This window comes from Nothobranchius furzeri, chromosome 5 (assembly GCF_043380555.1).
Source record: "Nothobranchius furzeri strain GRZ-AD chromosome 5, NfurGRZ-RIMD1, whole genome shotgun sequence".
In the NCBI taxonomy this organism is placed as follows: domain Eukaryota; kingdom Metazoa; phylum Chordata; class Actinopteri; order Cyprinodontiformes; family Nothobranchiidae; genus Nothobranchius; species Nothobranchius furzeri.
The window spans coordinates 50,163,128-50,283,985 of record NC_091745.1 but is presented as its reverse complement, the minus strand read 5'-3'; the positions used below and the strand labels follow the sequence as shown (position 1 = coordinate 50,283,985).

General features: G+C 46.6%; 5 protein-coding genes across 5 annotated transcripts; 3 read left to right on the top strand and 2 right to left on the bottom strand.

Moving 5' to 3' along the window:
* Nucleotides 1–3,334: 3,334 nt before the first annotated feature.
* Nucleotides 3,335–11,787, bottom strand: LOC107395491 (2-iminobutanoate/2-iminopropanoate deaminase). Its single transcript, XM_054740494.2, has 6 exons — nt 11,638–11,787; nt 5,634–5,739; nt 5,202–5,256; nt 5,060–5,128; nt 3,553–3,608; nt 3,335–3,472 (listed from the first exon to the last, which is right to left on the bottom strand). The coding sequence occupies exons 1-6, from the start codon at nt 11,766–11,768 to the stop codon at nt 3,413–3,415; spliced, it is 477 nt and encodes a 158-aa protein (XP_054596469.2). The 5' UTR covers nt 11,769–11,787; the 3' UTR covers nt 3,335–3,412.
* Nucleotides 11,788–11,951: 164 nt separating this feature from the next.
* pop1 (POP1 homolog, ribonuclease P/MRP subunit) lies at nt 11,952–23,431 on the top strand. The gene is made up of 16 exons (XM_015974885.3): nt 11,952–12,083; nt 12,247–12,367; nt 12,990–13,100; nt 13,195–13,370; nt 13,459–13,719; nt 13,791–13,878; nt 13,983–14,161; nt 14,825–15,093; nt 15,171–15,264; nt 15,343–15,451; nt 15,519–15,638; nt 19,695–19,816; nt 19,882–20,073; nt 21,628–21,782; nt 21,931–22,098; nt 22,653–23,431. Exons 2-16 carry the CDS (start codon nt 12,250–12,252, stop codon nt 23,245–23,247), a joined length of 2,757 nt encoding a protein of 918 aa, XP_015830371.3. The 5' UTR covers nt 11,952–12,083; nt 12,247–12,249; the 3' UTR covers nt 23,248–23,431.
* Nucleotides 23,432–23,765: 334 nt separating this feature from the next.
* LOC107395490 (NIPA-like protein 2) lies at nt 23,766–70,537 on the bottom strand. Its single transcript, XM_054740493.2, has 11 exons — nt 70,369–70,537; nt 40,914–40,982; nt 39,964–40,132; nt 32,188–32,247; nt 30,319–30,440; nt 28,972–29,068; nt 28,629–28,764; nt 28,370–28,458; nt 24,345–24,408; nt 24,171–24,268; nt 23,766–24,089 (listed from the first exon to the last, which is right to left on the bottom strand). The coding sequence occupies exons 1-11, from the start codon at nt 70,447–70,449 to the stop codon at nt 23,983–23,985; spliced, it is 1,092 nt and encodes a 363-aa protein (XP_054596468.1). The 5' UTR covers nt 70,450–70,537; the 3' UTR covers nt 23,766–23,982.
* A 35,950-nt stretch (nt 70,538–106,487) lies between these two features.
* LOC139069839 (uncharacterized) lies at nt 106,488–113,654 on the top strand. Its single transcript, XM_070550856.1, has one exon. The coding sequence runs from the start codon at nt 111,676–111,678 to the stop codon at nt 113,035–113,037; it is 1,362 nt and encodes a 453-aa protein (XP_070406957.1). The 5' UTR covers nt 106,488–111,675; the 3' UTR covers nt 113,038–113,654.
* Nucleotides 113,655–118,863: 5,209 nt separating this feature from the next.
* On the top strand, nt 118,864–120,729 carry LOC107378861 (delayed-rectifier potassium channel regulatory subunit KCNS2). The gene is made up of 2 exons (XM_015949319.3): nt 118,864–119,020; nt 119,154–120,729. Exon 2 carries the CDS (start codon nt 119,156–119,158, stop codon nt 120,593–120,595), a length of 1,440 nt encoding a protein of 479 aa, XP_015804805.1. The 5' UTR covers nt 118,864–119,020; nt 119,154–119,155; the 3' UTR covers nt 120,596–120,729.
* The last annotated feature ends 129 nt before the right edge of the window (nt 120,730–120,858 follow it).

Here is a 120,858-nt window from a genome sequence, read left to right as displayed (position 1 = left end):
CACCTCACCAACCAGCTAACTAACCCCTCCTTTGGGGACATTCTCTTATATCCATCGTGTCTTTGAGGAGAAGAAACAAGCAAACAAGAAGAAAACATCTAACTCAAAGGTAGACTAAAGTTTCTTCCAGTTTTAAAGTTGAATTTAACACAGACCCAGGTCACCCTGGTTCACGAAACAAAATAAAGTTCAGCGGGAACTTTTACAGGCCGACAGCTAAACTACATTATAATTTATCTTTGACTGTCACCCCCACCCCCGCCAGCAGCAGTGCAGTAGAGCCCAACCAGATCCAAAGACTGTAATAACCCGAGGACCTTCAGCCCAACACTGGATGGCCAGAGACATCATACTCCACGATAACGCTTCCACTGTGTTCCATTTGAGATGCATCCTCGTCTCCCCTCTCTCTCTCTCTGCCGTCCTGGCATGACTCATCACGCTCAAATTAAATTTATCAACTCAAGTCCGATCCGACCCGTTGGTAGTCCATTCAGGCTCGGATCGTACAAGCAGGGAAGAGCCATCATCTGGGGGTCTACACAGGAGACTTCCAGACGAGCTGCGTTCATGCGGGTCACGCGTCACCGGTTCCGACAGATAAATTTTTTTATTTTCTCTACTGTTGGTGGTGTCGGGGCGTCTTAAAAATCCTCCTGAATAATAATAGTTGATAATATTGAAACTGGTTAAACGGGAAAAGCCGGCCTCGCTATACACGCTATACGGCGAATTTCGCCAAAAGGCTAGGGATTTTCATGTCTGTGTATGCTAGTGCTTGCAATTTGAATTAGATGTGTGCCGCTAATGGTAGCCAATGTAGCTCAGTGAACAGAGGGGTAACGTGCTCTTAAAAGCTGATTGAAGACCAGATACACCGCTGCGTTCAGGACCATTTGAAAAGGTCTCATAGTACTGGCTGGAAGACGAAAGGCATTGCAGTGGTCGAGGCAGGGGATGAACGTAGATTGCACCAGTGTTTCTCCTGGCCAGAGGGTGACAGGTCTCGATGTTGTCCCAGTCCAGCTGGATCCTTTGGACTTCATCCAAAAGGAGCCACCTGCTGCTCCATGGAGCTAGTGTCCAGCTGCTCAGGTTCTCCTCCACCATCAGATGTCCCTGCCCGTGCACGTTTGTGCAAAGATTATTACAGCATTTATCCCGGTATATTGTTCTAGGTCGGCTATTCGACTTTCCAGATACTCAATCTGCTTATTCTTCTCCACGTTCTGTGTTTGAAGTAGCTTTACCTCCTCCACAACGTCCAAGATGCTTCTGCCGCAGCCTGATGGCAGAGATTTCTTCTGCTAGAAAGTCGAGAGGCGTTTTAATGCCCTCTACTTCCTCTACTGTTTTAGTTAATTTCACTTCAGACAGGCCGGAGACACCTTGCACGCTTTACCCTGAAACGGACAATAATCTGATCAGCAACAGAAGGATCCGAGTCACCAACTGTCTTTCAGTCCACAGTTCGGCCAACAAGCTGAAATGAATCAGTAAATACATTTTTGGAATGGAGTTTTTGGGCGTGATCATTTTTTTCCAATTTTAAATGTTAAGTATGTGAAGAAGTTAAGTTTTAACCAAACTGTTAACATATATGAAAAATAATAGGACATCTGATTCATGTTGACCAGACAAGTTTTATTAAAAGCTGCGAAGGCTCAGATAACATAAGAAATCTACTCTATAATAAAGGATGTAGAGGAACGGGTAGTTTGGATTGGAACAGATGCAGAAAAAGCTTTGAATGTCATTTTTATTTTAAAATAAACAAATTATGAACTTTGGAGACACTTTTATAAGATGTTTAAAAATAAAATATAATTCACAAACAGGAAAAGTTAAAATAGATGACCTTTGGGAGTTAGAATAGGGATGCAGACGTGCCTGCCTTTGATCATTAAAGAGCCAGTAATGCCTAAATGAGCTTTTTTTGGCTGATAAGCTGTATGTTAGAGTGTCTGATAGTGCTGTAGAGTAGACACGCGTAATCATTGTTTTGGCAGTTTAGCACATCTTGTTTAAAAAAAAATCTACATACTTTTATCTCCATCTTCAGGGTAAACGTCTGCTCCACGTTGAGTTAGAATCAGCCACAGCTGAAGGCTGTAGAAGCAGGCCACGGTGATGTTGTCTGTACCATACCACGTAGCTGCAGTTCAGCTTCAGCTGAGTCTTGGCCACTCACCTGTCCATTTGAAACATTATGGCTCCAAGCTCCTCCCCCCTTTCTTCTGGTGACCAGTTGACAGGAAACCCTCCAACCTGCTGCAGATTCTGTGTTTGCTCTTCTCCTGAGCGGTGAGTCTGCCGTGTGTAAGTGCTTGCACACATGCACGAGTGTGCGACTGAGAAGCTCAGAGTGCGGGTGGGGTTTGGGGTGAGTGCTGCTCTCGGTTCGCCAGGAGGCACCTCCTGTAGGCACACTTTTCTAGCAGGAAGTGTGTGTGAAAGAAGTCTCTGCCCACAGTGTGCCTCACCCTTTAATGTCATTCTGATAAGACTGACAAGGTAATGCTGCATCACAGCATGCTTCAAGACCAAACCTTATACGTTACTGGTTCAGGATCTTTACAAAGCACTGCTGCATGTTCCCAGCTGGTGTCGGATTACATCAGTGCAGCTTCGGTAACCCCGCCCACTTAGACTGTAAACAAAAACTATTCCCTCTTTGGCCATTTTTAAAGGAGAAAAACGGACACCCCCCAGCTGGCTGAGAACAAAATCTGTTTCAGTGAAACGTTCATTCCAACAAAGGAGACAGACTGTGGAGTGATAATTTAGAATTCTTACATATTATACCTTTAAAGTGCGAATCTGCAGGCAAAGGTTTGGACACTACTCTACTGCTTCTGTCAAGACGAGTCAGCCGATGTGTCCGAACCTTTAAGACATACTGCAAGTGTTTTTTCCTGTCCTTTAGTCAAAACTATGTACAGGGTTGTAACACACAACGCCTCGTTTGCGCTTTCATCCCCGAAGGTCACCAACACAAATCCAGTGGAAAAACACGGACAAGCAACCGTTATGTATGATTGTTGTTGTAAGTACATCAAAAGGCTCAAGAAAGATGGAAGCATTTATTACTGGATTAGGTCTGATCATTAATAATGAGGGAGGATGTACAGTCAGCCATGAGAGTGGCAGGTGGGCACAAAGGCAGGTAATGAAACGAGCCAACAAACAAGGTGAGACATTTTGCAGCTTTTGTTGATGGAAATGTGAGCAACTGGATCTGAAAACGCTGCGTTGTATTCAAACACGAGAGGAGAAAGCCCTGAGTTTCAGCTCTAGTCCCTCTGTGGTATGATTATAAATCACACAGTGTGTCTGCATTTCACTCACAACCTTTATTTTATTGATCTTTGCTTGTCCTACAAAACAGTACCACTACAGCATCAGAAGATTGTTAGGAAGAGTCACTCAGAGGTCCCAAAACAGCTACAGCTTCGATCTCGACCAGCCCACCCTGAAGACACACATGCAGCACAGTCCAGATGACGTCTGAGGTCTGGAAAGAACCGCCACAGAAAGTCTTCATGTACTCACTCTGGGGAGGGCAGCGGCCTGAGAAGCAGCTCTGGCTGGGAAGTTGCTTCTGAAAACTACAGAAATTATTCATTAGACATGGTTAAGGTCAGGGTTCCTACACCTCACAAGGTTAGTTTTAAAGGTTTTCCAGTACCCTATAGTAGTGATGGTGTACATGTATGCATGTCTACTGAGTCCCAGTAGATTTATCGGTCATTAAAAACAAAAGGAATTTCATTTGTCTGGTGTTTAACTGGCTTATGCAACATGTGGTGATCTCTCCTCACATCAGCATGGAGCCATAAAAACTCTTCCAGACAGAACATCACTTTATTTAGAAGTAGGGAATATAAAAACATGTATGGAGTAAACTAAGGAAAGATGGGCAAAGCGGGCAGATCTAAAGGCTCCTTATGCTAAATAAATGGGACTTGTGCTATAGCTAGTTTGTGCTGACACCCAGCAGTCAGGGTTGTACAACTAGGGCTGGGGGTAAACGATTATTTTTAAAACGATTATTCTGACGATTATTTTATCGAATAGTCGACTATTCTAATGACTATTTAGAAAATTAATCTAATGATTATTTTTCTATTGCACAATTAACAAAAACCAGAAAATCTCAAATAAATTCCTCAAAAAAATTGATAAATTCTTACTGTAAGAGAATAAACACTACAGGCCTTCCATTTTGTATAACACTGCTTTTATTGTGTTGCGGTTGGTTATGTTCTGGTGACGTGTAGAACTTGGGAGTGCAGGCTGCTGCCTGAGAGGTGGTAGAAGATGGAGTGTCTCCATGCTGCTTTGTTTTGGTCACTTATGTGTGTGAGGCGAGTGGTCTTACGGGTTAAACCAAACTCAGGTGATATTTTACACTAAACCGAAAACCCACAACACTCTAAATGTAATAAAAGGGAGATCTACACCACAAAAAAGATGAACTCTAAACCAAAACGTAACAGCTTATCCCAACTCAAGAAGCGGTTAGCGAAGATGCTAACAGTAGCTTTACCAACGTTAAGTTCAAGTTACCAAGTTTAAATAAACCAAAAACACCCAGCAGCAAACAGACCAGCACGGAGGAGAGACTGCTACCACCAAAACAGCTCTCCTCATGTCTGAAAGAAGCTCCTTAATGAAGGGAGAAGCGCTCCCGGTGATTTTCTACATCTGCGATAGACACGAAGCAGCGCATCTGACCCCGGAAGTTGTTGTCCGTTGCCGGGAGACGAAGGGGCAAAACAGGAAAATAATCTAGTAGTGGACGGACGTTGTTCCGGGTCTTCGGTATTTGGCGGAGATTTTAGTGAAGGCTGAGAAGAGGGCGAACTAGAGGAAAAACGGGCAGATTCCTCCTCTATTTACAAACTCCTGGGGATGCAACAAGTGGGCGCGGTGCGTCGACTTCCGGATCTGACGTCGACAAATTTTTAGAATCGAGCCGTCGACTTCGTCGAGGCTTCGCTACAGCCCTATGTACAACAGCTCTTATCTAACATAGAGAGGAAGCCAGTATACTCACACTGCTTGTAAACTTCATTGACATTTGAGAAATCATTGATGTCAGCGAGAAGCACGGTGGTTTTAACAACTGCCAGAAATAAAAGTAAACTGCATGAAGAACATCTGCAGAACAATGGCTTCTACACAGAGGATCGCCTCACCGTTCTCATAAGTGCATCCAGCCATTCGGAGGATCTCCCCCATGTTCACGAGAGCCTAGGAATAAAACACAACAGACTGTTGCAACACATGGACCTGAACTTAGTCCCATGAAGAGCTAACATGATCCTGGTGACACTTTAAAGCCAAAGCACAGCCAGAGCAGCTGCTATGTACTTAGCGGATTATTTTGTTAATACGGCTGAATGTTTGGATAGTTTTACATCTGTGCAGAGCAGCTGTTGTGTTGTTTTAGATCATTCATTCACTCATCATTCATTGGTTTACTGTAAAGAATGTTTTCCCACACAGCTGCTGGTTAACACTGGTTATTAAAGTAAAGTCATGCAAAAAAGTTACTTTCCAGAATACTAAAGTAACTATAGCCACATCTCAGGTGTGTGGGTGTGAAATCAGCAGATGGACGATGACACCTGTCTGGTTTGGGCCTGAACACCGCCTCCCACCAGCTGGCCGCTGGCCGGATCCATCCCCAGCTGTCCTGATACATACACGCTCCGATCAACCACCACTGCTTGGCTTAGAGACACAGACACAAAACAAGAGTTTTAGTTAAAGGTCTAAATATACTGATCAGGTGAGCAGGTCTGCTCAGCCAATCACAGGGCAGCGAGTCAATGCCCTTAGTCATCTAGGTAGGTGCTTTACTGGACTCCAAACTGAACATCAGATGGAGAAAAACGTGAGACTTCAGTAACTTAGTACTGGTTGAGTATTTCAGAACCTGCTGGTTTACTGGGATTTGAACCCAAAATAATCTGAAGGGTTTGTGGACGGCAGCAGGAGGTAGAGCGGGTTGTCCAGTAAGCAGAAGGTTGCAGGTTCAATACCGGTTCCCTCCAGAGACTGCTGTTGTGTCTTTGGGCAAGACACTAAACCCACCTTGCCTACTAGTGGTGGTGGTGGTGGTGCCTGCCAGCGCGCCCCAGGCCAGCTGTGGCTAATCGTAGTTCATCACCACCAGCGTGTGAATGGATGAACGAATGATAGTTATGTGAAGCACCTTGGGGGGCTATAGAACCCTAAAAATACAGATCAGGTACCATTTTACAGAGAAGTGTCTGAAAAAGAGAGAATATGCAGTGAGCAGCCATTGCTGAGGTCAGAGGAGACCAGTGTGGCAAGGTGGAGAAACGAAGGCCCGGGCGGGATTCGATCCCCAGACTCCCGGGTGAGATTCATGCGCGCTTACCAGTCAGCCAAAGGGATATCCCCTTGGCCAAGTAGCCAGGGCGCATGATCAGTTGGTACACTGTGACAGGATGCTCACACTGCCACATCAGTCAGATTGGTTCTAGATGACAGACGGACAGCTGTAGCTCTAATAACCTCTGGTTCCTACCAAGTTCTGCAGAACAACATCTCTGAACCTCAAAGCAATGAACCTGCCTTGAATCAATGCTTCAGGCTGCTGTTGGTGTAATGGTGTTGTTCTGGTCCCACTGTGGACCCCTCGGTGCCACCTGGGCCTGCTTTAAGTACCACAGCCTACCGGAGTCTTGTTACTGACCACGTCCATCCCTTTCTGACACCATGAACTCATCTTCTGAGGCTACGTCCAGCAGAATCATGCACCACGTCACCAAGCTCAGATCATCTCTACCTGGTTTCCAGAACATGACCACGAGGTCACTGGACTCCAGTGGCCTCCACACTCACCAGATCTCAGTCCAGTCCAGAACCTTTGGTGTGTACATGTTCATGGTACTATAATATTATATGTGATGGATTATATATCCCGTCCTGTCTCTAATCCATCATGAACACCGAATACAGAGAAATCCTCTGATGCACCCATGCTGCTCAGTACCACACCTGTATGATGTCACTAGTTACTAAAGAACCAATCAGCTGGCAGAGCTGCTGGTGAACGTGTGAGCATGCAGAACTTGTTAAACTATGCGACTCGACTTAAGGAACAAAGTAGAATCCAGCTGCTGTTGTTTATAGAAACTGAATGCATCTGCAGGGCTTTAGGCCCAGGGTAGTTTTAGAGCTCAGACCAAACCACATCCAGACCTGTTATTAATAATATTGTGTATTATTTACACCAATCAGAATACTCAGTAATGTTCACAGACATCCAGAACTTAGAAATGAAATAAAACCAATATTAAAATAAAAAAAATGATTAATGCCGTTTCTTCATTAAATATCAGTTATCTGTAAACACTTTTCTACTTGATGTTGTCCAGCTGAGGCAGACTGCTCAATTCTCACAGAGCAGAGTTGTGGGAGAAAATATTCAGGCGTATTTCATCTGATTTTCCATCACCTGTGGGTTTAGTGTATTCACTTAATATTAATTATAAAACTATAAATAACAGGTCACTACAGTCTGGGCTAGAACATGTTTCTAGGAGCAGAAGCTTGTTGGCAGCAGCTCACCTGTTCCTGAATCCTGACAGGAGAAGTCCTCTCATCAGCAGCAGGTGATCTACAGAGTAACACCAGCCCGATAAGAGAAGAAACACCGAACTTAAATAGGGCCACCGGGAATTTCCCCAGCTGGTCCTGGTTCTGCCCGCCGTTGGGGTGTGATTGCATAGCCGTATTGCTAGAATTAGCCTATGTAGTGGAAACACTGCATAGGTGGAATGCGAGTGATGACCTTGGCAGCCTGACTCACTGTGTCACTGATTATATTAACTTCTGTGTAGAGAACACTGTCCCAGCATGAAGAGTGAAGTGTTTGTCGAATAATAAACCCTGGTTGACCCTTGAGATGAAATCCCTGCTGAATGGTAAGAAAACAGCTTTCATGGCTGGAGACAAAGAGGAGCAGAGAGAGTCCGGAATATTAGATCAGACAGGCTAAAGACATCTACAAGAAGATGCTGGAGAACCAGCTCGTGGTGCATGGAGAGGCCTCAGGAGGAACTACCCTGCCAGGAACTACCCTGGAGTTCTGGTATTGGAAACATACCTGTTGATGCTGAAGAAGACGGGAGAAAATGAACAAAGGGGAGTTCACAGATTCCCTAGAGTGCAAAAGATGAATGATTTGGTGCCCCACCCCGTAGAAAAACAAACTAAAAAACATAACGGAAGTTACGGTGTAACTATGGTTCTGTGAGTTCCTGGATGACTGCCAGTGGCAGTAAACAGAGTGGATGTATCTCCTCGCGCTCTGCGCAGGTCGAGTACTAATGTAAACAAAGTCACGCACGTGACACGTAGCGCACCTGGTCGCGAGTCTATAAATTACGCGCCGATAGCTACGTTCGGGTCTCCCGGGATCTTCTCGCCCGAGAAGTTCCGAGTGACCCCTGTGACTGGCAGTCATCCAGGAACTCACAGAACCATAGTTACACCGTAACTTCCGTTCTGTTTCGTTCCCTCCTGACTGCCAGTGGCAGTAAACAGAGTGGATGACTTATGCCAGAAGTGTCACGAGGAACATAAAACTCACCGTCACTCAGGAGGTAGCCGCCAGAGGCAGCACCGCCAAAGCGAGCGCGGACCCGTGGCCAACGTTGAGGCGGTAGAAGCGTGCAAACGTGCATGGAGTTGCCCAGGACGCCGCAGCACAGACGTCCGCCAGTGGCACACCTCTCATCGCCGCCCAGGATGTAGCAACGCTCCTGGTGGAATGGCACACGATCCCAGGGGGAGCCACGGCACCCACTGCCGCGTAAGCCATCGCAATGGCGTCCACGACCCAATGCGACAGCCTCTGCTTCGAGAGGACCCGACCCCTGTTCACTCCTCCGTGACAGACAAACAGCTGATTCGACTGCCGGACAGTGTTTGTGGCCACAATATAGAGCTGCAGTGCCCGGACCGGGCAAAGCAAATTCGCCCGCCGTTGTTCCTCCGAAAGAAATGGGGGAGGGAAATACGCCCCCAGCTCGATTGCGGCATTCACGTAGCCCGCGGGCAGAACCTTGGGAAGAAAGGCAACGTTGGGCCACAGCGTCACCCCCGACCCATCTGTCTTCCACCACAGGCAGGCGGGGCTGATGTCCAGTGCGTGCAGCTCACTGACCCGTTTAGCCGACGTCACTGCCAAGAGAAAGGCGGTTTTCACAGACACCACTGCCAACGGGGCGGCAGTCATTGTCTCAAAGGGTGGCCCACACATGGCCCGCAGGACCAGGGGAAGGTCCCCTTTCTATTTGACTGTGGCATGGGGAGGACCCCTGCCCCGCTACGCCCACTCCAGGCCTCTGCGGCTTGTCTGGACTGCCGCCGACGTTCCAACGCCCGCTCAGCCTTGGGCCCGAACAACTGGCCCGGCACCACGGGCAGACCGCGCAGGCTCTGTCGGCAATCATCCGACACCGGAGCCTGCGCCAACCAGACCTGACGGCAAGCCACTACCAGCGTGCCCAACAACCGACCAAGCTCCCTGGACATCAGCCCAAATGCTTGCAGGGCTGCGTCTTTCATATCGCCCAGTGCCATCCCCGCTGCGCCCGACTGCAGCATCTGGGACTGGGCTAGCAACAGCACCGACAGCGAATTGCTGGTGCGTGCCATCCGTGCCCCGATGTCGTAAGCCCGGCACAGTAAGCTGTCGGTCACCCGACACTGGGTGCTCGGACAGCGGACCCTGTCCCTCAATGCCTCATCCGGGGAGAGCACCAGAAAGGCAACGCAGTGGTCCACCGGGGGGCATGCGGTCCAACCCGTAGGTTCCTGCCTCCCGCATCGATGCCAGGGTCCTGGCATCCCTACCATGGTGGGAGAGCTGTCTCGGGTCCCCCCAGCACCGCTGCAGATCCTCCACAAAGGCTGGCGATGGTGGGACCTGAAACGGGGGCGCCGCCGGAGCCCGGCGGAAGAAGGGATTCCCCGCCGGACGAGCCACCGGCACGTCGTCCAGTCCAATCCTGGCCAGTGCCGCTCGCAAAATTGCCCGCAACTGACAGGGGTCCTCCGCCAGCTCCGAGCTTGCTGAGCTATGGAGAGACATCCCCGAGTCACCGTGACCTCCCAGGCCCGGGGGCTCCATCACCAGCCCCTGACTACGGCCAGGAGAGGGGCCCTCCTCCTCGAGGGACTGAAACTCAGAATTTGAGGCCCTCACAGAGATCAGGTCGTCCGGGCCCCCCTCGTCCGGGGCTCTGGTCAGCAGCGCTTTGAGCTGTTCCACCTCCGCCCGCAAAGAGTCCACTTCCTGGCGAGAGGGTTGCGCCACACGCCGCTTCTTGCGCCTCGGGCTGCCGCGTTCCTCAGCCGGTCTATCCCTCCGTCTCCCGGAACAAGGGCGAGGGACACCAGAGGGCGGCAGGTCTGACTCAAACAGGAAGCACTCTACTTGACATAGCCTGTCCTCCCGCACCGCCAGCGGCAAAATGCTGCAGTTCATGCACAGGTCAGTCAGCGCCTCTCTGAGGTGACCGACGCCCAGGCACTTAGGACACAAGTCGTGGCTGTCCTCCACCTGGAGGGGAGCCCCGCATGACTTACACTCCAACATCCTTACCGGTGTGGGAGACGCCAGTGACTCCACAGGAACTGAGCGAGGACTTCGAGGAAAACTGAAGAACGCGATTCAGTCCTGGAGTTGTAAAACAACACACGTGCGTGTGTGTCGGCTAGGTAATCTGAGCGTGCCACCACCACGGTCAGAACGTCCAGCCCCACTCACCGGTAGCGTTGTAAAACAACACACGTGCGTGTGTTGGCTAGGTAATCTGAGCGTGCCACCACCACGGTCAGAACGTCCAGCCCCACTCACCGGTAGCGTTGTAAAACAACACACGTGCGTGTGTGTCGGCTAGGTAATCTGAGCGTGCCACCACCACTGTCAGAACGTCCAGCCCCACTTACCTGTAGCGCTCGCCGGCCGCACTCACCTCCCCTTTCCACAGGGGAAATCCTGCGACCGCCAGCGAGCCCTATCCGAGCCGGCAGCGGCGGTCCGAACGGCGCCGGCCGGCCGCACCACCCGCACTCGGTAACAATTAGCAGATAAATAACAGCGTCAATCCACCGCCCCAGAGGGCTCCTTCGAGCGCTCCGACCACACGGTCCCGGGCAGGAAGACGCCAAGTAAAAACAGTACTCACCTCTCAAGACCGATAAGATCCGAATCACGGACTTACGGAGCGATTGACCAGCGAAGCACGCCAGGCCAACAGCGAGAAGATCAAAGAGACCCGAACGTAGCTATCGGCGCGTAATTTATAGACTCGCGACCAGGTGCGCTACGTGTCACGTGCGTGACTTTGTTTACATTAGTACTCGACCTGCGCAGAGCGCGAGGAGATACATCCACTCTGTTTACTGCCACTGGCAGTCAGGGGGGAACGAAACAGAACTTTGGGTGCCACCCATGCATTAACAGGTGCCCCACCTGGGCCACCCTTTCTAAAGCCTAGACACTCCACTGACTGTCCCCTAGAAGACATGACTCATCCTGTCCCACCTCAGCCCAGGTCCACGGCTGGTCCATCAGACTCCTCTCACCTGTATGGGCCGATGGCAGCAGGAGCTTTAGCGGTGCTGATGATTCTCCTGATCACAGCAGACATTTCTCTGGTCAGACTAAACTCACAGCTGACGACACGAGACCAACAGACTTCCGTTACCGTAAACATTCTGATACACACGCACAAACAATCATGTAGTTTTTATTTTACCATGTTAATATGGGTATTAATGATAGTTGCAACACAAACACCGCATACTCTGGTTTTTAGTCGTGTATATACATAATTGAAATGTATGGAGTAAATCTAGGTCTGAAGCTCGGTCTGAAGACGAACGCTCATTGCGTTTGTACACTACATTTCCCATGAGCCTGTGAGACGGACTCGCATGAAGCAAACTCACATGGTAGCTAGCTAACAGAGAGAAGAGAGCGTCCAAGAAACGTGTTGCTAATCTTATTGGAAAACAGCGAGGCACTACTGGTATGAATAATTTATATGTACTTGTAGCTTAGACGTGTTTTATTTAAGGTTCGGTGTTACAACTTTGTACGAGGGTTTGTTGCTAGCATAACAGTCACCGTCTTGTATGTGTTTGTGGTTCCAGCTGTGGTGCTAAAACAGCGTTTCCTTCTTCTTTCTACAGAAAATGTCCGCAGCTAAAGCCAAAATGCGAGAGAAGAAGATGAGGAATCAGCCTGCCAGTGTTCAGTATCCCTCTGGGGTGAACGGGGAGGGCGGCTCCCAGAACAGAGGACATGGTTCAGGTAACCGGTCTGTGTGCAGGGCAGCAGCTAGCATGGTGGCTCAGAGAAGGGGCCACGGGTGTTCATCTTTATACCACATCTGTGCAACTCACGTTAAATATCCGTCCCAGGTCATCTAAAGCATCTCCAGATGGATAAGGGGGTAGAGGTGTTACTTTGGTTCAGAGCTGTCATCACCACATGCTTCACAAGCTGCCAGTCTAAACTTCTCAGTGTGACCTTTTCCCCAGAGCATTTTCTTGTATTTGTTGTTATTTACTGAGACACTTAGTTCTGTTTAGCTAAGTCAACTGTATCACTTACACCTCCCCAATGAATCGCCCAGACATTACAAATGCTCCTGAACTCAAGGGATGAGCCAGTGGTGTGATGCGTAGTTGCTTGCTCTGATGGTGCCCACACCCAGCTGATGTGCCCTAAGCTCACCCTGGTGGTGAGAAACTACAAGAATCAGACACGTGTGTACTCGTTTAGGCAGGAGAAGAAACCATCTTTAATCCAGCTCCTCTCAAGACAAAAGTCATGAGGCGCTTCACAAGAATAAAAATCATATGGGAAAAGTTAAGCTTTGTTCTAACTTGCTGGATGTGCTGACTCTGAAAGTTCTGGAAATTCTCAAAAGGTGGACATCCATCCTCTAAGGAGAGGAAGAAACCTGAAGACACTGGATGGGTTCGAGGACATCAGAGATATGGTGGTGGTTATTCTAAGGAGATGCCCAAGTACATCACTGGTGAAAGCAGAGCCCGACATACTCTTTCTAAGCTCCCACTGTACCGTGCTGCTGCTAAAACTAATGCATTTCGTCCATCTTTCTCTTTGTCAAGGTGGAGCTTTTGCCAGAGCCAGAGCCGCCGAGGTGAAGGCCATGCTGAGAGCCGTCAGCCAGACGGCGTGCAGCAGCCATGTTTTTCAGGCTCTGCCTAAACACATGAGGCGACGGGCCATGAGCCACAACACAAAGCGTCTGCCCCGCAGGCTGAGAGACGTGGCTGACAGAATGGTTTCTGACATTTCCTGTTTTCTGTTAGTTTTTCCTTTAAAAGCTGCCTTCCTAGACTAGACTACCCCTTCTGTTCCACCCACCACAGCGGGAGAAAAGCCTCCAGGCTGGCTCAAAGAAGAAGAAAGAACCGGCTAAAAGCAAAAGCCGAAAAGCTCGCCGACGGCACGGGAACCTGCTGCTGGACTTCAACCGACGCCAGAGGAAGAACATTTGGCTGGAGACGCACATTTGGCACGCCAAGCGCTTCCACATGGTTAAAAAGTGGGGCTACTGCCTCGGGGACAGACCCACGTATAAATGCTATCGGTCGTGCTACAGAGCCATGAGCAGCCACTGCCTCCTGCAGGTAGCTGTTGTCTTTTTTTGTTTCTGTAGTTAGTTTATGAAGGTATCGAGCCGTGTGAATCTGTCTACCAGGACCTGTCTTACTATTGCTGCATCGAGCTGAAGGGTGAAGAAGACGAGCTGTTGGCTGCTCTGTCACAGATGACCAGCAAGGAGGCGGGTAAGCACATCCTTCTGGGTTTTCTCTAACCACCTGTGGACCTGTGGTCTCAGCTTTCAGTGGTGATTTTTGTTGTGGAGTCACAAGCTGGAGTCTGTTTCCAGGTCCTACGTTTGCTGCAGCCTTGTGTCTGTCAGGGCGCAGACAGGTCAGTGTTACCATCTACAGGATAGGACAGTACCCCTGCCAGCCCCTGGGTCCCGTCACCGTACTCTGGAGACCCAAAACACCGGGGATCAGGGGGAGACAGCTGTGGATCTGGGCTCATCCCACCCTTAAGCAGGTACGGTGGGTTTTTAGGAGACAAAGGTTGTATTTGTGAGTCACAGTACAGCCTGGTTATTTCTCCATGATGTGTAGGGCTGCTGCTACACCAGCTTTAATTTGTGGAAACACCTGCCTTGTATGCTCCTCTCTCTTCCACCATCAGAACCACTCTTCTGGTTTGCAGAAGCTTTTTCTTCCTGTAAAAGCATGTGTGTAGGTCCCTGCTACTTCTTACTGTAACAACCACTGGGAACACTCTGATTGGTTTTCCTGTTGATGTCTGTTTTATTTCTTGTAGAATCACGTTGAAGCCAGGCTAGTGAACTCTTCGTTGCCCTAAAAGGTCTAACAACTAGCTGTGTGTCTATGAGCGATACCAGCCTTAAACGACCCGATGGTTTCTTCTGCTGCATGCACCTTGCTGTCTCTGTAGTTTAGTTTGTGTGCTACCACTCGTGATCTGATTTAGTTGTGAGTTTTACTGCATAGTTCCTTTTTGTTGATATAAACTAGACTTTTGGCCATTTTTGGGTCCTCGTTTGGCCTCTCTGGCGCAGATGCTGTAGCCTAAGTCGGCTCTGCAGCAGTAATATCTGGATTAAACAGAGCATAAAATCTCAGGGTTTATTTATTAGGATTCTTAAAGCTGTACAATAAGTGATTTCCATTCTGTGCCCAGGATCTTCTCCCAGAACTTCAAAGTGTATGCCGGTGTTGGGAGGCTGTGCCGCCCTCCATTGACCCCGAGGTCTTGTGTGGAAAGGAGAAAAGCGCTCCACATCCAAAGCCTGAAAACATCCTGGAAGCAAAGCTGAAACCTGGAGCCAAGAGGAAGAGGAGCTCTGTGGATGCCAGTGAGCCTCCTGTGAAGAAGATTTTGGGTGATGGGACCAGATTACCGGGAACTACAGTAACCTGGAAGTCCAGCTCCACCGGAATAGTTATCAAGTTAGTGATGGTTCAAGTTTCATTCAGACAGAAACAGAAAAGGCAAGACGTCATAAGTGTTTATAAATGTGCTGCAGTGACCTCACCATGGAGATTGTGCGCTATCGCCTGATTGGACCACAGTCCCACTCTGTGCTGACTGAAGCCCTTGAAGCAGCGACGGTCTGTAAGGTAAGCTGTGGGCTTTCAGCTGCAGCAGCTTCTGCAGCAGACTCTGGATGAATGTGCATTTTGTTCTATTCTTCTAAGGAAGTGGATAAGTCCTTGGGCTCTACCTTCTGGTGGCCTCAGCACTGCAGCGATGAGAGCAACATGCTTCTGCATCAGCAGCAAGCTGATGTCTTCCACACACTGAAAGGTCAGCCGCCCCCGTGTGTTTGCCAGCTTGTAGACTCAACTCACGCTTGTTTGTGTAATTCTGCCAGGCATCAGTTCAACCACAGAGCTCCCCCCCGGCACAGTGCTGGGGCTGACGGTGGATGACCCCAGGCTGACTTTACCAACAAAGAAGATGAAAGTGTTGCCCTGCGTGAGCCAGGCCCAAGGTACACCTTACAGGAGTGGGTTTCTCATCCCACATTATCCAGCTGAATATTAGAGCTACTCGGGAGCTGGTTTCAGTCTGGAGGTTGTTTCAGTGAGAACACATCTGGTTCTGTACTCCTGGGGGGGGCTCTGCCTGGCCATGCAGATGTTCCAGGTTCAAATCCTGGCAGGACCCAGTACTCCAGACACAACCTCAGGGACTGACAGCAGCTGACTGCTTGTATGTAACCTAGGGCTGCAACAACGAATCGATAAATTCGATGAAAATCGATTACTAAAAGCGTTGGCAACGAATTGCGTCATCGATTCGTTGTGTCGCACAACTCTCCCAAAAGCGCGCCCCCTTCCCGCCCGCCGTTGCGCACAGAGCAAGTCAGATCAGCGCGAGGGAGAGCCGGCAAATCAGCGCAAGGTTCACGCTGCTGCGAACCGGTTCCGCCCAAGGCCGGATTAACTGGGCAATTGCCCAGGGCCCACGAACTCTAAAGGGCCCAGGGCACGAGCACAAAACTGTATCTATAATTTCCCCTTCATGAGGACTATGGTGACCGTACGTTCCGTTTTCCCCGGACTTGTCCACTTTTCACTCTCTGTCCGGGCGTCCGGACTGCGGGTTCTTGTATTGATGAAAATGTCCGGCTTTTCATCCAGGAGCAGGGATCGAATTATGGGGGAGCTGTATATCCTACACATCCAGGGAGCCGGAAAAAAGTTTTCTATATTATATCATTTTTGGACTCTTGAGCAGAGAGTGGTACAGCGCGTTGTTGCGCAGCGCTCCAGGCAGCTGCTTCCAGCGCACGGTCCATTCTCAAAGTGGCGCAACCAAACAACTATAATTAGCACACGATCGTTCATGTCCACACATGTTCTCTATTTTCTGTCTTATTTGTGCCTGAAGCGCGCTACTGCGGAGCTCATCACCTGTGCTGTGGTGATGTCACCTCACGCAGCATCGAAAACGCGCTCTGCGCTTTGCGGTCAGGAGATCCCTTTGATCTGCTCAAAAGTAACTGATGAGGTGAAAAGGTAAGAATCCAGGCAACAGATTTTCTGGAGAGTTTATAGGAGATGCAGGAAGATGAGAGACAGACAGGACAGGAAAATAGTTAAATAAAAACAAGAAAACAAAACAAAGTGTTGAAAAGTAAAATGTAGGTAGATTTATCTCCACTACACGTTTTTACCAGTAAAAAACAATAAGTTAAACACATGTAATATTTATACATCTGATACAATTCAGATCACCTTCAAAACTCAGTCACACACCCAGGGCCGTTTCAAGACATTTTGGGGGCCAGGGCAAAATGCCCCCCCCCCCCCCACCACCACCACCATAACTGGGCTCCCCAGAAGCCTCTGTGTAATCCATACCCTCTCCAGTAGTGTTAGTTATACAGTGTTTATAAAAGCCCCTCAGACATTACTGACATGTTTTAATATTATCACATGAAAAACTAAATTATCAGACATGCTGTCTCATCTGCTGCTTTTCTAAACTTGCAAAAAGTAACAAAACCATGTGAAAGCCACTATTTGTGGATTCTCTGAAAGTTTCCATGGAGTGTGGGACAACTTATTTTTTCATTGATCCTATCGTCTAATCTCACAGCTGAAACAAGCATCCTTAATAATCTGTGCACAGGAAGCTTACCAATGCTGTAGTAAAACAAAAGGTATAATAATTTCTTATTAATAAAACCTTGTTGCAGCACTAAAGCAGAAAAATGAGATTTTGCATTAAATATGCAAAATATTTACATATGAATTGTTTTAGAGCCCTTTTATTGGCAGAATCTGATATTAATTTAGTTCTTACAAAAAATGGGTCCCAACATGGTTTGTGTGGCGTTTCCATAGTGTGATGTCATAGGCACAGATCCCCTGTCCTCTTGTTTGGAAATGGAAATATGGTCACCCTATATTAAACAAACTGTCCACCCGGGCTTTTGCGCTGCACAGAGACGCTTCGCTGCCTATGACTGAACGTCAGTTGAGAGTCAGTCTCATGCAGACTGACCAATGAAGAGAGGGCCTCAAGACCCTCTCCTCATTGGTCAGTCCACACGAGGTGGGTCAAAGGTTACTCTGGGCAGGTTACGTGTTGTCAGGCATTCCATTATTGAGTACATTTACTGCATATTACAGTAAAATATTCTGTATGTGACCACATTATGGTGATCCTCGGGTCGTGATGATGGAGCCCTTGAATATTGTTGCCCAGGGTACAACAAAGTGTTAATCTGGCCCTGGTTCCGCCGTCACATTCCCGCAGAAACTGGTTGATCACACCGGGGCCAGACTACTAGCATGTGGTTTTACAACCACAATGTCCTCAGAAGCAAAAACGCTTGCTGCAGGCGTGTTGTGTGAGAGTGCAGTTATATACTGGTTAATATATTTTTGGGTTCAGTTGCTTTCATGTGGCCTAATGTGAGTCTATTTGGGATCATTGGAATGATCAGCAGCATTTCTTGATGTGACTTTATGGCAGTTGCCCAGGGCATCATCACAAGGAGGATGGCATTCATTTACTTTTGTTTTATTTGGTATTTTTTCAGTCATTTTTGGAAATAGTGATTAATTTTGATTAATTCACAGCCAATGTTTAATTACATTTAAAAATTAGTTGTTTGACATCCCCAGTTATAATAAATGTCAACAGATGAGATCAAACAAAACAGATGAGAATTGCCCTTAAGCTGTTTAACTTGGACCAAGCATTTTAGGTCACAGATAGATGTAGCTTAGGGTCTCTGTCTATACACCTTATGAGACAATTTAGGTGATGGCATGTTGTTTTTCTGCTATTGAACTGTTTTCTAATAATGTTGTGTTAAATAAAGTGAAGGAAGGAGAGAAATAACGTTTCCCTAGCAGTTTTAAAAAAATTTCCCCATGTAATCCGATTAATCGATTAATCGTGTCGAGACCCCATCCGATTCATCGATTATCCAAATAATCGTTTGTTGCAGCCCTAATGTAACCCAAAGGAGCTGTTCATCAGAGAGGGCTTTTAAGATCTTCATTTCTTACTGAAACTCGGCTAATTTTGAGCCTTTTCATGAAACGGGTGTGTGTCTACCACACAACACCCAGGATGTGGTGGTGGATGTCTTACTGTCGTCTTTAAGGACAAACTTGTGGCCCTTTTTCTAAATCTGAACGTCAGGTCATCAAAGTAGGGTTACGACATGGATTTGAATGTGCCCACCTCCAGAACGGAACATCCAGTCTGTTACCTTACGGTTCCTGGTTTTATGTGGAACTGTTTCTCTTTACTGCTCCCCAGCCCCCCTAAGACACAACTGAGAGGGTTAGGGTTAACCGGACACGGAGAAGTTTACAGGAGAGGGTCGAAGAGAAATGGAAGATCTACTTGATTTTTTTTTTTCATGATGATGAATTCAACTGGGAGGAAGTCTTGGTTCATTTTAAGTAGCTTGGTTCCCATCTGATCCTCCAGAGACACCAGGACATGAGGAGATAATAAAAGTCCCACAGGGCAGGTTAGTGAAGGAGATCATCAACTGGGTGATTTAATCCTAATCCAGCCCACAGCACTTTAAAACAACCTCTCATTATTGGAAGTTCGAGATTTCTAATGTTTTATCATTTTCTCCATCAAACAGAACGTTTCATTTCTTACACCTTTGATTTGCTGCATGAATGTGTGACTGAAGCAGCTCAGAAGCACAAAGCTGCTGAATTATGGATTCATGAACACAAGTGAAGGACTTGAGTTGGATGTGTCCTGCAGGGTGAGTTTGTTAGGGTAGCAGCCGGAGATGTTGGGTGAGGAAATGCTTTAGATCTTCTAGAATGTTTAAAAGGGTTTGTGTCCTCAGGGCTGTTGTCCTTTTGGGGGCGGAGTCTTGTGTCTTCTCATATCCTCCATTTATCAAGGAAAACAATCCATCTGAAATCATCTTGATGCATATTGGATGGAGTGGTTGACCTGTTGGTCGTAATCCATTCGTGAGACTAGTGAAGATTCACACCTCTAGTGCTCCGATACGTACGAACACAAAAACACGACGTGTGTGTGTCTTCAGAGGCTGATGAGGACAAAAGGAAGGAGCTGATCTTACGAGGTGTCCCAGAACAGTGCTGTCAGAGTTCCTTGTGGGAGGAGTCTGTCCGTGATGATGTCACTGAGAACAAGATACCTGAGCAGGTAACATCAGAAGCGTCCTAACCATGTGCTGGTGTGCTCCTACCTGAAATGTCTCGTATCTAAAGGCATTGAACAGGATGAAGAGTGAGATGCTGGTGCCAGGCTCCAGGCTGAGCCCCACCCCCCCACAAGGCAGAGTCCCCGTTTTACTGGTCCACCAGCCTGGCAAGCAGGTGGGGCAGGAGATGAGCTCCTGGGGAGCTGGATGGGACCTGCTCCTTCCTAAAGGCTGGGGTATGGCCTTCTGGATCCCACTGGTAGGTCCCACTAACCAGATGTCCCAAGACGTCCTACGTGATTGTGTTTTCTCCTAGTCAGGAGTCGAGGAGCTGTGACTAGGTGGTGTTCTTTAAGCTGACTCAACATATTTTCAACAGTTGATGTTTTTCTCCATTCATAAAAATAAGTCATTGCTATGAAGTAATGAAAAAGAAGCAGTCTGCATTAGTTTTAAGCTGAGTAGAAATGTCAGGTGTTTTAGATTAAATCTATGAGTCTTCAGCAGTGGCTTCCAGGGTTGGACCATTTGTAGTTTTTCCCACCACCAGTCAGTCCGATAAATGGTGATGGGCGATGAAATCGTACACGTGACGTCATGATGCACGGACTGATTTGCAAACGCTGGTATGTTTTATGGAAGTGCAGCGCGTGTGCTTGCTGGAAGAGAAAGTTAGACCTTTCATTTAGTTCAGTTTGCAGTTTGGTAGCGTGACGTGTGAACGGCCCGTTTCCCTGCGGGGCCCGCCGTTGTGGGGTTTTATTTAAGCAGGCTAGCGGGATTCTTGATGAGCGAGCAGGAAATGAATCCCTGCTGCATTTAGACGCAGCAGAAGTCACATGATCCACTTATCCCCGTCGCGTAAACTATATTAATGTTTAGTGTAAACAAGCTGAGCAGAGTGTCCCATATAAACGATTTCAGTTAAAGTAGGAACATCTGACCCGAACGCACATCCCTCCTGCTCCGCCCACCTGCAGCTTGTGTGTAATCAGATGTCTGTAGGGAGCTTGCTGAGGAGGTCACGGTGTTCTGGCCTTTTGCTTTCAGGCTCATGGATGGATCCGCGCTCCGCTGACACACTTGTAGCAGGTGCTGAATAACGACGAGCTATTTTCTCCAAATGAAATAACCAGAAGGGTTTGCACTTTTCGCTCGACACCGCGCTGTTGTGTCGACGTTGAGTGCGTCACAGATGCTCTCCGAGCTCCTCAGCGTGCCGCTTGTGCACCCCGGCGGCGAGAGGCGGAGAAAGTGAGAGAGAATGCTCGGATGCCCTGATGGATGTTTTCCTGATTGTACCTCCGAGATGTTCTCTGAGCGTAATGTGTAAAGTATCTGTCGTTAACAAACTAACTCACAGACAAACAAATAACCGTAACGCTCAGCCCCTCTCTCTCATATGTATTCTATTCTGTAGAACACCTTAGAGGTTTCTTCAGGTCTGACTTTTGTCACAGTCCTTCAGTGTTTCAGATCAACAGCATAAATAGAGTAAATACAAGAGATGGTGTCACATGATTTAATTAGTGAAAGAAACGCTGTCCAAACCAAACTAGGCCAGCGAGAACTGAAACATCACAGCAGCAGTCAGACATGGTGGTGGCAGTGTGATGGTCTGGAGCTGCTGTGCGTCACAGCTGCAAAGTAGCAGAACACCCTGAAGGAGAACGTTTGACCCTAAACGAGCCGTTCCTGCTGGAGAACCCTGCTCCATGGTGATGGGAGACCCTCACACGGAGCCAAACTGGTTTAGATGGATTCTGTTTATTAAATGATGCTGGAGCTGAAAATCCAATTGTCCCCCCTGCAGGTGTACAGAGGAGTCCGGGTGGCAGGGCTCCACATGGGTCTGAAGCACTCTCACAGTAAAGCAGCTCCCATCTTTCCACATGACTTTCCTGACTGTCCTGCAGGAATCCGTTTTCAGGAGGAGCAGGAAGCAGAGTTCCTGGACAAATTTAAAAGGTCAGCCGAGGACAGAGTGGGCTAGGGTTAGTTGGCCTTACCCAGACCTGACTGTGGGGTTAGGTTTATCTAGATCATTTCCATAGAGTCTCTTGGTGGGGTTTCCCCGTCGGTTTGACAAGGTATGATTCTCTAACCTCTCCCCCAGGCATCCGCCAGCCAAAAGGACCAATTACATTAAACATGGCTGCCTGGCTCCCTTCCGTTGCCCTTGGCAACAGCTGGCAGAGGAGTGGGAGCACCTCACTAGGGGAGGTGGAGATGAGCCGGCCGAGATGTCTGTGGCGAAGCCTCTGAGCCTCTTTATCGTTCTCAGGTAACGGTTTGTCTTTGTTCTGGTTTTATTTTACTCTCTCCAACACCCGAGTCACACCCCAGCAGCTGGAGCGCTTTCACATCTGGCTGGTAGCCTCTGAGGTCCGGCTGGTGCTGAGGTGACCCTGCACACCCGCTGGGGCTGATTGGCTGGCTGAAATTCATGCCTACCTTTAGAGAGAACCTCCGATCTGCCAGCGGGGCTTCCTCATGCTGGGTGCTGTGGAGGAAACATCTGCTCTGACTGCAGCAGCACAAGAGCCTCCACAGCACCACAGACCTCAGGCGACCTTGGTCACTTGAGGATCTCTGCGTTCTTGAGAAGGCTGTTCCCATCCAGGCCGGAACCCACATTGCCTAGACCGGGCCGGCCCAGATGTGAAAGCAGCATTAGTCCTTGTGTTCAGACCCAGGACTACAGTCACCACCACCACCCTCTCTTCATGTCCCTGATGAGTCATGTCAGTGACCACCAGGAGCTGCTCCTGCAGAAGTCACCTCCCCATCAGGAGGCTCAACACCTACTCTAAGTTTGCTGTTTTATTTCTCTCCCAGGAACAGGAAGTCTCTGAGGCTTCTCTCTGGTTGGTGCAGACCAACCACCTCCACAGGAAGGAGGCTGAACCGTGAGCTCCTGCCTCTCAGCCAGTCGGCCGTCACTTCTTTTCTCTCAGCTCATGGGATGAGTCTGGTGTGGGTGCGCCTGTCGCTGCTGTCCAAGGGAAGACCGGAGCTCCATTCCATGGTGTGTGTGCCAACTGCAGAAGATCTGAAGCTGCTGGGCAAGCACCAAGACCTCCAGGAGCCCCCACACAGGGACCACTTCAAAAGCAGAATCAAACCACAGAAAAAAAGCTTGAAGAGTGACGATCCAGAGCCCCGCTCTACGCCTGACTCAGACCTCATCTTCGGACTTTGGCCGGATCCTCTACCCAGCGTGACGTCCCACTGTTCCCGCGTGACCCTGGGCTGGACCACTCAGGGGGACTTCTCTCTGTGTGCAGGCCATGGGGAGGCTCTGGGCTTCGTCAGTGTCCCGGGTCTCCTGAACACCCTCCTGAAGCAGGCGGGGGAACACCGAGGAACGCTGCTTCTGCGCAATCCCGGCTCCCTGCACTACCGCTTTGCTAAGGTCAACGTTGAGGTGTGATAAAGCAGGGTTAGGGTTATTCTGCTGCTGATGGAAACACACATAGGCTTTTGCTTTCAAAACTTTGCAATCATGCAGATTTGCTTTCCACTGAGAAGTCACGGGGAGACATTTTTAAATGATGCTCGTCTGCTTCGGATCCTCAGTGTTGCTTTTTCTGAACAAATAAAGAACATTTGGTGAACGTGTCTGTTGCTCCTGAAAGCATCCAGCAGCGGTCTGTGTTGAGCTGTGGTTTCCCACACATCCCATAATGTGTAGGTGGCAGATAGTGTTTGTTGCTTGGCAACACTACAGATGGGCGGTGCAGCCACACACTAAGATGAGTTAGGAGACGAGCGTTCGTGGACTTGAAGGACAAATGTGAAGTTGGAGTGTTAGTGGCTCTGAACAGGTTAGACAGTCCTGCAGACCTTTAGTCGTTTTAAGTGAAGTGGATCTAAGACCAGATCAACAGTGTCCCTGTCTGACCTGTAGGGGGCAGTAGTCTTCTACATGAGGACAGAGACCTCACCACCTTCTGCACTCAGACCAGTTTATTCTGTCAGATTAAAACGTAACCTTGTCCTAAAAATACAAGTTTTTGATTCTGCAGTTTCATCTGGAGGAGATGAGTCTTCTGTTCCCTCATGAGGAGAGTTAACCAGGTAGAGACCAGAAAACACGTCTGTCTCTATACCACTCTGCTGGACCAGAGCTAAAGCAGCAGCAGCAGCCCGACAGGCGCAGCTGGTCCTAGGGATCGTCTGTTTGGCCGGCTCTGTTGCACAGGAGGTTGGCCCCCAGCGATCCGCATGTCCGAGTCTTAGCCTCCGGCTGCACTTGGTCCGTGTGACTTCTCCCTGTGAACACGGACAGCACGGCTCATTAAACAGACCCACTTCCAGGTGGCTGTCCACCAACAGCAGAACAACAAAACCTACCTGGAACTCTGTCCATGCAGATAAAATTCTGACTTAGCTGCTTTACCTTGGGTCTGTTTTGAGCTATCAGGAAAACTCCAACAAAGGACAGGAGACAGCTGGAGGACATCCAGGGACAATCATCACCACCATGCACAGATTTAATTAGGAGCTGCAGGGAGGGAGGGGACTTACCCAAATAAGAACATAAATATATTCAGTAAAGCCAAGCCCTCAAATTCCTGGTAGAAAACGATCCCTGCAACACAAAACAGCGCATTAATAAAAGGCTTTTAGGTCTGGAGTAGCAACCCGTTTGGGTCGGGGTACGTAGGTCCAGGTCAGAAGCTTTTGTTCACATTGCCCTTCACAGATTCTAACAAAGTTCATTCAAAGGGTCAGAGCTGGTCCTTCTAGGCCTCTGTAGTTCACCCTGGCTGATGGAGCTCGGTCTTCATCAACATTTGGAGGGTTAGGGTTTGTCCTCTAGTTAGGATGCCTCCTGGTGAGGTTTTCTGGGCACGTCCAACCTGGAGGAGACCCAAAGGAAGAACCAGGACATGCTGGAGGGACTATGTCTCTCAGCTGGCCTGGGAACGATGCCTCATTAGAGAAAAGGAATTCCTCCAGCGGTCCAATCCCTGGAGCTGTAGCAGAACACCAGTCTGTCCCTGATGGTTTTCCGAGAGAGAAGTGGCTGCTTCTCGACTCCAGGCCATCGGGTCTGAGGTGGTCCGATGAGGACACTACGGTAATCCTAACATGAACTGAAAAAGGTGTGGATAGTTTACCTCCAAGTCACTGCGGAGAAGAAAGTCTAACTTTAGCTAAAAAGCACCGGCCCTAATCACAGCTGGAGGCCCCGAAGAGGAACAACTCATCTAGGGAAACAGCCGGTGTCTAACATCATGGGAGCAGGTCCCAGGAAATACGGGCGAGTAGGTTCTGACGGGAGATCACGGAGCCCAAGAGGAGCTTATGCGATCACTCTTCCATCATAAAGACCGAAGCAGTGAGGTTTGGGACAATCACATTTGTGTCGTTCAGCCAGAGCCGTCTTCTCTGGATTTAACCCAACACAGAACAGAACTCTGTGCTCTGCTCTATCCAGATGATCAGCTGCAGCCGCTGGCAGGTTGAATCAAAAACACTAATCTTGAGAGAAATCCACCCACAAATGTTCTTCCTCCGCTGATATAATACATCTGCAATTTGTTGCTCTGCTGAGTCAATTGTGTGTTATGTGCGTGGGCAGATGGAGCGATAGTAATACAAAGCTCTTTCACACAAGGTGAGAAACTCCCAACACCACATCTTGTGCTTCTTCTGTGATCGCATTCCAGAGGGATTGTGGGAAATCGGCTACCCTGAAGGCACGTTTCACTCAGAAAACCAGCAGCTTCAGCTGATCGGGATGGTAGCGACATCGGTCAGCGTCGACTGACTCGTTACTGTCCTAATGACAATCCTTCCATCTTAGATTACGGTGACACCATTTATAGGACTGCTTCTAAAAACTTCTTCATAAACTCAATGCCATTTATCACTCAGCAACCCGTTTGGTCACTGGTGCCCCTTTCACTACTCATCATTGTGATCTGTACTCACTTTTTAACTGGTGATCCCTCCATTCCTGCAGGATGTTAGATTACCCTAACCCATCATATCTTCTCTCATTACTCAGTCCCAACAACCAGCACCATTTAGGTTCCAGTAACTTCATCTCTGTGGTTATTCCCAAAGCTCGCACCTCCTTTGGCCTCTCCTCATTCCAGTTTGCTGCTTCCCACGACTGGAATGAGCTGCAGAAACCACTGAAGCTCACTGCCTACTGTAGCGTCATGAAGGAACTGTTTTCTGACCTAAAGGTCCTTTCTCCTCAGGAAGAACTAATCTCCTTCAGATATGCTCAAGGCCTTTTGATGCCCCTGCATCTAAACTGTTTTAACCAGCTATTTGCCCCCCCCCCCCCCTACAGCTCAAGAGAAGAAAGAAGACCAAAAACTCTTTCTCTATTAAATAATGATCAAATACCTGTGTTAGTCCAAAGAATCATGTAAAACTCAATGTTAACTCAATCTGTGAAATGAGAATATTAATTACTTGATATTAGAATCCTATGATAGTATTTTAATAAGTAATATAACTTTTAAACTACACACTAGACTGATTACACGTAATGTTAATCACATGACACATTCCTTTGTCTCTCCAATCAGCTTTCCTTTCTGACGTGTGGCGTGATGTGTGAGGTGTAAAACTAATTCCCACGTCATCCTTAGTTCAGTTCAAACGTTCTAGAGTTGCGAGCCAGCCACTCATAACTTTTTAACCACAAAGAACCTAACGCTAAGCTGGAAAATAAACCTGTTGCAAGCTCCACCTGAAGCAACGCTCCTTCAGCGTAAAAGCTGAACTCGCTGACGCTGTCAACCAACTGCCGCTTACCTGGAGGCAATCCCAAGACTAGTCTGTCATACCGTACGCTGTTTCATCGGTTTCGGTACCAAATGGGGGTCAGAGGACCTGGCATTCTGGATCTACATGGAGGTCTCCATCAAGGGTATGTAGAACGGCAAGATAGCGTCTGAATGTGGTTTTTGAAACTCCAACTATAGTTTAGAGCAAACCATTCTGGAAACGAGAGTTCTGATAACAACACTCCACATTTACACCATCCATCTTGCCTCATTCACAACTAGATCCATTCATCACAGAGTGTTTAAAGTTAGAGTTAGCCTTGTTTTAAATTGTTTAGAAATAAATCTTCTTAAACTTTTAAACTTGTCTCTCCCTCTCTTTTTGACTCTGGGTTATTACGAAGTGTTACCTAATCCCTGCAATAAAAAGTTCCGATCTTCTGTTTACAGGTAGTATTCAAAGATACATCAAATTGATTCCATATTTTCTATGGAATCTCACCTTTGATGGTTTCCTACATAAGATGTAACTATTGATACTCTACACTACATTCCATTATCTACCTTCAATAATTCAAGGTGATCAGTAGTTTCTGATCAATGCTCCTGCTTCTGAGTATTAAAGACTGTTTTAGTCTGTTCTGATTGCTTGTACATATTATATATGAGAACAGTCCTTTGTCTTTATGTCTAATTGATTTTTATCTTGTATGATTTTATCTTACCTGTTGTTCTTTGGTGTAAAGCTAACTACGTGTCTATTGCTGCTGCCTCTGGGCCAGATCGTCGTCGTAAATGAGACCGAGTTCTCAGTCCACTCATCTGGTAAAATAAAGGTAAATACTGGAAACGGTGACATGATGGCACAAGTGTGAGAGACAAGAGGAGCCCCTCCTCCACCAGAGGGGTTAGAAAAGTGCTTTTCTTCTGAACTAAACTGCTTCAAAAATCCTTTTTTGTAGTTTTCTTATAATCTGTAATCTGAGCCTGAGGAAAGGTTCGCTCCCGACATCGGGTAAATGTTTGGACCGAGTTTTATTCTGTAAAATGGATTATGTTGAGATAAAATATAATTCACACACATGAAGTAGGATTCCCAATCGGCACGTTTTATTATTTCTTTGACTTTTAATTTCACTGAGTGCAAACATGGGAAACGAACATGTTACGCGTGTTTCTGGTATAAATTAGAGCAAAAACCAAGCGACGTCCACTTGTGGAAAACATCAATTCTGAATGTTTCTCATTAAGCTTAGGACATTGAGTGTTTTATGCGAGAGGGCTCAACACGGTCTTCGCTGTTCAACAACGTGTGATCAGTGTCCATCAAACCCCAGAGTTGTTAAATGATGTCCTAGCTATCCGGCACTAGCCCGCTTTAGGAAAGTCTTCAGTCTCCAAAAGGTTGGACACCCCTGCGTTACAGTAATCACGTGCTTCTAACCCCAACCCTAGGGTCAGAATAGGCATAATAATCCCACCGTGTGAACCGGGCTTCAGCGGCTCAGGGTCACCCCGTTCACACCGACTGACGAGGATCTTCGGTCCCTTCATCCAAAGTTGGGGAAAACCGTTTTAACTGCATCATTTTGACGATGAAATGTTGCCTCTAGTTAGAGCTGGTTAGGTTTCCCTACTCAAACATTTAAATGGCCTGTACTATAACCAACCCAAGGTGCTTTACAGCACAATCAGTCATCCTCCCATTCACACACAGTTTGGGACTTTCAGCCAAAGATGAATGCTTGATGGCAAACACCGTTGGGTTAGCTCAGACAGAACAGGGTGGGGGTTAAATACCTGCCACGACAGCACTCGCCGTGAAGAACACAAAGTTGATAGGAACCACCTCTGTAGCATCAAACATTTTCATTGCCTGATTGAGAAATCTGAAAAAGAGAAAGAGATTCAAAAGACAAGCTGGTGACAGAAGAAGCCCTGTGGATGTGCTGCAGATGAGTTTAAAGCTTCCAGTGGCAACAAAGCAAGTTTACTCAAACAAGCCAGTGAATTAAAGAGCGGAAGTACACAAAGGCTGAGGGAGAAAACCTTGACTAACTTGATCTGGAATGCGCAGGAGGTCACCATGACGACGAGCATGACGTAGAAGATGGGGTAGATGAGCTGCAGCTGGCCCTTTATGGTCTCTGTGATCATCCCCGACACGGCTTTGACGGAGATGACTGTGAGAGAAGCTGCAACAACATCCAAACTACTTACAGGAGGGAAGAATGTCCCCTCCTGCTTTTCAAAGTTGAGTAGGAGTTTTTATATGCATCTCTTAACAGTAATGGTAGCAGAGGGCCATTTTGGTAGCCTGGCAACAAGACAACCTCTGACTACCTAAAATAGCTAAATCCGTAACCTCTGCCCCGTTTCAGGCAGCTTCCGCCTGTTCTTACCGAGCAGGGCCACCAGCAGCATCACAACAATGATGTGCTTCACGTTTCTCCTCTTGTACAGATAGAGCAGGAAGCAAAAGACGACGACCTCTAGAAACTGTTGAGAGAGGAGAGCAGAGGAGGATTTGATGAGTCATTCATGAGGATTCTGGTCCAAAAACATTCTCCCTGAATCTCGTCTGCATGAAGCCAGCACATCTTAACAGAAGCAAGTGAATTATAAAGGAATCAAAATAAAGGAGAACCCAAGGCTGAGCCCAACAGCACTAAGTCATTCAAAGATCTCTAAACATCTCACAGCTCAGCTGGAGAGCAGGAAACAAGGGCATGCTGACCTTTAAACAGCATCCTGGTGTGGTAAGTGGAACAAAGGGCTAAAAGTTCTAAAGTGTGGGAACGGATTACCGAGAACCTAGCTCATATGCAGGCATCACTGCAGATGACGCCAAACAGACCCAACGATCTATAAACTGGCTCCGTTCATCCCACACTCACGGAGATCGCTGCTCTGCCAGCAGGACGTTCTCCAGTTAACATCGTCTTCATCTATTTGCCTGCATGAACATTTTTCATGCTGGTGCTGTTTTTGGTGGCGTTTGCGCGCGCGCGTGTGTGTGTGTGTGTGTGTGTGTGTGTGTGTGTGGAAAAAGAGGTTTAAGAATGGAAAAGTTAGTCCCATAGTCATCATCACACGCTGATGACATTCATCTCCACATCTGACCCATCATCATGGAGCTGCAGCTGTGGCCGCGCTCTGGAACCATCTGGTGGTCTAACCCCCCAAGTCCCATTGTTAAAGCCTTTGGTATGACCCGACCAAGTCCCAGGACGGGGACACTACCACTAGGTCACTGAGCTGAGAGGAGTCTGGCTGAGGAAAATGTTGAACAAAGATGTTTCTGTTCCTACTTCATCTCTGTAGCTCTGCAAGGCGTCTGAATGAAACAACCACCCACAAACTGCTTTGTAGTATTTAGTACTTGTGTACTGCAGAAGTTTAAAGGCGGTACCCGGTGGCATGCACAAACAGCTGGGTCTGACCTCAGCATCTCAGGAGTCAAGCTTTTACACTCAAAGCCAATATTAACATTTTTGTCATGAGCAGGTTTTAAGAGAGATGAGTAGTGCAGCTCTGTCACCATGGTAATGGCTATGTTTATGGCCATGCTGCCTGAGGTGAAACCAAACAGGACCGTGGATGAGTGATAATGCTGACGATGAGGCAGAAGCAAGTACAAAGCAAGATTATTTTACATTTTCTGCTAAAGAACATATCTTTTCACACATGCAGCTGTCAGACTGATCAAAACTAAATGATGGAAACTGCCCAGTAACAGGATTACACACAAGGTAAAGAAGGAAGTGCCAGCTGATGGCGTAGTACTGGACCAGATGAGCTGTGATGTGTGTGGAAGTGTGGGGGGCAAAGGTCACCAGAAGGTATGTTCCAGTGATGGCCAGGGTGCCACCTAGAACAACAAAGACAAAAAGGAAATCATTAGCCGTGTTCCAGTAAAGGAGGTCTGGGGAGTTTCTGGGAGGGGGGAATCGATCGGTCTGCTTAGCTCTCGTGTCTCCATAAAAAAAAAAATTCAGCTTTCAGGAATTTGCACAGATGTCAGCTTATCCCGACATCTTCAGCAGTGAGTGATGTCACTGACCCAAGCCGAAAGGCCTCCATGGACATTAGAAGTCTCATTTCTCTGGGGGAGCAGTTGTGTAATATGTTCACGAGCAGAAGAAGCTCCGTGTTTTACAGCCTTCTGTGAGTTGAGTCGTTTTGGGGGATTGCTGGTGTGGGCGGATTGGTAACGGTGATTCAAAAGCATCGTGAATGCTGCTTGTTTAACGTTTGACCACAGTTGTGTTTTGTAACCACTAGGGGTCAGTACTCACTCTCCTGCAGAGATGAGAGAAGAAGAATGAACAAAATGGATGCTTCCCTCTGCTGTAATACAGTTCATCCTGTTATAAAGCCTCCTCATTCCGGCAGCTACAAAACACAGCAACTCTTCCATCTTTACTAGTGCTGGTGTCGTTTTCTACTGAGTTACAACCAATCAGCATGAGTTAAGGTTCTGCAAGCGACTCCACCGGGCCTTTCTGAGACCTTCCCCAGGTCAGGCACTATGTTGGTTCCTGGAACGACCCGCTCAACCTTCCCGGTGAAGTGGAGACCGGGGGGTTAATTCATCAAATGTTTGTAGAAATATTCCTAAATTTGTTCCTATGAGCGGCGTTTAGAACGTTTGTACGAACAGTCGCAATCCTGATTTATGAAATGTGTAGTGGACTTATACGCACGTTCCTCATCATCACTCGTCTGATGATAAACCCCACCTGTGCTACCCAGGTGCTTGTGTCCGTTCTCAGTCATTTACATACAGAAACGCCCTCATTTAACCATATTTGGTCATGCTATGTCTTCAGCTCCTGAGGGGATTCCTGCGTTCTACCCAAGAAAGAAAGAAAACCTGCATACATTAGTTCCTATGCACAGATCTGATGCATGAGACTCCTGGACATCTTGCAAAGTTCTGGTAATGTTCCCCTGAAATTCTGCTAGTGGAAACAGGCTGAAAGTGAGGAAAGTAACTTAGCTTGAACCAGTACCAAACAGAACTACAGTCATTCTGTGCTCACCCCCTTTAATGAAGGAGATGATTTTATTACTGAATTGTAGAAACTTTGCCATTTCCTCTGAAACCACCTGACCTTCTTTCTATAGCTCACTTGGACTTTTACTCATTGTGACAGAGAAGGAGTCCTTTGTGCAAAAGGTGACCTTGCAGCACCAAAATCAACTTTCTTCATCCAAACATTCCTACAAGCTGCAGCACTAACTGAGATTTTCATTCGTTGCGTTTTTAGTTGGACTTGCATCATTTGCACACAGCTTTGTTTCTTAACAGGAAAGTATAATTCGTGTTGAATAAAACCAATCACTGTTTTCAGGCACACAAAAGGCTAGCATAAAAAGTGCTTTACTTGGAAAACAACACAGAGAGCTGCTGATACAAAAGAGCTGCCGGCTGTGGCGGTCGTCACCGTGACAGCCGTGACAACCAGGTCATTGAGCAGCAGACTCGGCGTATCAGGACTAGAATCGCTCGGCACACCTTTCCTCTCTACTCCAGGGTTTAGGGTTAGTGTCTTTACATTTATGATCAGAGGACACATAGGTTTACTCTGCAATGACTCAGAGTGTTTACTTACCAACGATGTCCGAAGCCCGAATGGTCTCCTTCAGAAAAAACACAGAGATGACAGCGCTGGCTGGAGAGAGAAAAGAAGAGAATTGAACCAGATTTCTGCATCATAGATGTAAGACAGCATCTGCCTGTACTTTAAATCCTACGAGGTTTTTTGAAGATACAAACAAAAGGGATGGAGACATCAAACACCGTACTTAGCATGTCTGAATCAAGCAGCATCATAAAACCTGCCAGAGCTACAGCTCACATTCGCCCAGTTTCCTTGAGAAAAGATCCCACCGGGAGGTAGATGCAGCCTGTAGCTGTCACAAAGACGACATGCAGAAAGTTGTTTAGGTGGACGGTCATTCGGACCGGGCCGAGACAAAACACACAGGTCAGCTCAACGGGTTTCTGCTGGGATTTGGGTTCTTCTAACTTTCTCCTTATTCTAAACAAAGACTTACAGCTTTCCTTCTTTATGCATCTTTTATTCCTGCTGTGTTTTTCTTCTGAATGCATTTCTAAGTTTTATTTTTTAAAACAGGAAAGTTTTTTTTAACTTGCTGACAGTTTCAATCACTCCTGCAGTCTTCTTCAGAGCTAGCCACTGATGATGGCGTCACTTCCTTCTCCATTTATCCGCGGGCGGCAGAAGGCGACGTCGTCCTCTGCTTCCCGCACTCTCCTCTGTTTCTATGGTTACGTTGTGATTTCTTAGTAAATATTCTATTTGGTGAGGGATAAACTTTATTGTATTTATCCTAGTGAATCTATAATTAAACTGGTAAACTAGTAGTAGCACATTCAATGTCAAAGAGAGTAAAAAGTTATCAGGAGAGGGAGAATGTTTAAGTGGTTAGCAGCAGTGTGCTAGACGATGGCCCCCTCCATGAGGCCACCACAGCTCAGCTGAACATCATTGTAGCTTCTTCTGGGGAGAAAAACACTTAGAGAAAAAATAAAGTTAACAGCTGAAATAGCAGGAAATAACACAGTTAAAGAGCAGATTGTAGAAGAAAGTAGTCGAGTGTGGAAAGTGGTCAGTGTGTCCTCCAACAGTCTAAGCCTATAGCAGCATTACTACAGAGATAACTCTGGATAGCCTAGCCTTTTAGATGGAGGCATGTTGGAGGCCAGGCAAGGGAGAGCCGTCTTTACCGACTGTACACTCCACCTCCCTCTACTCCCCCACTTGTCCAGATCAAGGCTAACATCCATCCATCTTCTGAACCCGCTTGTCCACGCAAGGTCGCTGGTGGCTATTTCCAGCAGTCAACGGGCAAGTAGGCGGGGTACACCTTGGACAGAGAGCCAGTCCATCGCAGGGCATCATAGAGACACACAGGACAAACAACCACGCACACACACACTCACACCTAAGGACAATTTAGACAGACCAGACAGAACTCACGCATGCACAGGGAGAACATGCAAACTCAATGCAGAAAGATCCCAGGCTGGGAATTGAACCCAGAACCTTCTCACTGCAAGGCAACAGCTCTAACCACTGCGCCACTGAGCAGCCCATCTAGGCTAACATCAGATTTTAACCATAGGCCCTATCAAATAAAAAAAAGTTTTAAGCCTAGTCTTAAACGTAGATAAGGTGTCTGCCTCACGGACTAAAGCTGGGAGCTGGTTCCACAAGAGAGGAGCCTGATAGCTAAAAGATCTGCCTCCCATCCTATTTTTAGATATTCTGGGAACCACCAGCAAACCTGCAGTCTGAGAGCGAAGTGCTCGATTAGGAACGTATGGAACAATCAGGTCACTGATGTATGATGGAGCTTGATTATTAAGAGCTTTATATGTGAGAAGAAGGATCTTAAAATCTATTCTGAATTTAACAGGTAGCGGATGTAGGGAAGCTAAGACAGGAGATATATGATCTCTCTTTTTAATTCTTATCAAAACTCTAGCTTTAGCATTTTGGACAAGCTGAAGACTTTTAACTACATTCTGTGGACTTCCTGAGAGTAATGAATTACAGTAATCCAGTCTTGATGTAATAAAATGCATGAACTAGTTTTTCAGCATCACTCCTGGAAAGGATGCTTCTAATCTTAGCAATATTCCGAAGGTGGAAAAAGGAAATCCGACAAACTTGTGAAACCTGGGATTTGAATGACATGTCCTGGTCAAAGATAACACCAAGGTTCCTTGCTTTGTTCTCGGAGATTAATGTAATGCCATTAAGGTCAGGCGATTGGCTAAGCAATTTCCTTTTCTGGATTTCTGGTACAAAGATGAGAACTTCCGTCTTGTCTTGATTTAAAAGCAAGAAGTTTAGAGTCATCCAATTTTTTATGTCCTCAAGACAAGCCTGTAATCTACCCAACCAATTAGGTTCATCAGGATTAATGGATAAATATAACTGAGTATCGTCAGCATAACAGTGGAAGTTTATCCCATGCTGTCTAATGATTTTACCAATTGGGAGCATATATATAGTAAAAAGAATTGGTCCAAGCACTGAACCCTGTGGTATTCCGCAAGTAACCCTGGAGTATGAAGATGATTTGCCATGTACATTTACAAAATGAAATCTGTCAGACAGGTAGGATTTAAACCAGCCTAGCGCTGTTCCTTTGATCCCTACAACATGTTCAAGTCTTTCTAAAAGAATATTGTGATCAACTTTGTCAAAGGCAGCACTGAGACCTAACAAGACTAGAACAGACACAAGATTCTTATCTGAGGCCATGAGAATATAATTTGTAACTCTCACTGATGCAGTTTCAGTGCTGTGATACTCTCTAAAACCAGACTGAAATTCCTCAAACAGAGCATTAGTGTTTAGATGCTCACATACTTGGATGGCCACTATTTTCTCCAGGACTTTGGATAAAAGTGGAAGGTTAGATATTGGTCTATAATTCATTGGGTCATCTGGATCCAGAGAAGGCTTTCTAAGTAAAGGTTTGATTACAGCAACCTTAAAATCCTGTGGTACGTATCCATTTATTAAGGATAGATTGATTATATCTAGAATGGGGCAGTAATCAAAGGAAATGCATCTTTAAATAATTTGGTTGGGATTGGATCTAAAATGCAAGTTGAAGGTTTAGATGAGGAAGCAACACATTCTCAATCCCAAAGCGTCGAAAAATGACATTGGGTGACCAAACGTTTGTTTCCGATGCATTGGGAGTGCCAATGCGTCAGGAGGCGATGTGCTGTGCCAGAACATTGGTTTCCGACTCCGCGGTAAAACGCACATTTCACCAACACCTCTTGCTATTTAACCTTCCCCTCACTCCCATCCTAAACTTAACCCAGTTTCTCATTCTAAACTTCTCGTTAACCGTGTTGGAGAGGGACGTTACAACTAGAAACAAAGTCTTGCATGCGCAAGAGGGTAAAGGTCACAATTCGGTGAAATCTCCGTTATACAGTCGGACAACGATGCTCTGGCACAGCGTGTTGGCTCCTAACCCAAAACAAATGCTTGGTCTCACATCGTAATTTTTTGATACTTTGGGTGTGAGAATGTGTTGGAGGAAGAATAAATCGCATTAGGGGAGATGCTAATGATTTTGTTTCTAATAGACTTAATTTTACTCATGAAAAAATCCCATTAAGTTGTTGCAAAAACTACAAACAAGAGTGTTTTTACAGTTTTGCAATCTGGTTGAGGAAACTAGGAATAAGATGTTCAAAAGAACTGTAACTATTAACCGATAAGGGATTAATTGGTCTGAATGAAAAATGGTTGCTGCTCCTCCTCCTCACCCTGTACTTGGAACAATATGATGATTTAAATAATTAGAAGGAGTCAATTTGTTTAAACTACAGCATATCATTCATCCATTCACACGCTGGTGGTGATGAGCTACAATGTAGTCACATTTGCCCGGAGGCGTTCTGACAGAGGCAACAAAAGTGCATCGATCTTAGAAGCCCAGTAATAACACATAAAATAACGAGACACCGTGCTCCCCATAGTTGCAACACCTCTTTACTGGTTCTTGGGCGTCTACTGGTGTGTTTCCATTGCTGGAAGTTCAAGGGTAAATTCTGGGAGGGGGAATTTGAGTGGAAGATGTGTCGTCCTGGTCCTCTCATCTGCTGGGTCTCCATTCAAATTCAGGCATCAGTGTATCCGAAGCTAGTGCAGGAGATCGGTGCAGGAGACTATTTTTATGTTCAGCCTGCGTGAAACACTCAGGGTGACTAATTAAGGGTTAGGTTACCCCTAACAGGAAATAATCATTACTAATCATTTTTCAGAGTTCCACACGTCTACGCCTTTTCATTTTCAAACACTGTTTCTAACAAACCTACATTTAAAATTCGCTGCTCTCCTGCTTCTTCCGCCTGGCCGGCGCGCAAAGCATCCTGGGATAGCCTTTGCCAGTGAAGATTCACCAGACCCATGCTCAGGTAGAATGAGGACAGCACTCGTCACATCGCTGTGACATCATCGGCCTCAATCATTACCACTGCCTTGATGGTGAGGAGCAGACTGTGAGCTGAAGGAAACAAACTGAGATGGGAAAATGCATGCAAGAAGCCAGAAACTGCTTTGGGTGTTTTTAAGGAGGAAATAACAATAAACATGGCCACAAGCTCCAAAGTGGGTTTTGTGTGGGTTCAGACCCAGTCTGGCACCTCTCAGAGGTAGGACATGTATCAGGTGGTTCGTTGTTTGGGGTTTTAAGGATTTGCAAGTTACAAACTCGGTTACACACATTTCTTTTCCAGTCCATTGTCTTTCCATAGAACTGATATAAAAATGAAGTGTGTCCTGATGATGATGAAGGTGGTGTGTGTCAGGGCCGAACCCAAACATAACCTCCAGTACAATTTAAAGCCTGACAGGCTCAGTAAGACGCTAATCTTCCATCATTTGGAGTCCGCTCTGGTCTGGGAGCACACTCAGTTGGAGGAGGATGTTGGATTGTTTCCACACAGCTGGAGGGGAGAGCAGGTGACGGCACATGGACAGGAACAGACTGGATTGAAAATAGTGGAAAAATAAACAGATGGGAATGTAGATGTTTTTTGCAAAAGCTCTAGAAACACGATGAGAAGATTAGCCACAGAGCCCAACGGCTCAGTGTCGGACACATGCAGGATTACGGCGTTGATGTGACGAGACAGACTACATGGACGATAAGCATGCCCACACTAACGCTAACATTAGAGACCACCCTAGCTAAAGAGCATGTAGAAAACTTCCTCATGTAGTCCAGCCTGTCACCAGCAGACCAGCGTGACACGTTCCTTCTGAAGATGATGAGTGGCTACACACAGCGCTGCTGCGGCTGTTCATTCAATATGAACACAAACACTCCCTTCTGATGAAACGTGACAGGCTTCATACTGCGAGCACGTACATGAACCTCTGGGATCAGCTGGATCCAACAAGTAACCATAGCAACTCCAGGCAAAGCGAGATTCACACCGCTCCATAAAATGTGGCAACAGGAACCTCTCGGGACCCCCCCCCCCCCCCCCCCCCGTGTGTGTGTCTGTGCGTGTGTCTGTGCATGTGTGTGTGCGTGTGTGTGTGTGTGTGTGTGTGTGAGACATCGTCCTCTGTTGCCTGCGGATAAATGGAGAAGGAAGTGACGCCACCATTAGCAGCTAGCTCTGATGGAGACAGGAGAGGTCCATCATTTATCTAAAAAGGTAGAGCAACGTTCCTGTGTTCCAGCAGAAGAACCAGACAGAATGAATACAAAATAGAAGCTCATGTGGGTGTTCTGGTGAGCGATGTGATCACTACCACCTGACAAACACGTAAAAGCTTTACTTACAAGAGCAAGAGGATGATTGTTAGGTCTGAATCTTTGTGTGCGAGCTCTCGTGAGACAGAAAAGTCCCGATGCTGACTCTTGTTGGACTCCAGTTGTGGTTGGATGTTATTTTATCTTTTTAGCTTCATCAGATAAATGTTTTCTTTGTTTCTTCTGAGGCTCCACCATGATAAACACGTTACATAAGTGCTAACCAGGTACAGCTCATCTGTCCTGAGGTGTAAACATGGATCGCCATAAAGCGTGACTTCGTGACACTTCAGGGGAGCGGCTGAAGCAGGATAACCTGCTCACGAGGAGCCGAGGGCTCATCTTAGCTCAAGAAGATGATTTAGAAATATGAAAAAGTTCAGTACTGTTCCATTAATTGCAATAAGAGTCAATTCAAACCTCCTGAATCAATTGTTTTTGCAAGTCGGACTAAATGATGTTTCTACAAAACAAGAATCCACTTAGGGAAAATGCAGATAACTTTTCACATTTAAGGATTCCTGGAGATGACAGTCAGATCGCTCTTCTGTCTTTTGGGCCATTCTCATCTGTACCGGGTCGGCCCGGGCCAGGTAGCCCCAATCGGCCCCAGCCTGACCCGGTTGATTCCACACATCCTTGCCTTAAGCCCATGTGGGCTGACTCTACCCACCAATCAGAGGCTTGCTCTAATGGAAGGTGTGAATTTGCTGCCAGCAGTGGGTGTGTTGGCCCTGGTCGGCCTGAAGCAGACCCCTCGAGAAGAGGGCTGAGAATGAGCCTTGGTTGGCCCGGAAAAATACCAGGCCACCCAGATATGTAAACAACCTACGCTACCCGGCCCGGGCCGACCCGGTACAGATGGGAATGGCCCATTAGTGTCCTGCAGCGAAAGAACGCCAGGTAGACTACGTTCCTACTGCCAGGTTCTCCATTACTACACATCCAAGAGAGCATATGTGTGTGTGCAGGCCGTTCTGACACACACACACACACACACACACACACACACACACACACACACACACACACACACACACACACACACGTGCCATGCAGCTGCTCACTGAAGCAAGTTAAGCAGCAAAACCATAAAGAACAAGAGCTGCAGCCTTCTCAACAAGATTTGACTCAAACCAATCATTTAGTGAGGAGGCACGGCTGCAGGAGAAGGGTTAATAGCTGCCATTATTATGAGTGCAGTGGTGATGGGCAGGAGCGAGAGGAGTGACTGAATAATGAATCAGGGTTAGTCCATCACCTTCTCATTCACAGAGAGAGAGAAGTTAAAAACATTATCTCTCCAGTTTTAGCAGGAATGAAACTCACCAAGCTCGTTATCAGACCCAGATGAGTTTATCTGCGTTAGCCCTAGGCTACTTTCCATCGGTAGTCCTCACGTGTTTTAGACACAACAGCAATAAACAGATCAGAGATATCAGGACATTAAACATGAGCCCCATCTCCACAGGCAGAGCTACAAATGCTCACAAAAGCAGTGGAAGAAGTGGAAGACTCTCCAATAAAACTGGAACACCATTCCAGGACGAACACCCTTTAACAGAGATGGAATGTTTCCCATGGTGTTCCTCGAGGTCAACCCATATTGGCTTTTTTATGGCCGATATCGACACAGATGTGTGGGAGACACGAGCCGATGGCCGGTATGTACTGCCGATTTTTAAAGACAAGGCTCGCCCTCGTTCAGAACTGATGGCTGACTTTTACTCGCCTAAAGAGGCGCTTCGGGAATGATTTCTACAGCAGACCTGGTGTGAGCCAGACAGGTGAGGGTGGAAGCAGCTACTTGGTTTCTGCTATAGAGCCAAATATAGTCCAAGGTGAGAACTGTGCATGCTCTATAGAAACTAAACTTGTGTTAAAGACAGACAGGACTTTATTTGTTTGAGACAAAACCCACCCTGAGAAATGACCAAATGATGTACCCGGACCGTAGCTGTGGCTAACTTTGTGTTTTGATTCCTTTGCTAAATCTTGTCACAAAGACCCGATTATGGCAGAACCACAGAGACAAGTGTGACACCTGTTGGTGTGTAACTCACCGATCACAGACACACAGCCCAGAGGGGCTATGAGTGATGCTGGGGCAAAGCCATAGGCAGCAAAGTTCCCCAGTTCCCCGACACCCATCAGAACCACACCACACCACCACATCACCGAGGTATAGTAGGGCTGGGAGCCCCGCTGAGCCTGTCGGACATGGGCGTATTTCTGTCGGGAAGAGGAGGACAGAGACACGTCAGTCAGCTACTGGAAGAGGAGAGCTCCACAAACAGGACCGTCGGGGTAAATGAGAACTCACAACACAACCTTACATATCTGAAACAAACAGAATCGTACTAATTATGGCAAAAATCCACTTGCTGTGACAGATATGTGAGTAAAGTGTGAGGTAGAGCTAGCTGAGACTTAATCACAGACACAAATAACCCACACTCATAGAGAGCGCCTTTCATAGTCATAGTGCTCCAAGCTTTACACTACATTGCACCATCCACACACTGGTGATGATGAGCTACGATGTAGCCACAGCTGCCCTGGAGCGCACTGACGTAGGCTGCAGAGCACTGGCGCCACCGGTCCCTCCGACCACCACCAGCAGGTAAGGGGGTTAAGTGTCTTGCCCAATGACACAATAGCAGAATTCTCTGGTTGGAGCTGGGATCGAACCTGCAACCCTCTGATGACTCTACCTTCTCAGATCATTACTTAACATCAGCTAAACCATCGTGTAGATTCCCCCAAGGCGCTCTTATTGAGATCATGTTGATGAACGTGAAAGCTGCATCATTAGAACGTGGAACAAAAGCTTACAGCACATAGCTATAAAACGAGTGACTCTGATGGCGCCAGCTGAGGAGATCCAGTACCTGAGGGCAGGTGTACAAAAATCCATGAGCAAGGAGCAGTCAGGAAAAGGAAAAGGCAGATTTGAACTGGTCTTCAGAACAGCTACATGCTAGCTGAGAGCTGAGAATCCAGCGTTCCTTACCTGTATGTTGAGTGAAATGCTGATGAGGACATTCCCACATATGGAGACGAGGATGCCCAGGAGATAAGTCTGTGCAAACAAACAGCAAAGAAGCAGAAGATTAGGGAACGCTCTATTTGCTAAGCAACAACTCCACAGACAGCCCATAATACCCAGTGCAGGACTTATCTCCAGCTGTCACATCTGTTATCTCCATGACAACCAGAGCGTTATTCCTTTGGTGTATAGTTCAGAGACAGTTCTGTGTTGCCCTACACACACACACACACACACACACACACACACACACACACTGATTCAACAATTTGGATGAAAGTGTGTTCACACTAATGTCATGAAGGTCTAACTATTGTTGTTTATGTTGAATAATCACGTTTTTGGTCCACTCATGCAGAGTGAACACACACAAGACCCCAGCTGAGTTTTGAACTTGTGACCTCGCAGCAAAACATCTCTCTCTCTCTCTCTCTCTCTCTCTCTCTCTCTCTCTCTCTCTCTCTCTCTCTCTCTCTCGCTCTCTCTCTCTCTCTCTCTCTCTCTCTCTCTCTCTCTTCTTCTTCTTCTTCTTCTTCCATGCAAAGTTCTCAGAATGGCTTAAGTGAATCTTTTTGCAGCTGGCTGATTGGTGTTCAGTTTTGTGAGTAAGTGTTTTTAGGTGTGTATCTAAGTATTTTAAATTACCCAATGTGTTTTGTATTTTCAATCGATGTGTTTTCCCAATGGTACCGAGATTCCATTTTGAACAAAGTGTCTTATGTATGAAAATGTGTGAAATGTGCAGGACCAAGTGTGTTGGAGAACTGCAACTAAAGGGCTAAGCAGCACTTTTGTTTAAGGTATGGTGACAACAACTTCATGTTCTGTTACTCTGGTTTAAGCATGTGTCTATGGTGTTCATGCAATGGGCAAAAACTGTAAACTAAAAATCCTTCTTTTCTTTCAGTCAGGCAAAAGAAAATAAGGATTCTTACTAGAGTTCCCTGTTTCATGCATGTTTCACTATAAGTGTAAAAGATCTCACTAACAGTAAAAAAAACACATTCAGGTCCTCAGTAACAGGATTTTAGACAAAAACAGCAGAATGAAAACGGAGCATTTCTCCTTATATCCATGGAAAATGACTGCAAAGAGGATATTGTATTTCAGGTGATAAACATGTGAAAACAAACTTTTTAAAGGAAGAGAAGGGTGGAGGAGAAACGTGAACAGCATCACTGCAGCATTAGTTACGGCAGCATGGCACGTTTTTATTGGGAGTGTTCTGAGAGCGACGAAACAACGTTTAGCAAGACGGAGGCTAAAGCAAGAGCGATTAATAAAGTGCAGCAGCTCCAGATAAAAATGAAAGAGAAAGGAGAAAGTCCATTTTCAGGCTCAGTGGTGCACTTAGCCAGATAGGAGCAGCAGTTAGTGCGATGTTGGTGCGACATGTCGGACACTGGCTTCAGGTAAAACACTCAGGTGGTGACTGTCTGTGGTCCAACGCAACACAAACACAATTGTCAACCTTTCTTTGTCTACTGCATTATAAAGTAGCACAACAGTAAACATCGTCGTCGTCGTCTTCTTCCGCTTATCTGGGTCCGGGTCGCGGGGGCAGCATCCCAACTGGGGAGCTCCAGACCGTCCTCTCCCCGGCCTTCTCCACCAGCTCCTCCGGCAGGACCCCGAGGCGTTCCCGGACCAGATTGGAGATGTAACCTCTCCAACGTGTCCTGGGTCGACCCGGGGGCCTCCTGCCGGCAGGACATGCCCGAAACACCTCCCCGGGGAGGCGTCCAGGAGGCATCCAGACCAGATGCCCAAACCACCTCAACTGGCTCCTTTCGATCCGGAGGAGCAGCGGTTCTACTCTGAGTCCCTCCCGAACAGGGGCGCAGATAGGATTTTCAAACTGGGGGGGGGGGGGGGGGGGCAAAGTTCCAATGTACCCTCCCCCAAACACATGCACGCACACACACACACACACACACACACACACACACACACACACACTATTGCAAGCGCCTTAACTAGAGCTCAGTCAGTTTGTGTAATTTCCTCCAATGGTTTACGTAAAAACTAACTATTATATATGTGTTTGAAGCCATTGTGCAATGGAACGCTGGCAACAAAGCTCTGCCTGATCAACACTATAAATGATAAATGATCCGCACTTGTATAGCGCCTCTTAGAGTAAGGACTCCAAAGTGCTTTACACTACAGTGTATCATTCATCCATTCACACACTGATGGTGATAAGCTACGATGTAGCCACAGCTGCCCTGGGGCGCACTGACAGAGGCGTCCCACTATTTAATTAAGTCATTTGTTATTCTCCCAATCAATAACTAACCAAAACCTCATGCTTTATGCAAAACATTAAATTATTTTCAGCATACCAATCTTTACAGAAAACATAAAAGCCCTAAAAAACTGCACAAAAAATATAATAATAAACATTATTCACTTATCACTTAGAGCAGTAGTTCCCAAACTTTTCAGCCTGACCAACAGATGTTGGTTCAAATTTGCTTCATGATGCTGATCCAGAATATTTCCATACTATTTTAATCATAGTGCTTTAGTAAGTATAATAAAAATAAAGAATAAAACAATGTTTATGCTTTCATTCAGTTTAACGATCTACTTTGTGCAAAACAGAGAACTGTACAGATAAAATAATTTTGCTGTGAAAACAGTAGTTTTTTTTAAATTTACATCTTTAAAACATAATGTTTTTAATACAATGCATTCAAAAAGAGAGCAAATATAAACTCCAAAATTTTGAGAATATGCATAGTATTAGTGAACTATAAAACCCACAAGAAGGGCTGAGAAACTTTAAAATCTAAAACAAAACTATGTTCCCTAAAATGCTGGACAGAATTTACAGACAAGGACTGAATATTTTGTAACACAAAACTTGTGACGGATGTTACCTTTAGTATTTTTCTTATTTCCTTTCACAAAATGTAGCTAAATTTTAAATTTGTTCAAGTTTTATCAGTCTGTGAACCAGGAAGTGATTCTGTAAACAAGAAGCAGGGCTGTGTGAGACCCCAGTTACGTGACACGCAGCAGCAATAGGAATGCAACTTTGCGGGACCTAGTTAACAACAATGATTTTTTATTGGCAAATTCCCAATATTTAAGATTGAAAAAATATTTTCGTACAAGTACTTATGTACAGAATGTTTTTGGTTAATCCTAAAGCTACTGAGGTTCAGAATCGGTACCCAGCCACAGACACACACCCAGCTAGTAATATATCACACACACCTACTGCCACAAAACAAATTAATAATGTACAAAATAATCTAATAACTGTGTATAGTAGTGTGCATCCTATTTACCGGTACTAGTCCATTTCTCCCAATCAATATGTATGTCCTAAAAGCTCTGCACCCCTCCCTCGGCCAAGAAGAAAATGTGGGTGTTCGCAGCTTGTTGTAACCGGCTGTGCGCTCTGGCGTGAGTAAGAGACGGTATGGTCACGTGACTCACGCCAGCTATATAACTTTATTAAACAGAAATTTTATTAATTATTTTTTTTGTTATTGTTGAGGGGTCACAAACAGAAACTTCTTAAAAAAACACACACATATATATATATATATATATACAGTATATATATATACATATACATATAATCATTAAACCTCAAAAGGGCACTTTGGCACATGGGACAAAAGGGGCAGGGTCTCAAGCACCCTACCCCCCCCCCCCCCTGCACGTGTCTGAGCTCTGGTACACCATGTAACCTGATGAAATAGTAGCATTACTGAACAAAGTATTACCCATTAAAACAGGACAAGTCTAAACAAAAACATTGTTTATTAATGTAAAAAACAAGGAAATTAGCAGAGTTCAGTCAGTGTGCCGGTTAAAGTAACACTGAACAGTTTTTAACACAATTTTAAGCAATTCCTGAGTGACTGTGAGTAGGTGTACCGTCTTCACCCTAAACACCACTCTGCTGCCCTCTGCTGGCCAGAAACCACACTTAACAGTTATGTGGAGCAGGTAGGTGTCCAATAGGGGGAGCACTTTATCTACTTAAAGGCTGTTAGCAGTTATGATAGCGATTAGCAGTTTCAGTTGGCCGATCTTCATTAAAAACTGAAGAAAAAGAAAAGGTTTGTTTTGTGTTGGCATCATGACGGAGCCTGGAATTGAAAGTATGAGAATAACGTCTTTGGAGGCGAAGCAAAGAGCTAAAACCAGGGTGAACATCGGCGTGGCCTACGTTAGTTTGAAGGAGCTAAAGGAGGCTACAAAATCACAGACTGATGTGACCTGGTTGGCTCATGGGTCCCTGAACGAGGCTAAAAAGAGTTATTTTCTAATCCTATTTATGTTTTAATTTTAATTTTTTGAAAATATGTTTGGTTGTTTTAAAGGCCAATGGACACAGAGACAGAAATGAAAGAGAAGGGCAAGAGGAAAGGAAGAGGTGGGAGAAGAGAAAAAATGTTCACAGCAATAAACAATAAAAGATGTAGAAGCACCAGCTTCCAGACCTGCAGAAAAAGAAGGAAAAAAAGGCGAACACACAAAAATACAACAGAACCAAAATATGACTGCACCAACTGCATGAGGATCTACAGCAGTAACTATTTTTGCTGAGAAAGCACATGGTAAAAATTCATAGTGCATTTAGTGCCAACCACAGCCTTAGGTTATGTGTGAGAAATGCCCAAGTCCATACTTGTGAGAGCACCATGTGAGCACCTGTGTCCGTACAGGTGCTTGTGTATGTAAGGTTTCTCTACAGGAGTGTTCAATAGGGAGCATGAGGGGCCACAGATCTGCCCCCCAATATCCACGGAAGATAGAGGAGTTCCAAACCCCAGAGAAACAGAGTTCTCCCCCGGAGCTTGGAGACCCCAGGGAGACTGCTGCTGGAGAAGCCCCAGCCCCCATCCCAAGAGACGTAGAGGATCACCCTGGGGGGAGCCAACCAGTAGCCATGCCAGAGGCCCAGGAGACAATAATGGCAAGCCCCCAGACCTCATTCTGGTCCCAATACTTCTGCACAGAGGAAACAACCACTTCTGGACACCAGAGCTGGTCGTGTTCTCACTGGGATAATGATGAGTAGGTACCCCAACCAACACAGAGCAAAGCGACCCACCACCCCAGACCCCAACCAGACGGCCAGCTCCCACTCCTAGCCTCCAGCCCCGAGCAGCAAAATGAGAACAGAGGTGTAAGAAGACCCCTAGTCTCCCTCAGCCTGCTTCAATGTGGTGTTAATGCACATTGTTAAGAGTGCATTCTTTGGTTTGGGAGGGCAGCGCAGGCATCATTCAATTCAATTCAATTTTATGTATATAGCACCAAATCACGACAAGAGTCGTCTCAAGGCACTTCACATAATAAACATTCCAATTCAGGTCAGTTCATTAAGCCAATCATAAATAATGTTTCCTATATAAGGAACCCAGCAAATTGCATCAAGTCACTGACTAGTGTCAGTGACTGTACAGCAGGGGTATACAAATACTATTTAAAAAGGTCCAGTCAGAAAGAATTTTTTTAGCCCAAGGTCCGAAAGATCATTATGTCCGACCTACAATAGTGTGACATGTATTTAAGTATCCTAGCAGTTTTATCAACATCTGCATTATTAATTTGCATATCAAATCAGAAATACTTCAGTGTAATTCAAATACTTATGACATTTATTGTCACTTAAAGTGTTGAACATGTAAATGATTTATTTGGAATGTTCTCTCATTTACTAAATAAAAGTAGAAAAAAGTGTCAACAAGAAAATAACACATGGCAACTGAATCTTCACAAACTACTAACTTCAGAATAAATGTAGAAAAAGCTTAATTTTTTACATTTTTCCTCTTCACGTGCGAACTAAAAAGTCTTAAAATGATTTTAAAAAATGTGACTCTGCACACATGTAATAACTGAACATATATTTAGGTTAATGTTTTCCACATTTTTACTTAGTGAGAGAAGTGAGCTCTTGCTTGTCCTGCCAACATTTTGAACCTGGGCTTGAATGGAGACAGAGCCATCCTCATGCATGTGTGGAGATGCTCATTGGTGAGCCTGGAACGATATTTGTTTTTTATAATGTTCATTGTGGAGAACGCTGCCTCACAGTTGTGGGTGGAACCAAACATGGTCAGGATGTACAAGGCTACTTTCTTTAGATGTGAGAAAGCTGTCTCAGGAACCATTTGGAGCCAGAATGAGGACGGGTCAGTCCTGGCAGACAGTTCTTTCATGGCCACGTTTGCTTGGAGGTCAACTAACTCCATCTGAAGATCCCTGGCATTGACCCATTTAAAATGCTGTGTGGCTTCCTTTGAGAAGCTCCTGACATCTGTGATGAGGAATGGGTTCTGAATGAACATGGTGAGCTGCTGGCCAATGCTGAAGCTATCAAAACGATTGCTGAAGTTAGCAATAAGTTTATCAATGAAGACAACAAACGACGAGACATCTCGCTGTCCCTGAACCTGTTCCTGCACTGCTGGGAAGTGGACACAGTCTTCCTGCAAGTCCTCCTTGAACATTTCAAGTTTTCTCTGAAAGGCACGGACAGCTGTCATTAGTTCACAAATGGAATTGTCCTTGCCCTGTAGCCTCAAGTTCAGTTCGTTTAGATGTGAAGTTATATCAACCAAAAAGGCAACATTGTCCATCTGCTTCTCATTTTCTAGAAATGTAGAAAACTGTGTTGCCTTATGATGTTTTAGCTCTGCCAAAAAAGATGCTACTTCCCTCCTGATGGCCCAAAAGCGTGCTAAAACTCTGCCTTTGCTGAGCCATCTCACATTGTTGTGCAGCAGAAGATCATCAGCATTGGCATCAACTTCTTTGAGGAATTCTCTAAGCATGCGATGCTGGTAGGAAGAGGACGCTCTAAGAAAGTTGATAATTTTCATCACTGAAGTCATCACCTCAGCATGCTCATCTGACAGGGAGGCACAGAGGACAGATTGATGAATAATGCAATGGTAGGTTAAGAGGTCAGGGTTGTCTTTCTTCATTCTTGTTACAGCTCCCTTTTCTCTCCCTATCATAGCAGGGGCTCCATCTGTAGTTATTGAAATCACTTTTGAAGGCTCAATTCCTCTCTTTGCCAACATCTCCATAATGGCCAGGTAGATGTCCTCTCCTGTTGTGCTGGTCTGAAGAGGAGTAATACCCAGCAGGTCTTCATAGAATGCTTTCTGCTCTGCGTAATAAAACCTCACATAAACCAACAGCTGAGCATTATCACACACGTCAGTGGACTCATCCACAGCCAAACCTACACATGGTGCCTTCTGTATGGCTTCATCTAGCTGGGCTACAACATCCTGAGTCAGTATTTCACTTTTCTTTGTAGCAGATGATGCTGATATGGGGATTTGCTTTATTTTTTCACAAACTTCTTGTTTTTCTTTTCCTTCAAACAGTGTTTCAGCAACTGCTGTCATACACTCTTTGACAACCTCTCCATCAGTAAATGGTTTTTTGTGCTGACCCAAAATCCAAGAAACTCTGAGGGAACTCTCATGGGCTCGTTGCTGAGCAGTGAACGTGTGGCTCAGGATCCTGGTGGACTGTTCATATTGGGCTTTGAGACTACGTATTTTCTCTGATCTTACTTCTGATCTGAGGGGATATGTTTCTTCAAAACATTTGTGTTTTGTCTCATAATGGCGTTTCACATTGCCACTTTTAATAAGTGCCACTGTTTCTGAACATATGAGACAAACAGAATTTGTGCCACCAGTGGGAAGAACAAAGAGAAATGACTCTGTCCATTCTGGATTAAATGCTCTATTTTCGCTGTCCACTTTCCGTTTTTTAGAGGCTGCCATTTCTGCTTTCTCTACTTCTCTCCGTCTCACCCGCCTGAATCTCTCCTTGTCGCCTGTCGCCGCTTTCCTTTTCTCTGCCTGAATTCCTCCTCCTCTACACCTGAATCTCTCCTTGTCGCTGCTCTTAGCCTGAATGTCTCCTTCTTTCCACCGCTCTCCGCCTGAATCTCTCGTTTTCTCTGTTCAAATTTCTGCTCTTCGCTGCTCTCCTTCTCTCCGGCGTTTGAACCGTTTATTTTCGCTACGTATCGCCTGTATTTTCTGGCAGGAATAAAACATGTTATTGGCTTGTTGGTGTCACGTGGTCTGACTAAACTCGCGCACAATTGGCCTGTGGGTGTTCGTGGATGCTAGAATACTACCGTAAAGAATGCAATAGCTGCACCGGCCAGAAGCGGTTATAAAATTAGGCGAACTTTATTTTGGCATCAGGCTCGGGTCCACACCAGACAGCATTTCGGTCCGGATCCGGACCCAGGTCCGCCTATTAGTGATCTCTGCTGTACAGCAATCCTCATACTAAGCAAGAATAAAGCGACAGTGGAGAGGAAAACTCCCTTTTAACAGGAAGAAACCTCCAGAGAATCCTGGCTCAGTATAAGCAGCCATCCTCCACGACTCACTGGGGATCGAGAAGACAGAGCAGACACACACACACACACACACACACACACACACACACACACACACACACACACACACACACACACACTCACACAAAGACAAAGTAATGTGTCTATAGTTATATTGTGATTTCTTAGTAAATATTCTATTTGGTGAGAGATAAACTTTATTGTATTTATCCTAGTGGATCTATAATTAAATGGGTAAACTAGCAGTAGCACATCCAACGTCAAGGAAAGCAAAAAGTTATTATCAGGAGAGAGAGAATGTTTAAGTGGTTAGCAGCAGTGTGCTGGACGATGGCCCCCTCCATGAGGCCACCACAGCTCAGCAGAACATCATTGTAGCTTCTTCTGGGGAGAAAAACACTTAGAGAGAAAATAAAGTTAACAGCTGAAATTGAAGAAAATAATACAGTTAAAGATCAGATTGTAGAAGAAAGCAGTAGAGTGTGAAAAGTGGTCAGTGTATCCTCCAGCAGTCTAAGCCTATAGCAGCATAACTACAGAGATAACTCTGGATAATCTATCCTATTTAGATGGAGGCATGTTGGAGGCAGGGCAAGGGAGAGCCGTCTTTACCGACTGTACACTTCACCTCCCTCTACTCCCCCACTTGTCCAGATTTAGGCTAACATCAGATTTTAACCATAGGCCCTATCAAATAAAAATGTTTTAAGCCTAGTCTTAAAAGTAGACAAGGTGTCTGCCTCACGGACTAAAGCTGGGAGCTGGTTCCACAGGAGAGGAGCCTGATAACTAAAAGATCTGCCTCCCATCCTAATTTTAGATATTCTGGGAACCACCAGTAACCCTGCAGTCTGAGAGCGTCATCTGGCCTAGGGTTGGGAATCGAAAACCTCCTTCCCATTTTAGGTGTCTTCTTGCTGTGTCGTATTTCTAATTCCATGCTGTAGTTCTTTTTTAAAACACAGAACAGTTTTGTTACCTGTTTTCCCGCTATGTTTCGTTTGCGACAACGTCCTCTGCTGCCCGCGGATAAACGGAGAAGGAAGTCACGCCACCATCAGCGTCAGCCTGAGGAAGTTTGCAGCCGCAAATGAAACGTAGCGGGAAAACAGGTAACAAAACTGTTCTGTGTTTTAAAAAAGAACTACAGCATGGAATTAGAAATACGACACAGCAAGAACACACCTAAGATGTTCAAAGAAAAATACGGACAACAAGGAACGAAGGACTTCCGCCGTTTGGAGCGATTACACCAGAAACGTGCACGTCTAAGAAACCACCTTCGCTTCTGTTTAAGATGCCGGGACGAAAACATCACACCCACAAGCCTACAGCTGAAAACACCGATCCGGACCAAGACAGCACAAAATATAATAGAAAGAGCACAGAGAGCACTAATCAAGGAAAGGATAAGAAACATCATAACCAAACAGAAGCAAGTAGAAGACGAACTGGAAAGAAGACACCTGGACTTAAAAAGGAATTACAAACTTGATAGACAAATGGAGGAACTAATTAAATGACACATGATGGAAAAACAGGAAAAAGAGTTCACAAAAGTAAAAGAAAGACACATAAAGAAGTTAAACAAACTCATTAACAAGAAAAAGAGGGAGGAAATACAAGGTAACTCCACATCAAACTCATGGGTATGTAACATTTCACAATACGAACTAACAGAAGCAGAAGAGAGCATATCAAAGAAAGGTTTAAACTTTGCAGTCACGCCAAAATAAATACCATATGATGAATTCATTGTAGCAACAGAATTATGACACGTCTCTAAATAAAGAAAAATTTTCCAGTGCAGATTGGAGACAACCCATAGAACCACTGATTTGATCTCATTTCAGAGAAAAGTAGAACAGGTTAGATGCACCTAATAAATAAAATTACTAACAAACTCAGGAATCTTTCTTTGCTTCATTGTTCTGGTGCTGAAAATATCACTAATGCGGATCAAAGGAGATACACAGATGAATGCACCTCTTATTATTTGGAAACTACATTTACTGCAGCTGGCAGAGGCAGAGATTTTTTCTATTGATACACAGAATTTACAGAATCATTTTAAATTTTAATAGGGGAAGACTGCAGGAGGGAGCGGTAAAATACAGGGGGTCCCCAGCAAAAACAAGAAACTTTACGAGTCTGATGAAACCCGCTGGTTTTCCATCAGGCAGTCACGGGGCAGCTCCAACGACCCAGTGGCTGTGCTGGGTCATTGTTATCGAGCTCAGTCCGGCTCGGCCGTGAACGAGCCGAGGCGAAGTCGTACTCTGCTTAAGAAGAGGTGGTATTTGTTATTTTTCCGCTTCAGAAGAAGCGTCCAACGTGTTTTTATGCTTTCTCCGAGACATGTCACGTCGCTAAGTTGTTAGCGCCGCGCGCTAACGCGTCAATAGTGCAACGTAGCCTGCTGGAGATTTAAAGGGTTCAGATGAAAACACCCGACCTCTCACGCTGCTCACACATCGATCTTAAGTTGTCGCTGTTGCGCTCACGCCGTAATACAGTATTAGATGCGGTTAAAGTCAGACATGAAAAAATAAATAAATTTTACATGAATAAGTGATGCTTAGCCTGGTGGGGGAGGAAACCCTGTCAAGATCATCAACACTCGGTTATCTTAATGCTACTGAAACATGTAAACCAAAAAGCATTATATCCACTGCTACCTTTCTAATTTTAAACTCAGTAAATTATGCTGTAACTTCACCTTGCCCTGCCTGCTCCTCTTTGCTGCCGCCGACTGTGATCACAAGCGACAACATAGTAGTTCCCGCTGCTTCTTCGGGAAACAGCGCAAAAAAAAAAACTTGGGATCTTGTAGGCGTGGCGGTGAGATTTCAGCCGTGGTGGGCCTCCACGGCTACGCCTATGTAAGGGAAACCCTGGATATTAAAAAACTGCCAAATTCAACACAGCAATATTACAAAAAACAGAACAATCAGCCATGACAGCTTTATCCAGAAATGAACAGATAATTATTGTACCGGCAGACAAAGTAAGAACTACAGTTGCTATGGACAGAGAAAAATATAAACAACAGATGAAACAGATGTTAGAAGACAAAAATACATACAAAATACTTTAAAAAGACCCAGCAGAAAATATTAAGAAAAATATGAAAAAATTACCGAAGCCACTACAAGAAAAAGGCAAAATGACAGAAAAAATGTACAAACACTGGATTCCGACAGCAAACATAACACCAAGAATATATAGAACGCCAAAAATACATAAACAAAACACCCCACTTAGACCAATAGTTGACAGCATAGGTACACCAATATACAACATGGCAAGAGCTATCAGCAAAATCATCAGCCCGTTATTAGGAAACACACATCAACACTGCAAAAATAGCATTGAACTGGCAAAAGAACTAAAGGAGATTACAACAGAAGACAACAACATACTCATCTCACATGACGTCACATCCCTGTTCACAAAAACACCAACCCAAAAAACCATAGACATAGTAGTTAACAGAATCATACAGGACAAGACTTTACACCATGGACGTAATTTTCACTTTAGAAGTGGGGGGGGGGGACACGGGGGAGGGAGGAGGGGGGAGGGGTATCTTTACGGTATGCTCTAATGGGAAACAGGCTTCAACACAAACGGTTGTTTGCCGCTTGGTCCTAGAGCTCATCCAGTGTTAATTTAATATAGCGTAATATTGTTTTGGATGGTAAAAAGTGCAGGGGTCAAAACTTGACTTTGGAAAATGTGGGGGGGACATGTCCCCCCCCCCCCCCCCCCAAATTACGTCCATGCTTTACACAAAAGAACAAACCTCACAGCAGATGACATAGCACAACTGATAGGACTGGTAGCTAACTCCACTTACTTCACATATGACAACGCAATATACAAACAACTGGAAGGCTTCGCCATGGGTAACCCGTTATCAGCCACCCTGTGCGAGTTTTTCATGGAAGACCTAGAACAAAAAGCCATAGCCACTGCCCCCCCAAACTGCAAAATAAAACTATGGAAACACTATGTAGACAACATACTGGAAATCATACCAAAAGGACAAACAGAAACACTATCACAACACTTGAATAACATTGACAACACAGGCAACATAAAGTTAACATATGAGTTAGAAACAGAAGGCAGCATAGCATTTATGGATATGAAAATCACCAGACAGACCGACGGGACCCTAAACATAAACACATACAGGAAACCAACACACACAGACCAATATCTATAATGGACATCAGAACACAACACCATACACAAAATGTCAGTAATCAGAACATTATATCACCGAACAAACATAATAACAGAAGAAAGAGACCGTAAACAAGAGGACAAACACATACAACATGCTTTAAAGACCTGCGGATAACCGACCTGGGCAATAAACAAAGGAAAACAACAAACAACAACAGAAAGAAAAGAACAACCTGAGCAAAGAACCAGAAACCCAGAAAGACAAGAACCAAAACCAGTGATAACCCTATCATACATCAAAGGCATAACAGATAAAATTAGAGCAACAATGAAAAAACACAACATAAATACACCAACAAAACCATACACAACAATTAGAAACAGATTAGTACACCCAAAAGACAAGATATCAGCTGGACTTAAATGTGGAGTTGTTTACGAAATCCCATGCAAACTCTGCAATAAAACATACATAGGAGAAACCGGACGCCAACTCAACACACAAACAATAGAACATAGAAAGGAGTGCGAGAAAGAGGCAAGTTGAAAACACACAAGAGCAGCAAAAGAAGAAGCAGAAAGTACAATAAAGAAGTCAGCCGTAACAGATCACTGCATAAGAGAAAACCATGTAATGGACTGGGACAACACAAGGATCATAAACACTGAACAACAAAAATACAAAAGATGAATAAAAGAAGCAATCGAGATAAGGAGACGTGGATGTGGGACCATGAACAGGGACGATGGAGTTTACACGTTGGACCGCGCATGGGACTGCATCGTCGGAGAGGGGAGAGCGGGCAGCAGAGGGCGACAACGTCCTCTGCTGCCCGCGGATAAACGGAGAAGGAAGTGACGCGCCACCATCAGCGTCAGCCTGAGGAAGTCTGAATCCGCAAACGAAACGTAGCGGGAAAACTGGTAACAAAACTGTTCTGTGTTTTAAAAAAGAACTACTCCTTCCCATTGTTTCAATTCCTATGAATTGTTCACCACTTTTGCAAATGATTCCCCTTATCAATTACAGTCGGCGCAAATGACATCACCACACACTTTGTGTAGCTTACAAAAGCAGGAATCATGGCATTTAAGTGGCACAAATGCTAGAAAGTGTCCGTTAAACCAAGCCTTGGAAATCTTGGTGTTTTCTTTGACAAAGGAATGTCTCTTGAGCATCACTCAAAGCAGTTGACTAGAAATTGTTTTTACCATTTGAGAGAAATTTCCAAACTCAGAACAATGGTATCCAAAAATGATCTTGAGAGGATTATTCATGCCTTTGTATCATCCTGTTTAGAGTACTGTAACAGTTTATTTTCTTGTCTAAACAAAAAAGAGTTGCCACGCTTACAAGTTCAATATTGTGCAGTTAGAATACTGACCCGTGTCAACAGAAGAGCTCACATTACCCCCATTCTAAAAGCTATTCATTGGCTCCCAATTTCTTCCCGCATCAATTTTAAAATTCTTGTGCTGACTTTCAGAGCACTGCATGGTCAGGCTCCACTGTACGTTAGAGACATGCTCTGTCCTTGCATGCCTTCTCGAAGGTTGAGATCGTTGGATCAAAATCTTCTTATGGTCCCCCGTACTCGATTCAAGACACGAGGAGATCGCTCATTCCAGGCCATCGCACCAAGGCTCTAGAATGAGCTACCTCTGATCTTACGTTCACTCGACTCAGTTGATGCTTTTAAGAGCAATCTGAAAACCCATTTCTTTCTCCGGGCATTCTAAACATGTTTTGTATGCGGATTGGCTGTATATGACTTTTTATGTATATTGTGACAGTATTTTATAGTAGCCTTTTTATGTGTCATTTTAACTTATGAGGCACTTTGTGACCTTTTTGACTGTGAGAGATGCTATATAAATAAAGCTTACTTACTTACTAGAATGTTTGAATATACTTTACCAGAAAGGATAACAACAGGGTAACTTGCAGTCATTGCATAGTAGATATTTCATTAAGGGAAGGAAAAAGCATTTGGGCACAAAATACATGCTTACTAGTATTTAGTACTTACTAATATAGTTATTTTGACCCGCTACGGACTAGTGAATTTCAACACAGTTGCAGCGGTGGCGTTCACACGTCCTCTCCTGTTAATATTGCACATAACTAATCATGTTAGCGTCATTTGCCTTACACACCAGCAGACTCCAGCAACTAAACTCCGACCTGTGGTGAGATTTTTCCCACTTTGCAAAAGCTACAGCAACACCACACCAATCAAGATGACTCTGCCTTCACAGGGAGCATGAAGGAGAACATTTAGAAAGATCTTTCCAGACAATGCAGGTACAACTGATTATTTATCATAAATAAACTGACAGTTATAATGCAGGAGGGCATGTGCTATTAGTTTTTTGCCACCTATAGAACTACTCTGGAATTGATAAGGAACTGGATAGATAGACTGAATCAATAATGACACTAATATTGATATTTAATAAAAACGTATCAATTCCCACCCCTAGTCTGGCCTACACCAGCTGATGCCAGCAGACAACCCCATCCCCCCCAGAACCCTCAGTGTCTAGGTGCAGCTTAAAGTTGGAAGTAGGCACTGGCACCCAGTCCAGGTGCAGTGGAGTGTGCTCTTCCCCAAGGCCCTAAGTGTATATTTGTATAGAATGTCATTGCTGGAAGTGCTTATTGTGCAAATTAAAATTGGAGCACATGCCGCCACGGGACTGGCAGACATGGTCAGAGTCAGTTCAGGTGCAAACACAACACAGGGTCAGGTGACTGTAACAAAGCAACCAGAGCAGGGGTGGGGAACCCTTGTCCATCGAGGGCCGCTATCCAGCATATTTTAGTTTCAACCCTGTTTCAACACACCTGATTACAATCAATAGGTGATTGCCAGGCTTCTGCAGAGCCTGATGAGCTGCTGCACAGGTGATTCAACCACTCAATCAGAAGTGTTGGAGCAAAGACATGCAGGATACTGGCCCTCAAGAACCAGGGTTCCCCACACCTGAACTAGAGGAAGTGCTACGATTGGCAGTACTGAGTGCGACTGCAGATGGGGAAGAAACCGTTTTTGTGGCGAGTTTCTAGTCTGAATGGATCAGCACCTCTTTCCAGATGGGAGCAAGTCAAATATGACTGTCTAGGGTGAGACGGGTCAGATGTTATTCGACCTGCACGCCTCAATGTCCTGGAGGTGTACAGGTCCTGTATGGAGGGGAGTTTGCAGCCAATGACCTTCTCAGTAGAGCGTACAACATGCTGCAGCCTCTTCCTGTCCCTGGTGGTAGCTCCAGCGTACCACACGGTGACTGAGGAGGTGAGGATGGACTCGATGACTGCGGTGTAGAACTGTCATCTTTCAACATGATTCCATCATCAACACATACCCCCCCCCCCCACCCCCACCCCCACCCCCACCCCGATTGCATTAGGCCACTTCTCATCTTACCAGGCTGATAAAAAAATGTAGAGATGATTTTAAATCCAGCCACAGACTGATGTTTCTACTCTGGTCCTGCCATCTTGTCCTCCTGCTCACTACTGTCACTCTGGCACAAGTTCTCTTGAGCCCACTGACCTGGAACATACCAGTGTGTGTGTGTGTGTGTGCGTGTGTGTGTGTGTGTGTGTGTGTGTGTGTGTGTGTGTGTGTGTGTGTGTGTGTGTGTGTGTGTGTGTGTGTGTGCGTGTGCGTGCGTGTGTGTGTGTGTGTGTGTGTGTGTGTGTGTGTGTGTGTGTGTGTGTGTGTGTGTGTGTGTGTGTGTGTGTGTGTGTTTCTAGAAGAGTGCAATGATTTCAGTGTGAGAAAGAAATAAGACAGAGGTGGTGTGTCTATGGCTAATCATTTATGATGAGGCAGACAGAAGCATTCATCAGACCAGATGTTCACTAAGATCAATGCCCTCGTCAGGCCTTACAGAGGATGAGTAAGTGGTGCTCGGCTCTGCTAGGAGCCCACGAGGAAGCTGCTGCTGGTTTATTATACCAGGAGGGACCACGGTCAAACTAGTGAATGTACAGCCAGAGGATAGTTCACTCCAGACGTCACACAAGAAAGAGCAATCTGAAGTGTGGGTTGGGATTCATCACACCTTCTATTGGCTTCATTCACATCAAATGACCTTCCCCAACCAGTGACACCTAACTGATCAGAGCCAGTTCTCTTTTCTTCTGTTTCTTTCTTTCTTCTTGTTGTCTGTTAGGATGAAATTATCAAGGCTGTAGAGTGTTACTGAGTTAGTGCCCCAGCAGGGATTAATGCTCTGGGAGACAAATGGGAGAGGCTCTGCCTGTCACAGGAAGAGCAAACAGAAATCACTGGGAGTGTTTTTGGTAAGCAAACATCACACAAACACACTCACACACACACACACACACAAATATGCACACACGCACGCACGCACACATATGCACACATAGACACACGCACGCACGCATGCACACGCACACGCACACGCACACGCACACACACACACACACACACACACACACAAATATGCACACACGCACGCACGCACGCACACATAGACACACGCACGCACACACGCACACGCACGCACACACACACACACACACCAGCCCTAAAGATATTGCACTTGTTGCACCATTGACATAAACAGTCACATTAAAGTGGAATATGAAATGCCCTTCCCAGCTGTCCGTGGAGGACGTCGAAGACGCATGGATTTTTGGCCTGATAACTACTGGATTTCTTCTAATTGAAGTGGGAGGATTTCTAGTATTTTGGAGAATTGGGAAGTTGGGGACGACTGGAGTGCAACCCGTACCCATGGAAAGTCTCAGTCGTGTGGAGACTGCTCAAGGGTGCTGGTAGTTCATTACAGCAGCCTGCAGTATAACAGCACAGTGCATGCACACCGCTGCTGTTCCTTCACTAGAGGTGTGAATCTTCACTTGTCTCCCGATTCCATTACGGTTATTGGGTTGACAATTCAATTCGATATCACAATGCATCAAGATTATTTCACATGGATTTGTTTTCGTTGATAAATAGAAGATATCAGATAACTGCTTGTCTGACACAACCTGCCATCCCCCCGAAGCTCTCCATTCACAACAGTCCTTAGGACAAAACAATTAAACATTTAAGAAGATTTAACAAAGTAAAAAAATCTGTTTCCTCATTCAACATCACACCTCAGGCTGAGAAAAGCTTCACAAATACTCACAAAATCTGAAACAATACTAAAAACCTACAGGACACGTCTAATTGTTGCCTTTAATTTAAGATATGAAATCCATAATGGGTTCATATATGAGTGTTTAATGTCTGTGAGCAGCTTTAGAGTCATATATTTATGCCACAGGTCAAGAGAGTCAAAAATAACACCAAATGAAATGTTTGACTCAGTTAGTTACTTAGTTGAACCCAGTGGTTCTTTTCTGAAATGTCAGAGACTGAATCAAGTTCTGTTTGATGCAGAAAATAATAAAATAGAAAAAAAATCCTAAACTTCCAATAATATTTAAGATGTGTGTTTTATTCTAGCTGATAATAACACCAGCAGGAGGCTATTGGCTGGGATTAGGATTAAATTACCCATCTGATGGATCTCCTTAACTAACCAGCTAACTACTAACCTGTCCTGTGTGACCCTCACCATGTGACCCTCATGTCCATGCTGTCTCTGGAGGAGCAGATAGGAAACAAGGTCTCCTGTAACCTAAAATGAACCAAAGCTTCCTCCCAGTTTCTCTTTAAGCTGAATTTAACATCAATTTATCATCATAAAGCAAAAGAGTAAAGTGGAAAAAAAACTTCTATTTGTCTGTGTGTGTTTGTTCATTTTCATCTCTCTAGTCTGTCCAGATACACAAAAATTATCACATTTATCAATTGCCGTGTTTTATTTTGAAATGTTTCTTTTATTTTGTTAGATTTACTGGCCTTCCTCTTCTGCTTTGGTTTGACTTCCTGCCAGAATTGACACAGCTAACGCCGAAATGATCACTGCGTCAGAGCGAGCCTTCATGGCGCTTCACAGCTGAATTACCGAGAGCGTAGGTTAACCAGGGCGCCGATCAGAAGTGCTCGTCAGACCACGGCGCTTCGTCTCGCTTCTGCATCTGGTGTGTTCCAGGGGTTAGGGAACCATTATGGAAACCTTTGAAAAAAGGTAATTTATCATTTCTGAGAAATATCGATGAAAGAACACGTGAAAAAGTTGTTTTATCATCCGAATTCTGAGAAAGAAGTCACTAATCTGAGATAAAAATCAAGATTTAGGTTTTTCTTTTCTAGGATTAAAGTCAGAAATCGTTTCTTTTGAAAGAACATTTTGTCCTATATTGGGTGTTATAATTAAGTAGAAAGAGCATTAATTTTCTGAAATGATCCTAACAAACACCATGTTCAAACATAAGGACGCCCATCAGTATACCTGGTGCCAGGGCAGCCTAGGTTACGGGTCCATGGTTGACTTTGTAGTTGTATCATCTGACCTGAGACTATATGTTTTGGACACTCGAGTAAAGACAGGAGCGGAGCTGTCAACTGATCATCACCTGGTGGAGAGCTGGATCAGATGGCAGGGAAAGCTGCTGCGCAGACCTGGTAGGCCCAAATGTATTGTGAGGGTCTGCTGGGAATGCCTGGCAGATAAACCTGTCCAGATGGTCTTCAACTCCCACCTCCGGCAGAGCTTTGACCATGTCCTGAGAACAGTGGGGGACATTGAGTCTGAATGGGTCTTGTTCCGCTCTGCAATTGTTGAGGCGGCTGTTGCTAGATGTGGTCGCAAGATGGCCGGTGCCAGTCGTGGCAGTAACCCCCGTACCCGCTGGTGGACACCAGATGTTAGGGGAGCTGTCATGCTGAAGAAGGAGGCCTACAGTGCGTGGCTGGTCAGTGGGTCTCAAGAGGTAGCAGACAGGTACCAAAGAGGGCACAGCAATGGCAGTTTCCACGGCAAAATCTTGGGCGTGGGAGGAGTTTGGCAAGGCCATGGAGAAAGACTATGATCGGCTCCAAAAAGGTTCTAGCAAACCATGCGGTGCCTCAGGAGAGGAAGGCAGCAACTTTTTCACACTGTTTACAGTGGTGATGGGGAGCTGTTGACGTCAACTGGGGCTATAGTCAGGCAGTGGAAGGAATACTTTGAGGAGCTTCTCAATCCCACCTGCACACATTCTGAGGAGGAACCAGAAATGGGAGACATGGGGATGCTCTGTCCAATCTCTGGGGCAGAAGTCGCTGAGGTAGTCAAACAGCTATGCAGTGGCGGACACCCTGGGGTGGAAGAGATCCGACCTGGGTATCTCAAGGCTTTGGATGTTGTAGGACTGTCTTGGTTGACACGTCTCTGCAACATTGTGTGGTCATCAGGGGCTGTTCCTATGGAGTGGGAGACCGGGATGGTGGTCCCAATTTTTTAAAAAAGGGGACCAGAGGGTGTGTTCCAACTACAAGGGGATCACATTCCTCAGCCTCCGGGAAAGGCCTACTCCAAGGTACTGGAGGAGGTTCTGGTCGATAATTGAACCTCAGATAGAGGAGAAGCAATGTGGCTATCGTCCTGGCCGAGGATCTGTGGACCAACTCTTTACTCTTGCTAGGGTGATGGAGGGGTCATGGGAGTTTGCCCAACCAATCCACGTGTATTTTGTGGATTTGGAGAAGGCTTATGACCGTATCCTCAGAGGCACCCTGTGGGGGGCACTCCAGGAGTATGGGGTGGATGGTCTTTTGCTAAGGGCCCTTCAGTCCTCTTACCAGAGGAGTGAGTTTTGTCTGCAAAGCCAGCAGTAAGTCGGACATGTTCCCAGTGAGGGTTGGACTCCGCCAGGGCTGCCCATTGTCACCATTCCTGTTCATAATGTCTATGGACAGGATTTCTAGGTGCAGCGGTGGTGTTGAGGGTGTGGAGTTTGGTGGCAGGAGAATCTCATCTCTGCTTTATGCAGATGATGTGATCCTCCTAGCTTCATCAGGCTCTGACCTACAGCTCTTGCTGGGGAGGTTTGCAGCCGAGTGTGAAGCAACTAGGATGAGGATCAGCACCTCAAAGTCTGAGACCATGCTTCTCCACCGGAAAAGGACGGCTTACCAACTTTAGGTTTGGGAGACAGGTCCTGCCTCAAGTGGATGAGTTCAAGTATCTCGGGTTCTTGTTCACGAGCGAGAGAAGGAGGGAGCTGGAGATCGACAGGCGGATTGGGGCGGCGTCTGCAGTGATGTGGATGCTGAACTGGTCTGTTGTGGAGAAGAAGGAGCTGAACTGGAAAGCACAAGGATCTCCATTTACCAGTCAATCTGCCGCCCAGTCTTTACCTCTGGTCACGAGCTTTGGGTAACAACCGAAAGAACAAGATGGCAGATATAAGCGGCCAAAATGAGTTTTCTCCGTTGGGTGGCTGGGCTCAGCCTTAGGGATAGGATGAGGAGCTCAGACATAGAGACTCTGAGTAGAGCCGCTGCTCCTCCATATCGAGAGGAGTCAGTTGAGGTGGTTTGGACATTTTGTTAGGATGCCTCCTTGACACTTCCCCAGGCAGGTGTTTCAGGCATGTCCTGCCGGCAGGAGGCTCCCTGGTCGACTAGGACATGGTGGAGAAGTACATCTCCGATCTGGCCCAGGAACGCCTGGGGGTCCTACTGGAGGAGCTGGTGGAAAAGGCCGGGGAGAGGGCGTTCTGAAATGCTGCCCCAGGATCCGGACCCAGATAGGCAGAAGAAAACGAGATAAGACGAGATGAGATCCTAAATAGGTCTAATATATCACTGATACTCTTTTAGAGTCATTCTGTTGGGGAACAGCAGGGGAACCTGAAAGCTGCTTAGTTAAATCTGACAGAAATCAGAATTATTGAGAGCATTGTAAAAAAACCACAGAGCCACGGGAGGCTGCAGGTCCTACTTCACCAGGAGTCTCTTCAACTTGCCTGAATCGTGATCAACACATTTAATCACCATGGAGTAAAGACCTGACGCCGCTGGAGCAGCACGTCCTCCTCCAACAGCGTCACAGACAGACCAGCAGGTGAGAGGGGACAGGTGGAAACTCTGGGCTTCTTAACGACATTGAGACACTGGCTAAACCTCCGTGCTCACACCACCAGGATTCCACTTAGCTTCTGAATGTGAAGCTGTATAAAGTTGGGGAGGGAACGGACAGCACTGATCCTGTAACCAGATGGACCCACAGACAGGAGACAACACAACTCTTTGTGTCCAATCACAATAGAGACAATTCTCTCCTCTCTCTCTCTCTCTCTCTCTCTCTCTCTCTCTCTCTCTCTCTCTCTCTCTCTCTCTCTCTCTCTCTCTCTCTCTTCAGAATGCACTGATCTCTCTGAGCCAGCGAGGACAGACGATGTCCAATCAGGACAGACAAAGGGGAACGAGGACACGGCAGTATGACGAAGCTTTCCACGCTTTATCAGTTTGGTTCTTATCAGAAAACATGCGGGACAAATCCTGACTGCAGGCCTTTCGGTGAGTTTCAGTAATGAGAACCAGCCTCTGTGGGCCCAAATTGTATTGTCTCTGTGAGACCCTGCCAACATTTCACTCAAAGCTGCACTTTTACTAAGTACCGCTTTGATCAAAATCAAGACACTCAGCTAATAACAAGGAAATCTGTAGCCAGAAGGATAAACAGCATCAGCTGTTCTTCAAATATTAAATGTTTCAGAGCTACAAAGGGATACTCTAAATACACAATTCTCTCTGGGGGCAGAAATGTGTCAATCCTGAAGAAATGCATGCTGCATCTTAGACATGTAAGTTTAAATGCATCCGGATTAGGATGTCTGCTGCAGTGATGCACACATTACCACATGTCCTCAGACATGGAAGACAAAACGCTACTGCTAAAAGCAGCACCTTCTAGAACTGCAGAAGGGCCAGAAAGAGCCTCATTGTGTGTTGGTGACGTTCTCTGGGTGGTGGGTTGCTGGGACAATTAGGGCATGTACAGTACATCTATTCTCCCACAACCCACCCAGGAGCCATTACTCACACCACTCATCCCTCCTCGTTTGGTCCCCATAGCTACTCTGTCACACTGAGGACCACTCGCATGAAGAGAACGTGTGTCTGCTGAAGAGTAGGAGGACAGGGGACAGCAGGACATTTATCGTGTTTCAGAGGACAGAAAAAACCAGCGGATGTTTGGTCTCCTGAACCTCACAAGGAGCTGCAACACACTCTTAATCACAGTCTGTCTGAAACTTCTTTAATGATTAAACACACAAACTCAGCAATCTGTGCAATATCAGTTTAGCAAAGGACTGATTACAGTAAGTTATGCCTAAAGCTCTACGTCCAAACGCCTTTCAACCACAGCCACGTTAGACCAAAGTGGATGCTGAAACCCAAGGTCCATGCTGGGGTGAGAGGAGAGAGGGAAACACAGACTCATCACAAATTAAGTCAGCGCTCATTTTACATTAGCAGTAACAGATCTTCACAGTTTCAACCCCATCACTAAAAAACATTCCGTTAATTACACACCTAGATAAATCAGGATTAGACCAAATCAGATTTTTCTGGAAAAACCTGGGGGGTGTCCCACAAAGCGAGTCTAGAACATCGGGGATCTCCTGATAAATCCCTGCTTGACACAGCGCTCCCCTCCCCTCCCGGTTTTGCCAGATCCACAAACGATTCAATCCTCTCTAATCCTAGCGAGGATCGGCAGGCTAGGCTCATGTGCGTCCATAGGCAGACCCTGTTAACTAATGCCAGATAAATGATAATGGAAGGAAAGGACAGAGCATCGTTCTTCATCCAGACGGAGCAATAATTCGTTCATGCCTACGAGGACTACAGCGATATCAGAACAAAAACAGAGACCATGAGCTGTTTGGATAAAGCTGTGTAGCTGCATCTATTTAGTTAGAACACTCAGAGTTGACATGTTTCCATGGCAATGCCAAAAGTCCGCGTTAGCTCTTTTTTTCTCCACTTTTTTTGTTAAACTTTTCATCATTTATGTGTCGTTTTCATGTTCTGCTCCAGAGTCTGGATGTTTAGAGACTGGAGGGCTTTGTTTTTGCTGAGCAGCTGTGAGTTGTAAGATTCATGGGGATCACATGACCCTAAAGTTAATGCTGTAAACCTGCTGCTCTCATATTACACACCAGGTGTGCCACACGTGACCAGAGTAAATATATAGTCACACCAATAAAGTATTTATTTACTGACATCAGGGCAATATCAGTGGATAACGCTCCTGGCTGCAAATGAAGATTAAATACAACAAAGATGTAAATCCAGTTAGAGCTCATGTTTAAAAATTTAAACTCCACATTTATAAATAATTTAGACATCAAGAACAAAGCTGCAGCTGCTGCTACCGCTGTGGGCCAGAGGTGGAGCTAATTCACCACCTCGTAGCTCCCAGCCACCCACAAGAAAAAAAGTGATGTCACGTGCCTCGTGCAATCACATTCACGCGTCAGTTAGCCTAGCTGCTAGCTAACACGGAGCCCGTTTGTTCTCCATCATGTGTTACCATGGTGACTGGGAGGGGCTTCAGGTTAGCCACGTTCACCCATTTAGAGGCGGTTACACCGGGAATCTCAACAGAAAGCCTGGTTTTGAGAAAATCTCGCTTTCTGAAATACCCCCCTGATTTTGGTGCATCGAGCAGTTGAGTCATGCAGGGACATCTCAGCAAAACAACAACAACAAAAATAAGGATGTAACAAGTTGTGGTTTAAATATGTAAACTAAACATGACATGAACCACTAAATAAAGAGACTGGAGCTGGAGCACACACACACACACACACACACACACACAAATTGAAACATATTTTATCCAGAATAAAGGTCATAATAAAAAAATAAATAAAACTTGAGTGCTGCATTCAAGCAGAACACATGGTTCAGCCTGGCTTTGTGTTAATGAGAGTAGTTACGTGGATGCATCAAGATACATTAAAGTTTGTATTTTACCAGCAGAATAACACAAAAAACAGTAAACGTGGTTTAGTACTGACACTACTAACTCTAACCACAACACAAACAACAGTAAACAGGGTTTAGTACTATCACTATGTAATGATTTAATTTACATCTATTTACTGAACCATAAGATGTGAGATTCCATAGGAAATATGAAATCAATCTTATGGACCTTTGGGTAATTTTAACTAGAAGATTGGAACTTTTTATTGCAGGGATTATGTAACCACTTCGTAGAGACAAGAGAAGACAGAGTCACCTTTAAAATGTTTAAGAAGATTTATTTCTAAACAATTTTAAACCGTCACCTTATCGTGGTGGAGGAGTTTGAGTGCCCTAATGATCCTAGGAGCTATGTTGTCTGGGGCACTTAGTGCCCCTGGTAGGGTCTCCCATGACAAATTGGTCTTAGGTGAAGGGTGAGACAAAGAACGGTTCGAAGGATCTTTCATGGCGGTTAAAACGAAGAGTCGGAGTACCCGGCCCGGAGGGTTACCGGGGTCCCACCCTGGAGCCAGGCCTGGGGTTGGGGCCCGTGAGCGAGCGCCTGGTGGCCGGGCTTTCGCCCATGGGGCCCGGCCGGGCCCAGCCCGAACCGGATACATGGGCTTGTCCAACTGTGGACCCACCACCCGCAGGAGGAACATGAAGGGTCCGGTGCAATGCAAATCGGGTGGCAGACCAAGGCGGGAGCCTTGGCGGTCCAATCCCCGGACAAGAAAACTAGTTTTTGGGACATGGAACGTCACCTCGCTGGCGGGGAAGGAGCCGGAGCTTGTGGCAGAGGTTGAGCGGTACCGGCTAGATATAGTCGGACTCACCTCGACACATTGCATTGGCTCTGGAACCCGAGACCTGGAGAGGGGTTGGACACTCTACTTTGCTGGAGTTGCTCCGGGTGAGAGGCGGAGGGCTGGGGTTGGCTTTTTGTTAGCCCCGAGACTCTCTGCCTGTGTGTTGGGGTTTACACCGGGGGACAAGAGGGTAGCTTCCTTGCGCCTTCGGGTCGGGGAACGGGTCCTGACTGTTGTTTGTGCTTATGGGCCAAATATCAGTTCAGAGTACCCACCCTTTTTGGAGTCCCTGGGACGAGTGCTAGATAGTGCTCCATCAGGGGACTCCATTGTCCTGCTGGGGGACTTCAATGCTCACGTGGGCAATGACAGCTTGACCTGGAGGGGTGTGATTGGGAGGAACGGCCCACCTAATCTGAACTCGAGCGGTGTTTTGTTATTGGACTTCTGTGCAAGCCGCAGTTTGGCCATAACGAACACCATGTTCGAACATAAGGATGCCCACCGGTACACTTGGTACCAGGGCAGCCTAGGTCACAGGTCGATGATAGATTTTGTAGTCGTATCATCTGACCTGCGGCCGTATGTTTTGGACACCCGAGTGAAGAGAGGGGCGGAGCTGTCAACTGATCACCACCTGGTGGTGAGTTGGATCAGATGGCAAGGGAACATGCCGCGTAGACCTGGCAGACCCAAACGCATAGTGAGGATCTGCTGGGAACGCCTGGCAGAAGAACCTGTCAAGACGGTCTTCAACTCCCACCTCCGGCAGAGCTTTGACCACGTCCCGAGAGCAGTGGGGGACATTGAGTCCGAGTGGGCCTTGTTCCACTCTGCGATTGTCGAGGCGGCTGTTGCTAGCTGTGGTCGTAAGGTGGCCGGTGCCAGTCGTGGTGGCAACCCCCGTACCCGCTGGTGGACACCAGAGGTTCGGGGAGTCGTCAGGCTGAAGAAGGAGGCCTACAGGGCGTGGCTGGTCTGTGGGTCTCCGGAGGCAGCAGACAGGTACCGGATAGCCAAGCGGGGTGCAGCAGTGGCAGTTGCCGAGGCAAAATCTCGGGCGTGGGAGGAGTTTGGTGAGGCCATGGAGAAAGACTATCGATCGGCTCCAAAGAGGTTCTGGCAAACTGTCCGGCGCCTCAGGAGAGGAAGGCAGCAACTCGCTCACACTGTTTACAGTGGGGATGGGGAGCTGCTGACGTCAACTGAGGCTATAGTCGGACGGTGGAAGGAATACTTTGAGGAGCTCCTCAATCCCACCAATGCGCATTCCGAGGAGGAACCAGAGCTGGGAGGCCTGGGGATGGACTGTCCGATCTCGGGGGCAGAAGTTGCTGAGGTAGTCAAACAACTACACAGCGGCGGAGCCCCGGGGGCGGATGAGGTTCGTCCTGGGTATCTCAAGGCTATGGATGTTGTAGGGCTGTCATGGTTGACACGTCTCTACAACATTGCGTGGTCATCGGGGGCAGTTCCTAGGGAGTGGCAGACTGGGGTGGTGGTCCCCATCTTTAAGAAGGGTGACCTGAGGGTGTGTTCCAACTATAGGGGGATCACACTCCTCAGCCTCCCTGGAAAGGTCTACTCCAAGGTACTGGAGAGGAGGGTCCGATCGATAGTTGAATCTCAGATAGAGGAGGAGCAATGTGGTTTTCGTCCTGGCCGTGGAACTGTGGACCAGCTCTATACCCTTGCAAGGGTGATGGAGGGGGCATGGGAGTTTGCCCAACCAATCCACATGTGCTTTGTGGATTTGGAGAAGGCTTATGACCGTGTCCCCAGGGGCACCCTGTGGGGGACGCTCCAGGAGTATGGGGTGGGTGGCTTTCTGTTAAGGGCCATTCAGTCCCTGTACCAGAGGAGCGTGAGTTTGGTCCGCATAGCCGGTAGTAAGTCGGACCTGTTCCCAGTGAGGGTTGGACTCCGCCAGGGCTGCCCTTTGTCACCGGTTCTGTTCATCACTTTTATGGACAGAATTTCTAGACGCAGCCGTGGTGTGGAGTGTGTCGAGTTTGGTGGCAGGAGAATCTCGTCTCTGCTTTTTGCGGATGATGTGGTCCTCCTAGCTTCATCCAGCTCTGACCTTCAGCTCTTGCTGGGTAGGTTCGCGGCCGAATGTGAAGCGGCTGGGATGAGGATCAGCACCTCCAAATCTGAGACCATGGTTCTCGACCGGAAAAGGGTGGCTTGCCACCTCCGGGTCGGGGGAGAGGTCCTACCTCAAGTGGAGGAGTTTAAGTATCTCGGGGTCTTGTTCACGAGTGAGGGTAGGAGGGATCGGGAGATCGACAGGCGGATTGGTTCGGCGTCTGCAGTGATGCGGACGCTGAGCCGATCTGTCGTGGGGAAGAGGGAGCTGAGCCAGAAAGCCAGGCTCTCGATTTACCGGTCGATCTACATCCCAATCCTCACCTATGGTCATGAGCTTTGGGTAATGACCGAAAGAACGAGATCGCGGATACAAGCGGCCGAAATGAGTTTCCTCCGTAGGGTGGCCGGGCTCAGCCTTAGAGATAGGGTGAGGAGCTCGGACATTCGGGAGGGACTAGGAGTAGAACCGCTGCTCCTCCGGATCGAAAGGAGCCAGTTGAGGTGGTTTGGGCATCTGGCCAGGATGCCTCCTGGACGCCTCCCCGGGGAGGTGTTTCGGGCATGTCCTGCCGGCAGAAGGCCCCCGGGTTGACCCAGGACACGTTGGAGAGGTTACATCTCCAATCTGGTCCGGGAACGCCTTGGGGTCCTGCCGGAGGAGCTGGTGGACAAGGCCGGGGAGAGGACGGCCTGGAGCTCCCTAGTTGGGATGCTGCCCCCGCGACCCGGACCCGGATAAGCGGAGGAAGACGAAGACGAAGACGAAGACAAAGACAATTTTAAACAAGACTAACTCTAAACTCTAAGTGATGGATGGATCTTGGTGTGAATGAGACGTGAGATGAATGGTGTATGTGTGAGTGATGTTGTCATCAGAACTCTCGTATCCGGAGAAGCAACTCTGAGTGTGAAGTGATGTTTTGCTCTTAAGCTATGATCGGAGTGAGACGCCATTTTGTCGCTCCACACATACCCTTAGGATGAGACCTCCGTACAGATCCAGAATGCCAGGTCCTCTGACCCCCCTTTCTGTACCGGAGCTGATGAAACAGCGTCAGCAGTATGACAGACTAGTCTTTGGATTGTTTCCAGGTAAAAAGCGACGGTTGGTTGACAGTGTAAGATGGACCCTGAGGGTCAGCGAGTTCAGCTTTTATTCTGAAAGGAACCGTTGCTTGGTTGGTAAAGTGTAACAGATTTTATCCAGCTTGTTGGTTCTTTACTTTAAAAGGAAGTCCAGGTGGCCGGTCCGATACTTCTCTTAGAATGTTTTATTAATCTGGATGTTTTGATTTACTGTCGAATCAAAGTTTGACAGATTTATAAACACCACAGAGACTATGCCACACTTCAGAAAGGAAGGTTCCGATTGGATGAGAAAGATAAAATGTGTCATGTGGCTTACATTACGTGGATCAGGATGTCTAGTGCAGCTAGATTAACGTCATATTACTTATTAAAATTTTCTAATCATAACATTGTCATTTCACAGATTGGTTCACATCTTATTATTGGACTAACACTTTGTTTGGTTAGCTTTATTAAAAATAGAAATAGTTTGTCTTCTTTCTTCTCTTGAGCTGGAAAGGGAGCAGTTTTAGAAGCAAATGCATGACCTTGAGGCAGTCTCATGCAGATTAGTTCTGTGTCAGAGACATCTGAGTAGAGAGGGTAAATATCCTTCGGTGGAATAGCTCCTTCATCACGTTACAACTACTAACTCCACGCATAACACAAACAACAGTAAACAGGATTTAGTACTGACACTACTAACTCTAACCACAACACAAACAACAGTAAACAGGGTTTAGTACTAGCACTACTAAACAGGGTTTAGTACTAGCACTACTAACTCTAACCACAATACAAACAACAGTAAACAGTATGTATGACAGGAACATATCGCCTAAGCTATAAACCAACATTAATAACAATCTACTTAACAAACCCTGATCAGATCATTCTGAAGCGTTTCCACCTGATTACAGAACCTTTAAACTGGAGCTCAGGTGGGCCACCTGTCCACCTGCCCAGACCTTTAACCAACTCACCTGCAGAGGACTCTCCATCACCTCCGCTTGCAGCGCCTGGGCTCCAGCTGCAGCCGCATCAGGAGAACTGGAGTTGGCCATGCTGCTGTTCTTGCTCACATCCTGCTCTGCGCTTCTCCTCTAACCTCCCACGTCCGTGTTCCTCCGGAGGATAAGTTCCTTTTGTTGTCATCCGGGGCAAGGAGCCCGCGACGCCTTCTGGGACAGCTCGGAAATAACTGTTCTCTCATTCAAAGACAGGAAAAAAAGTATTTGCTTGTTTTGTTTTCAGTGTAAATGACATTTTGCAAGTTAGCAGATGACTTCATGAAATAAAGCAAGGTGATTTGTCAGAAACACCACTGATGATTCTGCAGTGTGGGGTTTTACGATGTGGGTCCTGAAGGGGTCACCAACAAGTACGTTCTTTAACAAATACAGGGAACAGGATGTAGGAGAAAACAAAGTGATCAAATATAGATGTTGTCTATGGGGAGAAAAAAGTACCAAAACATCTGCGTGTGTATCTAGATGTGCGTTTCTAGAGCTGTGTGTGTGTGTGTGTGTGTGTGTGTGTGTGTGTGTGTGTGTGTGTGTGTGTGTGTGTGTGTGTGTGTGTGTGTGTGCGCGTGTGTGTGTGTGTGTGTGTGTGTGTGTGTGTGTGTGTGTGTGTGTGTGTGTGTGTGTGTGTGTGTGTAGATAGATCTAAGCAAATGTAACTCTTGATTTGTAACTTGTGTTTAAATTTTTGTGCGTAACTTCGAATCCTTCACATACAAATCATTACACACACACACACACACACACACACACACACACACACACACACACACACACAAACACACACACACACACACACACACAGAGAGAGAGAGAGAGAGAGAGAGGGGGGGGGGGATCAGTTTACAAGTAAAAAACATATTTTGACCAATAAAACATCTGAAACTGTCTAAAAAAATAGCTGTCTCATTATAACCGGACTGCAAATCGTGCAGGTTTAACTTTAACTTTCTTCAGAAGATCACCAGGATGCTGTGCCATCTTCTCGTGCTTCTTGGTATGAAGCCGGCTTTTTCCAGTCAGGGAACCACTTTGCCATCTAATGGTCATTTCTTATAACCTGACGTTTACGTTTTCATGGCTCATAAACACACATTGGCTAAACAAACCATTTTAGATCTTTATAAATTAAATGTAGGTCCATCTTTTATGACTACAGGATCCTGAGATACTATAGTTTTCAACAGAAAAACATATTTGTCCCATCAACACAAACTTAGACTAAATCTAAAGGAAATTCAGATTTTCCAGCTTCCACCCAGCAAATGCACCAAATCAGTCAGGGAAGAAAAGAGTCTCAAAAAGAATTTTGTACTTGTAAATTGGTCTGTGTGTAATGTAGTTTTGTTCGTGTGTACTAAGTGATGTGTGTGTGTGTGTGTGTGTGTGGGGGGGGGGGGGGTGCGTGCGTGCGTGCGTGCATGCGTTCGTGTGTGTGTGTGTGTGTGTGTTTAATGATTTTTAGTTATTAAATTTGTAGGAGTTGAAGTTACACACAAAAATGTATACACAATTTACAAATCAAGAGTTACACTTGCTTATATCCACACACACACACACACACACACACACACACACAAACACACACACACACACACACACACACACACATACACACACACACACACACACACACACACACACACACACACACACACACACCGATCTAGATACACATGGACAGATCTTTTGAGACCTTTTTCTCCCCATAGATGGCAGGATTGGCTGGCACCATAACTGTGCTCCTACATTTTCCATTGAAATCTTAGTTTGAAATTGCAAATATTGATTTGACCAGATTTTACCTAAAAATATGCATCATTCCTTTTACTTGTTTAAGGCGCATTGGAGCATTTCCAATACAAATATCCTTATTTAGTACAACTAGTCAACCTTGTGATGTGAGAGTTTCGTAAATGTAGCGTTGTTAGTTTTAGAGATCTGACCATAAACATGAGAAAACACCGAGCAGTTTTCTGGCTCTGCAGATTCAATAGTGATTGGTGGAATGGTGCCATGGCGCAAACTGTGACTAGCTCGATCTTTGATGATTGGTTGAGTGAAATTGCATAATTCTAAGAGTTTGTGAAAGGGCACACCGACATCATTTACGAAGTGAGTGGAAGTGTCTAAATATAGATGCTGGCCCTGTGAAGGGTTAAAACCCAGCAGCGGATGGGAAGAATCCAGACAGCTTTTAAAGAGAACAGCACTCTTACTGTTAATGGTTCATCATGTTGCCATCTGCTGGGCAGCTGAGAAATCCTCAGCAGGTTGCACGGGTCCAGCACATCTAATTGAGTACATCCCTCTTGTTGCTGAGTAGCTCTCACCTGCACTCAACAGGGGATTCATTTGCACATACATGATCCCTTTTTGGAGACCTGTTCAGCAGCTGCAACGATGACAAGGGATGAGGAAGCACACAAAATATCTAATCTTGGACCAGCTGTGTGTGTCAAAGGGGTGAGCTGAGATAGACTGTTGTTGTCTTTTATAGGATCTGATTGATCCTGATGAATCGAGGGACGATGGATGTTTGACATGTTTACGGAAAAAAGGATAAAAGATCTGCAGATGCTTTTGTTCTCTTCTGTTTCTGACTCAGACACTCAAACGTGGACATTTGAAAGGACACCTCTTCTACATTTCCACCTGATCAGTAATGCTGCATAATTAATATACAGGATTACACTTTCATCAGTGATGAGACGTTCTCTATCTGTGAGTCTGAGTGACTCAGAACAGCTAGGCAGGGCCACCACACCCTTGTAAATGTTTTGGAAGATAATTTTAGGTAGTTCCTCTTTTTAAAGGAGGTTCCTATACCATAAATTGGTGCCATATTTGAAAGTAAAATAGAATAGAAATTATAGAGATTTCTCACACTTAGTTTTGAAATAAGTAACAAAATAATTATAACAAAAAGAAGTGACTGAATATTGGACATTTTTTTTATCATCTGCAGCTCTCTAGAAGAACCCTGGACAGTGTTTTTGACCTGCTCCCATCTGGCAGGAGGTTTCTGATCCATTCGGACCAGAACCCCTCACCACAAGAACAGTTTGTTCCCTTATGCAATTGGACTCATGAACAACAATCCTAGGGCTGCCCACTCCAGTCGTTTAGTTTCAGTCACATGACCCGGGGTTGTGCTTGTACCTACTCTGTAGCCGATTCTCTAAGTATCGCCACTTTATATTATTATTTTGTCATGACTATATTCCTATATTAGCTTATCCCTTATTTTTATCTTTCTTTTTTGCACAAAGTAACGCAAAATTTTCCTAATGTGATTTCTTGCACATATGGCAATAAAAACTTCCCATTCTGGTTCTGAAGAATGTCTAAAAACTCACCAGTCTGTCAGAACTAAATAACACCAACACAACAATAAGTTACTGGTAGCAACTGTGTGCAGTACAGCATGGTTACACCTTTGCTTTTTACACAACAGTTTGTAGCGTCACTGAATGGCCTGATTCTTGACCCTCAGGTCAGACACACAGCCTGGGTCACTTTGACCTAGCTTCTACGGCAATCTACTGTGTTTCTTTCACAGGAGACTGAATGTCTGTCTACCACCCCTTTAATCCGACTGCCTTTATCTGACTGCTGTTCCATCCGCAAGACGAAGGACACTTCAGGATTTAAAAGAATAATTTTAATAAACTCTTTTTACTGTCTATTACAATGTTCATAAATAATCTTCATGGTTCATTATAACGGTGTTTAATTACTGAAATGAATTATTATTCTTTGGTGAATAATAATTATTATTTATGATAATCAGCAATGTTTAACAGTGACAAGAAGATCATGTGCACTTATACACAATCATACAGGACACAGTAAATCAGGTTAAGGTTAACTGCACTCACATGATTCTTTTCTCATCCACGAGAACTTCCTATCTTTAGGGAAGGCGGGTTTCTGAGGTATGTTAAATCTTCCTGTCAAAACCTGATTCGTTAGACCAGGAAATGCCCATCTTATAAAACAGAACTCTCAGCATTTAGCGAGTAGGTTCTAGAGAAGTGGGACGGCCGCCCACATGCTCTTTAACCAACAAGCAATTTCTGTCACGCTGGCAGAATTGCTACGACACAACAAATGAAACCTGCAGACCAAAGCTGACGCAAACTCCTTCAGAGTTATTATTTTTTGAGACCCAACCAGTTTCATCAGTCGTTGTGACCCGGAGACATTTCAGAACAGACTTGGTCGCACTAAAGTTCTTCTACCCACCTCGTGCTTGGGGTCATCATCTCCTCCTGACATCTAGGATCCAAACACTTCCGACAGATTGCGTCTGAATGCTCTTTAATAAGAACAACTTTAGTTTATCTGCAAACCAAATTCTTTCTACTCAGAACGCCTCTTCTCTAAAGATACACGTTCTGAGAAAATTGCATTCACCAGCAAGAAAACACACCATCTTAGATCCATCCAACCTTTTAAAAATTGTCTTTTAAATTTTCACATTTAAATTGTTTAGTAATAAATTTCTTAACTTTTTAAACGTGACTCTTCATTGAAATAAACACAGAGTGGGTGTATGTTGATCACTGAACGAACAAAGATCTTTAAATCTTCTGAATTAACAAATAACTTTGCTATCAAATTAAATTTTTAAAATTAAATATTAATCTTTTGTTAAACATAGACCAAGCAAGCTGGTGTATGAATTTACATCTATGATATACATATATCCGTATATGTATACATCAGAATCAGAATCAGAAGTTTTTATTGCCATATGTGTGCCAAGTCACAACATTAGGAATTTGCTGCGGTATTTTGGTGCAGAAGGTAAGATAGAAAAAAAATTAATTAAGAGATAAGCAAATATAAGAACTAATAAAACACTCATGATAAAATTATTAATGTAAAAAGTGGCAAGAATTAAAGAAGCAGCTATCTACTCCGTGTAGGTATTTATCTGAGTGTTTGTCGAATGGTTCAAGCACAGCATCCGGTCACGTGACTGGGACCAATCAACTTGAGTGGGCTGCCCTAGGATGTTCATTCAAAAGTCCAACTGCAGAGGGGAAGAAACTGTTTTTGTGGCAAGAGGTTCTGGTCCGAATGGATCTGAGCCTTCTGCCAGATGGGAGCGAGTCGAAGAGACTGTGTCCAGGGTGAGACGAGTCAGCTATTATCCGACCTGCACGCTTCAAAGTCCTAGAGGTGTACAGATCTTGAATGGAGGGGAGTTTGCAGCCAATGACCCTATCTGCAGAGCGCATGACACGCTGCAGCCTCTTCTTGTCCCTGGTGGTAGCTCCAGCGTGCCACATGGTGATGGAGGAGGTGAGGATGGACTTGATGATAGCGGTGTAGCACTGCCTCATCGACTGTGGTGATAGGTTGAATTTCTTCAACTGCCTCAGGAAATACATCCTCTGCTGGGCCTTTTTTCTGATGGTGGTGATGGTGGGCTCCCATTTGAGGTCCTGGGTGATGGTGGTGCCCAGGAAGCGACATGAGTCCACCATCGTGATGGGAGTGTCAGACAGGTTTAAGGGGGAAATGGGGTGTTTGTGTTTCCTAAAGTCCACAACAACCTCCGCTGTCTTCTGGGTGTTTAGCACCAGGTTGTTGTGGCTGCACCAGGACACCAGACGTTCAGCCTCCATTCTGTAAGCGGACTCATCCCCATTAGAGATGAGTCCGATGATGGTGGTGTCATCAGCAAACTTAATTAGTTTGACAGACTCATGCTTGGAGGTGCAGCTGTTGGTGTACAGGGAGAAGAGCAGAGGGGAAAGAACACAGCCCTGTGGTGAGCCGGTGCTGATGGTCCGTTGGTCCGAGACATTCTTCCCCAGCCTGACTTGTTGTTTCCTGTCTGTCAGGAAGTCAGTGATGTATTATTTAGTCTGGCTTGCCAGGTTAGGTCTGGCAGGATTGTGTTGAATGCAGAGCTGAAGTCCACGAACAATATCCTGGCATAGGTACCTGGGGAGTCCAGATGCTGCAGGATGAATTGTAGAGCCATGTTGATTGCGTCATCTACAGACCTGTTTGCTCTGTATGCAAACTGCAGGGGGTCCAGGAGGGGGGCTGTGAGGGTCTTGAGGTGGGGGAGAACTAGTTGCTCAAATGACTTCATGACCACAGATGTCAGAGCCACAGGTCTGTAGTCATTTAGTCCAGTGATTCTTGGTTTCTTGGGAACAGGGACTATGGTGGAGATCTTGAAGCAGGCAGGCACATGAGATTCCTCCAGTCAGGAGTTGAAGATTTGCATGCATGTAAATTTCATTCATTAATTTGTTTGATCTTTCTTAGAAATTAAAACATAAGCTGAATAGCCATAGCCTTTAATTCCTAATTATGTAGTTCATTAACCGCTACAAGTTCCAATTTTCTCTCTCATGAGTGGCAAATGAAAGGAGATACAATGCATGGGACACTGTGTGGCATTCCAATATATACCGGGTCCCCCCCAATAACATATTTTTTAATAAATAATTTTACGTTGCTAAAATTACATATCTCCTATCATGACTGCTTAAGCTTTAAACATTATCTGTGCAAAATTGCAACCATCCATCCAACCCGGGTGCTGGGTCTTCTCTCGGGTCTCCTCCCGGTTGGACGTGCCCTGAGAACCTCACCAGAGAGACATCCTGACCAGATGCCCGAGGCCACCTCAACTGGCTCCTCTCAATGTGGAGGAGCAGTGGGTCTACTCTGAGCCCCTCCCAGATAACTGAGCTTCTCACCCTATCTTGTTCCGGAACTGCGCTGCTCTGGGTGGCTGCATGTTGGAGTAGCTCTGTTATATGTATGTTTAGCCTTTTCTTGAACATTTTTTCTTCTGGTTTCTCGGGAGGAATGGTATATTTTTGGACATTTTACTTTTCTGTTTCTGGTGCTGTGAAGCTTGGAGGATTTTTACTGCTATTTTTTTTTTTACTTTTTTCACTTTTTGAGCATCTGTTATGATGTGTAACCATGGCAACAAGCTGGTTTACAATCGGGAGCAGCTGATTAACATTGAGAAGGCTGAAATAATACCTCAACTGAAGCCACAAATCCCAAATGAGCTAAAACGCAAGAAGCGTGGGTGCAGCGGGAGCAAAACGGAGACAGAGAAAGAGAAAGAGGAAATTCAAACCATCTCTTCCATTGATCATAATGGGCAATGTGAGATCGCTGGCCAACAAGATGGATGAACTCCAAGCCCTTTCAAGGACTCAGCCAGAGTATCGACAGTGTAGTTTTATGTGTTTCAGTGAGACGTGGCTGCAGGACCATATCCCCAATTCCAGCGTCTCTCTGCCAGGATTCCTGACTTTACGAGCAGACAGAGATCTGAAGAGGAGTGGAAAAAGAAAAGGAGGTGGAGTGGCAGTGCTTGTCAACAACAGATGGTGCCATCCAGGTCATGTTTCAGTTAAATGTAGTCTCTGCAGCCCAGATGTTGAACTCTTGGCAGTAAGTTGTCGCCCATATTATTTGCCAAGAGAATTCACCAGTGCTGTCTTGGCAAGCGTTTATATTCCATCTTCAGCCATTGCTGAAAATGCATGTGATGCCATCAGTTCCATTGTCGCTAAGCTACAAACCCAGCACCCCAATGCATTTGTGGCTATATCTGACAATGACACCACCTCTGTCTGGAGAGGGCTCAGGCAAATCACTAACTACAAGCCTAGGGCCCAACATGCTGCTGACGATCTACAACTGGCTGAACAACTTAACTCCTTTTATGCAAGGTTTGAAATGCAACACCCATCCCCCACACCCCCTACGGCACAGGTTTCTTCAGCCACTCTGGTGTCACATGCCTCCCCCACCACCTTCACTACTGTGAATAGTACAGTCCCCGCTGACCACCCCTCCCCCTCCACTGCCTTCTCAGTGACAGAAGAGGATGTGCTTAGGGTTTTCCATAAGCAAAACCCACGGAAATCCCCGGGCCCGGACGGTGTCTCCCCTGCTACCCTGAGACACTGCGCAGAGGTATTGTGTCCAATCTTCACGGACATCTTTAACATCTCCTTGGAGTCCTGCCATGTTCCAGCCTGCTTTAAGCTGTCCACTATTGTCCCTGTCCCTAAGAAACCCCGTATCACTGGACTGAATGATTACAGGCCTGTGGCGCTGACGTCTGTAGTCATGAAGTCTTTTGAGCGCCTGGTCCTCCCTCATCTCAAGTCCTTCACCTCCCCCCTCCTGGACCCTCTGCAGTTCGCATACAGAGCTAATAGGTCTGTAGACGATGCCATCAACCTGGCCCTCCACTTCATCCTGCAGCACCTGGACTCCCCGGGAACCTACGCTAGGATTCTGTTTGTGGACTTCAGCTCTGCGTTCAACACCATCCTCCCTGCTCTGCTCTAGGACAAGCTCTCCATGCTCAATGTACCCAACTCCACCTGCAGGTGGATCACTGACTTCCTGACAGACCGTAGGCAGTGCGTGCGGCTGGGGAAGAATGTTTCCACCGCTACGACAATTAGCACAGGATCTCCACAGGGCTGTGTACTTTCTCCTCTGCTCTTCTCCCTGTACACAAACTGCTGCACCTCGAGCCATGACTCCGTTAAACTGATCAAGTTTGCGAATGACACCACCCTCATCAGGCTCATCTCTGATGGTGATGAGTCCGCCTACAGGAGGGAGGTGGAACGGCTGGTGTATTGGTGCAGCAGCAACAACCTGGAGCTCAATGCTCAGAAGACAGTGGAGATGATTGTCGACTTCAGGAAAGTCACAGCCCATCTCTCCCCCTCGTCCTGACGGACACCCCCGTCACCACTGTGGACTCCTTCCGCTTCCTCGGAACCACCATCACACATGACCTTAGGTGGGAGCCATCCATCAGCTCCCTGATCAAAAAGGCCCAGCAGAGGATGTACTTTCTGCGGCAGTTGAAAAAGGCCAAGCTGCTGGCCCAGATGATGGTGCAGTTTTACATGGCCACCATTGAGTCCATCCTCACCTCCTCCATCGCTGTGTGGTACGCTGGAGCCACAGTGAGGCACAAACATAGACTGCAGCGCATTGTGCGCTCTGCTGAGAAGGTGATTGGCTGCAGCCTTCCAACTCTCCAGGACCTGTACGTCTTCAGAACTCGGGGGCGTGCAGGTCGGATAGCAGCTGACCCTTCGCACCCGGGTCACAGACTTTTTGAGCCGCTTCCCTCAGGCAGGAGGTTACGGTCCATCTGGACCAGAACCTCCCACCATAAGAACAGCTTCTTTCCATCTGCCGTTAGACTTGTGAACAGCTTATAAACACACAACCATGCTCGTCTTCTGTACTCAACACAACATCACATTATCGGCCATGTTACCATTACCTGCCATTTTTTATAGCTGAAAGTTTTATTCTAGTTTTTTTATTATATTTTATTCTATTTTATTCTATTTTTAATCTTATTATTCATGTTATATGTAGCACATTAGTACTGAAGCAAGTTCCTAGTTTGTGAATTGTTTGTTCACTGACAATGGCTCACTGATGTAACGGAATCAAAGTGATGTAACTATCTAAAGTTGTATTTTAATACACTGTTAGTAGTTCACTTTTTATAAACAGAAGAATAGGCTGTTTTTATCATCAGGGAGTTTAATTAAACACTCTGTATTGACTTTGAGACAATAAAAGAGAGAGAGATGGGATCGTTTGAGAATCTTTAATTTCTGAATTATAAATTCTAAACAATCTATCAGGACTACTCTGTGATGGATGAGAATGGATTCGGATGTTGTGTTGGTGCGTGTGTGTGTGTGTGTGTGTGTTTGGTTCAGATTCTCTAGGCTGACGTAAAGGAATCTGGTCGTCTTTGTTATGACTAGATATCACGAGGCTTATAAAGTGATGACATGAGCCGCTATTTTGCCGTGTACGTACCCAGTGGGGGTCTCCCAGGTAGATCAGGAAATGCCAGGTCCAAGAACCTCGGATGTACGCTGGAGCTGTCGGTGCAGCAGTCGCAACGTTTCAAAGCCCGTCTGGAGGGTCGACCCCGGTACCGTTCGTCGGCGTCAGCAGGTGCTCTTATTTTGAAAGGACGTCGTCTGGTTGTTAAACGACGAAAATCTCCCGTTTCACAGTTCTTAGTTTAGAGAAGAAAACACATCTGGACAGGCTGTGCTTTTCTTTAGGATGATGTTGAATAGAACTGAAGTCAAAATGGAACTGACTTAAAATGGCGTTGCCTTGTTTTATATCTCTGAATTGTTGATAAGTTGGAGTAAAGTGGATTGGACACTTGAAGTCAACACCAGATTCTCCTGCGGCAGCCGAAATCTCTGATTGGTTGGAACAATGTGTCATGCGTTTCTATGGAGATGAGGATCAGTATGTCTGTGCCGTAGTCCTGGTTTCATTAAACATAATTCATGACATATTTATTTCACAGATCATTCACTTGATTATTGTTGATCAACATCTGTTTTGCTTAATAATTTTAATCACAAATAAAGTACTTTGATTATGTAAAGCTTCTTCTTCTCCTTCGGACTCTTCTCCTGGAATGTAAACAGTCTGAGGAACACCCGACCTTGGTTTTTCTACACGGTGTTATTGTGCCCAGGGGGCAGCTGTATGGAGTTGAAAACAATGAACTTCATAACCTTACATATCCCCCCTTTTCAAGGTCAATGTGGTCCTTCAAGAGACCACTTGGTCGTTGAACAAACCCAAGTTATGAAGAATCTTGACAACAGAACAGGATGCGATGCCAAGGGAACAGCCATCTGTGGTGAGGCACGAACCCCACGCCGGAGAACAGTCTCGCATACTCCTCAGGAAGAACACAAGTCAGCAGGTTATTAATTATTCCCCATGGAAGCCATAAACGAAGCAACAGCAACGTCATATCCTCACGGGCAATAAAGCAAAGCAGGAGCAAATCTTGAACGTAGCCACGAACAGGGTAGTATTCCAATTAAAAATCGATTGTTGTATCCGCAGGCAGGGTAATATTCCAAATAAAAATTGAACTTTGAAAGAGTACTTATCGTAATCCACAAAAAGGGAAGAGCAGGTGACAGTAATCCCAACGAATGAGGTGTCCCAGCAGCCATGCCGGAACCACAGTCGTCCAAGGCCAACGAGCCGGAGCACCACCCAGGAGTAGTCGATGCAGATGACGAGTCACGGATCCACCCCCAGGACGCAGGATCCTCACAAGCTCAGCAGAGGAGAGAGAGCACAGTGTAGGCACTTCAATGTAGACACGACAAAAGTGCATTTCATGTCATCAAAGAAAGAAAAATAATAAAAACCTAACTCTATGAGTGCCTTTTGTACTATGTGTTAGTTTTAAGTGTAATTACCCATTAAGTGAAGAAATGGATGCAGCCCTGACTGTGTAAGATGCAAAAAGGAATGATGCGAGAAGCAGAAAAATGAAAGAAACCCTAACTGGTATCAGTGAATCCTCACTGTGTTGAGGGTCTGACCTCATGAGGAAATTACTATGCAGTGATTTTCTCCAAAATGACTGTGCTTAAATTGCTCTGAAAAGCAAATAATCACATCAGCGCCAAGAAACTTCATTTCCCATGATGCTTTGCACACGGAAGCATTGTGATGACGTCACCGCCTAATACCAGAAACACGATCTGCGGGAGGCGGGAGCTTGGAGCTTTCCCGCGACTTCAAAGACTATAAATCATGAATGAGACAAAGAAACCTCGTTCTTTTGCCCAGGATACCTGGCGGTGAGGACACGCTTGTCGAACGCTCCGACTTCTTTGAGCACGCGGAAGCTCTAAGAGCCAAGTTGAGCCCACGGGACCGCTGATCTGCTCGTTTCTGCTCCCCTCCAGCTGATGTTTGAGGACACAGAACCAGCTGAGGGAAACAACAACTCCATCCAGCTCTCAGAAACGCTGTAAGTTATAACTCAGCACAGAAAGAAACTTTGCTGTCTCTGTCCAGCCCGTGGAGAAACACTCGTGAACGCCAAACAACGGAGAAAGCATCAAACCGACGGATGACGCCGGAAACTGCGGAGAAAAACGGAGAACCGTCAAGTCATAACAGCGGGGGACGCCTTGCTGCTTTGGTGATCAGGAAACTCATTTTTTTTCTCTCCTTTTCTTCTCCCGTTTCCTCTATAGTCTCAAATAAGCAATAAACCGCGTCTATTGCTTAAAAAGTAGCTTCGTGTTTTCCTCTTTCGTCCCAAACACGTCCGTCGGGTCATTTTGAAAGAATAAACTGCTTATTGATCATTGTTTGGTATCTTAAAATGGTTTCTGTCATGGCCAGGCTGAAACTAAAAGATATTAATTTGTGATTAATCTTTTGTGTTGTTTCATGATCTTTTGAAATGTTTTGAGTGATTTAAGGTTAAGTTACTACTGATTCTAAGTGCTTTGGAAGTTAAAGTGCAAGTTGCCACCCACACTTTAGCCAGACAAAGGGGTCAGCCATCTTGTATTCAAGACTCCATTTTGAATCCATACACACGCACACACACACACACATACACACTACTCCTTTGTGAGAACAAAGGACCCCATTCATACATCCTCCATCACATGCAAACACATCCATCTTCAATCATATCACACGGTTATTATTCATCTATTCCACTGTTTATTCATTTGACAAATTGTTAATTAAACGTTATAAAATTCAGATTTTCGTCTCCAGTAGCTTTGTTGTGTCGAAGAGAAGTCTCTGCTCCAAGGATTCTACGAACTTCAAGAAAGACTGATAAGAGTTTTGGATTCAATTTTTCCCCGGAAAAAGGGGAATGGTGCCCCGTATATCTAAGAATATCTTAATTAATTAATAAATCAGTAAATATTTACATATTTACAGAATTTATTGAAGAATCCAAAAGTAAGTTAACGCTTGCGAATTGTTCGCTCCTAATAACCCCAACATTTTATTGGTGCAGCCCGTGTGAGGCTTGGATACACAGAGATTTCTATCCGGCACAAACAAACAAATAAATCCAAAGAGCTTGAATTAAAAATAATCCGTTGTTCAGCCTTGAACCAGCAACAGAGTGGTGCTGATTTCGCTGAGCAGGAAGCTGCATCGAACTCTCACCAGTAACTCAGTGCTTCTTTAAAGGTGCAACGTGTAAATTAATTCTGGTTAACCTTTTAGGTTAAAATTCAGCTTTTCCTTAAAGGTGCAACGTGTAATTAATTCTGGCTAACCTTTTAGGTTAAAATTCAGTTTTTCCTTAAAGGTGCAACGTGTAATTAATTCTGGCTAACCTTTTAGGTTAAAATTCAGTTCCTCATTAAAGGTGCAGCGTGTAAGTAATTCTGACTAACCCTTTTAGGCTAAAATTAACTGCTAATTTAGCGACTTTAACTCACAGTGGCTATTGTAACTAACTGAAACCTTCACTCAAAGACTGATAACACCCTGTTTGCTAATATTCTGAAGGAATAACTAGCATATTTAACACTGCAAGTGTTGTAAGACGTTGCTACGGCAACGCACCAGCTTTTGCTAAAATACTGAAAGGAATAGTATTTTAAGCGTCAGTCACGGCATTCCGTGCAATCTTAAAACGCTAAAACCTGTGCGCACAAAGGTTAATTTAGTGTTTTTCTGCTACAAAGCTAGCAGTTGCTGCCAAAGGTGCAGCCTTGAGCTATCTGCAGAAGCTCTACTAGGCTATTTTTGGTTCGGTTGTTAAAATGGAGGGACAGAGTAGTGACCTGACCAACTCCCAGCAACCAGGTGGCGCTGCGGCCCACGACTATGAACCTGGCCTACTTTCTGGACAAATATTGTCCAAACTGGTCGCGGTTGCTCGAGAACCCGACTACCCTTCTAGGGATTTCACTGAAGAACAGCGTAGCGTCGAGCTAGAAGCTGTAATCGATCAAATAGAAAACCCGGATGGTACAAAACCAATCCAGGTTCACTTAGCTAAGTTAGCCTTGATCCTCTATCAGAGAGAACTCCAACATGATCGAGAGATCATGAAGCTCCAGAGCATGCTAGCTGAAAGGCAGCAAAATGGAAGGCAGAAGGATGACGAGGAGGAAGACAACACCGATTCTGGGGAAGATGGGGAGGAGACCCCGCCCCCTTCTGCTGATGACAACAGACAGTGGGAAGGGGGGAAACACCATGATTCTCTGGACGGACGCACGCCGCAGGGGAGAGATGAAGCTCATCTGTCCCAACCTTCGGTCCCGTTCCCTACACACACTCTAGGGCATTCAGGACCATCTAGGGGCCGAGGGCAGTTCGCCCTCGAATCCCAGGTTGGACCACCACCCTCATCTTCACGGCCTTCTCAATCAGTGAGAAGTCGACCAGCTGAGCGGCACCTCTATTTAGACCGCTCCCCCAGTCCACAAAGGGTGCAAGGTGCCGATTGGGGTTATGCACCCCAAGCTGCACCTCAACCATCCACCCATCCTAGCTACTCCGGTATTCGGCATGCCGGTAACCAGCTGCAGGACAAAGCATCATACGCCAGTCCGTATCCGGACAAAGTGTATTACGCAGAAGCCCCAGTTGAAAGACGCAGGCTGCACTACGCAGACGTGCCCCGGGAGGAGGACCTCCCAAGACACCCACGTGACGTGCCAGCAGCCCGCCACAACATGCCGGACCCCGATTTGGGCCCCAGGAGTCAACATTGGGAGCCCAGAGCACACCAGCGATATCCAGCGCTCTCTGAGACAGACCGTGGGTCAGAGTCAGAGGATGACGCGCCGTACCGTGAGTCAGGGCTCCGTGTACGTCAAATTGAATCGCTAGCTAAAGACATAGAACGCTTTGATCCTAACACCAATGAATCCAATGTCGACGATTATCTCAGGGAGATAGAACGTTGTCTGCTTGATCTTCCAGCACCCTCTTCAAGGGAAAAGCTCAAGCTAATTTGGAAAACCACATCTAGAACGGTGCACGGTTTCATGGAAACTCTACCACCTGACATTCGAGATCGGTACTCCTCGCTCTGCCGAGCGTTGAGGGATGAATACGCCACTTATGCAGACTCTGCGTCAGCTACAATGGGGGCCTTCTCCATCAAACACGGGAGGAACGAACCCCCCAGAGAGTATTATCGCCGACTCAAAAGTGCTTATTTCCAAGGTCGAAACGGCCCTGGGCTCGAGGAAGACCCTGCCTTCAGATCCCTGTTCATTCACAACCTGCACGAGTGTGTTCGCTTCGAAGTCTCAATGTATTGTCGGATGAAGAAACTGACAACTCAGGAGATTAGGAGATACGCTCAACAGGCTTGGGAAGCCGGCGGAAAGCCCCAAAAGCCTGACGCACATCACCGCGTCATGCACCTAGCTCCCGACGCCGAGCCGCGTTTGGAGCTCGAAGGCACAGAAGCTCCACCCACTAAGCCAAAATCTGCTAAACCTAGACCTGCTAAACCGCAAAAGCAGTCCCAATCTCCTCAACAGGGGAAGGGGGGTGCTGATTGGCCGCCTAGGTCTGGACAATCAGACAGGAAGTGGCCCAACCAAAACCAACGGCAGGCAGGTCGGAACAGTGGAAGGTTTAAGGAGCGCCGCCAACAGGTAAGTCCCGAACGCAAGTCCGCAGGTGAGTACTTGACCAAAGCCGACCTCCAGGAGATGTTTCAGCAGTTCCTAGCTAAACAGAAGGAACAGCTGAGATCTGCAGATGAGACCCCTGCACCAAAGTCTGCTTCTAAGAAGCCAGACCCAGAGCCAACGTCCGCATGACTAGGCGTAGCTCAACCCCCCAGCGTGGCCAGGACCTACTTGATCAGCTGGGGGAACACTACTGGTAGATCACAGGAGTCTCCTGAAATCTACCCCCCAGAGAAACCTGATGCTAAATTTCTGAAGTTCCTTGGTGACTTAACAAACCATGATCATGCTCGCCGTTTGTACTGTAGCACCAACGTAGGTGGGTGCATACAGGTTGATGCTCTGCTGGATACCGGCTCAGAAATGACCCTGATGTGCTCCACACTGTTCCATCGCGTGTCTGACACCATGCGGTCACTCGGGAAACCAGTCCAGGTAGAGCCCTGTGACCTGAAAATCACCAGCTACACCCAGACCCGGGAGTGTATCACTCACCGGGCGTGGCTGGATATCACCTTCCAAGACATGACTCTGGTTCACCCGTTTTATGTCTGCCAGCTAGACACTGAACCACTTCTCATTGGTCAGGACCTGCTTGAACGTCTAGCTCCCCTCATCGACTGCCAGAAGGGTCAACTGTGGGCCCAGGTGGAAACACCTAAGCCCTGGAACCCGGATAGCAGCCGACCATCCTCCATTCTTGAAGTCAGCCTAAGTGAGCCGCAAAACCCTTGTTCCAAGGTCATGCCCCTCCCTACAGCTCCCACAGACGATGTCCGCCTGCAAAGGCATGAAACCGCTCCTGGAACTCCGTTCCGCACACATTCATCTTTTCTCTGCTCGCTGAAGAACGTCAGCCTGCAGCCATATGCACCACACATAGTTGGTGGTCTTACCATCAACTGCACCCACATCTCAGATGCTCGCCTTGCTCTTTGGTCTGAAAAGTCAGCCATCAGCCAGCAGACGTTTGAACACCTGCGTCAGAAGGACCCCCTTCTGGTCAGTGTGACACGTAGCCATCGGCTCTTGTCACCTACTTGGCCGCAGAGGCTCCTGAAAGCGCCAGAGGTCTGCTCTCTGACTATCCAACTTGGAGCAAGACAGCTCACACATACATTCAGCATCATACCACAGCTTGATCCACCTGCACTCATTGGAGCAGATCTGCTGGTTCGACTAGGTGCCCAGCTGGACACTTGCAATCAAGTCCTTTGGGCCCGGGCCACACCTTCCTCTGAGCCTCGCTCAGAAGGCCGTGAACACTTGCTGTCCGGACAGACCATTCCACAGGCCTGCCGTGCAGTGGTTGAGGCCAGCACGGTTCTGCCCCCACTGGTCAAAGGAGTGCCTGTTCGTCTAACTCTGATGAAGCATCAGAAGCTGCCAGGCACACAGGCCTTCTTCCAGCCATCACCACACTTCTTGGAGCTCAACTTAGCCGTCTGTGGCACGCCACTCTTGGAGCTGAACAATCGTTCTGCCTACTTGTTGGTCGAAAATCCGACCCGGAGTCCTATCCACATGCCGGCAGGAAAGCCCTTGGGCATGCTGATAGATAGCTCATTCCATGACTTCGAACTTTCGGTCCCCGTGATCGGACAACTTCCGTTGTTCTTGAACGACAGACAGGTTGGTGTAGACACATTCAGTACTTTCCCTTCACAAATGATTACCATCAAGCGGCATGAAGCCCTTCCTGAGGAACCTATTTGCAGTGCAACCTTAGATACTGACTGCGGTCAGTGTCTAACGGTTTTTGCAATAAATACTCAACCCTCTGAGTCACCGGTTGAAAGCCCGGAACATCAGAGACCCTCCTCCTCTGAACCTTATGACGGCTTCGAGGCCGAAGTCAGCCAGCAGCTTGACAAAGCGGATGCGCTGGAGTCAGAGGAGCAGAGAGCAGAGCTTAGAAGCCTGTTCTACGAGTTTCAGTCCGTCTTATCCAGGGACTCCCTGGACTGTGGACTCACAAACCTGCATACGGTTCGCATTCCAACGAACCCGAATGCCCCTCCTACTTTTGTACGTCAGCACAAGATTCCCCTCGCTGCTTATGAGTCGATCCAGGAGATCCTCGATCAGCTGAAGGAGAAAAACATCATCAGAGAGTGTAACTCCACTTACAACTCTCCCATCTGGCCGGTTCTGAAACCGACTGGGAAATGGCGTCTCACCATAGACTATCGCGCACTGAACAAACAAGTACCTCTCTCCAGGTGGCCTATGATCCATTTAGATCAGGAGCTAGCCAGAGTCAGAGATGCTCGTTTCTTCTCTACGGTTGACGTAGCCAACGGCTTCTGGACCATGAAGGTTGAGCCGGCGGACCAGTATAAACTGGCTTTCTCCTTTGGAAATCGCCAATATACTTGGAACCGCTGCCCCTTTGGCTACTCTAACTCACCTGCCGAGTTCAACATCTTCCTCCACAAAGCCATGTCAGATGCTGCTTCCAGAGGGAACCTCATATATGTCGATGACATCTTGATGAGGAGTCGAACCTTCGAGGAGCACCTGGCCGAACTCCGTCACGTGCTGCAACAGCTCGCTGACGCCGGAGCTAAATTGGCGATTGTCAAGGGACAGTGGTGTCGAACCAAAGTGGAGTATGTTGGACTGCTGGTTGGCCCTAATGGAGTCGAGCCCCAAGCGGGACGCATTAGAGCCATTCAGGACATCAAAGCCCCAGCTAATCTGACCGAACTCAGGAGCTTCCTCGGAGTCTGCAACTACTCCAGGCAGTTCATTGAGGAGTACGCTGAAATAGCGAGGCCCCTCACTGAGCTGCTTCAGAACGACACACCTTTCGTGTGGGACAGACCCCAAGAACTCTCCTTCCAGTTCCTAAAACAGAAGTTGGCGTCCGCACCCTGTCTGGCTTACCCAGACAAGGATAAAGAGTTCTACATAGAGGCGACTTTCTCCTCTCACTGCCTGAGCGCTGCTTTGAAGCAGAAACACGACCAGGACATGAGAGTTGTGGCATACGCCAGCAAGCCTCTGAGCAAGGTGGAACTCCAGTTCTCAGACTGTGAGAGAGCCCTCCTCTCTACAGTCTGGGCTGTCGAACACTTTCGTAGTTACATCGGTGGACAGAAAGTGATCATTGAAACGTGTCATCAGCCTGTCACCTTCCTAAACAGCCAGCGTCTGCGCGAAGGAAGAGTGTCAAACAGCCGCATTGCGACGTGGATGATGGTGCTCCAAGGATACAACATTGAGGTCAAGTATGGTCAGAACACCAAGCTAGCGCTAGGACAAGGGCTAGCTGGCTGCCAGCACTGTGACTCTGACTCCGTCATGGGCCCCCTGGACACACCTGCCGCAGTCTACCCAACCGCATCCAATCATCGCTACTTTGATGAGAATGTTTGCCAAGGGCTTCCGAAAGTTTACACTGATGGATGCTCCTACCTTCACGAAGGCCAGCTCCGTGCTGGGGTTGGAGTCGTTTGGGTTGACTGTGACACCAAGCAACCAAATCACTACCGGTTGGGCCAAAAGTCTAGTCAGTACGCCGAAATTGCTGCAGTGTTGATAACCCTCCAGCAGGCGGCAGCCTTGGACATCACTCAAATCGTCCTTTGCTCTGATTCAAACTACGCTAGACACAGCTTCATCTCTCACTTCCCCATGTGGAAGGAGAACAACATGAAAAACGCCAGGAACAGAGACGTGAAACACTCGGAGTTATTCCTAGCGTGTGATCTGCTCACCACTGAGAAAGGCATAATGGTCTACTGGAAAAAGGTCAAAGGTCACTCCAGGACCCTAGGTCCGGAGAAAGATGGTAATGACGAAGCTGACCGCCTTGCTAAGCTCGGTGCTGACCAGGGAACCTGTTGGGAATTCAAAGACGAGTGGCTTCCACCCAAGGCCGTTCACGAGGTCTGCGCGATTACTCGTCGCCATGCTAAACAGGCAGACGAACCTCGGACCGTTGAGGTACCAGTGTTTCTAGGCAGACAACCACAGGATGCGGACCTAGTCACCATGCAGGAACAAGATCCTGACCTGAAGCTCATCCGCGAGCTTCTCCAAAAGGGCCCGATGTCTAAACAACCATCACCACCTATTGGTGCAAGCCAAGATTTGGTAAACCTGCATCGTCAACTCACGCACCTGAAACTACAAAACGATTTGTTAGTTTACATGCGTGACGATCACAGCCCGCCGCGCTGGGTTGTTCCACTCGACCACAGAGGAGTGATGCTTGCCTACGCCCACGACACTCCGGTTGGAGGTCACCGCGGAGCAAAAGCTACCCTCGCGTCACTGACAGAAGTAGCGTATTGGCCGTCGATGTCCAAGGACGTACACAGCTATGTCCAAGGCTGCCTCGTCTGTGCCCAGTTTCAACCCTCCCAGCCGCTTGCTAGAGCACCACTGCAACGCAGGGGAATAACCTTCCCTTGGTCCCACCTGCAGATCGACTGGGTTGGACCGGTTCCCAAATCGGCAAGAGGAAACAAATATATGCTAACTGTAACTTGCAGTTTCACAAAGTGGGTTGAGTGCCTTCCAGCGCCAAACGATACAGCCGTCACAACCGCTGTACTGCTGATTAACCACGTTTTCAGTCGATGGGGACTTCCACTCTGCATTGACTCTGACCGAGGAACTCATTTCACATCCAGTGTAATGATGTCCCTGTTTGAACTTTTGGGAGTGGAAGTGAGATTCCACCTCCCCTATCACCCACAGTCATCCGGACAGGTCGAACGGATGAACCGCACGGTCGTCTCTATGCTCAAAAAGTACGTCTGCTCCACTGGGAAGGACTGGGACGTCAAGCTCCCTCTGGTCCTGATGGCCATACGGTCCACTCCACAGCGATCCACGGGGGTTACGCCCTTTGAGATGATGACCGGCAGACTGATGACTCTACCACTGCACCTCCTGTATCACCCAGAGGATGTCAGTGTTGCCACTGCCTATACCGCTCATCAGTATGTGGCAGACTTGAAAACACACCTCAGAGCTACGTTCGCGCACGCTCAGAAGAAACTGGAGACCAACGTAGAAGGCGCTAAAGCCTACTACGACCAAAAGACAACCAGCCGCGAATACGAGGTGGGTGACAAAGTATTCTACTTTCGGTTCGCCCAACCGGCACGCAAACCTAAGAAGTTCCTGCCCTGCTGGTCAGGACCATTTGAGATCGTGGCAAAACTCTCTCCAGTTGCATACAGGTTACGCATCACCAAAGCGAGACAGGAGCCTGTCTACAAATGGGTGCATGCAAACCAAATCAAACCCTACGTCAAACCATCCCCGCGGGTACAGAGACCAGACTCCCCGCAGGAGGTAGACGTAGTCGCTACATAGTTCTATGCATGGAAATGGAAAAGGGGGGGAAGTGCACGTTTAACCCACTAACATGTACTAACCGACAAAGAACCAAGCCCCCCCCGCCGTCATTTTCACTAACCAAGAGAAACTCTTCCTAGAACGCTAACAGGAAGTACTTACTAAAACCTTACAGGGTACTCTTGTAACTGTCAACCTACATTCTGCTCTGATTAATGAATCTCTACGTGCAATCAAGACTTTGTCTGAAACCATACATCAGGATATTGTGTACACATGAGTGGTGAGAGATTTGATGCAGGACCTGCTCAGGGAAGTAAGTTCCACGCTGGACAGCTTGGTTGAAAGTCGTATTTCCCCGTACTTGGTACCACTGGACCTGCTCAAAGATAGCTTGACAGCTGCCACCCCTCTACTGTGCACCTTTCACAAATCCACCTAGCGTACAGCCTAGGTAGTGCAATTCCCATTCACGTTGATGCAGAAAATTAGAACTCGGTTTCCTGTTACATGTTCCCATAATTGTGACACCTCACATCTATAGGTTTAAGTCGATGCTGAACATTGGTATTTGAAAGGACGGTAGGCATTTCCACTTTGAACTAAAAACCTGGCACTCCATCACCTCAACCTCGAACAGCATGATTCGGAGATTGAGATCATGGACGCTTTCCGGGGTTATAACTTTGCCTTCAATTTAGAAATTGACCAACAATTACTGATTGAAGGAACCAAATTTGCTAAGTTCACACAAAACCCGCGTGAACTTACTTTGACGCCCAAGACGCTACATTGACACAGATTATACGACTTTAATCTGCACATTGGTCGCCCTGGGGATGGAATGGCTCATCACGGCCGTGATAGCTTATTCCGCCTACAGGCGTGTTAATAAACTCCAAGATAAGATGCACTTGCTCACCTACGGTGTGCCTCGTAACCGCGTTCGGGGAGACTCCAAGCGTGAATGTACCACACCTGTCTAAAGGGGGTGAGCAACATTTTCTTTGTTATTCTGTAAACCTAAGAGTAGTTCTCAATTTAGTCTACCTCACATATTTATCTGAGTGTTGCAGTATGTCACATTCTTTATTTTGAATACACACTGACTGTATGACCTAAGAATGTATTTTATGAGACCTCAAGGTTGCTATGAATTTTCTTGGATGTTATATGTTTTTTTTTGGGTTTTCTGTATTTTTGTTTCTTACTTGGTCACATATAAACTAGTGGTTATGTGCCGGCCCAGCTCAGTCTGTCAATGACTCTGTCTGACGCACCAGCACATTGTAGTACCTCTTAGTTTTATGGTCCTTGTTTTAGCCCAAAGACTGTCCTGATCCACCCTTTGGACCAAAAAGGGGGGAATCTTGGGACCACATAGGTCAATGCGCGTTTGCGAACTATGGACCTCGTACATCACCGCGTGATCCATAAACTGAACTGTATGGCCGGCGGTGAGATGCCTTTGTGTCCCCTCGTGGAGTTAACCGCCCACCGACATTCCTCCTTCTACACTACTACCTCTCGCATGGACGACATCATCATTGCGTACCACCTGCGTGAGTGGCTTCTTCTCGTTATGCGCGTTGGGGACTATCCCGTTTCCTATCCTCTTTGTGCCTGACCAGGATCAAAGACCAAAGGCGCCAGGATCCAAGACAAAGACCAAAGACAAAGGCGTCCAAGGAGACCAACGTCCTAAGGGACAAACCCACCTGTGCTTCCGACAATCAAGTCGACCTACGTTCATGAGGAACAAACCCATCTGTGCTTCCGACGATCGAGCTTTGGGCGCGATCCCCGAAACCAAAAGGGGGAATGTTGAGGGTCTGACCTCATGAGGAAATTACTATGCAGTGATTTTCTCCAAAATGACTGTGCTTAAATTGCTCTGAAAAGCAAATAATCACATCAGCGCCAAGAAACTTCATTTCCCATGATGCTTTGCACACGGAAGCATTGTGATGACGTCACCGCCTAATACCAGAAACACGATCTGCGGGAGGCGGGAGCTTGGAGCTTTCCCGCGACTTCAAAGACTATAAATCATGAATGAGACAAAGAAACCTCGTTCTTTTGCCCAGGATACCTGGCGGTGAGGACACGCTTGTCGAACGCTCCGACTTCTTTGAGCACGCGGAAGCTCTAAGAGCCAAGTTGAGCCCACGGGACCGCTGATCTGCTCGTTTCTGCTCCCCTCCAGCTGATGTTTGAGGACACAGAACCAGCTGAGGGAAACAACAACTCCATCCAGCTCTCAGAAACGCTGTAAGTTATAACTCAGCACAGAAAGAAACTTTGCTGTCTCTGTCCAGCCCGTGGAGAAACACTCGTGAACGCCAAACAACGGAGAAAGCATCAAACCGACGGATGACGCCGGAAACTGCGGAGAAAAACGGAGAACCGTCAAGTCATAACAGCGGGGGACGCCTTGCTGCTTTGGTGATCAGGAAACTCATTTTTTTTCTCTCCTTTTCTTCTCCCGTTTCCTCTATAGTCTCAAATAAGCAATAAACCGCGTCTATTGCTTAAAAAGTAGCTTCGTGTTTTCCTCTTTCGTCCCAAACACGTCCGTCGGGTCATTTTGAAAGAATAAACTGCTTATTGATCATTGTTTGGTATCTTAAAATGGTTTCTGTCATGGCCAGGCTGAAACTAAAAGATATTAATTTGTGATTAATCTTTTGTGTTGTTTCATGATCTTTTGAAATGTTTTGAGTGATTTAAGGTTAAGTTACTACTGATTCTAAGTGCTTTGGAAGTTAAAGTGCAAGTTGCCACCCACACTTTAGCCAGACAAAGGGGTCAGCCATCTTGTATTCAAGACTCCATTTTGAATCCATACACACGCACACACACACACACATACACACTACTCCTTTGTGAGAACAAAGGACCCCATTCATACATCCTCCATCACATGCAAACACATCCATCTTCAATCATATCACACGGTTATTATTCATCTATTCCACTGTTTATTCATTTGACAAATTGTTAATTAAACGTTATAAAATTCAGATTTTCGTCTCCAGTAGCTTTGTTGTGTCGAAGAGAAGTCTCTGCTCCAAGGATTCTACGAACTTCAAGAAAGACTGATAAGAGTTTTGGATTCAATTTTTCCCCGGAAAAATGGGAATGGTGCCCCGTATATCTAAGAATATCTTAATTAATTAATAAATCAGTAAATATTTACATATTTACAGAATTTATTGAAGAATCCAAAAGTAAGTTAACGCTTGCGAATTGTTCGCTCCTAATAACCCCAACAACTGTAAATACTTGTGTCAGGACAGGGGCAAAATTGGTTATAGCCCAGTAGGATAAATCAAAGAATTGATAATCACGAACATAATTTTCACTGTAAAAATCAACTGGTCAAAGGTACTATAAAAAAACAGAAATGTAAATCAGTACTAAAATGTAAATCAGTGGTTAGTAATCATGTTCATGTCAATGTACCCCTAAGGAATTGTGATTAGTAAAGATTAAAAAAAAACAAAATTTTGGACAACAGTACTATGTGGCCTAACCCACTCACTGTTACCTGGCCTTTTACCTGACTCCAGGAGCCCACAGCACGTCCATCTCAACACACCTTAAGTCTGCACGTGACGTATAACAGGAAAGACAACCATGTACACTCACAAACAAACAAATTTGTGTAATCAGAGATAGAAATCTGTGGAAACCAACGGGACGTATTTATCACCCCCCTTTTGAAGTCGGTGGATTGTTGTTGTTATCGGCCAAATCTGTGGGACCCTTGTGCAGTTTGATATGGTCCCTGTGTACCCATTTGTAGACGGGCGCCTTGTTTTTGTCGGCGATCTTGATCTGATACACGACCGGAGAGATCTTATCTGTAATCAGGTATGGACCCGACCATCTGGGCAAAAGTTTCTTAGCCAGCTTCCCCGAGGTCGCATTGTTGTTACCCGTTTTGGGAGCGAAAATGTAGTACCAGGCCTGGTCACCTACATCGAGTTCGGAATGTGAGGCTTTCTTATCATAATAAGTTTTTCTGCCTTCAGCTGACTTTTCCAGAGAGGCCTGTGCGAACGAGAATGCTGCAAGCAGGTGATCTCTCAGGTCCTGCAAGTATTGGCCGCTTGTACACGCCGGGGCTGTGTCGGATGGAACCCGTCGTTGATACAGCAGGTGAAGCGGTAGGGTCATCTGCCTACCCGTCATCATTTCAAACGGGGAGACACCTGTAGACTCGTGAGGGGTAGCGCGTATGGCCATGAGGACCAACGGAAGTTTCACATCCCAATCTCGGTGGTTAGCTTTCACGTACTTTTTTAACAGGCTGATAACCGTGCGGTTCACCCTTTCGACCTGTCAGAGGACTGGGGCCGGTGGCTAATGTGGAACTTAGCCTTGACACCCAACAGTTCCCAAAGATGTTTCATCACGTCAGAGGTGAAATGGGTACCCCTGTCCGAGTCGACCCTCGTGGGCAAACCGAAGCGGGCAAAAACGTGATTCAGCAAGAGGACCGCTGTAGTCTTAGCCGTGTCATCAGGAGCTGGCAAACATTCAACCCATTTGGTGAATGCGCAGGTGACAGTCAGTATGTACTTACTCCCCCTGGTGGATTTGGTCAGAGGCCCCACCCAATCGAATTGCAAGTCCGACCACGGAGTGGTCGGCCCTTTTTCTTGTAGGGGAGCTCTGTGCGTAGGGTTGGGCGGCTGAAACTGACAACAAACCAAGCAACGCTCGACGTGGTCCGAGATATCACGACGCATCCCCGGCCAATAAGCAACCTGGCACAGGGCACCGAACGTGGCCTTGACGCCTTTGTGACCGGCGGATGGAGTCATGAGCCTGCGAGATCATGTCCCTCCTCAGCGGTTTTGGAGTAACAAGGACAGGCGGCGAAGGAGGCTTGGCGGCGTGCATCAGCAGCCCTTCGACGACCCTCAGCGTGGACCGCACACGAAAGAGAGAGCGAAGCTCTGGAACGGAATCAAGCTCGACGGAAGTCGGTAGCTGGGTTTTAGGATCAGAAATGTACTTGATCATCCTGCTGATAGCAGGGTCCCGGGATTGAAGACTGACAAGATCGGTATCCGAGTAGGCAGGTTGAATGGCCACCGCACCTTTGGGTTGTTCCGAGTCGGACGCTTTAGCAGCCCGAGCTCGAGTAACTACACACACCTGGTTTTCATCAGGGAAAGACCACACATGTCCCTCAAGCCACCCGGGTTCGAAAACCCACAGGGGACCATCGGTCGCACCCTGTTTGGCCAAAGAGTCTGCAAGATCGTTCAACTCCTTTTCAGGACCGGGTGCGCGAGAGTGACCTTTGACCTTACGCCAGTAAATGTGCATGTCAAGTGCAGTCCCCAGAATGTCACACGCCCTGAAGAGGGCCTGATTTTTGACGGGCTTCCGGCTAGCGGTCTGGAACCCGTTACTCTTCCACGTTGGTAGGTGACACAAGAAACTGAGATGCGCGTAGTCCGAGTCAGTGCAAACCACCAGTTCATGGAAGCCATGGTCCCTAGCGCTACGTAGCGCTATCACGATCCCCGCTACTTCAGCATACTGTGAGGTCTTCTCACCCAGAGAGTAACATCGGGACTCCCTGCGGTCACCGTCTACCCAGACGACACCCACGCCCGCACTAGGCGCAGAACCGTGCCGAAAAGCACTGCCATCCACGTATACGGTCGGTAAACCCGCACAGTACGACTGGTCGTAGTAGTGGTGGTTGCGGTTTAGAAGAGCCTGAGGGGGCCTGGCTGGCGGGACTGACGCGATGGCGTCGTCCGAGCAATGTTGGCACGCAGCAAAACCCATGCCAAGAGGGCTACGTCGGTTCTGGGCGTAGCGCACCTCGATATCGAAGCTTTGAAGAGCCAGCAGCCACGAAGCAATACGTGAATTGGTCACCACACCATCTCTGATGCGCTGACTGTTAAGGAAGGTCACCGGCTGGTGCTGCGTCTCAATGATGATCTTCTGTCCGCCAATGTAGTTCGCAAAGTACTTAACTGCCCACATGGTGGAAAGCAAAGCCTTTTCACAGTCCGAGTATTTCAACTCAGGTCCAGTCAAGAGCTTACTAGCATAGGCCACGACACGCCTGTCGCAGTCATGAATCTGGTAGAGACCAGCACTCAAACAGTGAGCTGAGAAACCAACCTCAAGATGGAACTCCTTGTCACAGTCGGGGAGCGCCAAGCACGGAGCCGAGCACATGGCGGCCTTCAGGTCATCCATGGCCTGCTGGTGCTGCTCCGCCCACTCGAACGCCACATCCTTCTTCAACAGATTAGTCAGAGGTCGTGCCAACTCAGCGTAATGTTCCACGAACTGACGCGAGTAGTTGCAGACCCCCAAGAAGCTGTGAAGTTCGGAGACGTTCGTCGGAGGTGTGATGGTGGCAACACCCTGAATCCTGCCAAGCTGAGGCTGCACTCCCTGTGGTCCCACAAGGAGGCCAACGTACTGAACTTGCGACCTGCACCACTGTCCCTTGAAGAGAGAGATCTTAGCACCCGCCGCCGCGAGCTGACCCATGACATGGTCCAGCTCGGCCAGGTGGTCATCCAACGTACGCCGACGAATAAGAATGTCGTCGACATAGATGAGTGTCCCACGCTCCCGAGCATCGGGGCAGGCCTTGTTCAAGAAGATGTTGAACTCAGCTGGCGAGTTGGAATAACCAAAAGGACACCGGGTGAAGGTGTACTGCCGGTTGGCAAAGGAGAAAGCAAGTTTGTGTTGGTCCGATTCGTGGACGGGAATCGTCCAGAATCCAGACGCAATGTCAAGGGTGGAAAAGTACTTAGCATCTTTCACTTTTGGAAGCTCCTGCTCCAGTCGTGCCATAGGCCACCTAGACAAGGGGACCTGTTTGTTGAGTTGCCGGTAGTCAATGGTAAGTCGCCACTTACCATTAGGCTTCAGTACCGGCCACAACGGAGCCGAGTAGGTGCTGTTGCAGGGTCGAATGACCCCGTTAGCCAAGAGGCTGTCAATGATTTCCTGGACCGGTTCTATGGACGCCAGGGGAATCTTGTATTGCCGCACAAAGGACGGCGGTGCATCGGGCCTGGTAGGAATCTGGACTTCATGGATAGTGGTCAGACCACAGTCCAAGGAGTCAAGTGAAAGAAAATCCTGGTACTTTAGCAAAAGTTGTCTTAGCTGGACTCGCTCGACATCGTTGGTGAGAGCATCTGCTTGGTCTATGATCTTCTCAATCTGTAACAGAAGTTCCGGGGGTCTACCCGGTGGCTTCGAGAGTGGTGGTGAGGTCGAAATCGCGTCCCCCCGCGAAAGACATGCCACCGAAGGGCGTCCGCCTGTGTCAGGCCACGGTTTGTACGGCTTTGGCTTCCGCACACGTGCAAACAGTTGTCCGGACGCACCGCTGATTCTAGCGTCAAGGCGTTGGAGACAGTCCAACCCTAAGAGCATGGGCATCGGCATCTCCTCGCTGATGTACACGAGGTGTTTAAAGGACATTCCTCCTATCGAGATGTTGACCTCAGTCGTCGCAGCCGCGGGCGAGGGAGCGCCATAGAACTCGTCAAAATTCTTTGGGCCCGAAATGAGTGTGGGGGGTGAGATGTCCTCCCCCCTTTGTTCGCACATGCTGCTGTAAAGAGCTCCGCTGATGAGCGAGATGTCCGCTCCTGTGTCTAATAATGCGGCACAGCGATGTCTCTGATTTACAGTGACCTCCACTGCGGGCCTATTAGATCCCTTTCTCACGACCAGAGGTGCAAGCAAAATTTTCTCAGTTACGGCGGTGGTAGTAGTGGTACTGCGGTCGTCATCTGCGGGCTCGTCGCCTAACATCGCCACGGATGGAACGACCGGAGAGGTGTTGTCGCTTTCCTTTGAGGTGTTGTTGTTGTCCTGTGAATCAGAACCTGTGAAAACATCAACCTGCAGCATTTCAGTCTCATTTTGTGGCTTCTCAGGCAAACCCGGAGCTGCTGCCCGTGTCGCCTGAGAATCACGCATGAATTGTTTGACGTCCTCGCCGTCTTTCTGAAGAGCGCAAATCATGTTCATCATGGTCTTCATCTCAGTCATCATAGGTAGGAAAGCGCTTTGAATCGCCGCCTGAAGTTGGGATTGTAATTGCATTGTGACCTCTGAGTCCATTTTCCAAAATAGTAAATAGTCTTTTCCTGTTTTATTTACTAATTTACCCTTCGATTTTGCCTTCTAATTAGATGTTTATTTAGAAAAATAAATAAATAAATAAATAAATAAACCTTACCTGTAGATTTTTTTAAAGAATTGGTTACAGGGAAGCTTGGCTGGTGAATGAATATTTTGGGCAAAATTGGTCAATAATGCCAAAAATATCATTGTCATTTGACCTGCCCAAGATGGCGGGTCGAGCTACGCGTCGGGCATCTAAGATGGCGGACCGCCACGCATGCGTCGTCCGACACCCGGCTTTGATCTCCGTAGCAATCTCACGATTCTAACCACCGCAGCGTGTATTAGAACCGCCGCTAACGTTACCTTAAAGTACTCCGTACCGGAAGGTTTAGCGGATTAAAGGACACAGTTCCGCTGCGTCGGAACGGCTAGAAAGCTCCGCGGAACGCGTTCCCGAGCCTTCCCACCGAGAGTGGCTAGTAAGCTCGTCGGCTAATGCTAGCGAACGCCCTGTCGCGACCAGGGTCTCAAAATAGCCTCGATCAACCAACGGGCCTCTCGCTCCGTGATTGAAAGGGTCTCAATAGCGTACGCAATCTGGATGCAGTATCGCTCTGCGGTTGTTCTCGGCTGACAGCGTTTACCGAGCAAGTCAAGCTACGGCAGGTGCTAATGAGAATTCCGACAAAGAACAGCGCGAATCCTGCACTCATCGAATGGGAATAAATTTCCGACGGAGTCTTCTGTCTCCGATTACACAAATGGATGCACACAGTGTCACAAACACCGCGACAAACAATAAACAGACGGTTCCAATGCAATAAAACAGGAGAAATGTTTACCCTTAGATGTAGGCCTCAAAATGGCCACCAGCACACGTCAGCACTTAAGGTGTTTTGATGAAACAGCGCCTCCCGTTGGAGGGTGATGAATGTGCACCCCCCCCCTTTCTGAGAGCTGAATGAGGAAGCGCTCGCTTTTTCTTTTCTCTAACACACAGACACTGAACCAAAAAATCCAAATAAAAAGTCTCAGAGTCGGCACAAAGTGTAATAAACTGTGCAGATATCAAGCTTGGCTCGCCATATGTAACGGAATCAAAGTGATGTAACTATCTAAAGTTGTATTTTAATACACTGTTAGTAGTTCACTTTTTATAAACAGAAGAATAGGCTGTTTTTATCATCAGGGAGTTTAATTAAACACTCTGTATTGACTTTGAGACAATAAAAGAGAGAGAGATGGGATCGTTTGAGAATCTTTAATTTCTGAATTATAAATTCTAAACAATCTATCAGGACTACTCTGTGATGGATGAGAATGGATTCGGATGTTGTGTTGGTGCGTGTGTGTGTGTGTGTGTGTGTTTGGTTCAGATTCTCTAGGCTGACGTAAAGGAATCTGGTCGTCTTTGTTATGACTAGATATCACAAGGCTTATAAAGTGATGACATGAGCCGCTATTTTGCCGTGTACGTACCCAGTGGGGGTCTCCCAGGTAGATCAGGAAATGCCAGGTCCAAGAACCTCGGATGTACGCTGGAGCTGTCGGTGCAGCAGTCGCAACGTTTCAAAGCCCGTCTGGAGGGTCGACCCCGGTACCGTTCGTCGGCGTCAGCAGGTGCTCTTATTTTGAAAGGACGTCGTCTGGTTGTTAAACGACGAAAATCTCCCGTTTCACAGTTCTTAGTTTAGAGAAGAAAACACATCTGGACAGGCTGTGCTTTTCTTTAGGATGATGTTGAATAGAACTGAAGTCAAAATGGAACTGACTTAAAATGGCGTTGCCTTGTTTTATATCTCTGAATTGTTGATAAGTTGGAGTAAAGTGGATTGGACACTTGAAGTCAACACCAGATTCTCCTGTGGCAGCCGAAAGCTCTGATTGGTTGGAACAATGTGTCATGCGTTTCTATGGAGATGAGGATCAGTATGTCTGTGCCGTAGTCCTGGTTTCATTAAACATAATTCATGACATATTTATTTCACAGATCATTCACTTGATTATTGTTGATCAACATCTGTTTTGCTTAATAATTTTAATCACAAATAAAGTACTTTGATTATGTAAAGCTTCTTCTTCTCCTTCGGACTCTTCTCCTGGAATGTAAACAGTCTGAGGAACACCCGACCTTGGTTTTTCTACACGGTGTTATTGTGCCCAGGGGGCAGCTGTATGGAGTTGAAAACAATGAACTTCATAACCTTACACTGACAATGGCAATAAACCTATTCTGATTCTGATTCTGATTTTAATCATGCCTCGCTCTCTGCTACACTTCCAACATTTCAACAGTTTGTCAGCTGCTCCACCAGAGAAAACAAGACATTGGATTTGTGTTATGCAAATGTAAAGAATGCATACATGTCCAAAACAAGACCTCCTCTGGGACAATCAGATCACAATCTTGTTTTTCTCTGCTCAGAATACAAACTACTTGTTCAGAGGCAACCTGTGACAAGAAGAACTGTGAGAAAATGGTCACAGGACACTGAAGAAGCCCTGCAGGGTTGTTTTGAGACCACAGATTGGATGACTCTCTGCCAAGGATATGAAGAGTACATCAATGCCATGACTGGATGTGTCACTGACTATATAAACTTCTGTGTGGACAACATCATACCCGCCAGAACAGTGAGATGCTTTGCTAATAACAAACCCTGGATCAACAGTGAACTGAAGAATCTGCTAAATGAGAAAAAAAGCCTTCAATGAGGGAGACAGGGAATTATTGAGGAGTATACAGAAGCAACTGAAGATCAAGATCAGAGACAGCAAGGAGGCATACATGAAGAAGCTGGAGAACAAACTACAGAGGAACAATATCAGAGATGTCTGGTCAGGGATGAAGAAGATCACAGGCTTCAAGCAGAGGAAGGATTGCACAGATGGCAGCCTGGACACAGCCAATGAACTGAACAAGTTCTTCAATAGGTTCAGTTCAGGAACAAACCCAGCATCCTCCTCGCCTGTCCCCAGCCAATCAGACATCCCATCCTCCTCTGATCCAACATTTTCCTGTCACATGCCAGCTCTTTTGTCCTCTAACGCAGTCATGGACTCTTCTGGTTCCATAAATCTGTCTTCAACCAAGTCAGGAGATGCTGCTGCCCCATTTACCTCCCCCTCCCACCTATCTGTCTCTAGAAGTCAGGTGAAGAGGCAGCTGGGGAGAATGAACACGAACAAGGCTGCAGGTCCAGATGGTGTCAGCCCCAGGGTACTGAAGGCCTGTGCAGAGCAGCTCTGTGGGATTGTGCAGCACCTCTTCAACCTCAGCCTGGCCCAGGAGAAGGTTCCAGTCCTGTGGAAGACATTCTGCCTTGTTCCAATTCCAAAGAAAACTCGCCCATCAGTCAATGACGACTACAGACCGGTTGCCCTGACATCCCACATCATGAAGGTCCTGGAGAGACTCCTGTTGGTCCATCTGAATAAGCAAACTAGAACATATCAGGACCCACTGCAGTTTGCTTATCGCCATGGAGTTGGAGCTGAAGATGCCATCATCCAGCTGCTTCAACCAATCCACTGTCATCTGGACAAAGCAGGCAGCACTGTCAGGGTCATGTTCTTTGATTTCTCCAGTGCATTTAACACAATCCAGCCTGATGTACTTTGCCAAAAACTCCAGAAGACACAGGTGGGGGCCTCAACTATCGCCTGGATTAAAGACTACCTGACAAACAGACCGCAGTTTGTGAGGCTGAAGAACTGCACATCAAACCAGGCGATCAGTAACATTGGAGCACCACAGGGGACTATACTCTCACCATTCCTTTTCACCCTGTACACCTCAGACTTCCAGTACAAATCCGAGACCTGTCATCTATAGAAATACTCCCATGACTCTGCAGTTGTCGCGTGTATCAGAGATGGACAGGAAGCTGAGTACAGAGAGCTGGTGGAGCACTTTGTGGCATGGTGTGGAAACAATCATCTGACCTTGAATGTGAACAAAACAAAGGAGATGATTTTAGACTTCAGAAGAAACAGGCTGGAGTCAAACACTTTCCATCATGGGAGAAGAAGTGGAGGTGGTTGAGGAATACAAATACCTTGGAGTTCACCTGGACAACAGAATGGACTGGAGAAAGAACAGTGAAGCCGTTTACAAGAAGGGGCACAGCAGACTGTACTTCTTGAGCAAGCTTAGGTCCTTCAATGTCTGTAGCAAGATGCTGCACATCTTCTACAAGTCTGTTGTTGAGAGTGTAATCTCTTCAGCCATCGTCTGTTGGGGTAGTAGCGTCAGAAGCAGGGACCTGAAAAGGTTCAACAGCCTAATAAAAAAGGCTGGTTCTGTTCTGGGGACGACTGTGGAACCACTGGAGGAGATAATGCAAAGAAGGATTCTCCAGAGAATCAAGAAAATTATGGACAACCCTGAGCATTCTCTTCACAAGACTGTCCGACAACAGAAGAGTGTCTTCAGTCAGAGGCTTCTTCAGTTTCGCTGCAACACTGACCACTACTGGAGAACCTTCCTGCCAACAGCCATTGTAATATACAATAACTTTTTGATGACTTGATTATTATTATTATTCTGAGCTACTACATCAATCAATTTCCCTCTGGGATTAATAAAGTATTTTTGAATTGAATTGAATTGAATCTAATGGAGAGCCCAGCCAGCCTGCGGAGACAATTCATTTAAGCAGCTTGTATCTGCGATCTCATTCTTTTGGTCACCACCCAAATCTCGTGACCATAGGTGAGGGTAGAAAAAAACATCAACCAGTAAATTGAGAGCTTCTTCTTCCAGCTCACGTCTCTCTTCACCGTGACAGGCTGGTACAACCCTGCACCACTGTAGATGCAGCAACAATCCACCTATCAATCTCCCAATCCATTTTTTCATCACTAAAGCACAAGACCCCGAGATATTACTCCTCCCCTTGAGGCAGAACCTTGTCCATGACCTGGAGAAGGCATTCTATAATTTTCCAATTCAAGACCATGGTCAGATTTACAAGAGCTGACTGTCATCTCACCTGCCTCACACTCAGCTGCACACTGCTCCAGAAAAAGCTGGACATCACAGTCTGATGAAGCCAACAGGACCACATCATCTGCAAAAAGCAGAGAACAGCTCCTTTAGTCACCATAACGGATGCCCTCGACACCATGGCTGCAGCTAAGATCCTGTCAATGACAGTTATGAACAAAATGCTGCTGCTAGGTTCTTAACCAACACCAACAGACACACACACATCTCTCCCATTCTTGCAGACTCGCACTGGCTCCCGGTCAAATTTAGAATTGAATTCAAACTCCTGCTGTTTGTCTACAAGGCTTTGAACTGCCCTTCACCCTCTTACCTGGCCGACCTGCTGCATCTCTACACACCCACTCGTGCCCTTCGTTCAGCTGATCAGCTGCTCCTGATTGTTCTCAAGGTTCGTTATGAGTGTGACTTCTGCGTGCCATCTCACACGCTGCCCCTCCATGTGCGTCAGGCACCTTCCCTATGTAGGTTTAAGTCTGCCCTCAAACACACAACTTTAGTCTGGCTTTTCCCACGACTGTCTTCATAGGTCAGTGTGACGCTTCTCTATTAGCAACAGCTTGTGACAAACGGAGACTAACCAGCTCTGTTGTGGAGGAGATGAGCTGGAAAGAGAGAGAGAAGAGCAACACAAATGTGACAAAGAACAAGATCAGGGACAGGAGGAAATGATAGAAGGGCACAGTGGTGAAGTGATGGAGGAGGGAGAGGATCACCACCAAGATGAGGAGGGAGAAAGACGAGACGGTATGCAGGGCTCAGATAGTGGAAACAGAGAGTCTGAAACATCACCAATTATCTCCAGTGGAGCTGGTCCACGCGGTGTGGATATATCACTGAATACAACATCTGAATCGGAATAGGGCACTTAAGATAAATGTTTTTATTCATCCTTATTATGTATAAAAAGGAAAGAAAGTTACCCAAAACATATATTTTATGCTGTGCGTGCAACTCAGTCTGATTAATCTCTTAACCCTCCCACTGTCTTCATGGGTGACCCTGCGAGGAAAGTTGACCATTGAGTAGGGTTGATGGTTTATCCCTTGAGGTCCACGTGGCAGGGGTGAGGTGGTGCTCACTCTTCACCCCTGCCACGTGGACCATCAGATCTGCTCAATGGTCAACTTTCTTTGTGGGGTCACTCATGAAGACAGTGAGAGGGTTACAGACAATTTCTTTTCACCTCTTCTCTTTCAGACATATCTAAGTCCTGGTGTGAGGGGCCAGCACAACCAAAGCTCCAGAGTTTTCCTAAGACATTTCATGGAGGAGCCAGAAGAAGCTTTCACAGTGACTGGTACAAATCCCATCCATGGCTGGAGTACTCACAGTTGAACAATTCAGCATACTGTTTTGCCTGTAGGCAATGTAATGATTTAAAATTACATGTTATTTACAGTTTTTCTCAATTGTTTACACACATTTTCTGAAAGCATGCCCCATATTTTCAGAACTCTACACACAAATCCAGAAAATACACACACAATGGGCAAAACCCCTCACTTAACCTGCAAAATTAAACTTCACATTCAAAACAATGTACTTTCTCCTCAAAATGTGATTTTGTTGTCAAATGACACACACAAACCATCATATGAATAGACATTTATAAGAACCAGCAGAACACTTATGTGCTCAATGTTAAACACTATGATGAATGGAAAACACTTCTTCTCCATTCATCATGACTAAAGCCTTTTTGGTTCAGTGTAACACACCTACTACAGACAGTAAATACGTGCATGCGTTGTTATTTCAGAATATTGTTTTTACACTCTGAACACACAAATACATGGTAGAAATTATTTTATTTTTCCCATAAAACATTGTACACAATGTTTATCCCATTCCCAACCAACACAAAGTTGCACACATAAACTACATCCAACAGAAATTTACTGTGTACAGTTACAGTAAAGCAATAAAACTATGCTGCATCCTCTCTTCTGTTGCGGTCTGGCCACAGCGCCTCATCCACATCACAAGCAATGTTGTCCCTGGCCAAGCAGCGGGGGAAATATCTCCTAGCATGGCGATTCCAGCCATGAAAAGAATCAGCTGCTATATCTCCACATGCATCCTCCATAGCTTGGAGAAGAGGTATACGGGTTTGTGGCTGTCGGTCATACACCTTCCATCTCCATGCAGAAAACAATTCCTCAATGGGATTGAGGAATGGAGAATATGGAGGGAGATAAGCAACTAAAAAGCGCGGGTGGCCAGTGAACCAGTTATGAACAACAGCAGCCCGATTGAAACTTACGTTGTCCCAAATGACAACGTACCTGGGCAGTTCTGGACCATCTACCTGATCTGGTGGGATGAGTGTGTGGTGTAGGGTGTCCAGGAATGTGATTAGATGGGTGGAGTTGTAGGGGCCAAGGGTAGCATGGTGATGGATGATGCCATGGTAGCCAAGCGCTGCACACATTGTGATGTTCCCTCCGCGCTGGCCAGGGACTTCAACAATGGCACGCTGGCCAATGATATTCATTCCCCTCTTTCGTCGTTTTGTGAGGTCGAATCCAACCTCATCAAAGAAGATGAACTGGTGCTCCACTGCAGCTGCCTCTAGCTCAAGGACTCTCTGCAACACATATGACAATATCAGAAATAAACATGGAGTGGTCACTAGTGTGACGCACCATCATTATGATTACAATATTGAAATATGTATAATTTACTGTACACAGTGTTGAGTGTATGCATCAATTGCGGGACTCACTTGCACATAGTTATGTCACAATTCTTTGACTCTTTCTGAGTTTCCTTCAAATTGCACCCTGTTGACCTGTGGCTCAGATCTCATCAGAGATTACGGTCCTTGGTCTTCCTCTTTCTCATCCTCATCCTCCCCATCCTCCTCCTCTGGCTCTGCCTCTGTTTCCAAAGTTGGCATCCATTGCTCCAACACAGAAGAGCTCACCTGTTGCCCTTTTATGCTAAAGTTCTGTTTGCTGATTGTAAAACTGTGTGACAGGTGTTTGCCCTTGTGATGAGTCAGTGTGCACATTTGAATAGCAGTGTGTTCCTTGTGATAACAAGATAGTTCCTGTATGAAAATTGTGCCAACAGCAGAGAATTGTGTGTAATGTTTTGAGAAAAGTGTGTTTTAGATTTGAAATTTGAGTTCAAAGCAGGAATTGTGCTTGTAGTTTCGCAACATTGGTTAGGGGGGTTGGTTACTTGGTTACATGTTGTGGTAATTGTGTCTCAAGTACCAGAAAATGTGTGTAAACAATTGGGAAAAACTGTAATAAGTCATAAGGCGTAGGCTTCCATAGGAAATATGAAATCAACCTTATGGATCTGTGAGGTTATTTAAACCAGAAGATTGGAACTTTTTATTGCAGGGATTAGGTAACCGCTTCGTATTCACTCAGAGACAACAGAAGAGAGAGTGAAGTTTAAAAGTTAACAATTTTATTACTAGCAAATTAAACTAGACTGACTATAACCACTAAATGTATGGTGTAACTAAAGTGGATGAGACGGTGAATGGATGACGTGTGATGTTAATCAGAACCGGCAAATCCGAAGCTACGATTAGTTCTGATGGGAACTGAAGGTGATGTCTTCGCGTTAAGCTTTGGTTAGGAGGTTCATAAACACATTCGACGCCATTTGCCGGTCTACCTACCCTTCAGGAAGTCCCCTTTAGATCAGGAATGTCGAGGTCCAGCTTGACCTTCTCTGGAACCGAGCCGGTAGGAAATGCAGCGGCTGCCGACCAGTCCAGTCTGTGAGATACTTCCGGATCACAACAATTTGTTGGCGTCTGGTGAGACCCGAGCCTGGGTCTTGATGGTTCAGCTTTTATTCTGAAAGGAACCGTTGCAGCAGTTGGAACAAAAATTAATTTTCCAGCTTGTCGTTGGTTCTTTCGGTTAAAGGGGAAAATTACGGATTGGCCACTCCGACAACTTCTCTGGAACGCTTTGAACTGGCGTTAGAGATGACATGGGCATAGTTTTATACTTTGGATGTTATGGTTTATGGTCGAATGAAAAGTTGACAGGTTTTACCAAACACCATCAAAACCACGCCTCCATCAGATCTGTCAAATTCTGATTGGATCAGTGAAAGTAATGTGTCATGTCTTTTAACGCTACGTGAAAGCAGTCCTGTTGGAACATTTAAAGTCATAGTACCTTTACATTCTATAGGATTATAATAAAATAATTAATACTTTGATTTAACAGATCGGTCACATCTTATCTAACACTTGGTTGGATTAGCTTTATTAAAATAGAGTTCTTTGATTAATTAAAAGAAAAGAGTTCATTCTTCATTCTTCTGTTGAGCTGAAAATGAGCAGGTTAGAGCGAATGCATGAGACCTTGAGGCCATATCTCATGCAGACTAGTCCTGTGCAGAGGAGGGGAAAATACTGTAATTTCATTCTGTTACATATCCCCCCTTTTCAATGGTATGGTGGTCCGTGCAGAGACCACCTGGCGTTGAACAAACCAGAGTCCTAAAGGGACTCCGATGACAGGGGAAGTTGTAGGTCCCCCGGAAGAGGCGAACAGTGGTGAGGTACGAACCCCACTCCGAAGAACAGTCTATGGTTTCAACAGTCTGGCATAATCCCTTTGGAAGCATACAAGTCAGCAAATTAGTAAGGTATCCATTTGGGGTAATAAGTTGAAGCAGGAGCAAAACTTTACGTATCCACGGGTAGGGAATAATTCCAACAGTATATTGAGCTTTGTAATTGCACTTATCGTGATTCAGTATGGGAAAGAGCAGCAGGCAGGTCAGGTCCCAGTGAGCGAAGTTTCCCAGCAGCCATGCTGGAACAAACGGTCTTCCAGGTCCTACGAGCCGGAACACCCATCAGGAGGAGCGGATTCCGATGACGAGTCATGGGTCCACCCCAGGGAAGCGAGGATCATCAGCGAACTCAGGAGAGGAGAGCGAGCACAGCACAGGGCACATCAGTGTAGACACAACAAAATGGTGCCCAATGCAAATTAAAAAAAAAAGAAACCTAACACTGTGAGTGCCTGCAAGTACTATGTGTAGGAATTATGTGAATTAGCCTAAGCGAAGAAATGGGTGCATTACCTCTACGTGTAATGCAAAAAGTGGTGCAAAAAAGAATAAAATTAATAAAACCCTATACTGCATATGGGAGAACTCACTACACTATGCAAAAATGTCTTCAAAATGAAGGGCAAAATTGGTTGTAGCCCATAATGGTAAATTAAAGTTAATCATAAAGGTTTTCAAAACTTAATTGCCCTAGTAAAAGTACTATAAAAAGATAGATATGTAAGTGTCAAAGCACTAAAAATGTTAATCAGTGAAGATAGTAATCAACCTACATGTGAAATGAGTCCTGTTGGAACATTTAAAGTCATAGTACCTTTATATTCTACAGGATTATAATAAAATAATTAATATTTTGATTTCACAGATCAGTCACATATTATTTGTTGACTAACACTTGGTTGGATTAGCTTCATTAAAATAGAGTTCTTTGATTAATTAAAAGAAAAGAGTTCATTCTTCATTCTTCTGTTGAGCTGAAAATAAGCAGGTTAGAGCGAATGCATGAGACCTTGAGGCCATATCTCATGCAGACTAGTCCTGTGCAGAGGAGGGGAAAAAACTGTCATTTCATTCCGTTACAGCAATTTCCCTCTTCCTGATGCTCAGAGGACTGTTTTTCACCTCCCTTGAGGGTTATCAAAATTGGAAAAAGGCAAAAATGAACGGTTTCTGTTCTCATGCAACATCAGAAAGCCACGTAAATGCAAAGTTTGCATGGACAGAGAACAAAAATCTGTGGAAAAAATGCTTCATTATTTGCAATAATGGATGAGGAAAATAAGAAACAAGTGACTGAAAAACACTGGCTGAGATCCTTGTTCTAACTGCAACAGAAAATATAGCCCAGCAGAGTCACAGGGAGACTTCCGATTCTGAGAAAAAAGGGATTTTTCTATCTATGTTAGATTTGCTAAGTAACCATAATCCTGTCATTAAAAAAACTACAACAAGCAAAAAATGCTAAGTACACTAGTAAAATAATCCTAAATGAAATACTTGAATGCCTAGCTGGAATGGTTAAAAAATAAATCATTCAAGAGGTTAAAAAGAGCAAGCAGTTTTCAGTGATTGTGGATGAAACTAGAGATGTTCAAAAAAAGAACAAATTTAATTTGTTCTGATATACTGTTACAGTGGTGTGGTTCATGAGAGTTTGAAGTGGCAGAACAGATTGTTGCTGCTGCCTTAAGATTATAAACTTTCTTGAGAAGCATGGCCTAGAGTATAAGGACAACCTCGTAGATCAAGGCTATGATGGTGCAGCAGTTATGCGTGGAGCACATGCAGGTGTCCAAGCTAAAATAAAAGGAGTAGCTAAACATGCCTTTTATGTTCACTGCAGTGCACATTGCTTAAATTTGGTCATTGTAGATGTCATTGTCATGAAAAACACTCATTCATTGTCATTGTAGATGCTGTAAAAAGTGTGGCAGATGCAGGAAACTTCTTCTCCTTGTTAGAACAAATGTACACATTCATATCTGGCTCTTATGTACATAACAGATGGCTGGAAGTGCAGCAGGAGATGTTTGATGGTGCACCACGAGAGCTTCAACAGCTAAGTGATACACGTTGGGCTTGTAGGCACATAGCATGTTGCAATGTTATGGACAGGTTGCCTGCAATTGTACAGGTGCTTGAAGAGATGACATCAGAAACATCCACAAAGAGCTGTTGAAGCAAGGGTGATATTGGCTCAGACTGATCTAACTTTTGCCGGATATCTTGTTCTCTTTCGAAAGGTTGTCAGTGACTCCAAATATTTATCAGACATGCTCCAGTCTAAAATGGTGGATTATTCTAAGGTTGTTGAACTTGTTGAATCACTTAAAGAGACACTGATCCATTACCATAGTCATGACTCTTTTGGCCAGCCGGTGGCTCACCCCGAGCTACCAGCCGGCCTCCCCTCCTCCAGCGCCTCTTCGCCGCAGACGCCGCAGCTGAACCTCAGCCTCAGCGATCCTCTCCACGCTCCCGGAGCCAGATGAGACGTTGGACTGGGAGACGCAGCCAGACAGCTCCTGCTATGTGGGCATCAGACTGGCTGTGTGCTCCCCCGGAGTTGACCCACGGCGCTGGGAAAGAACCAGGACCCCACTGTCACCTCCTGCCCCTTAGCTGCACCGCGGGCTCACCGCTCCCCCTGCTGACGTCACCTCCAGCTCCTCGGTGACTCAGCCCCCTGGGGGGTGGTTGTGAGGACGTCTCATGGGCAGGGCACCCAGCCAGAGGACACCCCTCCTGAGGTCTCCTCCCATTCCAGGGGGACCACGAGAGGGACCAGATGGAGAGGTCGTGGGAGCAGAGTGGTGCCACCCATTTCAGAGGCCCCTGCTCTGCACGCCAGCTTGGACCCCCAGCCTCTGTCTCCGGTCCAGTCAGCCCCTCCCTCATCTCCAGGCCAAGGGACCGAGCCGGCAGCCCATCCAACAGAGCTCGCCGGCCTCCAAGCTGAGCTGGTCTGGTTCCGTCAAATCCTCAACCTCCACGAGTTCCAGCTGGAGACTATCCGCTCTGATTCTGCAAGAGCCGACTCCAGTCAAGTCAGCGGCCCCGCCTGCAGCGGCTCTGCCTCCAGTCCAGTCAGTGTCACTGTCTGCAGCGGCCCCACCTCCAGTCCAGTCAGCATCCCCCGCCTGCAGCGGACCCGCCTCCAGCCATGTCAGTGGACCCGCCTGCAGCAGCCCCGCCTCCAGCCAAGTCAGTGGACCAGAGATTCGGGTTCCAGAGGTCCCACCTCCACAGATTCTGGTTCCAGCAGTCCCGCCTCCAGCCAAGTCAGCGGACCCACACCCAGAGATTCTGGTTCCAGCAGTCCCACCTCCAGTCAAGTCAGCGGCCCCGCCTCCAGCCAAGTCAGCGGACCCGCATCCAGAGATTCTGGTTCCAGCGGCCCCGCCTCCAGCCAAGTCAGCGGACCCACCTCCAAAGATTCTGGTTCCAGCTGTCCCGCCTCCAGCCAAGTCAGCGGACCCGCCTCCAGAGATTCTGGTTCCAGCGGTCCCGCCTCCAGTCAAGTCCTCCACTCCAGCCAGCTCCTTCACTCCAGTCAACTCCTCCACTACAGTCAGCGCCTTCAGAGCCTCCACTCCAGTCAGTGCCTCCACTCCAGCCAGTTCCGTCAGTCCAGCCAGCGCCTCCACTCCAGCCAACTCCACTCCAGCCAGCTCCACTCCAGTCAGCTTCACTTCAGTTTGCGCCTCCACTCCAGTCAGCGCCTTCAGCGCCTCCACTCCAGCCAGCTCCACTCCAGTCAGCTTCACTCCAGTCAACTCCAATTCAGTCAACACCTTCAGCACATCCACTCCTGTTAACTCCACTCAAGTCAGTGCTAGGGCCAGCGCCTCCACTCAAGTTAGTGCCTCCAGTCATCACCAGCCCTATCCTCACCCATCACCTCCTGTGCCCCAGACGCTGGCCCCCCAGACTCCGTCTTGGCCTGCGTTGGGCGTCGGGTACCACCCTTTTGAAGGAGGGGTACTGTCACAACCTGTCCTGTCTCCCCATTCTGTTCAGTCCTGTGTCTCTCCTGATTGCTCCCACCAGCCTCTTGTCTCCCAATCACTGTAGATCCCACCTCCTTGTGTATTTAAATCCTCCCAGTTCTGTGTCCCTTGTCTGTCCATTGTTTTCATGTCCCGTGGTGTCCATGATTAAAAACCCCTCTAAAACGTTCCTTACTGCCTGCCTGCCTGCCTTCTTCCCCGCATTTGGATCCTCACCTCCTGTTTCAATGTTTCGCAGTAAGAGAATCTTTTTGGCCTTTGCAGCACTTTTATACACAGAAGATGAGAAGAATACACTTTAACTATGCTTTCTTTACAATCTTTAATCTGTTTGCTGTTTCTTGGTCTTCAAGTCTTGATGCCACAGGACACGTTTAGAGCCTATTTCCTGTACTTGCTCTGATGCTCAGACTCGGAGCTGTAAAGCAGCTCCTCCATCTGTATTCACCCTGCTTCCTCTCTGTCTGCACTGTGTCCTGAGTCAGCCGGCTCGCTCTGCCATAATAATCAAGGCCCATTTGATGTGATTACTGTGGCGTGTAGTGGAATAGGGAAGAGGAACGCATGTTTTATTTCATATGTTGGTGTAACACAAGGTGAATCTAGGAGAAGGCTACTGGTCAACCCACTAGAGAAGAGCTGGTCAATACGCCACTGAACCTTGACCCCTTCCTAGAAAGATGTTTGAAGTGTGTGTATGTGTGTGTGTGTGTGTGTGTGTGTGTGTGTGTGTGTGTGTGTGTGTGTGTGTGTGTGTGTGTGTGTGTGTGTGTGTGTGTGTGTGTGTGTGTGTGTGTGTGTGTGTGTGTGTGTGTGATGGATTTACTCAACAAAGAACTCCCCCACATTCTCCCTTCAGCCTGCTCTGTAGGTTTTAGAGGAACGAAGAGACAGAGCAGCATCCTCCCTTTTCTCCCTGGTCTTATTTTAACCTCTCCGTTCTCTATTTCTGCACCCCTCTGCCGCTTGAAAGCTCACTCCTCCACTAAAAGTTTAAAGGAGGTGGTTCTCAGAAGGCACAAACGCAGTCGAGCGTGGGTACTAAAATGAAATGTGAAGAAAAAGGCTTGAAGATGGAAATTTGAGATAAAAACTTTGTGTCTTGATTTACTTTAGAGTACAGAACAGTAGAAAGATTTCTGTTTTACATTTGTCTAAATAATGCATCTGTCGGGTCATTATCTCTTAACTCAGCATAAATGAAAATGTAATCATTTGTTTCTGTTGATCATAAAATAAATATGATATGATTTCCTCTCTTGTTCTGCTGAGGAGGTTCTCTGTTACTTTCTGATTGAATTTATTGAGAGGTTTTTTATCAAGATGTGAAAAGTGTGTTCTGAATGTTAATGCAGGGATTCATCCAGCAGCCCAAAGCAGCTCTGATTGCGCAATTTTCCACCCCAGTGGGGCGTCTCCCTAAGGCAGCCATGACTGGAATGATGTCATGAGCAAATGTACCACCAGTACCGTGGAGCAAAAGTAGTAAACGAATGGGAGGAGCAAAGGAGGTCTTACGGAGGAGAGCACACAAAGCAGGCAAGGAGAACAGGATTAGTTGGTGTGCGGAGGACGTTCACTGTGTTGTTTCTCTTTCAAGTTTGGAGGAGAGAAGATGATCAGAGGGTTAGAGAAGCCAAACAGGAGCATTAACAGGGAGAACATGCAGGAGAGCCAGTGGAGGGGAGGAAAGCAGGTAAGGTCCAGGGAGCTGGAGAGGGCATCCAGACCTTCACAACAAAACCTGCTTAAATATCAAGGAAGAACACAAGTAGTCTTTAGGTAAGGTGACACTTCTGAAATGCTTCATGAGCATAATGCAGGTGACTTGGTTGTAGCCTGGAGCCCACCAGAAGGGAGAGCTCCACCAGTGGGTGACCGTGGAAGGAGCCAACGACCATACCACCTTTTAACCCCTGAAAGCTGCATAATAAATAACTAGTCAGCGTCTAATCCTAGTCTAGCTGCTATAAAATAACCACCTTTATTTCATTATGTAGTTAAATATCATCACAACAGGGAAAATAAAACACACAGTGGGGCCTTGCCACCTGTAGGTCCTCCACCAGGGGGCAGTAGACACATATGAGCTGAATCTGAAGGCGCTAATACTAAGACTCCATCTAGAAGGTCAGACGGGATTTGAACCCGTTAACCACCGTGTTTGTTACGCTGGGCTCAGGTCCAGCAGCCACACCCAGACTGTCAGATGTGTAGCGACAACATCCCGTCACTAGACCCAGTCCGTACGCTAAAGATGTACAAAAGCACATCATGATATCGTCTGTGCTAAAAAGACCATTTACAGGGTTAATGAAATGTCACTCAGACCCCCACCACACCTGTGGCCAGAAAAGTGCACTTGCGACTTCAGAGTGCCGGGCTGCCACCTTCATGTATTAAACAAATGGAGCTGACATGCCTGCTGCTGCAGTCGGCTTCCAGCTGCATGTTTTAGATCGTGAACACAGCTGATTTGTTTGGTTTAGCTCCTGTAGACACTAAAGCCTAATTTATACTTCTCGTCTGCGTTGGTGCGGAGACGCACAGTGCCGTTATGCGGAGACGCAAGGGCTGTTTACTGAGGGTGACAGAGACATGTCCCAATTTTTAACAAATCAAAAGAGGCGGAGACCGCAAGCTTGTGACTGGTCAGGACGCCACTTCTTGTAAATTCGTCAACAGCACCGTCTTTGCCCTCTCAGAAAACAGAGATATTTAGCAGTAGACACGGACCAGATTGAAGAACGCATCATGGGGAAAAGTATGAAAATATAAAAACTTATTCCCTTGTGACTGAAAGAGTACAAATATATGAAGCAAGCATTTTATTTATGGACAGAAAAGACGAGAACGTTTAGAAGTGCCAGTCGCATGAAGAGGTGGACAGGGGCGAATGTGTTCATGTTAAAACATCTCTGAAGTACGTTAAAAGAGTGTAAACACAATAGTAGATACACCATCGAGGAGCAGATACGTGACTGTAATGGTGGCAGGACACCCCAGAAGAGCGTTGCGCCCTCTGTTGTCCTGGTGGGGAAGTGCTTTGCAACACTCCCCAGGAGATGGTGGAGTCTGAAAGCAAAACTCTCCCTCACAGAGCTGGTGGACAAGGATAAATCAGGCTTGAAGAAGGAGACGTTTCAGCTGTGAGATGAAGATGAACCCACACGGAGGAGGTAGATTTAGGTTCTGCTAAACCGACAATGGGGGTGCTAAAAACTACCCAAGTGTCACTTTAATTATCCAAAAAGTGACAACTTTCTTTTCTCAGCAGTGAATACAGCATGTTTTTGATCATTTGAGTATAATTACTGGTTAAGTTTTGTTTTACAGAAACTGCACTGAGCTAGTCTACAAAACAAACATAAATGGGAGGATTCTTAAAAGCAAATCCTGCTGACACTAAGACAGCTCACCCATGGAAACAGGAGGAATCGTTCCTCCTCCACAAAGTGGAACAGTAAACTCAACCATGTGGGAGAAGAATGAAGCCAACCACCGTTTCTCTGCGAAAAGCAGAAAGGGAATCATTAGCAGCAGCTAGTCTTTTAGCATTAAGGATTTGGAACAAACCTTCTCAGTAATCCCAAACAAGGTCCTGATCACATTTAGAAAAGCAAACATCGAGCGTCTTCACCCGCTCTAATGAAACCTGAGGAGGTGTGTTAATGCACCATTCCAGACACCATTCAGAGCCGACAGTGTTTGCTGTGCAAGAAAACACCATTATTTTCACCCAAATCAGATATCCTGCAGAGAAAATGAGCATCTCCCAGCAGGTGATGAGAAACCCCGCCTGTCACCTAAGCTGACGTCTGAAAAGCATCCTCATACTGCAGGAAAGAAGCTGGGCTGTTTATGAAGCAACACGGTGAGCATAAGCCAGTGCAGACACGTAGAAGACGAGTCCCTGTCATTTCATCAGAATGGAGATGGTTAAAGCTGCTGTGTGAGGATCCGTGGAGCTTCAGCTTGTGATAAAGCCCGACAAAAGCCGATCGACTGGGGCAGTCCCATGGGTTCACACGCTTCAGTTGTTCTGAAGGAAAATGGGATCAAATATTCATGCTGCTGCTGCTTCGTCTGGATGAGATCTTTAACGGCTTCCCTGCTGCCTGGAGCTGAAGCTTACATTTCCCAATGAGAGTCACTTAACAGTCCAGCAAGTAGGAAATCACCTCTGAGAATCCCTGATGGGTTTTCAAACCAGAGTCAGGCCTGAAGGGTGAACCCAGACGGGGGGTGAGTAAAGTAAAGCCATCACAGGGAGACAGCAACCCAAGCAAGAACATCACTGGAGTTTTTGTAATGATAACCTGTGTTTCACAGATCATTTCTGTTTTAGCATCACGCAGCAGCACCATAAGGGTTAGGGCTACACACACATGTTAAACTGGATACTGCAGACTTCATCACCGCCGTTCCAGGAGTTTCAAGGCTGCTAGCTAACAAGCAAAGACGAGCCATAAATGACAGGCCATATCTAGTGTTAGCTCAACGTTAGCCTCTAATCTGCTTCACCTGATATTAGAGTAAAACAAAAAGATGCCGTGGCTTCTTAGGCGTACAAGAAACAACTTCTGGGTCGCTCCTGTTTACTGGCTTCGGTTCTTTAAACAACTCTGGAGCTATTAGCCTGCTGGTGCCGGGTTACAAACGCCGACTCTGGCACCTCGCAAGCTCACAGATGGCACACAGGCTGAGAAGGAAATCTGTTAGTAGAACCTTCCTCCAGTGTGAGTGAGACGTTAGACTCTTTAGTGATTATTTCACTGTAAATTATAACTCATTGCTCCTTTCAATGATTATTCAAAAGTTTTGGAAGCTTAAACATATTTAAAATGTTTGGTTTCCTAAATGTTTTCCTGTGCTGAAACAGAAGCAACAGGTTAAATTTAAACACAGTTTACATAAAATAACCCATGAAGGAGTGATGGTGGGTCTCTGGTCTCGGTCAAGGTCAAACCTCCGAGAGGACAGCACATTCACACCCAAGGCGTCAAAATAGGACGCGTGTGATCAAGCGTCAGTATATGATGATTTGGGACACTCCAGCGCGTCAGGAGATGGCAATCAGGGACAAACAGCCGACGCAGCGTCCCAGAGCGTTGGTATCTGACGCAGGAGGTGAGACAGCCATTAGAACTACTTGTGAACTATTTAACCTTCCCCTCACCCCAATCCTAACCTTAAGGTCACAGTTTATGGACCTTAAGGTTAGGATTGGGGTGAGGGGAAGGTTAAATAGTCGAATAATGTCCATGTGACTGCGCACGTCAAACAGTGACACCAGCGGAGCCACGTGACCCAGCGTGTCCCAGATCATCTTCTCCTGACACGCTGGGGCATCCCGAATCATCATATATTGACGCTTGGTCACACACGTCATATTTTGACGCCTTGGGTGTGAGAATGTGTTGGAGAGGAACATAAACAAACTTTGTCTCAATAAAAGAAACAAAAATTGAACTTTTCGGTTTTCAGAAGGTCTCAGCTCCAACGACCCGGTTCAAGCATCGCTTTTCTAATCCAGATGTGTTTCTGATGATGGATGGAATGTCTTCATCTAACATCCAGCTTTTATGTGTGAAAAGAAATCTGATTTTTAGGGTTTTGCTCCAGAAATGATTCAAAGGAGAAGCCAAGAGGGTGCTAAGGTACCAGAACCTCATGATGACCTTGAGTCAGGAGGTGTTTTGTGTCTCCCGTGCCACGCCCATCGGCACCATGACGCTAGCTCAGTGGGAGGGTGGTGCACGTGAGAGAGCTACGTGTTGCTGCGCAGCAACAGATAGGAGGAGACGAGCAAACACGCAGAGGGATCCCGCTCTGACACACAGCAGCAGCGGCAGGGCGTCAAAGCCAGCAGCTACCTGTGGCTGGAGAACGGAGACAGAAGGATGGAACAGCCTCTGTCTTCGGTCCAAAGGGTCGGAACCCGGAGAACCCAGGTCTCCGCTCATTAGAACCAGAGGTTCTCTCCAGCTGTCATGTTTCACCGCTGAAGATGAGAGGAGCATCAGGAGAACAGACCCAAGCGTAAAGTAAGTTCAGAGCCAACCCGCTGCTGCTCTCGTGTCCGTTTCTTTGTGTTAATGTGCGCGCGCGCGCGCGTGTGTGTGTGTGTGTGTGTGTGTGTGTGTGTGTGTGCGTGCTCACGCGCGCGTCCCTCTCCAGACATGACAGGGCACGTGCTGAGGGGCTCGGGCAGCGGGAATCGCATGGATGACAACGCGGCCATCCGCATCAACGTGGGCGGCTTCAAGAAGCGTCTCCAGTCGGACACCCTCTCCCGTTTCCCGGAGACCAGGCTCGCGCGCCTCCTGCAGTGCCGGTCCAAAGAGTCCATCCTGGAGCTGTGTGACGACTACGACGACGCGGAGAAGGAGTTTTACTTCGACAGGAACCCCGCTCTCTTCCCCTACGTGCTGAATTTCTACCACACGGGGCGGCTGCACGTGATGGCCGAGCTGTGCATCTTCTCCTTCAGCCAGGAGATTGAGTACTGGGGCATCAACGAGTTCTTCCTGGACTCCTGCTGCAGCAGCGCTTACCACTGTAGAAAAATGGACCAGGACCGGGAGGACTGGGAAGAGCGGAGCGATGAAGGGAGCACCACTTCCTCATTCGATGAGCTGCTGGAGTTTTACAACGATGCTTCCAAGTTTGACAAGCAGCTGCTCGGGAGCGCACGGAGGCGCGTGTGGCTGATGCTGGACAACCCTGGATACTCGGTGGCCAGCCGCATCATCAGCATCATGTCCATCCTGGTGGTGCTGGGCTCCATCGCCACCATGTGCATGAACAGCATGAGTGAGTTCAGCCTGGTGGACGCTGAGGAACAGGCCATGGAGGACCCACGTTTCGAGATGGTGGAGCTCTTTGGGATCGCCTGGTTCACCCTGGAGCTAGTGGCCAGGTTTGTGGTGGCACCAGATCTTCTGCACTTCTTCGACCACCCTTTAAACATCATAGACCTGGTGTCCATACTTCCATTTTACCTGACGCTCCTCATCAACCTGGTAGTGGAGAGCAGCCCGGCCCTGGCCAACCTGGGACGGGTTGCTCAAGTTCTTCGGCTCATGCGGATCTTCCGCATCCTGAAATTGGCCCGACACTCCACAGGCTTGCGCTCGCTGGGGGCCACCCTCAGAAACAGTTACAAGGAGGTGGGCCTGTTGCTCCTCTACTTGGCAGTTGGTGTCTCATTTTTCTCGGTGGTTGCCTACACAGTGGAGAAAGAGGACAGCGAGGACCTGTCCACCATCCCGGCGTGCTGGTGGTGGGCCACTGTCAGCATGACCACCGTGGGCTACGGGGACGTGGTGCCTGTATCCATAGCGGGCAAGCTCACCGCCTCAGCCTGCATCCTGGCTGGGATCTTAGTAGTTGTGCTTCCGATCACGTTGATTTTCAACAAATTCTCACTCTTCTACAAAAGACAAAAGCAGCTGGAGATCGCCATGAGAAGTTGCGATTTCGACGAGGGAATAAAGGAGGCTCCCTCTGTCAATCTGAGGAACTATTATGCTCACAAGGTGAAGTCCCTCATGGCCAGCTTGTCAAACATGAGCCGGAGTTCACCCAGCGAACAGAGTCTGAACGAATCCCTTCACTGAGCAGGTTCAGTCTGGAGGAGGAGCTGTCCATGGTGCTGAAAGACCCAGTGGGTTTCTCTGTAGCTCTGTCCAACAAGGTGTTAGTCACAGTGAGACATCCGGAGATAACATGTAACCTCCACCAGACGTGACCACGTCCCTCCGACAGGCACTGCTGTTGTTGATGTTGTTGTTTACAGTCCCAGTGACAGCGTGGACGTTCGTGTCTCTGATGTTCAGCTGTGTTTGTGCTCCGTCGTGTTTGAAGCAGACTCCGTGTGTAG

Coding starts and splice junctions, on each gene's coding strand:
- LOC107395491 (XM_054740494.2), bottom strand. CDS start 11,768: ATGTTTACGGTAACGGAAGTCTGTTGGTCTCGTGTCGTCAGCTGTGAG. Junction 5,257..5,633: donor TTCAGGCCCAAACCAGACAG/GTGTCATCGTCC, acceptor TTTTATTCCTAG/GCTCTCGTGAACATGGGGGA. Junction 3,609..5,059: donor CAATGAAGTTTACAAGCAGT/GTGAGTATACTG, acceptor TAATTTCTGTAG/TTTTCAGAAGCAACTTCCCA.
- pop1 (XM_015974885.3), top strand. CDS start 12,250: ATGTCCGCAGCTAAAGCCAAAATGCGAGAGAAGAAGATGAGGAATCAG. Junction 13,879..13,982: donor GATGACCAGCAAGGAGGCGG/GTAAGCACATCC, acceptor GTCTGTTTCCAG/GTCCTACGTTTGCTGCAGCC. Junction 15,094..15,170: donor TCCACCGGAATAGTTATCAA/GTTAGTGATGGT, acceptor AATGTGCTGCAG/TGACCTCACCATGGAGATTG.
- LOC107395490 (XM_054740493.2), bottom strand. CDS start 70,449: ATGGCCAACTCCAGTTCTCCTGATGCGGCTGCAGCTGGAGCCCAGGCG. Junction 40,983..70,368: donor TGATGGAGAGTCCTCTGCAG/GTGAGTTGGTTA, acceptor TTGTTTGCACAG/ACTTATCTCCTGGGCATCCT. Junction 29,069..30,318: donor GGCACTTCCTTCTTTACCTT/GTGTGTAATCCT, acceptor CTCTCTCAACAG/TTTCTAGAGGTCGTCGTCTT.
- LOC139069839 (XM_070550856.1), top strand. CDS start 111,676: ATGGGCAGGGCACCCAGCCAGAGGACACCCCTCCTGAGGTCTCCTCCC.
- LOC107378861 (XM_015949319.3), top strand. CDS start 119,156: ATGACAGGGCACGTGCTGAGGGGCTCGGGCAGCGGGAATCGCATGGAT.